The following is a 137,378-nucleotide window of genomic DNA, read 5'->3' as shown; positions in this document are numbered from 1 at the left end:
CTTGGAGGGAGGACGGAGCTGCCCTCTCGCAGGCCCCGCGGAGAAACAGGTAGGCGCCCGGCCAGGAACAGGTGCGCGTGGGAGTGCGCGCCCACCCGGGTGGCGGGGAGGGGGCCGGGCGGGGCCGCGCGGGCGCCAAGCTTTGTTAGAGACGCTCGGGAGCCACGCGTCTGGCTACACGCTTCCTCCCAGGGGCGGGCGTGGGGCCGCGCCCGCCGCGATTGGCCGGACGGGCGGCCCGCCATTGGCTGAGGCCCCACCTCGGCCTCAAGGGGCGGAGCGTGGGTGCCGGCTGCCCGGCGCGTGCTGCCCCCGGGGGTCTCACGCGCCTCCGGAATGGCTGCGCCGTGGCGGTAGACACACCCTACCCCCAAAGGCGGACGCGGCGGGGGTCGTACCCAGGACCCGTGAACAGCAGCTGGGGCGGGGGGCGGTGCGCACTCGGGACCCGCGGACTGCATCTTGGGGGCGCACTGGGCACCTGCTGGGAACAGGGACCCACGGGGGGCCTGCGGGCTGTGCCTGCGGGACTGGGTGCGGTCTTCCGAGGCTCACGGCTCCTCGGTCTTTGCAGACTGTGCGCCAGGGGTTGGGCGAAGCGTGGCTCGAGGCGGAGGCAAGGGAAGGAGGGCGTGAGAAAGGAGGCGGCGGCGCGGAGGAGGGTTATCTATATATTTAAAAACGCGCCGCCTGCGCCGCTCAGGGAAGACCTGGCGAGCGTCTGACAGCACGCGCGAGTCACGAGCCCCCCACGCTCCTCGGCGCGCACTGCCCGCCCTCTCGGCCTCCTGCGCCTCGCTGTCCCCGGACCCCGGACGACCTGGGCCGCCTACCCCGGGGAGTCTTGGCAGCACAGTGCCAGATCGTCGTTGAGACTTGACCGGCGTTCCTCCGCCCTCGGTTCCTCGCCCTCCACCTTCTTGCGGCGCGCCGAGACTCGGGGAAGGCGCGGGGCGAGTGGATGCAGACGCGATGGACAGCCGCGCCCTGCCCCGGCCCGCGCCCCCGGCGCCTGGTGTCCCGGGCTGCTGCGCCGCTCGGCGGCGACCGGAGTCCCCAGAGCTGTTGCGCTGCAGCCGCCGGCGGCGGCCGGGCGCGGTGGACCCCGGCAGTGGAGCGGCGGCCGTGGCGCGGCGCAATGAGCGCGAGCGCAACCGCGTGAAGCTGGTGAACTTGGGGTTCCAGGCGCTGCGGCAGCATGTGCCGCACGGCGGTGCCAGCAAGAAGTTGAGCAAGGTGGAGACGCTGCGCTCGGCGGTGGAGTACATTCGCGCCTTGCAGCGCCTGCTGGCGGAGCACGATGCTGTGCGGGCCGCGCTGGCCGGGGGGCTGCTGGCCCCGGCCGCGCGCCACCCCCTGCCCCGTGCGCCATCGGGGACCCCCGCCACCGCCGCCTCGCCCTCCTGCGCCTCGTCGTCCCCGGGTCGTGGGCACAGCTCGGAGCCTGGGTCCCCGCGTTCCGCCTACTCTTCGGACGACAGCGGCTGTGAGGGCGCGCTGAGCCCCGCGGAGCGCGAGCTGCTCGACTTCTCCAGCTGGTTAGGGGGCTACTGAGTGCCGGGCCCCCCGCAAGGTAGGCTCCGAGAGGCGGGAAAGAGGGAGGGTCGGAGGTAGGGCGGCTGGGCGCGGTGGAGACAACAGCCTCGCTGCTCGTGCCCCACCCCAGCCCCCCCCCGAGAACCCGGGAAGCCGGGAGCGAGGCCCGAGCAACGGCCTGGATTTCGCTCACTCTTTATTCCGCCCCCCCCCCCCCCCGACTTCTTCAAGCCTGTGCAAGACCAGCGTTTGTTTGTCCGGGATTGCAAAACTTCCCCCTCGCTGCTCCGCAGCCGTAGGGGGAGCGTGTAGACGGAGGGCTGGGGCGGGTGAGGCCCAGTGTGTTTGCGGATCTCGGGGCAGACTAGGGCCCTGGGAGGCGGAGAGACTTTGCATTGCAAATTGCGCGCCCGGCCCGGTGGCAGAAATGAGTCGGCGGGGCGCGGAGCCCTGACTCACCCGACTCCCAGCGCTCGCCCCGCCCGACGCCCGGGCCGGGCCACACTCCGAAGCCGAGGCTCCCACGGAGACTTGGGCTCCAAAACCCACCCAGAGAACGAAACTGCCGACTCCGCTTGTGGGCGTGGGGGCCGGGCCGGGCTGCGCGGGGTCTCCGGGGCCGGATCCCGCACTAACGCGCGTGCCTGTTCCCCCTTCCCTCCCAGCGCGTGGGAGCGCGCTCACCCCTGCAGAGCCAGCCGGTCGGAAAGGCTCCCGCCTCGTGTTCGTCGTTCCGCGGGCCAAGCCACCACCGAGCCGGGGATCCAGCCACGCTTCCCGGCCATCCAGCCTGACCCAGGGCTAGTGTGGAAGTGGGTCCAACCTGACCTCCTCCTCCCGCCGGCAGCTTCCTCGGACCCCAGCCACCCTGTCCGCAGAGACCTTCCACTGGACTGGGGCTGCGGAACCGACACTTGGAGGTTTGAAGGGGAGAGGGCTTTATGACGACGCAGATTATGTTTTTTTACAAAGGCGTGGACTTGAACTGCTCAGGGACACTGGCGGTATGAAGGCTTATTTTTGTACAAAGAACCCTTAGATTTAGAACACAATAAAGATTGTTTATTCCCTCCCACTCCCTCTTCCTGGAAGTTTTGAACCTGGCTGAAATCTCCTGTGCCACAGCCCTTGGGCAGAGTCCCTGGTGGGCATCCCCTTGCAGCTCTGCCAGCTGGGGGGAGACCAGCCTCAGAAAACCTGTTTTAGGGAAGATGGATCTATAAATAAACCGGTGCTGGGTATCAGTGGTGGTGGGGGTACCCACGCCATACTCCTGAGGCCCCCATGACCCAGGTGAGGATCCCGTGTGGGGGGGTGGGGGGTGGCTTCGACCCAGGACCCTGCAGGCCCACCTCTGTGGTCACTTCTCCCTGGACCCCGCCCCTCCATCTGGGGGTCCACCTGGTGGCCTCTGCCAAAGCAGTTCACAGCGGGGCTGGGGCTCCCGTCGGGTGTCGGGGCGCCGGAGAGTGGTCCATGCAGGGCTGCCTCGCAGCTGGGACGTCGAGGTCTGAAGGCTGCTGATTGGAGCAGGGCTCTGGGGCAATGCACAGCATAAGGCTCAGCCTGAGGGGGTCCGACCTGTGGGCCCTCAGGCCGCCCTTTGTCTCGGGGTCCAGGTTGCTACGTTCAGATCCCTGTTGTCCACCGCCAGCTGGGTGACCTCGGGCAGGTTGCTCCACCTGCCATTGTGGGAGACCTACAGTCACGGGAGGATGGAGGAGAGGACCTGATCGTGTCCAGCCCACCATACTTGGCCCTCTGCTGCCACGCCTGTGGCTCCTGGCCACATGTGCCATGCAGGCTGCAGAGGCCTGGGCCCTGCCCACCTATTTGCGGGTGGGGGCTGTGAGGGCCTCCTCTGAGAGGAACAGGGAGGCCCCCCCCGCAGGCTCCCCGAGCTCAGAGGTGATTACTCAGCCCTACCTTTGACCGGAGCCTCGGCGGCTTTGAAGTCTCACCCTGCTCAGAGCTCTCTTTTATTGCACGGGTCGGGGTGGAGCCGACAGGGATCCCCCAGGCTGCTTTCGGATGCTGAAGGCACCCCTTCCTCCTGCGGGGAGTGGTTGGGTCATAGCCATTGGAGCCCGGGCAAGTTGGGGCGACTGGTGTTGGCAGAGCAGATGTCTCCCGGGTGACCAGGGTGACAGGCTGGGTGGGTCTGATGAGGCTCAGGCTTGGCGGGGTCAGCGGAGCAGCTGTGGCTGGGGACTGCAGGGTCAGGAGTGACCTGGCCTCGTCCAAGGGACGGAAGGAGGCATGTGACGTGGCCACCCGGCAAGGGCCGTCCGCAGCCTTCCCCCAGGGTCCACAGCCTGGTCAGTGACCTCGTCGAGCCTCTGGCTCCGGCCTCTGCTGGGTCTCCTTACCTTGACCCAGGGAAAGGCATGCAGCTCTCAGGACCGGCGTGGTGGTGGGCAGGGTGCGGCCACACATGGGTGTTGGCTGGCAGGGGGGTAGGGGGGACGGCTGGGAGGGGCAGGCCGAGGGGGACTGGTGATGAAATTCTGCCAAGGATAAGAGCTGCCATTTTTGTGCGTCTGTTTTTATGGAAAATCCCAAGCATGTGCAGAAGTTCCAGAACTTTCATTGGACATGTTCTTTGTACCAGGCACAGAGGATGCACTGGTGCCCGAGGAAGCCCTGCCCTCGTGGAGCCTACGTTCTAGCCGGGCACACAGGCTCCATGTAACCCACAAGTGACATTGTTGTATCAGGCGTCCAGCATCTGGCCTGGTCAATGATGTACACACCAGATCTGGGAGAAAGTTCTGAGAAGACCCTGTCACCAGCACCAAAAACTGAACACAAACTCTTGGCTGTCCATGCACCCCACCCCCACCCCCACGTCATTCTGAAGCAGACCCCAGACATCATACAGTTCCACCCATAAATTCTCCATGTGAGCTTCCAAGGGGAACCCCAATACCTCGATCCCCCCAAATGAGCAACAGCTCTTCTCATTTTATCAAACACCCAGTCAGTGGCACAGCCCTCTGACTGCCTCTGTTTTCCACGCTTGTGTGTTTTTTTTTTTGACTGCCCCGTGCATGATTGTGGAACTTTCCTGGCCACGGATAGGACCCGCTCCCCCTGCGGTGGAAGCACAGAGGCAACTCCTGGACCCCTGGGAAGCCCTTGTTGTTTATAATAAGGATCCGGTGCAGATCCACACTGGAGTTAAGCCTCTCGTGAGCATCCCTTCCCCAGCCACTTCACGAGGAAGCGAGGTCATCCGTGTCCCATGCCTGCTGGTGTTTAGTGGGTACTGATGCTGCATCTCCTCTGACGAGTGGGTGGCTTGGAATCAGAGGCAGGATCAGACTCTGGGTTGGTTTCTGGTTCCTGCACTTCGGAGCATGTTCCTGGCTCTGCATCCCGTGCGGTGACTGATCACTGACTGTTGGGGCGGGCTCATTGCTAAGAGAAGAGAGCGCTGTGTTTGACCAGGCAGGATGATAGGCATTCACGTGGGCACGCTGGCCTGCCTGCTCAGCCGAGGCAGAAAGCGCCCCGTCCCCCCACCAGCCGTCGGTTACCAGGTGCCGATCGCTGCCCCCTTTACGGGATCGGAAAGCACAGCTCTGAAAGATGAGGTGCTGGAGGTCACAGAGCTTGAAGGTGATGGGACATGGGACTCAAACAGGGACAGCTTCATTCCTGAGTCCCTGCAGTGGCCCCTTCCAGGAGGGCGGAGCTGCCTGGGGCTGGCCTGGGGGGCACACTTAGCAATTCCGTGTTCCAGACCAGCACGTTTGCTCGGGTCCCCACCCTCAGCTCCGTGGTGGAGACAGAGGGGCTTTCCTGGTGGTCTGTGGCCCAGGCCTTGCCCCCCGCTGGAGGTCGGAAGCCGACTGCAGACAGAAGGAGCCCGGGGCTAGGTGGGGACACCCCTGTGGTGCAGGGGGAATGGTGCCTTGGGGTAAAGCTAGGTGGGACCAGGAGAATCTTTTCTAGGGGTGGGCATGTGGGTAGCATGGTCTGGATGACCACAGCCCCTGGGGGCACTCTGGGGGTGCTGTGCTACTGGGGGTCAGTATATTGTCTCCTTTATTCGTGACAGCAGGTGCCCCAAGGAACCCTGCTTTATAGTCCCAGGAGGGTCTCTGTGGCTAAAACTCACGCAGTCAGAGGATGATGTGTCCCTGGGGCCACCCTCTTGGACGCTGGAGTCCAGCACAGGCCCCCACTGGCCTCGTCTGAGATGCCAGGTCCCATGCTTGATCGTTCTGGAGGCCTCACTGGGCACCTTCTCTGTATCTAAGTGCACCAGCGCCCGAGGGAGGCCTGCTCTCAGGGGACCTGCGTCCTAGGGCGCACGGTTCTGCCTGGCCCTCGGTGGACACACTGGTTCCGGGGGAAACATCAGGGGCTCCGGGTGTTGTCCGGGTCACTTAGCATCTGGAGCCGTGTCCCTGAAACGGAGGCTGCAGTCCTGACCTCGCAGAGCTGCTGCCGGTCCTGTGTGTGTCCCAAGTGAAGTGAAGTGAAGTCGCTCAGTCGTGTCCGACTCTGCGACCCCATGGACTGTAGCCTCCGTCCATGGGATTTTCCAGGCGAGAATACTGGAGTGGGCAGTCAGAACCTCCGTGGTTCCTGCCTGTTGCAGGGCAGCCCCACCCTGGAACCCCCGGCCCAGGGCCAGCTTCCTTATCTATGAGGCCCACCTGCAGGGCCCACCTCCAGGGTGAGATCATGAGACACCCTTGTTCAAATATGGGGGGAAAGTGACGCTAAAGGTGCGGAAATAGCTTTTTCCTTTTTTCCACTGCCTGTCTTGACTTAGTGTTTCAAACTTTCTATTTAATGCCATTCAAGTAAAGAAAATTAATAATTTATTGGCATGAAGTTTTATACTGTGCAATGCTAGTCTTAGATGTAGAGATAAGCGCGTTAATTGCTATGCAGAATCATGGAAAGTACGCCATGGAAACATTGCAGCTTGCACGGAGTTTTGCTGTATGGAACAGCAGAGATGCTGCAAAAACTAGATACCCACCTTCTACCTGCACCCGCTCCCGTCAGCTGTGGCCGAGGAAGGGCCGAAAGGAGGAAATTCTGGGCTCACCCATCCCCACTTTCTTCCCGTGGTTATTTTCCACCTAAGTGGTGGCCAGTGCGGGCGGTCGCTTGAGGAAGGAGGGATGGTGGGTGCCTTGCACGTGCACGTGGAGCAGGTCCGGTTTGGACTGAGGATGTGGCCCTGGGGCTGTGGCACCCCGCCTGCTGGGAGGAGGATGCAACCCACAGGCCTCGGGTCTCCCTGGGCCCCCAGGTCACGGGTCCCCCCGAGCGCTGGTTCCTCCGGGGCTCGCACCTGGCCTGCATCTCTCTGCATCTGTGCGTCCATCCTCTGCTGACCCGTCAACCTTCACCTGTGAACAGTGGTGTTTGCCCTGGTGTCTGCCGAGCTCCAACAACTGGGAAGCTGACCCTGGTGTGCACCGCCCCCACCCTTCACCCCGAGCTGGACTGGGGGCGCCACGTGGGGAGGCAGCCAGTGCGGCGGGCATCACCTGACCCTGCTCCACGAAGAGAGATGGCCAGAACAAGGGTGAGCCTGACCACGGAAGGGAGCGGACATCAGCCGTGGGCTTCACGGTCTCACCTTCCCTCTCAACAGAGACTGAGGGGTGGGTGGGCATTCGGGGCAGGGGAGGGGCCGCGCAGACCCCTCCTCGGTGACGTGGACACTGGAGTCCTCACCATCACCCACAGGAGCAGCCCTGTGTCGCCTCAAGGGCGGAGGAAGGGGGCCACGCAGGTGGCTGGATCCCCGAGGAGCCGGCGTGCAGTGGCCTGGATGAGGGCAGGGGCGGCGTCTGCTCCCACGGCCTCGCCCAGGCCAGCCCTGCCTTCCTACCTGCGCTGGGTCCCTCCAGGCCCCTGGATCCTAGTAGTGGGGGGGGCCCTGGGGAGAGGGCCAGGGCGAGGGAGGGTCCTGGGGCTCTGAGGCCACGAGGCCACGAGAGGACCCTGCGGAAGGAAGGGGCGCGGTTGCAGAGGCACTTTGAGAGGGTGAGGCTCTGCTGGACCTGGAGGGCACGAGGGGGGTCCAGGTGGGCCCAACAGAATCCCCGCTGTTGGGTGGGGGCAGGGGGCACTTGGGGGTCTTCAGGGAGAGCAGGAGGAGGCTGGAGCCGACTTGGCAGGGCCAACAAGAGAAGGGTCTCAACTGTGGCTTTGTGACGGGGCGCTGCTGGTGGGAGGAGGCTCTGAGAGGCTCAGAAGTGGTGGCAGAGCGCTGCTAGTGGGTGAGGAGGAGGGGGTCCAGCAGGGCTTGTGGACCCTCTCCAGACAGCGTCGGTCAGGGTGGGGGGCTGTGTGGGGGCCGCCCGTGGCGGGGCGCTGGAGGACAAGGTCCACCCTGGTCTTTGCTGCATCAGAGTGGAGAGTGGGCGAGGGGCCTGCGGGCTGTGAGTCTGCCTCGAGCTCTTTGGGGTCATGGTGTGGGCAGGAGCCCCTCATCTTCCCAGCCCCCTCGAAGGGTCTCGCCCCCACTTTCAGGCCCCGGGAAGCTCAGCGACAGGCCCGAGGCTCACAGAGACGCCGGGTTCTGAGCCGACAGCTGAAGCCCCGGGCACAGCTCCCCTCTCCTGCCTCCCCCCGGCCCCCACCTGCCTGGAGGCGCCATTGTCTGTGCTTCTGCTGGGAACACTGCCAGGGAGGGTCTCGCCTGCGATCGGGGACAGAGTGGGGAGCGGGAACACCAGCTCTGGCCTCCAACACCTCGTCTTCCAACAGGGGGACCTGGGGAGGTGTATGTGGTGAAGGGGGAGCAGAGGCCTGGGCTCTGGGGACAAGTGCCTGGTGCCTTCTGTGGCTCCCCCGGCCATGGCTGCATTCAGGTGGATGAAGTGTCGCTGCTTCCCAGAGAGGGGCCCAGGACCCCCTCGGGCCCCACCCCCACCCCGGGGCAGATTGTGATTAATGAGGCAAATCTATCAGCCCTGCGGTGGCGGGGGGTGTATGGAGGAGGGCAGACCAAGCATTTGTCTCGGATGCCAAGGAAACTGCCTTTAGCCCGGCCACGTGCCCCCAGCAGTGCCCCCCTGCTGAGCCTGGGCCCCTGCAACCCCCTTACACGTTGAAATGGGCCTTTGTCACCAGAGCTTTGAACCTCAGCTTCTCAGAGGGGGTCACCCTGAGAGCACCCCCGGAGCAGCCACTGCCCAAGGCCGCTCACCAAATGGGGTGGGTGCCCGCTCCTCTCTGCTCACCCCCCGCTGCATGCCTCCCCACCGCGGCCCTGCCACAAGCCCCGGGGGGGGAGGGGGTTGGGGACTCTGAACCAGGTCCTGTCTGCCCACCTCCCTTCAACAAGACCCTTCGTCCGTAGTGACCGGGAAAGCCAGGCCCAGCGCTAAGGCTCCCGGGGTGGACTTGGCGAAACTGAGGCAAGAACCCAGGGGCCTTGATGGCCTTAGAGGCAGTGCATTCTCCAGCCAGGGATGCTCTAACAAACACCGCAGATGGGGCGGCTCAAACAGCTGACACTCACTGTCTCCAGTCCTGGAGGCTGGAATGCCAGGGGCTGGTCCCTCCCCTCTCTCCCAGGCGTGTAGACGGCCGTCTCCTCCCCATGTCCTCACTTGGTCGTCCCTCTGAGTGTGTCTGTGCCCTGACCTCCTCTTCCTGCAAGGACCCCAGTCATATTGGACTAGGGTCCACCCTCGTGACCTCCTTTCACCTCTTTAAGGGCCCAGCTCCAAATACAATTTCATTCTGAGGTCTTGGGGGTCAGGACTCTAAAGAGGACTTTGAGGAGCACAGTTCAGTCCTTCACAGGCAGGGCTTTCCAGTAACCCCAGCCCTTCCCTGCAGGACCCCAGCTGCACACCCTCCGCTGGGACAGCCCCACCCCTCGGGGCCCTCTCCGCACCCTTACTGCAGACTGGGGCCGGCTGGGAGACGGGCACCATCGGGCGATGGGCACTGCTGAGGATGGAGGGGCCTGGGTGGCTTGGACGAGCTGCCTCTCGCCCTGGGGCCCCGGGAAGCCCACAGAAGGCCGGGACGGGCTCCAGGCCTTCCCAGGGAGGGTCCCTGTGTGCCCAGTACCTGTGACATCGGTCCCGACAACCTGGAAGGGGCAAGTGTCCCCTCAGTGGAGGATGGGCCAGTACCAGGCTGATGGCGCCATCAGGATGCTGTCTTCTCCCTGCTTGTCCCCCTGGTACTCTGCGCGGGGTCCAGGCCCAGCCCCACGTGGGTGGCCTCCCCCTGGTTCAGATTCGGTACCAGAACCATTGAGGAGGTGCTGGCCGCTACCCCGGGCTCCCCGGGTCCTTCCCCTCACCACATTTGCCTACAAGCCCTGGGGCCCTGTCTAGGCCTGGCTGAAGAGGCAGGCCATTGCCTGCATTGATAAGCATGCAAATCCCTAAACGAAGTCCAATTAATACCCAAATGAGGGCCTGGGAGCAGCTCCGGCTGCCCGATGAGGCTGCGCTGGGCTTTATCTTCAGCCTCAAATATTTGTGTCTCATTTGAATGCCTTTTGTGGGATTGAAGGTGGGAGGGGCTCCATCATGGGGACACGGCCTGGCGGGCCAGGTTTGGGGGGCTCGCCCACCTTTACCCCTCCCACCTGGGCCCACCCACCTTCACCCCTCCCACCTGTGCTTCCTGCAGGGCCCCCTGGGTCCCATGGCCTCTCCCCGACCATCCCCTCCCAAGCCCCGGCCCTGACCGAGGCCTCTCCTCCAGCGGGCCTCTGTGCTGCTCACACCCGAAGGACGGGGTCCCGGCCAGAGCCCGGGTCTCTTCCCCATCGGACGCAGAGGGGCTTGGGCACCACGGGCTCCGCTCTGCCCGGCGAGGGTGTGGAGCAGTCCCTCACGGAGGGCACGCATCATCCTCGGGGTGGGCGTTAGCCCGTGGCAGAGGTGGATGACTGAGCGTGTGCGGTCCTGTGTGTGCGGGTGTGGTTAGCCCTACCCCTCCCTGCTCAGCTCAGCCTGCTGTGTTGTGCCCATTTTACAGGCCTGGAAACGGAGACGCTCGGATGTCGGACGAGTCTCTGGGGCTGGGAATCCAGGCAAGGCTGGCTGGCCCAAGGCTCTTACCAAGGAGGGGATGCACGGGGACATGGGACCAGCCGGGGTGGGCTGTCCTTCCCACTGTCAGCTCCCCTGGCGGTCGCCCCTTTACCCTCAGCTGCCCCTCAGCTTGGACACGACCCCTCCTCTGGAGCCCTCTCCTCCCAGACGCCGACTGTCTTCCAGGAAGCCTTCCAGGGCTGCCTCGCCCTGGTCTCGGTGGTCAGGGCCCATAAGGGCCTCCTGTGAGCTCCCTCTGGGAGACAGGGAGAGAGGTGAACTGGGGGCGGGGGCAGGCAGCCAGGAGAGGGAAGCCCAGGGGATGCCCCCTGCACCCCTGAGCCGTGTGTGTGCTCCCTGCCCCCATGGCGCCACTGCCTGGCTCCTGGCCCACCGTCCCTGGGGTGCGGGGAGCCCTGGGGCTCAGCCGGAACCTGAGGAAGGCAAAGGTGGGGGGATTTCAGAGCAGGGAAGGGCAGTGGGCCAGTACCTGAGGGCTCGGAGTCACGACTGACTGGCCTCTGAGCAAAGCTGGGCAGCAGGATTCTGGACCCAGACCGGCTGCCCTGCAGGGCCTGCTGGGGCCTCCTCACCTGGGGAACAGGCCAGAGGGCACCTGGGGAGCCCAGGGGAGGGGGCTGAGAGGCTGCAGCAGAGGCTGGGTGGGTCCTCTGGGGAGAGTGCAGTGGACAGGAGGGATGAGCCCCTGCCGGGCGTACATCAAGGGGCAGATTGCCGGCCTGCAGTGCGGGCCCGGCCCAGCCGCCCAGGGCATTGGTGACCCAACCCTGTCTGCCCCCTGTAACATGGCCTGCACTTTCCCGGCTGCCTCTGAGGCCAGAAAGAAGAAGTGGGAGGGAGCATGCAGCCTCGAGGTGGGTGCTGGGCTGGAGGGACAGCCTTTGGGACTCGCCTTGGAGTCCCGTCTCTGGGATGTCCCACCCTGGCTCCCCAGCCCACCACCAGGGGCTGTCTGGGGCAGGGGACTGCTCTGGATCCAGTGGACCCCCCATTGCCCAGGGTCCCTTGGGCCCTTCTCCTCTGCCTGCTAGGGCCCTGGTGGAGGGTTTGTGGGTCTGCGGGGCGCTGCCTGGGCAGTGCTGTCATCTCCTAGTCAGTGTATGATTTATCTAAAATGCACCCGTCTGGAGGGTCTGCTCACAAATTTTGCATGTGTGTACACGTGGGTAACCTCCATTGAGGTCACCATGAGAAATGTTCCTGGACCGGCAAGCGGCCCCAGGACCCCCACCGTCCACCCCTACTCTGACCTGGATCACCAGGCACACCGGCCTGTCCTGATCGTCAGGTCAGCCTAACCACACAGCCCAGACCCGGTGTCCCGCTTCATCCAGGCTCCTCTCGGCGGTGGCCAGTGCGCTGGGACTTTTGTGTGCCTGTGTGTTGGTGTGTGCGAGCTCTCGTGCCCAGGAGGGGCCGCGGTCCGTGTGTGTGTGGGGGGGGGACGCTGGGCTTCTCTCCACGCCCCACAGGATCAGCATCCTCATCCCCGTCCTGCAGGGGGCTCAGGGAGGCCCCTTTCTGCCGCCTCTCCTCACCTCCCTGTTGGAAGGAGTCGGTGTCAATAAGATGCACCAATTTTAAATGAAAAAGGAAAAGAAGCCAGAGCGCGGCCTGAGCTCTGACCTGTGTGTGGCGCTGAGCCCGGCAGGGTGGGGGACAAGGGGTGAGGACCCCCCTCCTCATACCTGCCCACCCTGGTCCTCAGTCCCCAGCTGCAGGGACCTGGAAGGGAGGCGGGTAGACAAGGGCCTCTCGGGACTCTCCTGGGATTCCAAGCTTGGGGTCCGGGCCGGCCCGGAGCCCTTAGGGGCGCTGGGAGGTGACCTGAAATGAGAGGCAAAGATCAGCCAAGGGGGCAGAATCTTCAGGCAGATGGGGCGCCCTCAGGGCAGGGGTGCAGCCAGGCCTGGGCCCCCACGGCCCCCAGCCCCGATTTCTCTCCCTCTGAGGCCTCTGCTCCATCAGGTCCAACCTGCTCTGGGCAGGGCCAGCCGCCGGGGGTGGATCCCAGCTTTCTCTCCATGCTATGCTTCATCTGAAGGCTCACAACCGCCTCCGCCCAGCCTGCTCCTACACACACACACACACACACACATGCACACACGGAGGAACACACGACACACACATCACACACGTGTGCAGAAAGACACGCACATTCACATACACTCAGACTCAGATACATACATACACGCACAAAACGTTACACACTCACACACACTCACACTCAGAGACACATACATATATACACACACTCAGACACATACATATACACACATAGACACAGACATTACACACACATACACATGCACGCATGGAGGAACACATACACACACCACACACATGTGCAGAAAGACACGCACATTGACATACACTCAGACTCAGACACATATACACCCACAAAACATTACACACTCATATACATGTACACACTCAGAGACTCACACACATATACACACACTCAGACACATACATATACATACATAGACACTACACACACAGACACACACTCAGACACACACACACACATAGACATACAAACACATTCACACGTAGACACATGCATCATACATACACATGCACAGACACATACATACATGCACACAGACACACATCTGGAGCAGGTGCGGCCTTGCTGCTCTCAGACTGTGTCAACAGGGCCCTGGCTTCTCCAGCTGACGGGGAAGCCTGGCCCCCTGGGGTGGCCTCTGCCCTCCCGGTGCCTCCACCCAGCCGTCCTAGGCCCCCACTGGTGCTGAAGGCTGCGCCTCCCGGAGCGCAGGCGTGCTGCCCCAGCACCGCCCCCTCCAGCAGCAGGGGGCCCGCCACCCGCCCCGCCCTCGCCAGCACTGGGCGTGTCCTTTCTGTGTGTCTCTATTGTTGCTTTATTCCTGGCCTTTGAAATAGGCAGATCCTGGTGCCATTGTGGCTTTAACTCCATTTCCCCGGTGACTGATGGTGCCTTTTCATGTGTTTATTTGGCATCATGTATCTGCATTGCTGGTTTTTAAATTGGTTTATTTTCTTATTATGAGCTTTGAGAATTCTTTGCATATTCTGGGTACAAGTTCTGTACCTGATACATGATTTGCAAGTATTTTCTCCCAGTTTGCCTTTTAATGTCTTAACATTGCCTGTTGCAGAGGAAGACTTTTAAATTTAACAAAATCCAGTGTATCTTTTTCTTTTTCTTTTATGGTGTCACATCTAAGAACTCTTCACCTAACCCAGTGGTTCTCAACTAGCAACCCTTTGTCCTCTTGGGGTATCTGGCATTGTCTGGTGATGTTTTTGGTTGTCATATCGTCAGGTATTTGGCTACACATGCGACAGCGCTCAGGACAAGTCCTCACGACAAACAGTTGTGTGTGTGCCCAGTCACTGGGTCATGTCTGTCTCTTTGTGGCTTCGTGGACCATAGCCCACCGGGCTTCTCCACTTACGGAATTGTCCGAGCCGGAATACTGGAGCGGGCTGCCTTTTGCTGCTCCAGGGGATCTTCCCGACCTGGGGACTGAGCCCGCATCTCCCGTGTCTCCTGCACCGGCAAGTGCGTTGTTTCCCACCGAGCCACGTGGGAAGCCCCACGAAAGAGAATTACTGGCCCCGAATGTCAGTCGTGCTGAGGCCGGAGGCTATGGCTGTCTAGATCACGGGGATTTTCTCCTATGTTTTCTTCTAGACGTTTCATAGCTTCACATTTTACACAGAGGCGTGTGATTTATTCTGAGTTAGTTTTTTCATTTTTTGCACCTGGTTGTGCAGCTGATCCAGTATCATTTGTTGAAAGACTATACTTTATTGAATTGCCTTTGCATCTTGGCCAAAGTGCAGTTAAATTAGCTGCATTTGTGTGCATCTATTTCTGGGCTTCTATTATATCCCGTTCATCTATGAGTCTTTCCCTTCATGGTGACACACTTTCTCGATTACTGTAGCTTTTAGTAATCTCAGTAAATAATAAATACATAGTAAAATGAAATAAGGATTCATTTTACAAATGGAAATGTGGGAGACTCCGTAGTGGTCACAGGGCTGGAAAAGGTCAGTTTTCATTCCAGTTCCAAAAAAAAGGGCAGCAATTGCACTCTTTTCACACGCTAACAAGGTAATGCTCGAAATCCTTCAAGCTAGGCTTCAACAGTACATGAACCGAGAACTTCCAGATGCACAAGCTGGATTTAGAAAAGGCAGTGGAACCAGAGATCAAATTGCCAACATCCGTTGAATCACAGAAAAAGCAAGAGAATTCCAGAAAAACATCTACTTCTGTTTCATGGACTCCACTAAAGCCTTTGAATGTGTGGATCACAGCAAACTGTGGAATATTTTTTAAAGAGATGAGAATACCAGACCACCTTGCCTGCCTCCTGAGAAACCCGTATACAAGTCAAGAAGCAAGAGTTAAAACCAGACATGGAACAATGGACTGATTCCAAATTGGGAAAGGAGTACATCAAGGCTGCATGTTGTCACCCTGCTTATTTAACTTCTATGCAAAATGCCGGGATGAATGAAACTCAGGCTGGAATCAAGATTGTGGGGACCTGGAGAAGGAAATGGCAACCCACTCCAGTATTCTTGCCTGGAAAAGTCCATGGACAGAGGAGCCTGGCGGGCTGCAGTCCATGGGGTTGCATGACTGAGCGTGCATGAGGGTGGAGGGCGATGGGTTGGCAGCAATAAACTGAAAGAACTAAAAAAAAAAAAAGATTGCGGGGAGAAATATCAATAACATCAGAATCACAGATGACACCACCCTAATGGCAGAAAGTGAAGAGGAACTAAACAGCCGTTTGATGAAAGTGAAAGAGGCGAGTGAAAAAGCTGACTTAAAACTCAACGTTCAGAATCTAAGATCATGATGTTCAGTCCCATCGAGCACATGCGCTTCGTCACTCCATCGTGTCTGACTCTTTGCGGCCCCGTGGACTGCAGCCGCCAGGCTCCTCTGCCCGTGGGATTCTCCAGGCAAGAATACTACAGTGGGTTGCCATGCCCTCCTCCAGGGGATCTTCCCAACCCAGGGATCAAACCCATGTCTCCTCTGGCTCCTGCACTGCCGGAGGATTCTTTACCGCTGAGCCACCGGGGAAGCCCCGCAGCCATGAAGTTAAAAGATGCCTGGTCCTTGGAAGGAAAGCCATGACAAACCTAGACAGTATATTAGAAAGCAGAGACATCGCTTTGCTGACAAAGGTTTGTATAGTTGAAGCTACGGTTTTTCCAGTAGATATGTACGGATGTGAGAGTTGGACCATAAAAAAGACTGAGTGCCAAAGAACTGATGCTTTCAAACTGTGGTGCTGGAGAAGACCCCTGAAGAGCAAGGAGATCAAACCAGTCAATTCTAAAGGAAATCAACCCTGCATATTCATTGGAAGGACTGATGCTGAAGCTGAAGTTCCAATACTTTGACCACCTGATGCCAAGAGCTGATTCATTGGAAAAGACCCCAATGCTGCGAAAGGAGAAGGGGGCAGCAGAAGATGAAACTGTTAGACAGAAACACTGACTCAGTGGACATGAATTTGAGCAAACTCGGGGAGACAGTGGAGGACAGAGGAACCTGGCATGCTGTAGTCCACGGGGTCACAAAGAATCAGACACGACTTAGTGGCTGAACAACAACAACAAATATACAGAAATAGAATTAGTTTTGCGTATTGACTTTATACTGAGATCTTGTTAAATTCTCTTATCAGTTCTAGTTGTCTATAGTTTTTGCAGGAGATTTTCTATATAAAACATTCATGCCTTTGTGAATGGAGATGGTTTATTTCCTTTCCAATCTGTATGTCATTTGTTTCTTTTTCTTGTCTTATTACACTGACAAGGGCTTCCCTGATAGCTCAGTTGGTAAGGAATCTACCTGCAATGCAGGAGACCCTGGTTCGATTCCTGGGTCAGGAAGATCCACTGGAAAAGGGATAGGCTACCCACTCCAGTATCCTTGGGCTTCCCTTGTGGCTCAGCTGGTAAAGAATCCGCCTGCAGTGCGGGAGACCTGGGTTCGATCCCTGGGTTGGGAAGATTCCTTGGAGAAGGGAAAGGCTACCCACTCCAGTATTTTGATCTGGAGAATTCCCTGGACTGAATAGTCCATGGGGTTAGAAAGATTTGGACATGACTGAGCGACTTACACTTTCAGGCCTTCAGTAAAACGCTGAACGGGAGCCGTGAGCACAGCCAGCCAGGCCTTCTCCCCAGTCGTGGGGAAGAGCGTTCACTGTTTTCCATTTAGTATGTTACCTTTTCTTTTTTTGAAGATGCCTTTTATTAGGTTAAGGAAGTTCTCTTATATTCCTGCTTTTCTCAAAGTTTTTTTTTGTTATAATTATGATTGAATATTGAGTTTTTTGGGTTTTTTCAGCTTTTGATTCCTGTGTTTTGAACCTCTGCTGTTTGGAACATGCACATGTAAGATTGTTCTCTTCTCTTGGAAAACTGATCCTTTTATCGATGTGTGATATCTGTCGTACCCTTTGTAATATTTCTTGTTCTGAAGCCTACTTGGCCTGAGATGAGTATAGCCCCTCCAGCTCCATTCTGATAAGTGTTTGTAGACATGTTTTCCCCAACCTTCTACTCTCAGCCTACTTCTGTCTTTTTATGAAGTGAGTTTCTCATAAACAGCATCTAGTTGAGTCTTAATTTGTTTATTCAATTTGATAATCTCTTTTAATTAGTGCATTGAAATTGTTTAAATTGAATGAAAGTGAAAGTTAAGTCGCTCAGTGGTGTCCGACTCCGTGACCCCATAGACTGTAGTCCGCCAGGCGTCTCTGTCCATAGGATTCTCCAGGCAAGAATACTGGAGCGGGTTGCCTATTTCCTTCTCCAGGAGATCTTCCTGACCCAGGGATCGAACCCAGGTCTCAAAATGAGTGGGATTACCTATATGTTTGGATTAAACTTTACAGTCTCGCTGGCTCTTTCCCACTTTTTCCAGCTGTTATTTGTTTTCCCCCTTTCTACCCTCTTTAGGATTAACTATTTGTTAGTGTTTCATTTTATCTTCCCTGTTGCCTTGTTGTTTATACCTTTTTTTCTAAAACAAGTAGTAGTTACCCTGTGTTTTGTGATACACTTCTTTAGACAATGTTTAAATGTGTTTATTTGTTTTTGGCTGTGCTCCCCTTTTGTTAGCTGGGTCTTCACTGCTGCACACGGGCTTTCTCTGGTTGCAGCGGGCAGGGTCTGCTCTTCATTGTGATGTGTGGGCTTTTCATCGTAGTGGCTTCTCCTATGCGAGCACGGGCTCTAGAACTCAGGCTTAGCAGCTGTGGTGCACAAGCTTAGCTGCTCCACTGCATGTGAGATCTTCCTGGACCATCAATCGAACCTGTGTTCCCTGCATCGGCAGGCGGACTCTTATCCATCGCTCCACCAGGAAAGTCCGGTACACGTCTTCACTCAGTCTACCAAATGCTGTCACATCGCTCGATGTGTCATGTGAGGAATTTACAATTGCATATTCTCAATTCCTCCCTTATTTGTGCTATTGTTGCCATGAATTATAGTTGCACTATGCTATAGATATATGTTACATTATTGCTGTTTTTTTCTTTAGGCCAGTTATCTTTTAGAGCAACTAAACTGAGGAAGAAATAAATTTCATTTTTGCTGTTATTTGTTCCATTTTCAGTGCTCTTTCTTTCTTTGTGAAGATCCGAATTTCCATATGACATCATGCTCCTTCTACTCAAAGAACTTCCTTTAATATTTCCTATAAAAAAGATTTTATAGCAATGGATTATCTGGTTTTTGCTTTCTTATAAATATTTTATTGTTGTTTAGTTGGTAAGTCGTGTCTGACTCTTTGCAACCTCGTGGACGGCAGCATGCCAAGCTTTCCTGTCCTTCACTATCTCCTGAAGTTTGCTCAAGCTCATGTCCATTGAGTCAGTGATGCTATCCAACTATCTCATCCTCTATTGCCCCATTCTCCTCTTGCCCTCAATCTTTCCCAAATCAGGGTCTTTTCAAATGAGTCAGCTCTTCGCATTAGGTGGCCAAAGTATTGGAGTTTCAGCTTCAGCATCAGTCCTTCCAATGAATATTCAGGACTGATCTCCTTTAGGATGAACTGGTTTGATCTCCTTGCAGTCCAAGGGACTCTCAAGAGTCTTCTCCAGCACCACAGTTCGAAAGCATCAATTCTTTGACACTCCGCCTTCTTTATAGTCCAACTTTCACATCCATACATGACTACTGGAAAAACTGTAGCTTTGACTATATGGGCCTTTGTCAGCAAAGTGATATCTCTACTTTTTAATATTCTGTCTATGTTTCTCATAGCTTTCCTTCCAAGAAGCAAGCGTCTTCTAGTTTCATAGCTGCGGTCACTGTCTGCGGTAATTTTGGAGCCCAAGAAAATAAAGTCTGTAACTGTTTCCATCTTTTCCCCATCTATTTGCCATGAAGTGATGGGACTGGATGCCATGATCTCAGTTTTTTGAATGTTGAGTTTTAAGGCAGCTTTTTTGCTCTCCTCTTTCACCTTCATCAAGAGGCTCTTTAGTTCTTCTTCACTTTCTGCCATAAGGGTGGTGTCATCTGCATAACTGAGGTAATTGATATTTTTCCCGGCAATCTTGATTGCAGTTGGTGGTTCATCCAGCCCGGCATTTCACATGGTGTACTCTGCATATAAGTTAAATAAACAGAGTGACAATATACAGCCTGGAAATGCTCCTTTCCCAGTTTTGAACCAGTCCATTGTTCCGTGTCCCTTGCTTTGTCTATGATCTAAAGGATGTTGGCAGTTTGCTCTCTGTTTCCCATGCCTTTTCTGAATCCAGTTTGTATATCTGGAAGTTCTCAGTTCACGTACTGCAGAAGCCTAGCTTGGAGGATTTTGAGCATAAAGGTTTTACTTCTCTCTCTCTTTTTTTTTTGGAAATATATTTGCAATGAGTGTAGAATTCTGGGTCAAGAGTCTTTTGTCCCCTTTCACCCTCAGCTTACCTGGTCTCTGATGAGAAGAACGCTGTTAATGTCCTTTCCCTCTGAATGCGAGTACTTTGTTTTCCTGGCTACTTTCAAGATTTCCTCTTCTGTTGTGGGTTTTCAGCATCTGAATGTGATTGCCTTGGGTTCTTTTTTATGGTATTTGCCTTGCTTGGAGTTCTCCAAGCTTCTTAGATGTGTGATTTGTTGACACTGAAACTGCTGGTCACTCAGTCGTGTCCGACCCTTTGCAACCCTGTGGACTGTAGCCTCTGTCCACGGGCTTCTCTAGCTAATCCTGGAGTGGGCAGCCATTCCCTTCTCCAGGTGTGATTTGTTTTCGTCAGTAATTCTGTGAAATTCTCATCCATTCTGTCTCCGGCTGTTTCTCCTGCGCTGTTCTTCCTCTCTCCTCTCTCTAAGATTCAGCTGTGTCTGTGCTCCATCCTTCCACCTTACCCACAGTTCTTGGATGCTTTGTTCTATTTTTTCTCCCTCTTTTATTATTTTTCTTCCTTGTGTTTCAGTTTGAGTGTTTTCTGTGGCCCCATCTCCAGGTTCCCCAGCTCTTTCCTTGACTGTGTCAACGTTACTGATGAACCCGTGCTTTCTGTTATGGCGTTTTTCATTCTAGCATTTCCATTTGACTTTTCCTTCGAGTTCCCACCTCTTTGCTGAAATCTCTTTGATCTTGCATGTTGCCCTCCTTCCCATTAGAATCTTTAACATATTTATCACATTTACTTAAAATGTCCTGAGAGTCTATTTCATGCCTGAGTCTGGTTGTTCTCACCGCTTTCTCTTGACAGGGTGTTGTCTTTTCTTGACTTTTTTACAGCTTCATAATTCTTGCTGAAACCCAGACATCTTGTGGAGGACAGCAGAGACTGGGGTAAATAAGTTTTTTAAAAATAATTTTTAAACAATATTTATTCATTTGACTGTGCTGGGTCTTGCAACATGCAGTATCTTTCATCGTGGCATGCAAACTCTTAGCTGTGGCATGTGGGATCTAGTTCCCTGACAAGGGGTCGGATCTGGGCCCCCTACACTGGGAGAAAGGAATCTTAGCCACTGGACAACCAGGGAAGTCTCCTGGGGTAAACAATTTTATGCCGGGAAATGAGGATGTCCTTCTTTTTGATGGGGTTTTCCTAGTAGCTCAGCTGGTAAAGAATCTGCCTGCAACGCAGGAGACCCCAGTTCAATTTCTGGGTCAGGAAGACCCGCTAGAGAAGGGATAGGCTACCCACTCCAGTATTCTTAGGCTTCCCTGGTGGCTCAGATGGTAAAGAATCCACCTGCAGTGCAGGAGACCTGGGTTTTATCCCTGGGTTGGGGAGATCCCCTGGAGAAGGGAAAGACTACCCACTCCACTATTCTGGTCTGGAGAATTCCACGGAGTGTACAGTCCATGGAGTTGCAAAGAGTCGGACACAACTGAGCGACTTTCACTTTCTTTTTGATGCTGTTTCATTGTGGAGATTGCAGTCAATCTGGTTGGGAATGGAGCTGGGTTTGGGTGTTGTGTTGCCATGGTTACCCTCAGACACACCGCCACCTGCATCAGATTCCTTCTGCATCACCTTGTGTTTGGTGTGCAAACAGTCCTTCCCGGCAGGCATCAGCTCCACCTCCAGCCTGAAGCATTACCTCTGTGCTGGGCCTCCGATGGTGCGTCCTTCTGCGCCCCCGGAACTTTGCCTGCGATGTTCCACCATCACCTGTTACTCGTCAGCCTGGTGGTAGGCCTGGGGCTGTTCTCTGTTTTTCTGATTAATGCTGTATGTTGTGGGTAAAGCCTTCTCAAGACTCCAGTCCCAGGGTGTGCGTCTTATCTCTCTGCTGGGGCTGTGGGGTCCCGAGGACTCTTTCCCCAGCTTCAGTGGGTCTTTACCGGGGCCCCAAGTGTGACAGTGTGTCTGCACTGGCCCCACCATCTCAGGCTTGTGCCCCAGAGGGGAGATGCAGGGAGTAAGTAGGCCGGGGGGCTTCCCTGCCTTTGGTGTGGTCCACCATCCCAGGGCCACACACAAGGGGTGCTCTCATGAGAATCCTCTGCGAGTGTCCCCAGGGTCCATGGGGTCCTGCAGCTGGCTGTGCGTCTCCCTTACGTCCGCGTCCTCAGCGGTCTTGTGCCCTCTCCTGAGCCCTTGTCGGCTCTCATGAATGCCTGGAGACTTTCAGCCCATGCTTCTCCGGGGTCCTCTGCCCCGGTCGGCGGGGGCTCATGCTGTCTCCTCTCGCAGATGTGTCTACAGGGACCCTGTGACCCCAGCTCTCCGGTGGTCCCCAGGAAAGCTGTGAATTTCAGGTTGTTTGGTGCCTCTTGTTTTCTCCTTGTGGAGGGAGGGGTGCTCTCTGCGTTGCAGGGGTAAGTGGGGAGTCTCCTCTCACTTCTGCTTCTGAGGAGCCTCACAAGCCCCTTCCCAGGGGGGCTCACCTCACCCTTCTGTGGGGCACCCGCCCATCCTTAGCCCTTTGCACAATGGGACAGCCAGGGGCCGAAGGGGCAGGCGCCCAGCCCCAGCACTCTGTAGGGCTGGGGTCAAGCCGAGTCTGGGACACGTTCTCAACCTGGAGGCTCTGGAACTGCCAGGGGCACGTCCTCAGAGGGGAGCCTGGGGGTGGTCTGGGGGTCTGGAACTTCTGCTGCTTCTTGGATGCTCCCTGACCTGGCCCCTCCTGGGGTCACCACCTATTCCGGGGAGCCTCTGATGCCACCTGGGGCCCATAGGTGCCAAGGCCCATCCCTGGAAGTGCAGGCAGACTGGGGTGTTGAGTGTGACGTATGGGGACTTAGTGACAGCCTGGGGCTCAGTCAGGCCAGGAGGGTTGGGTCAGGTTTCGGGTTCCCCCCAGAGCACCCTACCCCCACTCGGGTTCCCCCCAGGGCACCCTACCCCCCCCTCGGGTTCCCCCAGAGCACCCTACCCCCCCCCAGGGTTCCCCCCAGAGCACCCTACCCCCCCCCGGTTCCCCCAGAGCACCCTACCCCTCCACCCCTCCTTCCGCTCCTCTCTCTCCCACTCTAGGTTAAACCCCTAGCGGCCTTGACTTATCATGCTGGCTCTGGGTTTTGTGCCTGTTCAGTGAAGTGTGGGTGTGGGTCTCCAAAATGCCCACGGGGGTCCCCCGAGCCCCAGACACCCCCTCCCACCCCCTTGGACAACAGTATCCTTGTGTGGATTTGTGGGCCCAGAGCCCCTGGACCAGGGGGCAGCTCTTCCTTTAGTGTCCCCTGCTGGACGCACCCCCCCTCCCAGAACCAGGACGTTTACACCCACAGCCTAAAGCTGCTGAATATGGAATCCCAAAGCTGCTTCTCTCTCCGCTCGGATGGATGGCCAGTACAGTCCTCGAGGCTCTGCCCACTGGAAGACTCCCCCGTATCTGCTGTTTAGTCCACCACCGTCAGCGGCCCAGGGAGGGCGGCGGTGTGGGGCAGCCTCCGGTCTTCCGCAAATATGGCTCGCCAAGAGGTCAAGGACTCACACTCAGGCTTCCCCTCCCCTGTCCCCAGCTCTGGGGGGCCTCCCCAGAAGGCAAGGGCCGTGACCTGAATGCAACATTGGCGGATGGTGTGGGGAGGGGTCCTTGTTTCCATGGCTTTCCTGGGCCCTCTGCTTGACCCAGTCACAGACGCAGCTCTGTTTCCTGATGGACCACTGCCCAGCCGACCTGATCTTACGACTTGGTGGGTCTGACAGAAGCCAGTGGGCTTTCCAAATGACTCAGTGGTAAAGAATCCGCGTGCAATGCAGGAGCCGCAGGAGACCCGGGTTCAATTTCTGAGTCAGGAAGATCCCCTGGAGGCGGGTATGGCAACTCACTCCGGTATCCTGGCCTGGAGAATTCCATGGACAGAGGAGCCTGGCGGGCTACAATCCATAGGGTCACGAAGAGTCAGACATGGCTGCAGTAACTTAGCACGCACGCATGCCCAGAAGCCAGCTCGTGGTGGGTGTTTATGACCATGAGGTCACTGGGGGTCAGCGGTCAGGCGCGGTGTCTCTGCCAGGGGCCCCCACCTTGCTCCAGAGCCCGAGGGGCCTGTGCTGTGTCTCTCCTATGGCTCCTGCCAAGGGCTCTGCGCGTTCAGTGTCCTTCTCCACTGTAGACAGCCTAGGTGCCAGGGCATCTGCCAAGTTTTATGGCAAAGATTGTGAACGTATTAGACCCCTCAGTCTTCATGGAGTGTATCTCCCACCGTGCAGGGTTCGCCTGTCTTAGCTGGTGCATCCACAGTACTTGCCCCTCCCTGTCCATCATACCCAGTTACCACAGTGCCATCCAGGTGGCGAACGAGAGCGATTATCTGTGAAATGTCCAGAGGGCATTTTCCCTGTGGACGGTATCGTGACAGAGAGCCGGAGTATTACCATATTCCCGGGGCAGGACCGTGAACACACGCTGTTGCCCCTTGTGTGAATGCGGACTGCTTCCGAGACTCTGCTGAGAAGAATCCATCAACCGAGGCCCGCCACACTCCTGAGACTGTTCGTGTGATCTCGTGAGCCCCTCCGCCCTGCCCACGTTTGCACTTGGAGCTGCTCCCGACATACTTGAAGTGTGAGGTGTCCACAGGCGGAGGACAGAGGGTGAGCTGAGCAAAGACGTGGCGGGGATCGCTCCCCGGGCGTCAAGTCTTTGAAGGTATCGTTAGTCTCAGGCACTTCCCCCTGAGAAATTACACCTTTTACAGCTTCACTGCAATATGACTGACATCTAGACTGTGCACAGTTAAAGGGCGCAGTCTGCTAAGTTCTGACCCACGTGTATAACTGGGAAACCATCTCCACAATCAAAAGACAGCGCGTTCTCATCACCCCTCAGGTTTCTTTACGCTTTCTAGCCCCTTTCTCTCGCCCCCCTCCCCGACCTTAGGTAACCACTGATCCGCTTTCTTTTTTTCTAATTTTTTAAAATGGAAGTATAGTTGATGTACAGCATTATACAAGTTACAGATGTACAGTATAGTGATTCACAGTTTTTAAAGGTTATGCTCCATTTATAGCACTACAAAATATTACCTGTACTTCCTGTGCTCTACGATATATCCTCGTAGCTTATTTTATAGTCCCTCTTCATCCCCTACCTCTGTCTTGCCCTGGCTGTCTTCCTTCGCCCCACTGATAACTGCTAGTGTGTGATCTACATCTTTGAGTCTCCCTCTTTTTTTGTTATATTCGCTCGTGTGTTGTATTTTAGGGCGTCCCTGGTGGCTCAGACAGTAAAGAATCTGCCTGCAATGCAGGAGAACCGAGCTCAATCCATGGGTCAGGAAGATCCCCTAGAGAAGGGAATGGCTAGTTGTATTTTATAAATTCCACATATAAATGATGTCATACAGTATTTGTCTTTCTTTGTGTGACTTATTTCATGTAGTGTGATACCCTACAAGTCCACCCATGTTGCTGCAAATGGAAAAATTTCATTTTTAATGGCTAAGTAGTATTCTATAGATGTATGTGAAGTGAAAGTCGTTCAGTCGTGTCCGACTCTTTATGATCCCATGGATTATACAGTCCATGGAATTCTCCAGATCAGAATACTGGAGTGGGTGGCTTCTCCAGGGGATCTTCCCAACCCAGGGATCAAACACAGGTCTCCTGCATTGAGGGCAGATTCTTTACCAGCTGAGCCAGCCACAAGGGAAGCCCAAAGTGAAAGGCGTGTCCGACTGTTTGCGACCAGGAGGATTCTTTACCAACTGAGCTATGAGGGAAGTCCATAGATGTATTCTCACATCTTCTTTGTCCAGTTGTCTGTTGATGGACGCTCAGGGTGTTTCCTTATCTTGACTTTTGTAAATAACGCTGCTCTGAACATCGGGAGGCATGTATCTTTGTGAATTAATGTTTTTGAGGTTTTTTTTTTTTTTTAATATACAGTATACCCAGGAGTGGAGTTGCTGGGTCATATCGTGATTCTATTTTTAGTTTTTGGGGGACCTTTATACTGTTCCCTGATATCTCAGGAAGATTTGCCGGAGAAGGGATAGGATACCCACTCCAGTATTCTGTTGGACGTGACTGAGCAACTTTCACGCACTCCATACTGTTCTGTATGGTGTCTGCACCGATGTACGTTCCCACCAGCAGTGCACGGGGTTCCCTTTGCTCTGATCCTCTTGACCACTGGTCTGCTTTCTGTCGCTGTAGATGAGTTTTCATTTTCTAGAGTTTTGTGCCCATGGAATCTTGCAGTGTGTATTCTTCTATTATACCTCTTTTTCTCTGCACACTTATTTTGAGATTCATCAATATTGTTCAGTGAATCCATAGTTCATGCCTTTTAACTGATGAGTAATATGAATGAATGTTTTATTTTGACATTTGCTTGTTGAAGGCATTTGGGTTGTTTCATTTGGGCTACAAACAATGCTGTCGACATCCACGTACACGTGTGGATACTTTTATTTCTCTTGGATAAATACCTATGCCTGGAATGCCTGTGTCATATGGTAGGTGTCTGCTTAGCTTTTTAAGAAACTGCTCATCTGTTTTCCAAAGTGGTTGTACCATTTTCCATTCCTATCGGTAGTGTGCGAGAATCTAGTTTCTCATATTCTCACCAAAACTTGGCCTAATCGTTTTTTTAAAATTTTAGTCATTCTTATAGCTGTGTAGTGATATCTCATTATAATTTAAATGTGTACTTTTCCAATGACTAATAATTTTGAGCATGTTTTCAGGGGCTTATTTACCATCTTTTGGAGTAATTTTTTTTTTTCCCCTTAATTCTTTGTCCAGCTTTACAGGACTCTTTGTTTTCTTATTACTGACATTTGAAATTTCTTGGTATATTCTGAATACAATTCCTTTGTCAGAATATGATTTACGGGACTTCCCTGGCAGTACAGTGGATAAGATTCTTCCTGCCAGTGCAGGGGACACAGGTTCGATCCCTGGTGCAAGGAGATCTCGTGCGCTGTGGAGCAACTAAGCCCCCCGTGAGTCACAGCGACTGGTCCTGTGGGCTACAAGTCTGAAGCCCGTTTGCTGGAGCCTCTGCTCTGCGACAGGGGAAGCCGCTGCAGGGAGAAGCCGCTGCAGGGAGAAGCCGCTGCAGGGAGAAGCCTGTGCACCCAACAAAGAGCAGCCCCCACTCGCCCGACTAGACAAGAGACCCAGCGCGGCAAAGCACTGACTGAAAAGAGCATGATTCACAAGTGATTTCCGTCAGCCCGTGGTTTGTATTTTAATTCTCTTCATACTGCCTTTCAAAGACTAGAAGTTTAAAGTTTTCATGAAATCTAATTTATCCATTTATTTTTGTTTCCTGAGGTTGTTTTTGGTGTCTAACACAAGGTCTCAAAGACCTTCTCCTTTGTTTTCTTCTAGACGTTTCGTAGCTTTAGGTCTCATATTAGGTCTCTAATTCGTATGAGTTAATTTTTGTAGACTGTATGAGGTATGGGTCTATTAATGTCAGTTAAGTCAAGTTAGTCACATATTTTGTCAAATCCCTTATATTCTTATCAATTTTCTGTGTACTTCTGTCTATTACTGAAAGCCGGATATTGAATCTCCTACCACAACATGAATTTGTCTTATTTCTCCTTATTTGATCAGTTTTGCTTCATTTGTTTGAAGTTGTGTTATTAGGTGCATAAACATTTAGGACTGTTATATCCGCTTGAAGAATCGACCCTCTGTTGCTATGAAATGACCTTCTTTATCACTGATAATATTCTTCACTCTTATTACCTTTCTAACATTCATATTGCCATTCCAGCTTTCTTTGGCTTAGGGGTAGCTTGGCTTGTATGTTTTCATCCTTTAACTTTTCACCTATTTGTGTCTGTATACATAAGAAAGTGCACTTTGGGGACAGGCAGCATTAGTTGTGTCTTGCTTTTTTATTCAGTCCAACAATCACTACCTGTTAATGTGGGTGTTTAGACCATTTATATTTAATGTGGTTGTTGACAAGGTTGGATTTAAATTCATTATCTTACAGTTTGTTTTCTATTTGTTCCATCTTTGAGTTTTTTTCATGATTTATTTTCTTTGTTGGCTTATTATCTATAATCATTTGTTTTATTTTTGTGGTTGCTTCAGGATGTTTCCTGGTGGCTCAGCTGGTAAAGAATCTGCTTCCAATGTGGGATACCTGGGTTGGATCCCTGGGTTGGGAAGATCCCCTGAAGAAGGGAACAGCTACCCACTCCAGTATTCTGGTCTAGAGAATTCCATGGACTGTACAGTCACGAAGAGTCAGACATGACTGAACCATTTTCACTTTCCCTTTTCAGGATGTCTCATAGAAATATTGATCTTACTGCAGTGTGCCTTCAAGTGACATTATATCACATCCCATATGGTATAAAAACCTTAACCAGTGTATTTCCATTTCTCCCCCTCTCCTTTACATTACTGTTGTCACACATTTCACTTTTATGTGCTATAAATCCCACACTGTACCGCTATTAATTTCATGTAAGTCACATTTTAGATAAAATTTTTATTTCAGAATAGTTTTAGATTTTAAGAAAATGTTTAAAGTAAGAACACAGTTCCAACTACTCCATACTCAGTCTCCCATGTCCTTAACATCTTACATTATTATGGTGCATCTGTCACAATTACAGTTATGTCTAAAGGATATTTAAATAATAAGAAAAAAGTACGTATTTTCTTATGTAGTTACCATTTTGTGCTCTTTGCTTTTTGGTGTCACTTTCCTTCTGTCTGAAGAATTTCCTTTAACATTTTTTGTAGTGAAGGTCTGCTGGGAATTAATTTTCACAGCTTTTGTATGTCTAAAATGTTTTTATTTCACTTTTATTTTGGAGAGACATTTTCGCTGGACGTGGAATTCTCAGTGGACACTCTTTCTCTTTCAATCCTCTTCCACCATCTTATCATCTCTTGTGTCATTTCTGATTTCCTTTGGGATGGACTGGTTTGGTCTCCTTGCTGTCCAAGGGACTCTCAAGAGTCTTCTCCAGCACTACAATTCAAAAGCATCAATTCTTTGGCGCTCAGCCTTCTTGATGGTCCAACTCTCATCTGTATACGACCACTGGAAGAACCATAGCTTTGACTATGAGAACCTTTTTGGGCAAAGTGATGTCCCTGGTTTTTACTGCTTTGTCTGGGTTTGTTGTAGCTTTAACCCCCTGAAGAGTGTTCTGTGCGGCACTGTGGAAAGGCCCCTCCTAGGTGGAGGGCCGGCCTGTCTGGGGGGCCCCTATGTGTATTCCTCAGTGATTACCCTTCACCCCCCAACCCTCACGCCCCGTCCACCCTGCCGTCAGGGCCAAGAATGGATCTTCCGGAGCTCTTCCCCACGAGAACCTGGCGGAGTCCCAGGAGGTCTAGACTGCATCCTCCAGGAGACTCGCTCACAATGCCGTCCACACTCAGCCTCCGGCAGCTGGTCAGCATGACCGCGTGAGTGTCTCTGGCTGTTCCTGGCTCGTGGCCTCTGTCCCCGGAAGGCAGGTCTGCGCTGTGACTCATCAGATCTGTGGTCTCCTAACTTTAAGGGAGACGTTTTGCCTCATAACCTCAGGTCTTTGATAGATCCGAGAAAAGTTAATGATTTTTCGCCTGGTTTGGCTTTTTCTCGTGGAAGGAGTGTAGCTCTTTATTGGCTGGAGCTGAACACAGACCCACTGTTCTTCAGATATCGTCCCTTTCCCAGTCCTCCCACGAGAACTCTGATCACTCGTGTGTGAGGCCTCCTGTGGTGGGTCCCCCAGTGCACTGGCCATTTGCTCACATTCTTTTTCCTCTCTTTCATTTGGAATGTTTTCTCCTGGTCCATCGTCGGCGATCACGGCCAGTGCGTCTTCACCTCCACCTCGGCCCTGTTGACGCCTGGATCTCCACTGGCCCGGTTTGCGTGGTTTCTGTGTCTCTGGCCGGCTGCGCGATGCAGTCATGATAACCGGCCGCCATTGCACTGACCCTACCTGCCTTTTCCAGCAGCGGGCGCGCTCTGGCTGGTCCGTGCACCCCTTCTCTGTGGGTCTCGTCTCTTCCTGCTGCCTTGCGTGCTGCCCAGCTTCCCATCTGCGTGGATGGCGTGAGTCTCACCGTGCTGGATGCCGGGTGTCTCTGCGTGGATCTGCTTTATTCCGGAACGCAGTGGATCGTCCCTTATGGGTCTTGCTTTACGACGTGCTAGGCAGGTCCGGATCACCGGTCTCTGGGACTAACTATTCCCCACTGCGGAGGCAGGACCCTTGGGGCTACTGACGCCCCGCGACTCGTGAGACTCTCGGGCTGGTTGGTGGGCTGGCACTGTTTTTGCTCTGAGTGGACGGCAGGGCCTCTTGCCCGCATCCCCCGGTGCGTCCACTCCCGGCCTCGGGCCAGTGCCTTCCAGCCTGTGCTGCTCACTTGTCTGCCGCATATTTGAGACCCTTCCGCAACCCTCTAGGGCTCTCTGTCCGTACAGCGCTTCCTTCTGGCCTGCAGACCCAAGCTGTCTCGGTCTCCCCAGATCCCACTCAGGGTCCCACCCTGTCTCTGCTGTGGCCTGGACACTCTCTCGAGGCCATGAACTAGGGTTTCGGGGGTCACCTCGTCTGTTCCCCAGCTCTTGGGAATCGCTATCTTATACATCTATGGGCTTCCCTGATAGCTCAGTTGGTAAAGAATCCACCTGCAATGCAGGAGACCCCGGTTCAATTCCTGGGTCAGGAAGATCCCCTGGAGAAGGGAATGGCCACCCACTCCCGTATTCTTGCCTAGAGAGTTCAATGGACAGAAGAGCCTGGCAGGCTATGGTCCACAGGGTTGCAAGACTGAGGGGCTAACACTTCCACTAATAGTTTTCTCCATCTTGGCCAGAGGTGGATGACGGCCCTCTGGCTTTGGGGCAGGGGCAACAGTCTGGGGACTCCACCAGCTCTCGCCTGCTACGGAAGGTCAAGAGGCCACGTGCAGGCCCACCACTGCCAAGTGGGTCCATGGTGATTATTCAGCAGGAAGGGCCTGTGAAGACAGATCTGGGTGGGCAGCTGTCTCCTGCCTCACCTGCTGCTTCTCCATCGGTCCGAGGGTCTCAGCGTTAGTGGGAAAGCAGAGCGGGTGCAGCAGCCCTGCAGACCCCGGGCGCCTCAGGCCCCAAGGAGACGGCCTGATCCAGCAGCTGTAGGTCCCCCGAGGCGAGGGACCGAGGGACACATGCCTGGGTGCTCTTGGCTGTGTCGTGGGCCCTCCCACGGGGACCCAGCTTCTCCTCCTGCTGGTGTCTGGGTCTGAGAACGGGCTCGGTCTGGGAACTGGTCGGGGTCTGCCCTGGGAAGGACGACCTCCACCCGGGTCACCTGCCCTCCTCTCCCGCTTACCCACCCCTCTCACCTCCCCACAGACCCTACAGGGCAGGCCCCTGGTGCCTTTTCAGCTTTGCTGCCTGTACAAGTCAGCTCAGGCCACCATCACAAAGGCCCACAGCCAGGCAGCTTAGACAGCCTGATTCCCTGTCTCTGGTCCTGGAGGCTGGAACCCCAGACCCGGGTGTGGGCGGGGCTGGTCCTCCTGAGGCCTCCCTCCTGGGCGTGCAGACGGCTGTCTTCTCCCCGTGTCCTCACAGGGTCGTCCCTCTGAGTGTGCCTGTGTCCTGACCTCCTCTTCCTATAAGGACCACAGTCACATTGGATTAGGGCCCCACCCTAGTGACCCCATTTTAGCTCCTTAAAGGCCCAGCTCCTAACACAGTTACCTTCTGGGTGCTGGGGGTCAGGCCTTGGACTTGTGAATTCTGGGGTCACAGGTCAGCCTGTAACTCTGCCCGTCACGAGCCCGTGGCCTCCCTGCTTCTGGCAGATAGGCGCTGCCCTGCTCTATTCTGGGATTCTCTCTGCCTTGTTGCAGCTGGAGCCCAGCTCTGTCACAGCCACCCCACCCCCAGCAGCCCGCTCTCCGGGGATGACCCCTGCCCAAGCCCTGGTGATGCTGGCACCCCCACTGGCCCCTCCTGCTGCCTTGGTAAGCGGAGTGTGCTGGGGGCCTCCCACTAGCATGGCTGCGGGTGTCCTGGCCTTACCCACAGACCTGTGTGAGCTGCCCACCTTCCTCCGCTGTCTGCTGCTCAGCCCTGGCCTCTGGGCATCCTTTACGGCGAACCTCTGCTCCTCCCTGCCTCCGAGGGCCATCACTGCAGTGAACTCAGGGTCCCCACTTGGAGGTCAGATCCCGTGTCCTAGGAAATGAGCCCTGATAAACAAGCTCTCCCACCCCTGGGCAACGCTGCTGCTTTGAGCTCCTCCAGGCCCCGGGGTCCCCGCTGGCCAGCCCTACGTCTCCCTGGGGTATGACCCTCCCACCCTCATCAAGGCCGGCCCTTCCCGGCTGATCATGCCGAGAATGTAGCTGTGGGTCTGGGGGCCTGGTAGGGTGGTGGGGTGGACACTGAGGAGGGCACCTGCCTCACTTAGGTCCCCACGTGGTCTTTGAGCAACATGTGGCCCCACCTTCCAAGGGGGGCTTCTCTGCAGGCCCAGGGGCTGAGGAGTCGGGTGCAAATGTCTCAGGTGGGAGGATCTCACAGCATCTTCCTCGTGGGGACACTTGCCCAGGGCCTGCGGGCCTCCCACAACCCATCCTGGGCTGCCTAGGCCTTGCCGCCTCTGCCTCTGGGTTCTGCCGGGAGGCCCTGGGACTCACACTCGACTTTCAACTGCAGATTACAGATTCGTAGATCTGAGCTGGCTGCCTGATCCATTGCCCTTGGGTTCAGCTCTCTCTGAGGTTCTTAGGGGCTGCAGACCAACGCTGGCTGGGGGTGCCCACCCAGCTCTGTGCAGCAAGGCGGGTGGGCATGGCCTCCCAGAGCAGCTGGGAGCAGTCGATAGCCCACCTCGGTGGCTGGGGGAGCGGTGCAGGGTGGGGGTTTCCATGTCCCAGAGTCAGTGCCCACAGTCAGCCTGCAGGCGGGCTAGGCTCAGGGACACTGCCTTGGACCCCAGAACACCGGGCAGCCTGACGCCCTGGAGCCCCTCCTGAGCATGCGAGGTGGCCGGGCCCAGCCAGGCTCGGCGTCCCGGCCCCGGGTGGGCAGGCTGCAGGGGCGTGTGCGTCTGCACGTCCGTGGTCTCCCTGTCCCGGCAGGTCGGTCGCCCGGCACACCGGCTGCCTGGGGCTTTGAAGTGCGCGGCGTCTGTCTGAACCTGCCAGCCTGGGTGGACGCGGCTGAGGACGTGTGCCGGGCGTCGGTGTGGTTGTCTCTGCCCGCGGGCGGCGGGGGCAGAGGGTGGGTCCCGGCGGGCGTGGCCGCGGGTGTGGATGCATGTGCCCCTGCCGGGGGCTGGGCACGTGTCCCTGCGTGCTCTGTGTGCCTGCGTGTGCCGGCAGGTGCGGTGCCCCCGGGAGCTGGGGCGGGGAGCACGGGGAGGAACCAGCCGTGCCCAGGTTCCATCTCTCGTGGGTCACTCTGGGTGCCAGGTGGTCGTAACCACACACACACACACACACACACACACACACACACACACACACGTCTGTTTCATGCCTCTGCTTCTGGGGGGCTTGGAAAGAACCCGGGAGGGAGGAGGCAGCTCAAAATCTGCCCCCCCAAGTCCCAGAAGGTGCTGTCTGCCCAGGCCCACCCTCCAGAGCTCCCGGGGGACCGTCCCCTCTGGGCCTGACTGGGCGGGTCCAGGCAGAGCGAGCCAGGTGCCGCGCAGCCTCCAACGGACACCTGGCCTGGGCCCCAGCTGCGGTCACCCTACCCCCAGGTCACACCCTGCCCCTCCTGGGCCCAGTGTTGTTGACGGTGAGTGGGGAGCCCCAGTGGCTGCCACCCCAGCGCTTTTCATGTGGGGAGGCTCCCCACCCCATCCTCCTCCAGGGAGGTGTCCCGAGAGCCGCCGAGTCCAAGCGCGTCCCGCCAGCCTCGTGGCGTTGATGGAGCGCCTGCTGTCTGCACTGACTCTGCGGAGATCTGAGAGCGGGGCTCGGGTCCACGGCGGGGCGCAGTCACCTGGAGAGCGCCCGGCCTGAGCAGAGATTCCTCTCCAGAGCTCGCCTCTCGGCCTGGACGGGCTGGCGGCTTCCACGTAGGTGTCCATCCCGGGCGTGTCTGTCTGTCCCGCCGCTTCTGCACCCCTCGCAGGCAGCACCGACCGTGGCCTGTCTCCAGCCTCGACTTCTCCCCAGCAACGGCTCCCCGGCCCGTCCACCTGAAGGTCAACACGCTTCTCCAGGTGGACTTGTTGGGAGCCCACTCCTGGTGCCCCTCCACCTTGGACAGGCCCTGGGGATCTTCCCTCTCTGTGTGTGGGGATCCATCTTCTACTTTTGCATGGAATTTCGCTCCCTGAACACCCACATACGTACTGACCTGACGTCCTCTTCTTCCTCTCCACTAGGATGACTAGGACTGTTTCGTCCATGCCATCTCCTGTGCCCGAGTGGTGCCTGGCCTGAGCGTGAACCAGGAGTGAGGAGCAGGGCACAGGCCTGGCCTAGCGGCTGGAAAAGCTTCCCAAGGGAGTGGTGCTCGAGAAGTGTAACTCGGCTGGGATGCAGCACATGCCTGGCCCCCGTGGCTCGCCAGGCACGTCCTTCAGAGAACAGGGAGGGGCTGAGCTTAGCGCGTATCACCCAGCCAGCCTGGGGAGGTCCCGGGCCTCTAAGCACAGGGAGGTGCGTGTGGCCTGGCGTGCAGAGGCCACTCTGAGCTCCTGGAGGGGCTGACAGCCGGCGGGGGTTTAAGGGGAGTCGCAGCAGGTGCCATCACCCCCCTCATGAGGCATTGGGACTGCAGTTGGACAAAATGCACGGGAGGAGCCGATGGTCAGGATGGGGGGCAAGAAAGAGGCGGCTGCCGGCGGGGCAGGCCGAAAGCTGGTGTAGCTGCGGCATCGAGGAGGAAGAGCGGTGTCCAGCCCTGGGGCCCTGGCCTGGCACTGAGCCTGCCCTGCTGTCCATCACGGGAGAGGGGCAGTCGGACGGCAGGCGGCTTCTGGGGTCGCAGTCCAGGCGACAGGACTGGGTGGCCTGGGTGAGACAGCCAGGGTCTACGACTGGAAGGCTCGGAGATGTGGCACGGGAGCCCACCCAGGGGCAGCCCCGGGGCCCTGCCAGCTCTCGGCAGGTGGGGGACCGCTGGGGGGGAGAAAGCCCTAGGGGGCTGGGGAGGGTGGGGAGCAGTCACGGGGGGGTGAAGGCCAGACCACACCTGTGTCTAGAGAGCTGGTCCCTCTGCCCTGGGCAGGAGCCGGTCTGGACGTGTTGGGGCACAGCAAGGTGGCAGGAGGAGCCAGAGTGGGCGTCTTCACTCCTCCAAGACCTTTCTGGTGAAGAGGTTGGTGGAAGTTTTGGGGGGCAGGCTTCAGGGCAGGGTTTTTTTTTTTCTGATGGGGAGAAAACTGAGTGTGTCCAAAAGCCCTCTAAAGAAATGAGCCAGGTGTTCAGGGAGAAACACATGGGAGATGCAGACTCACATCACAGGGGAGAGCAGCCCGTCTGGGGAGGCACAGGCCGCTTCCGCCCCGCGAGGCTCCGGGGAGGCACAGGCTGCTTCTGCCCCGTGAGGCTCTGGAAAACGCAGAGCTACACATTCATGACAGATCAGGGGCTGGGGGAGGGATGACACGTGAGCACCGACGGCTTTAGGGCAGTGAAGCCCTCCACGTGCCATGACAATGAGAATACATGTCCTTATACGTTTGTCCACATCCATGGGCTTCCCATGTGGTCCCAGAGAATCCACTAATAATGCAGGAGCCACAAGGGATGCGGGTTCGATCCATGGGTGGGGAAGATCCCCTGGAGAAGGAAATGGCTACCCCTCCAGCATTCTTGCCTGGAAAATCCCTTGGACAGAGGAGCCGGGCGGGCTACAGTCCACGGGGTCACAAAGAGTCTGACACAACTTAGTGACTAAACGACAACAGCAACAGGTAGAATGTACAACCCTGGAGTGAGCCCTCACGTCAGCTGTGAGCCTCAGTTAATGATCTATTGGTGTGAATAAACACGTGGTCCATCCATACCATGGAATGTCATTTGGCCTTAAAAGAGAAGGACTCTCTGAGACACGGCGCGGCGTGATGCTCCGTGAAAGAAGTCAGGCTCTGATTCCACCCACGTGAGGTCCCGGGACGGGTCACATCCACAGAGACAGGGACTAGACGGTAGGGCAGGGGCTAGGGGAGGGGAGGGGAGTGAGTGTTTCGCGGAGACGGGGTGCCCGTCTGGGAGGATGAAGACGCTCAGGAGGTGGGTAGAGGGGATGGTAGCCCAACGACATGACTGTATCGAGTTGGCCAAAAAGTTCATTCGAGTTTTTCTCACCACCTTGTGAAAAACCCAGATGAATTTTTTGGCCAACTCAGTACTTAACCTGACAGCCCAGTTGGTAAAGAATCCGCCTGCAATGTGGGAGACCTGGGTTTGATCCCTGGGTTGGGAAGATCCCCTGCAGAAAGGAAAGGTTACCCACTCTAGTATTCTGGCCTGGAGAATCCCATGGACTGTATAGTCCATGGGGTCACAAAGATTCCGAGACGACTGAGCGACTTTCACTTTCAATACTTAAAGCCCCCGTACACTTAAAACATAGTTTAGATGGTACATTCTATGTTTTGTATATTTTATTGCAATAAAACTTTATGTATCACTATTGGCCAATCAGTTGTAACAGAGGTACCCGTGGATGGAAATTGCTAACAGAGGAAACTGTGTCTGGGGACCAGGGTGGGATATGGGAACTCTGTGCTTTTTCACTCAATTTTCTGTGAACCTAAAACTGCTCTTTGAAAAGGGCTATTAGCTCTTTTTAAAATTCTGCAGACTTGGGTCCAGTTGAGGGGGGCTTTGAATACTCTGGAGGGAGGTGAGGGCCTGTCCAGGGTGGGGTCCCCAGGAGAGGGAAGCTGGAGGCAGGGGAGGCTGCAGAGGGTGAGGTGGCCCCCCGAGCACATCTCGGCTCCCACTGAGGGTGGGGTCAGCGGGAGGCAGAGGCACCTCCCCAGCACAAAGCCTGGGCTTGGTGGGTTGTGGGCCCAGGAGGGGAGGGTGGGGCCAGCTGGCTCCTGGAGACAGGGCAGTTCTGCCCTCGGACGGCAGTGCCCACCTGCCATAGAACTGGGTGCACCACGGCCCCTGGTCACTCACGTGTTCTGGGGACCGGCTGGCACGTAGTAGGTCTTTGGTGAAAAAGGAAGAGCGAACAAGATCGGAGGGACACAGGGCAGCGTGGTGATGGGGAGGCCCCCTCCCGAGGCTGCAGCCGGATCTGCAGGCACACAGCCACCCAGAGGCGGACTTGTTCTCCCAGCCGTCCGGGGAGACCCAGGCCAGGGAAGCCAGGTCACCTATCCAGTCATCACGGGCAGAGGTGAGCTCCGAGCCAGGCTGCCTGGCGCAGGGTTTGCGCCTCCCACCATGAGCCTCTGCAGGTTTCCCACACTCTGCAACCCACAGTCTATTCATCTACCACGATGCTTTTTTAAAAAAAAATGGGGGTAAAATTCACAGAACCTAAGTTTAACTATTTTACAGGGCAGCAGTAGTCATGTATGAATGTGAGAGTTGGACGGTGAAGAAAGCTGAGCGCCGAAGCATTGATGCTTTTGAACTGTGGTGTTGGAGAAGACTCTTGAGAGTCCCTTGGACAGCAAGGAGATCCAACCAGTCCATCCTAAAGGAGATCAGTCCTGAATAGTCATCGGAAGGACTGATGCTGAAACTCTAATACTTTGGTCACCTGATGCGGAGAACTGACTCATTGGGGAAGACCCTGATGCTGGGAAAGATTGAAGGCGGGAGGAGAGGGGACGACAGCAGATGAGATGGTTGGATGGCATCACAAATAGATGGACAGGAGTTTGAGCAAGCTCTGGAGTTGGTGATGGACAGGGAGGCCTGGCGTGCTGCAGCCCATGGGGTCGCACAGTCGGACACGACTGAGCGACTGAACGGACCAGCACTGAGGGCGCCGCTCCGTGTCCCAGCACGGTGCCGCCGCTGCTTCTTGCTCAGAGCCGTTTCTTCTTTCTTGTTAAAAACACTCATTTATTTATTTGGCTGCGTCTGGCCTCCTTTTCGGCACTCAGGAGCTTCGGGGCATTCTGCGGGCTCGCTCATTGCGCTGTAGGCTCTCCAGCTGGGCCGTGTGGCTCCAGAGTGCACGCTCAGCTTTCAGTAGTTGTGACACAAGGGCCTAGCTGCCCCCTGCATGCGCGATCTTCCCAGGCCGGGACTGAACCCGCGAGCCCTGCATCGCAAGCAGATTCTTAACCAGTGGGCCACGGGGAGGTCCCTCGGGGATGTTTCTATCACCCATGAGCACTCACCCCTAACTCCGGCCCCCAAACCTCCCGTCTGCCTTCAGCGTGCGAGTTTCCTGTTCTGGACAGTTCCTCTAAACCTCATCAAGTTTGTGCTAAAGCCCAGCTTCCCTCGGGCTTATCCATGATGCCACGTGTGCCAGGACCTTCTGCTTTAAGGCTGAGGGACACTGCCTTGCGGGACTGGGCCACAGCTGGATGGACACTGGGTTGCTTCCCCTCACTTGCTGTGAACATGGGTGAGGAAGTATGTCTTTGAGACACGGCTTTCAATTCTCGTGGATCTACACCTCGGGGCCTCACTGCTGGGTGGCACGGTGACTCTGTTTAACTTTTGAGGACCTACCTTGTTTGTCTTCTGTCTGTCCTCTCATGGATAAAAATAAGAGGCTTATGGAAGCTCACTGACATCACCGTTTTAGGAATCAGCGAACTAAAATGGACTGGAATGGGTGAATTTAACTCAGATGACCATTATATCTACTACTGTGGGCAGGAATCCCTTAGAAGAAATGGAGTAGCCATCATGGTCAACAAAAGAGTCCAAAATGCAGTACCTGGATGCAATCTCAAAAACGACAGAATGATCTCTGTTCATTTCCAAGTCAAACCATTCAATATCACAATAATCTAAGTCAATGCCCCAACCAGTAATGCTGAAGAAGCTGAAGTTGAACGGTTCTATGAAGACCTACAAGACCTTCTAGAACTAACACCCAAAAAAGATGTCCTTTTCATTATAGGGGACTGGAATGCAAAAGTAGGAAGTCAAGAAACACCTGGAATAACAGGCAAATTTGGCCTTGGAGTACAGAATGAAGCAGGGCAAAGGCTAATAGAGTTTTGCCAAGAGAATGCACTGGTCATAGCAAACACCCTCTTCCAACAACACAAGAGAAGACTCTACACATGGACATCACCAGATGGTCAGCACCGAAATCAGGTTGATTATATTCTTTGCAGCCAAAGATGGAGAAGCTCTATACAGTCAGCAAAAACAAGACCTGGGCTGACTGTGGCTCAGATCATGAGCTCCTGAATTGCCAAATTCAGACTTAAATTGAAGAAAGTAGGGAAAACCACTAGACCATTCAGGTATGACCTAAATCAAATCCCTTATGATTATACAGTGGAAGTGAGAAATAGATTCAAGGGTTTAGATCTGATAGACAGAGTGCCTGAAGAACTATGGATGGAGGTTCGTGACATTGTACAGGAGACAGGGATCAAGACCATTCCCAAGAAAAAGAAATGCAAAAAAGGTGAAATGGTTGTCTGAAGAGGCCTTACAAATAGCTGAGAAAAGAAGAGAAGCTAAAGGCAAAGGAGAAAAGGAAAGATATACCCATTTGAATGCAGAGTTCCAAAGAATAGCAAGGAGAGATTTAAAAAAAGAGCCTTCCTCGGTGATCAATGCAAAGAAATTGAGGAAAATAATAGAATGGGGAAGACTAGAGATCTCTTCAAGAAAATTAGAGACACCAAGGGAACATTTCATGCAAATATGGGCTCAATAAAGGACAGAAATGGTATGGACCTAACAGAAGCAGAAGATATTAAGAAGAGGTGGCAAAAATACACAGAAGAACTATACAAAAAAGATCTTCATGACCCAGATAACCATGATGGTGTGATCACTCACCTAGAGCCAGACATCCTGGAATGTGAAGTCAAGTGGGCCTTAGGAAGGATCACTATGAACAAAGCTAGTAGAGGTGATGGAATTCCAGTTGAGTTATTTGAAATCCTAAGCAATGATGCTATGAAAGTGCTGCACTCAATATTCCAACAAATCTGGAAAACTCAGCAGTGGCCACAGGACTGGAAAAGGTCAGTTTTCATTCCAATCCCAAATAAAGGCAATGCCAAAGAATGTTCATACTACTGTACAATTGCACTCATCTCACACGCTAGCAAAGTAATGCTCAAAATTCTCCAAGCCAGGCTTCAACAGTACATGAACCATGAACTTCCAGATGTTAAAGCTGGATTTAGAAAAGGCAGAGGAACCAGAAATCAAATTGCAAACATCCAGTGGATCATCAAAAAAGCAAGAGAGGTTCAGAAAAACAACTACTTCTGCTTTGTTGACTACGCCAAAACCTTTGAGTGTGTGGATCACAACAAACTGTGGAAAATTCTTAAAGAGATGGGAATACCAGACCACCTGACCTGCCTCCTGAGAAGATCACAAGCAACAGTTATGCAGATCAAGAAGCAACAGTTAGAACTGGACATAGGACTACAGACTGGCTCCAAATTGGGAAAGGAGTACGTCAAGGCTGCATATTGTCACCCTGCTTAGTTAACTTACATGCAGAGAACATCATGTGAGACACTGGACTGGATGAAGCACAAACTGGAATAAAGATTGCCAGGGGAAATATCAGTAATCTCAGATATGCAGATGACACTATGCTTATGACAGAAAGAGAAGAACTAGAGAGCCTCCTGATGAAAGTGAAAGCTGCTGCTGCTGCTGCTAAGTTGCTTCAGTCGTGTCCAACTCTGTGCGACCCCATAGACGGCAGCCTGCCAGGCTCCCCCGTCCCTGGGATTCTCCAGGCAAGAACACTGGAGTGGGTTGCCATTTCCTTCTCCAATGCATGAAAGTGAAAAATGAAAGTGAAGCCGCTCACTTGTGTCCAACTCTTTGCAACCCCATGGACTGCAGCCTACCAGGCTCCTCCATCCATGGGATTTTCCAGGCAAGAGTACTGGAGTGGGGTGCCATCGCCTTCTCTGGAAAGTGAAAGAGGAGAGTGAAAAAGTTGGCTTAAAACTCAACATTCAAAAAACGAAAATCATGGCATCTGGTCTCATTGCTTCATGGCAAATAGATGGGGAAACAGTGGCAGGCTTTATTTTCTTGGGCTCCCAAATCACTGAGGATGGTGACTGCAGCCATGAAATTAAAAGACACTTGCTCCTTGGAAGTAAAGCTATGACCAACTTAGCATATTAAAAAGCAAAGACATTACTTTGCCAACAAAGGTCCATCTAGTCAAGGCTATGGTTTCTCCAGTAGTCATGTATGGATGTGAGAGTTGGACTATAAAGAAAGCTGAGCACCGAAGAATTGATGCTTTTGAACTGTGGTGTTGGAGAAGACTCTTGAGAGTCCCTTGGACTGCAAGGAGATCCAACCAGTCCATCCTAAAGAAAATCAGTCATGAATATCAGTGGAAGGACTGATGCTGAAGCTGAAGCTCCACTACTTTGGCCACCTGATGGGAAGAGCTGACTCATTGGAAAAGGCTGATGCTGGGAAAGATTAAAGGCGGGAGGAGAAGGGGATGACAGAGGATGAGATGGTTGGATGGCATCACCAACTGAAAGGACATGAGTTTGAGTAAACCACGGGAGTTGGTGATGGACGGGGAGACCTGGCGTGCTGCAGTCCATGGGGTTGCAAAGAGTCGGACACGACCGAGTGACTGAATTGAAGTGAACATGTTTTGCCCCATTTTACACTCCCACCTGCAGTGCCTGAGGGTTGCTCACGTGCCGCTTCTGTCCCCTGGGCCTGGGGGGGCACAGTTAGTGGGGTCTGCGGTCCCCATGGTGGGGGTGCTGGAGTGGCTGCCTTGTTGCCCCGAGACCTCTGTCCTGGCTCCGGGGCTCTAGAGACCGGTTCCAGAACAAGGGGGAAGGTCTGCTCTTTTCCCTCTGGGGGCCCCAGCGCAGGACCTGCGGGGTGAGGGCTGGTGTGCCCAGGCCATACCCAGCGGCTCCCCACCCAGCCTGGGCAGGCGCTGGCCTTACTCCCTGTTTACCCATTAACCGGCCAGAGGCGGTGGGGCTGCAGACAATGGTGCGTTTGTTCCCTGCGGCCAGGGCGGCCGCACGGGTCCTGGCACAGTCATCAAAGCTCCGTGATTAAATCTATTAGGGAGGGATTTGTGCAAACACAGAGGCAGGTGCAGGGCCCAGGCAGCTGCTGGGCCGGGGGCTCCCTGAGGTGGCCATAAACTGCCCGGCAGGCGGCCTGCCCGCCAAGCTCTGCCATCCACCCAGCGTGGGCTGCTGGTGTCCCGGCAAGCGTCCTGCAAACCCTACTCCATTCACCCCCGAGGGCTGCCTGGAGGCCAGCTGGCCAGAGGCTGGACGCGCCCTCGGGGCAGGGCCAGCCTACGGCCTGTGTTCCAGCAAGAGCGCGCCCAGTCCCTCCGAGCTGGTCCCGTGGTGAAGCGAGCCATCACCCGGTCCCTGGCGGACATCCTCTCATAGGCCTGCCTGGACCCAGGGTGCAGCGGAGCTGCGGGCTTGGGTGAAGCTATGACCGGGGCTGGCACCTTTGTAGGGGGGCGCTGCTGGAATTTCCTGCCAGAAGCCAGTGCCTGGGATGGGCCTGGGGGCAGGGCTGCTGGGGTCCGAGGGGCACCCAGGGTTTCTCCGGGCGCCCCGCTTCTGCTTCCAAAGTGGCGGCCTCCTGCTGACCTGCGTGGAGCGGCTGGAGTGGCAGGTGATGGGCCGAGTGCCCGCTCCTCAACCGTCCTCTCCTCCGAGGGTGGACCCGCCGTCCTGCAGGGACAAGTCCAGACAACAGCTCCTGGCCCTCACTGCCCAGCCTTGCGCTCACGGGCAGGGAGAGTATCTGGGGGCCAGGCTTTCATTTCAGATGAAAGTGGGCCTGGGGTCAGGGTCCTGTCCACCCTCTGAGCAGGCAGTGAGTGCCCGGGGAGCCCTGCTGGCCTGTGGCCCCTCTCACACCTGCTCAGTCCTGGGCCCTCCACCTGTGACCTCCTCCAGACACACCCCAGCCCAGGGGCACCCTTGTCTGGACCCAGGGCAGCAGCGTCCGGCAGCCCCAACCCTTCCAGGGCCTCCACCTGCCCCATCCTTGGGGTCATGGCTCAGCACCAGCGTAAGGGACCTGGCTGTCTGGCCTGGTGACCCCCCTCTGCCCCACTCAGGTGGAGACCTCCCACCACGGGAGGGTCTTGCTGGGTGGATTGGGGAGCCTTCTGGCATCATTTCCTACCCAGACTGCCATCTTATCTCCCCTTCCACCTCGGTCTTCTGGGACCCCCTCCTCCAGGAAGCCTTCCCTGATGTACCAGTCCTGTTAGGTCCCAGACGCCTCTGGAGTGGATGGCAGGGCCAACTGCAGGGCCTGAGTCTGTGCTGGTGGCCTGGGCCTGCCTCGCAGGACTCGGAAGGCAAGTGAGCTCACCTTAGTAAGGGGGGCGGACAGCCCCGCCTCTCTGAGCCCCACCCCCTGTTCATAAAATGGGCTGAATCAAGACTTCTGTGCCACCGGGGGTTCCTGGGAGGCCTCGGCTGTGGAGGGTCTGCCCGGCCAGGGTCCCCGGATGGGAACTGCTTCTGCTCCCTGAGGGCCCCAGGCCCTCCTGACCTGACCCCCCACACTGCAGGCTGCTGGCTGTCCACATTGGTTCTTGCCCTGCAGGCCTCTCTGGGGGAAATCCCTGCCTGGCTTCCTCCGGGCGAGTGAGGTACAAGCCAGCGCCCTTCGTGACCTAACCTTGGAGACCACGTGGTCACTTCTGCCGCATCCTACTGGTTAGAAGTGAGTCCCAGGACAGGGGCCTGGAAGCCAATCAGTGGCGGTGTAGAGGCCATGGTCACTGCAAGAAGGATGGGTCTGGGCTGCGTCCACGGGGTCACCAAGGGCCTGTGAGAGTGGAGGACCGGCTGGGGAGAGCTGAGCATGGCTGCATCCCCCTCGGCAGCCACCTGGGCTGGGGTCTGGTGCCCTCTCTGGAGGGTTCGCTTTAGGGGCCAGGCCCGCAACTGGTTGCAAACTCTGATCCTCAGACACCTGTGGTCTTGGGGACAGGACAGAACACAGAGGCCTCCAGGCTGGACAGAGCGGGTTAGACAGAGAGAGGCGACCCTGCCCTCCCGTCTGCGCAGGGCCATCCCTGCCTTGCTGGGGACCCTGGGAGGACATCCCAGGCTTGGGCTCCGTCCGCGGGACCCTATGGGTCAGGGGGGCCTCAGGGCAGTGAGTGCCTGGTCCCTCGGAGCATGCAAGGGCAGAGGCTGGAGCCCACCCTCCTGGGAGGGGAGGGCTTAATGGCCATCTGGGAGGAGCAGTGGACGGGAGGGTAAGGGAGGATGGGGGGCCAGGGATCAGAGGCCCCAGTGGGGTCCGTAGCTGGCTTCACAAGTGGCCATCGGCCATCCTGGCTTCTCTAGGCCCTGGCCTCTGCCTAGGCTGGGAAGGACACGCAGCCCAGCCCTGGAGAAGGGGACCACTGTGCCCTCAAGCTCCCCTAGCCCTGGCCCTTGACAGTCCGAGGAGCCTCTGTCCATTCTGGATGGTCTAGGTTTGACCCGCTACCCTCTGGGGCCCGGGGTGCCCTGTCCCTCTGGGCCGGAGGCTCTGCCCGGCTCTTTCCACCCCACAGACCTCCCTCAGCCTCTCCCTGACCCCTTGCAGGCATGACCCCGAGTCTGGTCACTTTTCCAGAGTGTTCCAGCCCCGCTGCCCTCTCCTGTCCCTGTTGGGTGCTCTGTCCCCACTGGCCGTGGCCTTTCGTGCTCGCCGCACCCCACCGGGGCCTGGCCCCTGCCTCAGGTCGCCTGCCCACCTGTCTGTCTGTCCTGCCGTCCGCAGGGCGGGCTGCTGGCCTGGGTCCCGGAAAGAGAAAGGGCCTGATGCCACTGCAGACGGATGGGCTGGGATAGGCAGTGGCCTGGCCTCCGAGCTGCGGAGCCGGGAGCAGGACGGGTTATTTCTGGAATGTGGGGCCAGCCAGGTTTGGGGAGCGGGTGGGCCGTCAGGACTGCTCACAGGTCTGGGGAGTGACCCTATCATCTGCCTGGCAGCCAGCTCGCCACCCAGCTCATGAGCAGTGCCCCTGCAGAGGAGCTGGTCTGAAGGGTCGCCCACTCCCTGGGCGCCAGCACGGACCCCACCCCTCTCCGCGGGTCGTCCTGGGTTCTCAGGCCTCAGGCTCACCGGGCCTGCCGGTGGGGGCTCCAAGGACTCGTCACACGCACAGACCCAGGCCTGGCCGCAGCCCCAACAATCAGGTGTGGGCAGACCTGCCGCAAGCGGTTCTGAGAGCTGCTGCCTGGGCAGGCAGGGGTCTCGGAGCCCTGGTGCGGCCCGCACGTGCCCTGGGGGCTGGGGCCGTGGTCCTCCTCATCCGCACCTCCGTGGTCTGGCCCAGTTCCCCCTCCCACGTGCTCCCCTCCCCTCCCGCATCACCAGCCCCTCCCCCCGCTGCCCGGGGATCACGGCAACTCTGCTGCCTCGGGGCCTTTGCACGCACCTCCCCCTCTGCAGGGAAAGGCCTGGAGCAGATATTCATCCCCACAGCTTCTCAGAGGCCTCCTGAGAGCCTCGCGGGCTCAGGCCTCCATCCCCCCGTCCAGGTGGGTTTTTCTCCAGCACCAGCAGGTCCCATCTCTGTGTGCTAAGTTGCTTCAGTCTTGTCAGACTCCTTGCGCCCCATGGACTGTAGGCTGCCAGGCTCCTCTGTCTAGGGGATTCTCCAGGCAAGAACACTGGAGTGGGTAGCCATTTCATTCTCCAGGGGATCTTCCTGACCCGGGGATCGAAGTCGCGTCTCTTATGTCTCCTGCATTGGCAAGTGGGTTCTTTGCCACTAGCAGCACCTGGGAAGCCCTTTCCTGTCTCTTGCGATTGTTGTTCAGTCACCCAGTCGTGTCCAACTCTTTGCCACCCCACGGACTGCAGGATGCCAGGCCTCTCTGCCCTTCACCGTCTCCCGAAGTTTGCCCAAGTTCATGTCCATTGCGTCAGTGATACCATCCAGCCATCTCATCCTCTGATGCCCTCTTCTCCTTCTGCCCTCCATCTTTCCCAGCATCAGGGACTTTTCCAATGTGTCAGCTGTTTGCATCAGATGACCAAAATACTGGAGTTTCAGCTTCAGCCTCAGTCCTTCCAAAGAGTAATCAGTGTTGATTTCCCTTAAGATTGACTGGTTGGATCTCCTTGCTGTCCAAGGGACTCTCAGGAGCCTTCTCCAGCACCACAGTTCAGAGGCATCAATTCTTTGGCGCTCTGCTTTCTTTACGGTCCAGCTCTCACACCTTACTTGACCACTGGGAAGACCATAGCCTTGACTAGATGGACCTTTGTCAGCAGAGTAACGTCTCTGCTTTTCAACACACTGTCCAGGTTTGTCATAGCTTTCCTGCCAAGAAGCAGTCACCTTCTGATTCCATGGCTGCAGTCACCATCCGCAGTGATTTTGGAGCCAAGAAGAGGAAAGCTGTCCCTGCTTCCATGCATAATGGAGTATTGCCATGCAGTAATGGGCCGGATGCCATGATCTTAGCTTTTTCAGTATTTCGTTTTCAGCTGATTCAGTCTCCTCCTTCACCCTCATCAAGAGGCTCTTTAGTTGAGGTGATGACTCCACGGCCATTCCTGTTTGAAGGCCCTGGTGTTGGGCAGCGGAGAGAACGCGGAGGCAGCATCTGACACGCGGGCCCCCCTCCGCCCGTGTGACCTCGCACCCCCAAGTGGCTCGGCCCGCACGAGCCTCATGACCCTGGGGGGGTCACCCTGCCCAGCCCCTGTGCTCCTGCCGGGAAAGTGGGGATCCCTCCCTTGGTTGTGCGAAGAGGAAATAGGGCGTGATGTGTGTGACAGATGGGTGTCAACCCCGCATGGTCCAGTCCCCGGTCATCAGGGCTTTGTCACACTGTGAGAAAAGAAACCGCCCTGCCCCGCCGCCTGAGCCGGGCCTCCTGGTCCCTGGCCCGTCATCCCGGAGCCAAAAGCCCTGCCTTTCCCGAAGCCCCTGGATCTTGGTCAACACTGGGTGGTCGTGAGGTGACCCAGGGGTGCGTCCCAGCCCCCGGGAGGCCCCCCGCACTCGTCCAGCTGGGAGCAGGTCCTGGTCTTGTATGCGCACCCCTGGAGGTGTTTCTCAGGGGCCCCTGCGGCGGGTGCTTCAGGTGGGGTCCGGGTACCCTGGGGTCACCATGGGGGGCCTCCCTCTGCACCCAGGGTGGGGCTGGGCTGGCGGCTCCTCCCTCTGGAGATGGAGCGCTGGACGGCTCCGGGCTCTTCGGCGGGTTCTTTGATGTCCCCAGACAGGCAGGGGTGGGGCCCAAGGCTTCCTCCGGCCCCTTTGAAGGCGGCTCAGTTCTGTGGCCCCACCAAGGCAGAACCTGGGGGGCACGGAGTTCACCGGGATCTCCAGGGAGGTGTGTGGCTCCCGGCCTGCCCACCTCAGGGGTCTCCAGGGTGGGGAGAGCTCAGTGGAGGCTGACCTCCAATGGGGTCTGCTCGCACACAGCTCCGGGCATCCCGCGCGGGTCCTGGCTCTGAGGGGTGTGAGGATGGGAAGGTGAAGGGTGCCCCAGGACCTCCAGTGCCCCCGGGCAGAAGGAGCCAGCCAGGGAGGCTCCAGGCTCCCCCCAGCAGCAGGGCAGCAGGGGCAGGGCCCGTCTTATCAGAGCGGCCGCCCGCCGCCCCACCTGCCGCTGACGGTGAGATGGGACGCCGGCCATAAACCCGTTTGTTTCCCTGAATGAGAGAGCCAGAGAGAACACAGCCTCATAAAACAGAGCAGAATCAAAGCTGACTTATCTCTGCATTTTGCTATAAAATCTTAGAATCAGAAGGGCAGCGGCTTCTTTGTGGTGCAGTGTGGCAGGGATTTCCGGGTGCACGTGGCCACGCGGAGGCCCCCACTTCCCACACTGGTGCCCACCGAGGGTGTCCTACGAGAAGCTGTCCCTCCAGGATGGGTGCTGGCTCGGATGCCCCCCTGGGCCTCCTGTGGTCCCTGGGATGGTGTGAGCAACCCCCCGTGGGCGCCCCCAGACGCTGAGATGCTGATGCTGACCGCAGGCGTTCACAGCCACCCTGCACTGGGCATGGCAGTGCCCTGCCTACTCTGGGCTCGTGTCTGGTGGGGTCTCCTGGCCTGGAGCCTGTGACTGCCGCCCCTCCCCGGTCCCTGCAGAAGTCCCCTACCACCTCCTGGGACGCCCAGCCTCTCAGGAGACCCGCAGGGAGGGTGGGTCCTCTGCATGGGGAAGCACTGGGCTGGAGCCTCTGGGCACACCGGATACACTCTGCCCTGGGGACGCCCACCCCAAAGCCCAACCTAGAGACCGCACGGGTGCCCAGGTGGAGCCTCCCCAGGCCCCTGGGTCTTCCTTGTCCCCTTGAGAGGGGCCAGCTGGTGGTGGGACCGGTCAGACCTGGGCCCTCGGGCGGCTGGGGGTCTGCGCTGCAGGCTTGGGGTCTCCATCAGAGACGTGTGTGTGCCCGGCGATGCCGGGAGGGGCGCACACGGGCGTACACTCGCCCGCTGATGTGCACAGCGCACACCTGGGCCGCGAACCGGCACGTGCGCCCACACGCGTGTCTGGGCCTCCCGCGCAGCCACGTGCTTGGACACGTGCGCTGGCCCCACACATGCACACGGGCCACCGCCATCACGCTTGCTGCACGCTTCACCTCTCTCCCGACCAACGACCAACGCCTGAGCCCCCGGCTGCCTCAGAACCCGCGGCCCTTCCCTCCAAACAGGACCGACTGGTTACGACACTGGATCGCAAACCTCCCCGAGGTGGGGGGAGGGGTGCTAAGCGCTGGACCGGGGCCAGGACCCGCCTGCCCCACCCCCAGGCTGCCCCAGCCCTGGAGCTGGACCCCCACGGGCTCCTGTGCCCCGCTCCCTGCGGGCAGGGGAGGGCCTGCGTGCAGGGGCCAGGAGGACCCCTCCCCAGGAGGCACTCACAGGTGTGGCCAGGGCGCGGCAGGGGCTGTGTTGCCGTTGCCAAGGCGCCCAGAGGAGTGGGTCTAGTTCCTCTGAGCCCTGGGCGGGCTGGTCGGAAGGGAGGGGTCTGGCAGGGCCTTTGCTCGGGGCCGTCAGGTGAATGCAGGTCCCCGGGATGTGGGGAGTCTGGCCTCCGCCTCCCACCTGCCCAGAGACCCAGCTCCCTTCTTGGAGCAGAGCATGGTGGGTGCCCAGGACAGAGCCCAAGGGGCTTTCCATGACCCCCATGGAGAAATGGGATGGGGGAGGCTCTCTGGCTCAGAAACGGCTCCCTGGAGGAGGTGCCCTTTCAGCTGGGCCTGAAAGCTGGGGGCGGGGGACACGGGCAGCTGTGACCTTCTCGCATTCTCCAGGGGTCTTTGAGATCCCTTCCGGGAGCTGCCGCGCAGGTGTGTGCACTGTCTCGGGTCTCTCTGTCCACTTCTGCCCGCAGCGCAGAAGCCAGAGGAGGACTTGGCAGGTCACAGGTCAGCCTCTCTGCAGCTTCCCTGCCCCAGCTGCGAGGACCCAGGTGAGCAGGGCTCTGGGGGTCATTCGACTCTCTACCAGGTTTGACCTTGGGAAGGGCTGGGCCTTGGCGAGCTGGAGGCCTGTTGGGCCAATTTTGCAAAAGGCTGTCTTGGAGCTCAGGAAGCTGGGCGTCTACAGCAGGGATGCAGACTCAGAGGGCCGTGAGCACGGGGAAGTTCTGTCTCCTCAGTTTCTCCATCCATGCTCTATCCTTCATGCGTCCACCCATCTCCATCCACACATCCTCCGTCCCTCCCTCCCTCTTTCTCTTCCTCCGTCCATCCACCTGTCCATCCATGTATTCATCTCTCCATCCATCATCATCCACCATCTTTCCATCCATCCATACATACATCCATCCTCCATCCATCCACCCATCTTCCATCCATGTACTCTTCCTCCCTCCTCCCCTCCATCTACCCATCCATCCATCCACCTGTCCATCCATCCATCCATCCTCCATCCATCCATCCATCCACCTGTTCATCCATCCATCCACCTGTCTGTCCATCCATCCATCCTCCATCCATCCACCCATCTTCCATCCAGGTATTCTTCCTCCCTCCTCCCCTCCATCTACCCATCCATCCATCTGCCTGTCCATCCATCCATCCGCCTGTCCATCCATCCATCCGCCTGTCCATCCATCCATCCACCTGTCCATCCATCCATCCTCCATCCATCCATGTATCCATCTCTCCACGTATCATCCATCCACCATCTTTCCATCCATCCATCATTCCATCTGTCCATCATTCATTTGTCCCCCCTCTCCCCCCCTCTTATATTCTTGGGTCTGTCTATGAACATAAGGTGGACCCATATTCATGGATCTTATCCATCTATCTATCCATTACATCTCACCTTTTTTACTGGGCAAATGGACATGAGTTAAAATACATCTTGCTTCTCATTACATTATGAACTTTGGGGGCAGAGTCCACACGTCTCTAGAAGCCCTAAGAGGCACAGCACAGAGCAGGCTCCCAGGAAGCCTTCATTGGATGAATGAACGTGTTAAACCTGTATTAAACCCATTGCTTTGAAAAGATCTGTTGCTCACCCTCTCAGAGGACTGGCGAGTTTGGGGTGATAAGTCAGCTGTGGTGCCATGTGTGATTTGCAAGTGGGTGGTCCCTGTGCATTGCGTGGGTTCTTCTCGTGTGTGACCGAGGCCAGGGGGACAGGCAGGTGCTGGACACGAGAGCAGAGGATGGGAGGACAGGGTGTGTATGAAGAGGCTGTCAGGAAACAGGGTGGGTTCAGGGAACAGACCCCAGGTCAGGCACTCCCCAGCCAGCCTCCGGGACAGGTGATGGGCCGGTGCGAGCAGGGCTGGGGCTGTCTCGGGGGTGAGGGATGTGAGTTTTCCAGAGGGGCCCTTCCCACCAGCCCCAGAGGATCAAGCGACTGGGGGCTCTGGGCCTCGGGGTGTCTGGGACTGGAGTCACCCCCAGCTCGCCGGCTGGCCTGGGAGTGATTGGAGGAGTGGACAGTCTGCCCAGCTAGGGGAGCACCCGGTGCAGGAAAAGCCCAGCGGCCAGTTAGACCCCGGTCTGGAGGTGCTGCCCGGTGGCCCACTCGGCCCAGGCAGTGGCCTCTGCTGTGGGAGCTCCCACAGCTGCCCAGGGGCCCCTGGGAGACAGTCGCCGCACTGGAGATGGTGATGGGCAAAAGGACACCTGGCGGGCTGGGGCTCTGCCCAGAGGCTCCAGTCTTCGGCGGCTTGGGCTGAGGAGGGAAGGGGCCCCGACATTGGTGACCCAGGGTGTGGGGTGCAGAGCCCTAGGCCTCCACCTGTGGCTCCTTGGTCCGTGCTCGACAAGCCCTCTGGCCCCACTGGCATGGGCACTGGACAGGCAGCGGACAGGGAGCGTGGTCAGTGAGGCCTCGTGGGGTGGGGCTGCCTGCAGGAAGGACCAGGCCTCTGGCTGTGCAGGGACCTGGGCTCTGCCGGCCTCCCGCCCTCCCACCGTCTCGCCCAGGCTCCTGCAGGCCTGCGGACGAAGTGTGAAGACCTGAGCTCCGCAGAGTCTCCACTCGCCCCCATGCGGGAGCTCCCGCGGCTGGGCTGCGTCTGATGCTTCTGCTCCGAGAGGTATCCGTAGCAGGTGCCTGGCGGCAGCGGCAGCCACCACTGGTAACAACAGACCCCCGGGGCCACCTGTCTGAGGCGGTCAGGCGGCCCTGGGCAGGTGGGCCCGGGCAGACAGGCTGGGCTGAGGGGGTCAGGTGTTGCCTTCCAGCTGTGGCCAGGGTCCTGGGCTGGGTGTGCCTTTGCAGACAGCTCTGGGTCAGCCCTGGACAACCAGGAGGGGACTCTGTAGACGTGGGTGACTTTGGGGCTGGCGAGGGCCTGGCACTGAATGCAGGGGGTGCTGCCCCCCCGGGATGTGATACTGGGTTGGCAAGTGGCTCAGGACCTCGGTGGCTTCACCCTCTGCCCTCCTAGGACTGGACGGCCTGGGCTGAGAGTGGCCATTTGACAGGCATGGCTCCCAGGTCCGTGAAGTGGGGGTCAGCCTCCTCCCAGGGCCGTTGTAAAGAGAGGTGTACCTTCTCTCTGGGACCTGCCCTGGAGGGGGCCCGGCCTTGTTCCCAGATGGGGCCAGGCCTGCGCCCACCCCGGCCCTGAGAGCCCCAGGAATGGCCAGCTGCTGCCCTCTGGCCCCCAGGGAAGCACCTTGGGCTCGAGGCTGCCTCAGGGGACGGACGGCTGTTCCCCAGGGTAAGCACCCCGTGAGAGATGATGGGGTCCCTGCAGTCCCCCAGACTTGGCTCTGCCCTGGGAGGGAGGAGAGCTGAGGGGGTCCTGTGTGGGCTGCGGGGTATGGGGACAGGGCGGGGGGGTCCCGGGCGGGGCCTGGCCCTGTCGGTTCCTCACTGGGCGCAGTCGCCCGCTGTGGGAGCCTCGCCCCGGCCAGGGTGGGTACCTGCTGAGCGGGGGGCCAGGGCACCAGCCCCTCCCCCACAGGCTGGGCCCTCAGTCTTTGCACCCACGTGAGTGAAGGGCCAGTGTGTGTGTGTGTGTGTGTGCATGGGCACACGTGTGAGTGTGCACATGGGTGTGTGCTGGCTGGAGGCCCTGTGTCCTCAGGCCTGGCCCTGGTTATCATCATGGCGACAGTGGAGACGCAGGGCTGTGAGGAGGGACTGGGCAGGGGTCTGGGGGCGCCCCCACCTGTGGGAGACTGGGGGGCTCTCGGGCCCCCTGCGCTCCGCCTGCTCCTGGAAACTGGGGTGACCCTGTTCTGCCTGGCCCCACGCCTCCCCTCAACAGGTCCTCCTCCCCGTCCCTGGTACCTGTTGACCTCTGACCCCCCCACCCGTCTCCCAGCACCTAGGAAGCCAATGCCTCCTCCCCGTTGCTCTGGGCCACCGAGTCCAGAAACGGGGCCAGGTCTCCCTCGTGTGGCCACTTGACCACACTGCAGGGCAGTCCCCCGATCCTGTCTGCAGCCCTGGTCACTCCCTCCCTAATTGTATGTATACATACGTGTACCTGATTGCATGTATACATGTGTGTACCTGATTGTGTGCATACATGTGTGTACCTAGTTGTATGTATACATGTGTGTGCCTAATTGTATGTATACATGTGTGTACCTAGCTGTATGTATACATGTATGTATGACAGAAACAGGGAGATTGTTGAACTGGCCCCAAGCCAGTTGGGGTGTAGCAGCAGGACACAGACGGCCTGCCCTGTGCTGGACCAGCCTCAGCCCCCAGACCAGCACCCAGCCCAGCCCAGGCCCCGCCCTATGTGGGCCAGGGGGGCACATGCCCCTGCGGCCTTATCACCTGGCTGTGAGGATGGACACCACCCGCCCCAAACACCGCCCCATAGAGGCAGGACACTGCCTCCCACGATGCCTCCTCCCCCAGGTGGCAGAGGAAGCCTGGTCCGGGGGGTCCGAAGGCTGGGTCCCGCCCCCACTCCCTGGCCCTGCGGACCCCCGTTTCTCACCTGTCAAGTGAGGGTGATGGCAACAGAGCCCCCAGTGGGTGGTGGTGCCCTCAAATCCTAGCGCTGGCAGGGTGGGGAGGGTGGGAGGCGGGCAACCGTCCAAGGGCCTGCCTTTGGTCAGGTCAGGGTCGGCCCGCTTGGCTGGGGGCTGGGGGGGGGTCCCTGGGTGAGAGCTGGGTAGTGGGGCCCCCTAGGCTGCCATTCACGACAGGTCAGAGGCCTGCGGTGGTCTCCTGCTCTTTCCTGCATGTCTGGGGCTGGTTCTGACCTGTGCTACTGACCCCATCCTGAAAAGTACCACTTTTAGGGGGGTTGGGGGCCCCAGAGAGACTGCAAACTCTGCCTCCAGCCCTGGGATCTGAGATCTGGGGACCCGGGCTCCACCACGGTTCAGCCCAGTGCCCGTGGCCTTGAGCCCCCGAGGAGCCCAGACATCTCCCCACAGACCGCCGGGCAGGGCTCCCCTGACACCCAGGCGCCTGCCAGACCCTCCCGCGAGCAGGGCGGCCGTCTTTCTGCCCAGACACTCCCTCCCGCTGCGGCCCCGGCAGGCCGAGAGGGAGGCCACGCCGCAGATGGCCACGAGGGGGCGGCAGCGGGCAGGGAGCGCCCGGGAAGGGCGGGACCGTGAGGGCGGCCGCTGACCCAGCAGCCCGGGCGGCAGCTGCCGCCCCAGCGAACTTCCACACGAGCGGCGCGTGTGGCCAGAGCCTGGGCCCCGGGGCAGCCGACTGCCGGGTGGGCAGCGAGGCCTGCGTGTGAGGTGCGGGGGTCCACGCGACAAGCTCAGGGCGGACCGGGGGGCCCAAGGCCCTCACCCAGCGCGCACACGCGCCCACATCCTCCCAGAACACGCCCACCAGCTCAACCTCACAGACCCAAATGTGCACGCATAACCCCCAGGACCAAACACACACTCGCCCCACACGGACACACCCACTGTACACACGCCTCATACGCCCACAGACACCCCACACACCCCACACAGACACACCCACTGTACACACCCCTCATACCCCCACAGACACCCCACACACCCCACATGGACACACCCACTGTACACACGCCTCATACCCCCACAGACACCCCACACACCCCCCACACGGACACACCCACTGTACACACGCCTCATACCCCCACAGACACCCCACACCCCCCACACGGACACACCCACTGTACACACGCCTCATACGCCCACAGACACCCCACACACCCCCCACACGGACACACCCACTGTACACACGCCTCATACCCCCGCAGACACCCCACACACCCCCCACACGGACACACCCACTGTACACACGCCTCATACCCCCACAGACACCCCACACACCCCCCACACGGACACACCCACTGTACACACGCCTCATACCCCCGCAGACACCCCCCACACCCCCCACACGGACACACCCACTGTACACACGCCTCATACCCCCACAGACACCCCACACATCCCCACACGGACACACCCACTCTACACACGCCTCATACCCCCACAGACATCCCACACACCCCCCACACAGACACACCCACTGTACACACACCTCATACCCCTACAGACACCCCATACACCCCCCACAGATACTCCCACTGTACACACGCCTCATACCCCCACAGACATCCCACACACCCCCCACACAGACACACCCACTGTACACACGCCTCATACCCCCACAGACACCCCACACACACCCCACACGGACACACCCACTGTACACACGCCTCATACCCCCACAGACACCCCACACACCCCACACGGACACACCCACTGTACACACGCCTCATACGCCCACAGACACCCCACACATCCCCCACACGGACACACCCACTGTACACACGCCTCATACCCCCACAGACACCCCACACACCCCACACGGACACACCCACTGTACACACGCCTCATACCCCCACAGACACCCCACACACCCCACACGGACACACCCACTGTACACACGCCTCATACCCCCACAGACACCCCACACACCCCACACGGACACACCCACTGTACACACACCTCATACCCCTACAGACACCCCATACACCCCCCACAGATACTCCCACTGTACACACACCTCATACCCCCACAGACACCCCACACACCCCACACGGACACACCCACTGTACACACACCTCATACCCCTACAGACACCCCATACACCCCCCACAGATACTCCCACTGTACACACGCCTCATACCCCCACAGACACTCCCCACACGCACCCCACACGGACACACCCACTGTACACACACCTCATACCCCCACAGAAACCCCACACACCCCCCACATGGACACACCCACATGGACACACCCACTGTACACACGCCTCATACCCCCACAGACACCCCACACACCCCCCACAGATAGACCCACTGTACATACGCCTCATACCCCCACAGACACCCCACACACCCCACACAGATACACCCACTGTACACACCCCTCATACCCCCACAGACACCCCACACATCCCCCACACAGACACACCCACTGTACACACGCCTCATACGCCCACAGACACCCCACACACCCCACACACAGACACACCCACTGTACACACGCCTCATACCCCCACAGACACCCACACACACACCTCACACACGGACACACCCACTGTATACACGCCTCATACGCCCACAGACACCCCATACACTCCCCACACACACCCACTGTACACACCCCTCATATGCCCACAGACACCCCCCACACCCCACACACACCCGCTGTACACACCCCCATACTCCCACAGACACCCCCCCACACACACACCCTCCTTACACACCCCTGTCACTGGTGGGAGAACTTCATGCCCAGAAGACCCTCCAAGCTTCTGGAGGCCATGGCTGTGTCCCCGACCCCACCCCACCTGCTGCAGGAGGGTGCTGGTGCTGATGGCCGCAAATGGACCCCAGACCCCACTGGGCCACAGACCCGAATGCCCCACGCCCACATCTGCTGTCCCTTCCCCTCCCCGGGGCCTGCTCGGAACCTCTTGCCATCACTGTCTTTACTCTGGACAGGAGCACGTGCGTGCATACACACCCCCATACCCACACCCCTGCACACACACACACGCAGTTCAGGAAGAGTATGCCAGGGTCCAGGATCCCACAGATCATTTGCCCAGGGGTAGGAGCACAGGGCTGAGGTCCAGAGGGTCACTGCCTCATGCCAGGGCAGGCCCCCTTGTCTTGATAGTCCTAGGAGGGGGCAGCGTTGGGGAGAAGGGCCTCCCAGTTGACCTCTCGTCCTCCCTGGCACTCAGGGCATCAGAGCCTCGCTGTGGCCCAGAGCTGGTGACAGCTGGCAGGCGTGGGCTCAGTCCCTGCCCTGAGCCCCTGGCTCCCGGCCATTGCCTTCTGTTCCTGCTCCTCGCCATGCCCGCCTGGGCCTCTCCTGCTCCCTGCCACCCTCCAGGCCCCCGCCTGCACCCCGTCCTCTGCGTCATTCCCACCGTCCTTCCCCCCGTCCCCCTGCCTACGACTCCCGGTGGAGGATGACACAAACCAGGGCCAGCGGGTGGAGGGCCGGGGAGCCAAGCGGCTCCGAAGTGCCCGCCGGCAAGGTCGGACGTGAATCAGGAGGGAGCGCACGTGGCCCAGGCCTGCAGCCGCAGGACGGCCGGGGGTGGGGGTCACTAGGCGCTGTGAGCCGACTCAGAGTGCCACCCTGTCACCCGCCGACTCCCTGCAGCTGCCCTCAGGGCCCTGAGGGGGGGCCACCGCGGCCCTTTCCTGAGTGGCGTCAGAGCTGACAGTCCACCCCTGGGAGGGGCCTGCCTGCCTGGGGCTGGGCCCACCCCCCACCTCTCCCCTCACCCCTCCCCCCCACCTCTCCCTGTACTGCAGACCCTGGGCCAGTGGGCAGACAGCCCTCCCCAGCGCACCCCACACCCTCGGTGGGCAGGGGCTGTGGTTGGCCCCGCGGAAGTGAAGAGGAAGCAGGGAGGGGAGCCCCTGCCCGCCACCAGCCCCCATGAGTTCCACTTGCCCGGGGTGCTTGGCAAGACTCCCCTCCCTTCGTCAGGCTGGGGTGCGTTTGCAGGTGCCTGACCTTCCTTGCTCCTGCAGGCAGTGCCCAGTTGAGTGGGAACTGGGGACAGGCCTCCTGGGCAGGGACCCCCACCCCACAGGGGCCTTCACCAGGCACAGGTTGGGCGGTTCCTTGCAAGAACACCACAGCCTGGGGCTCCAGGGCTCCAGCCATCGCCATCTCCTCCCTGTGATGGAAACGGGCTCCTTAGGTGTGGAATATGGGCGCTAGGATGACGGGAGTCCTGGCCTCCCCCTGGGTGGGGGGCCGTAGAAAGTGGAGTTGGATTCCATCTGTAGGGGATGGCCCATGGGGTGCAGGGGGCATTCTCTGAAACAGCGGACTACCTTCAGCCAGGGCCCTCCATGCCGGAGGTTATGATCAGTTCCCCAGGCTCACAGTCAACACCAGCGTCTGCTGGGCCCTGTGACTGGGCCCTGCGACTGGGCCCTGGGACAGCCCATCGCCTCCCGCCCTAAAGAATAAGGCAAAGAAGCAGGAAGAGCTGAGGCCCAGCGTGCCCCCTGCCCCACAGGGATATAGCAGCGCCCTGAACGGGGGTGCCTCTCTACCCTCTGCACACAGGGCGTCCCACGGAGCACCCCAGTCTGCCTGGGCCCCTGTGGGCTGTTACACATTTTGTCTGTCTGTATTAGAAACATCTATTATTTTCTCCTTCATGCGTTTCTGTACCTTTCCATTTTTTGTAATGAGCACGGATTATGTTTGTCATCAGGAAACATAAAAAGAGGCATAAGTGTAAAAAAGAGGGGATGGGGGAAATCCGATCCCTCTCTCTGCCCCTGCGGAGCAGCCTGGGGCCCAGCTCTGAGAACCCTGGGGAGCTCCGTGCAGATCCGGGCAGCGCCCTCCTCTCCCCCACCAGCCCTGGTGCCCACAGCTCCATCCCACCCAGGTGGCCCAGGCAAGATGCTCTGGGCTTTCTCAGCACCCAAGGGGCACTGCCAGTCTGGGGGAGGGGGCTGGATTTCCATGTTCCTGTGATGATTCCCTAGAGCATGTGCGAGGCCTCAGCAGGCTGGGCTCCACGTGGCCCTGGTGCTGATCCTGGACTGATAAAGGGGAAGATAGCTGCCTGCCCTGACCATTAATGTGCAGCTGTTTCCGTAGATACCGGGTGAACATGCGTCATGAGATGGGCGATTTCCAAGCCTTCTTAAACGGCGGTTCGGGTAAGATCAGCCCCTCACCTTCCAAGAAGTGGCCGCGAGGGCCGTGCTCCCCCATGTCCTCTGGGTGGTTTGTGGGCGCACTGGGCTGGTTCGATCGTGCAGGTGGGTGTGATGCCCTGTGGGTCCTGCTCTCGGATGACGCTGAAGACTCTCGGGAGGAGAAGATGCCCGAGCTGGCGTGGGGCGCAGATGGGCAGGGCAGTTACGTGGGGGCTCAGCCCGGGCTGCTATTTGTTCTAATTTTGTTCACTTTGCTGTGTAACAGGAGACAGCACGTCAGTATTTAGAAAATCAATAAATGGTCCCGACACTTTTAATGGAAAACGCAATAAATAGAAAGTGAGCCTTTCGGGCTGGAGCGACAGCGCTTTGCGCCCTGCCTGCCGAGCTCCAGGCTGTGTCCGCCCTGGCGGAGAGTTGAAGCCCTAATCAAATCAGACCTGGTGCCTGGAGGCTGGCAGCCCGCGTCCCTGAATCCGGGGAAGGGCCCATCTTTCCTTCCCTGCCCCCATATGTGGCCCCAGACAGTGTCCCCTGAGAGGAGAGGAGGGCAGGGAGGGGCTCTGTAACCAGGGAACCCCCTCCACTGTCAGGGGGAGCTGGTCTGGGGCCCCTGCACTCCAGGTGGGCCTTGTGCACCCAGACGGGGCGTTTCTCCACCTGGGGGAGGCCAGGCTGCCAGGGTCCTGCCTCCCTGACTCCTCACTGGAACCCCAGGGAGGGAGGGAGGGTCCCACAGCTGCCCAGCTCCTGGAAGTGTGGCCAAAGGAAGGGCAGCTCAATCCTCCCGCTGACCTCGGCCATTGCCCTGGGCTTGCTGACCGGATGTGAACCTCCAAATGGGCCAAAGAAGGTGAGCGTGAAGTCAGCCTCTCCCTGCAAAAGGGCTCACTGCGGGGCCTCTCCTTCAGCCCTCTTTCCCCTCTGTATGTTGGAATAGGGCATCCAGGCACCTCCCAGAATTCGGAGCAGGGTTCTTGTGGACACGCCCCTCCCCCGGACTACACCTGTCCGGTCGTCCCCCACAGACCGTGTCGGGGGACCCTCGGGCACCTGTGTGCACACACACGTGCACGTGCGTCGGTGTTAATCTCCTTAGGAGCTTATCACAAAGAGCAGGCCCTCCAAAGCCTGGCGTCCCCCCAGCACTGATCTGTGCGCCGATTGTCAGGCCAGCCCACACCCTCCCTTCCTCTGCAGCTCTGAGGCCACCCTGGGTCAGCGGCCCCTCCGGGGATGTGAGTGGCTGGAGTCTCTTCTTTCCTCTCTGGAGTTGGTGACTTTTCCCGGAGGACCAAGCCGGGTGGAAGTGCTGCGTCACTGATGATTTGGAGAAATGTTGTCAGAGTGGTCCCAGTCTGCACAGCGCCCACCTCCCCCTGCCGGGAAGCCCCAGGAGGGTCGGCTGAGAAGGCCATTTTGCAGGGTTGTTTATAAAACAAGCACTCCTGGTGCAACTGAAGCAGGTCAGCGTACATGTCCATTCTTACTGATGTTCAAAAACGTCTGGACATTTTGCTTCTGGGGTCCAGGGAGGCCCCTCCTCTGGGCTCTGAGGATGGTGGGAGGATGCACGCAGAGGGGAGGGGATGCTCTGAAAAGGCATGGCTGGGTGAGCCTGGGGGGCCGGGGTTGCCATGGCAATGAGATCACACTGCCATGGACCCACGGGAGTCACAGAAGGTGCTTGAGTGAGAGAGTGACTAGACGTATTTTGGTGAAATCCCCAAATCCCTGGAGTCAGAAGAAAGATGGGGGTGGCTGGGAGGAGCTGAGAGGCCTTCAGAAACGTTGCAAGGGTGCTGACCCACCAAGGGGGTCTCACGGATCTGGACCTTGTCCTGAACAGACCATGGCATTCGCTTGTAACCCCAGAAGCCTGTGGGCATGTAGAGAAGGAGACCAACCGCCAGGCCGAGCGTGCTGAACCCCAGGAAGGGGGCCGGGCCGACTGGGTGGGAGGCAGGAGCCCCGAGCACAGGGACCTCATCTGGGCGAGAGGGGGCCGCGTGGTGTGGGGGGCAGAGTTCTGTCCTCATAAGGTCCCCATCCGGGCACAGGGGAAGAGCACAGCCAGCTGTGAGGACAGAGTGCCCATGGCCTGGAGGACGGTGGACAGGCTTGGGGGCTCCAGACCTCTGGAGACCAGGAGGCCAGGTGCGCACAGAGCTGAAGCTGCACGGAAAAGAGTTCCTCCCAGAGGGGTCAGTTGGCATCGCTGCCCCCACAGCACCCCAAAATGAGGTCCTGTACACCCCAGGCCACCTTGCCGCTCTCTGCGCCCACCCCCAGCCCCGCCCCGGCTAATCTCCTGCTTAGGGTGACTGGCAGCTGGATCCAGTTTCTGCGGCCTGTTCTGGATGGGCTCTGATGTCCTCAGGGAAGCAGAATAGCCCACCAGGCTCCTCTGTCCACGATATTCTCCAGGCAAGAATACTGGAAGGGGTTGCCATTCCCTTCTCCAGGGGACCTTCCCAACCCAGGATTGAACCTGGGTCTCTTGCATCACAGGCAGATTCTCTCCCATCTGAGCCACCAGGGAAGTCCAAGGGAACATTACTCAGCCTTAAAAAAAAGGAATTACTGATGCCAGCTGAACATGGATGAACCTTGTGGGTGTTGTGTTCAATGAAAGGGGCCAGACACAGAAGGACCAACCTTTTCTGATTCCTCTTTTGAGAGGTCCCTGGAGGAATCACATCCCTGGAGACAGGAAGTAGGTGTGGGACCAGGGGTCAGGCGAGTGAGGGTCCAGTACGGACAGAGTGGCCGTTGGGGAGGACGAATGATTTCCAGAAGCGGACGCGGCGACCGTGTATCACAGTGAATGCACTTGATGTCTCTGAGCTGCTCGCTGAAAATGGTTGAGACGGCAGTTCTTGTTTTATGTGTATTTCACCGCAATTTTCATAAATAAATAATTACGTTACAAGCACAGTAATGTAAAGGGCCTTTGGGATGGCTGCTGGGGGAGTGCGGGAGGTGGGGCCGGGGCTGCTGCAGGTGACCTGAAGGCCCTGGGGCGCACCCCCGGGGCAGGCAGGAGGGGTGAGTGGGCTTGGGGTGTTGAGACGGGGCCTGCAGGGCAGCGGTGGGGAGCCTGCTACAGGCAGGGAGGCTGGGGGTCCACTGGCCCACTGGCCCCCGGCTGGTGGGGGGCTCCAGCCCCTCTAGCTTGCCGCCTGGAGCCTGGCCGCGTCCCCCACCCCCAGAGTCTGCCTCTTCATTTAACAGAAGCGAGGGGCCCGTGGTGCCCGTGCTGGCGAGACGGGGGCCTGGGGACACCAGGACAACCCTCCGGGGGAAGACCCAGGCTTATGCTAATTAGTCACAGCTGTGGTAAGTGCTGCGGTGGGCCGGGGTCCAGGAGCATCCCCTCGCCTGGGGAAGCGGGAGGCGGGAGGGGTCCCAGGGCTGTGCCAGGAGGCAGCTCCCCAATCTTGCCCCTACAGCCTGGCCCCCTCTCCAGGACCCCCCAAGGACCACCATACAGAGCACCCCCCGCTGCTGCCGTGTGGTCGTCCAAGGCAGGGGTCTGGCCTCCCCTGGGGTCAGCCGAGGAGAGGTTTGTGCCCAGGGGCTGGGCCCGGCCCGGAGCCTCGAGGGGGCAGGAGGGCAGGGGCCACTGCGAGCGGTCACCGGGGCTGCTGGGGACAGTGGTCCACACCCCACCTCCCAGCCCACTCCCAGCCTGGCTGGGCTGGGAGGGGCTCACCCAGCTCTCCTGGGAGCTCCTCACGGCTCTCCCGCCCCTTGGGGAACAGCAGCCCAACAGAAGGGCCCAGAGGAACCCCCACTCCCTCCCCAGAGCTTTCCGAGGCCCAGAAATCCGCAGAACTCTCAAGAATTTGGAAATCTCTCCCAGAAACCTTGGGGTGACGGGACGTGACCCCGACATGCTGCCCCTCTCTCCCATCCTCCAGCACCCCACCCCAGCGGGGCGACCCCGGCCACTGTCTCCCTGGAGAGTAGGGGGTGGTTTCCCTCTCTCCCACTCCCCTCAGCCATGCTGGGTCGGGGTCAGGGCCCATGAGTGCACCCTGTTCCCCACTCAGGACTCGGCCTGGGGGGCTGGAGGCCCCAGAAGGTTCGCACACGCCTTGTCAGGACCCTCCACGAGCCTCTCCCGGCAGCCATGAGACCCCTGACGGAAAGGGACCTAGTGCAAAGGTGGGTGGGCATGCGAGCGGGTGGAGGGCCTGGGTGGAGGAGAGCATGGCCTGTCCGCCCTGCTGGCCTCCCCTAGTGGAGGGGCAGGTGGGCATGGGGCGGCAGCCTCAGCTTTTGGGGTCTCTGCAAGACCCACCCCAGTGCGGTGTCCCAGGCCCAGGGCGACATCCCCAAGCACACGGGCTTTGCCCCCGTCCACCCACGCAGCAGGAGGAGCTGGCGCTGCCTGGACACGTTTATTTTATAAAACACAAGCTTGAGATCTAGGTGAGCCACTCGGTCTCTGCCGAGCTCACCGTGGGCCCCAGAGTCATCAAAGAGAAGTAAGAGCAAATAAGCCCTGTCTAAATATCACAGCCAGCCAGCTCAGCGGCACGCGGCCTGGAAATGTCAGCCGGCGGCGGGGGCTCCTCTGAGCCGGGATTAGCCGGAGGCCCCTGGAGGGGTTGAGCCGGGGGTCCCTCCCACCTAAGACCCTGCCGGAACCCGGGCGGAGGCACAGAGGGTCACGGCCGCCGGGCCTCTTCTTCCAGCCCCTCTGGTCCCTGGAGAGAAAGTGTGCTGCAGGGGGTGCGGACCTTGGCCCGAGTGGGAACACGCAGGCAGGCCCAGGCTGAGCGCCCAGGGTCGGGGGTGGTGGGCAGCCCCAGGGAGAGATCTGTCCCTCCGAGACGCCAGCAGGGAGGCCAGTGCGGAGGGGCCGGCAGGGGCCCCGTCCAAACCTCTCTCACCGAGGTGTCAAATGCGTGCCTTCCTGGGAGTCCCGGGCTCCCCACATAGGCCCCACTCTCCTGGGGGGGCGCTTTTCATTTGGAGAGCCAGCAGTCCACACCCCCTGCCTCAGTTTCCCCACCTGAAGGGTCACATGCTGGTACCCAGTTCTGGGCTCCCAGAGCCAGAGGGAGTTCACACGGAGGGAGATGGGAGTTCGTGGCTGGACTGCGTCTCCTGAAGGATCAGGGGGTTTCCTGAGACCACCTGTTCGGGCAGGAGGCGGGCAATGCCTCTGCCGTTGAGCCCGGAAGATGTCTGGGGTGGGGACCAGGGGGGACCTCAGAGCAGCCCCTGGAGCGTCCCTAAAGCAGGACCTCTGGGGAGGGGGCTGCCCCGCCATCCCCTCCAGGAGGAAAGGTAGTGAGGCCGGCAGAGGGGAGGATGGGGTGAGGTTAGATCACGGCTCCTCGGTCCCAGGCAGCCCCCGGGACCCAGCCCAGCTGCAGGAAGCACCAGGGAGGCCTCCCATGGGCCCTGGGGGGGGCAGATGGACTGGCCCCACTGGGCGCTCCCTGCGGGCAGGTCTGAGGGGCGCCCAGAGAGGCTGGATGCCTGCCACAGCTGCGTGGAGCAGAGCCTGGGACACCAGCTGCCCAGACATCCTGCCGACAGGGTCAGCTGCCGTGGCCTGGCCCACGCTGACCACAGCAAGGCTGTCTGCTCCCACGTCGTGGCCACGATACTTCTGCTGATACAGCCCCAGGTCACAATGAATGAGGTGGTGCTCGGAGCCAGGCTCTCCCCACGGGATGTGCAGGAGGCTGGGGGTGGGGTGTGAAGACGTGGGATGGGGCAGCCCCTCGCCATCAAGGGCTCTGGGTACCCGAGCAGCCGCGGGGCCAGGTGACTGGACCCAGGCCTGTGCCCTGGGGCGGGAGGGACTCTGGTCTTGCCGTTAGACCTGATTGCTGTCAAAGCACAGCTGCCTGGGCTGACTAATGCCAACTGAACGCGGCTCTTATTGCTTTTATCCGGCTAATTTGTCAGAGGGCTGAAAGGCCCGGGGGAGGGGGCCCTGGGGGAGGGCCCCCGGGTGGGCTGAGTCACTGGCACGGGGACAAGGCGGAGGGGTCTCTGAGGAGGGACCCCCAGGAGCCAAGAGCCCCTGGCAGGACCCTGGGGCCTTGGCTGTGATCTCCGGTGAGGGTCTGGAGGGCCACGGAGACGGGAGTCACCCTGTGTGCCGCTTACCATGGCTGATCAGGCTTTCTAAGCCCCTGCTGCACACCGCGTGCACACACGCGCACACGCATGGACACACAGACCAGTAAAGCTGCAGGCGCAGCTCCCACTGTGAGACGCACACCCGGCGGCAGCGTTTCAGCTGCTGATCCCACCGTGCCTCTGTCTCTGCCCGGCCAGGCTGCCTGTGCCCGTGCCCGGTGCTGGGCCGATCTCTGCTGGGAGGGTCCTGGGATGGGGACCCTGGGGAGGTCCGCAGGGCTCCTCAGGAGATGTGAGAACACCAGCGCCCGTGTGGGTGGGAAAATGGGGTCTGCAGCGCGAGGGGCTGAGCCAGGACCCCCACCAACCCCCTAAAGATGTTTCTAGCTCCGAACCAAGGGCCAGCCTCCTGCCAAGGCCAGTCCCAGCCATGAGAAGACAGAGCTGATGGGAAAGGAGCTCAGAAAGGGGGCAAGAGGGAGACGTGCCTGGGAGGCTGGGGGGCAGCCACTGGGCCTGCGGGCCTGGCTGGGGACGGGAGCAGGGGGCCCAGGTGCGGTGGGGGTGGCGCTCCCAAGCGGCGGGGGACACGTGGCCCACTCTCCCGGCTCTCTGCCGACTTCCAAACACCCAATTATCTCTGGGCGCCTCGCATCGACCGGCGGGGCGGCCAGCCCCAGGCCCGGCTCCGCCGTCCCCTCTGCCTGCGTTCTCGCCACGGCTCTCTGCGACTCGCGTCAGGGCTAATTGCTCTGACATTTCAGCGCTGACAGGCCCGGGTGCCAGGACATCACAGACCTTCTCCCAGTCTGGGAGGCGGTGGGCGGCTTTTCCCCCCCGGCCTGTCCCCGGGCGGGGTCTGGCAGGAAGAGGCTGGAGGCGGGCGGGCAGCTCAGGCAGAGTCTGCCCCTGACCCCAGCAGGGAGGGTGGGACGCAGGCCTCCCATCCCCGCAGCCTCGGACCACCAGCCCAGGCAGCGTGACACCCCCAAGTCCCGGAGCTGTGCGTGCCGTGTCTGTGTGCGTCACACAGCTGCACACCTTTCCCAGGACACACACGACGTGGCTGCACAAAGACCATCCTGGCCACACCTTGGAGGTGACCTTTAGCCCCCGCATGGCTGGGAACACTTTCCCTGACTGTGGCCTGTGCTTTTCTATGGGGGGGCCCTGCAGAGCCCCGGGGTGGGGACCCCCCGGAGCAGCGGCCTTCTGGAGAGGGTTTGGGGAGGAGAGGAGGGGCTGGGGTCCCACGGCGCTGAGACCTGCGCCTGGGGGAGCGGCCCGAGGCCTCGCTCTGGCCGGTGGTCAGGAAGCTGGGGCTGGGTGCTGCTTGCCCTGGCCCTGTCCCCGCCAGTGCCCGCCCGATGCCAGGAGCGAGCGGGTGCACTATCATTACAGGCTATTACCTCCTCCGGGGCCTCGCTTCTTGAGAAAACACTCCAGCTCAGCGCCTCCTAATTGCCCGGCAAGACAGCTGTGATCACCTAGCATGGCTGTAGGGGCGGGTACTGGGGGGGCCGGCGAGGGCCGGGGCCCAGAGCCGGGGGGAGGGAGACCCACGGGTGGCACTTCGGGGGCTCTGGGGAGCTCTGGTGCCACAGTGCTTTAGGTCTCCGTGCAGAAAGGCAAAGCGGGCGGCCAAATGAGACGAGGAGGGTCTTATTAGGAGAGGACGCTGGCGAGGCTCACAGGTGGGCAGGCAAGAGGTGCCGCACCCAAGCAGTTAGCGGGCAACGGTTTTCTAACCCAGGGGAAAGTGGGCCCAGGGAGGAGACCACCCTCCTCAGCTGGGAGTGGACATCACGCCTCCGTCTTCAGCGGCTCCGCCAGGTTGGGCAGCTGCTCCTCTGTCCCTCCACGGCCAAGCCCGGACTGTTGTAGCACTGGGGAAATATCATTTCAGGCCTCAGGACACTGAGGGTCTTCCCTTCACAATGTCACCTTTCCATAAATTACTGTTTCTTCTGTGTGCAGAGAAGCGTGTCCTAGAGGTCCTTGACGTCCTGAGCTCACCGGCAGGATGCGGGTCTCCGGATGCCTTTTCTCATTTGGGGGCGTCTCTCACGCTCCTGCTGTATGGTTGCTAAGCAAGCCTGCTTGCTTTTGCGGTTAAGCCCACCTGCTTTCTTAAGTCATTGTTAACTCACAGGGGTGTCCCATAGCCTTTTCTTTATTTACCATCCTCTAGAGGGATTAGCTATTTAATTACCGACTTTGTCCCTTAACTTCACCCTGTCAGAAGGGTGGAGACCTGGCCTTGTACCACATCCCTGCGCCCCTCACCTCCACACCGGCCTCTCTTCCCAATTCACCCCCAAGCCCAGCCTGCGGTGCTCGGCCCTCTCCTGCCCCGTGGACGTGTCCAGGCCGCAGGGCTCCCTGGTGCCTGACCTCCCCTGTGGACCCCCTTCCAGCCCCTCCCCTCCCCCACGGCTTCAGGGGCATCTGCCTGCCCAGCTTGGGTCCATCAGATTTCTCCCCTTGGGGCCTGAGTCCCCTTAGCCCCTGGGGCGGACACCACTGAGTCCTTAAAAGAGCGGTATCTCAGGAGATGGGAATCCTGGGCTCAAGTCTCACTGCATGACCCAGAGAAATCACTCACCTCAGTCTTCCTGTCTGCAGAATGGGCCTGTGAGGGCCCATCTGAAGGCAGATGCTGCAAGGAGACCCACGAGCAGGCAGGAGCACAGGGTGCAGAGCTGGGGAGAGGAGGCTGGCGGGGGCAGGCTCGAGGGGCCCTGGGTTCCCTTAGCATCTGGGGTGGGGGATGGTATGGCACACAGTGAGGGCACGGCTAAAGGACAGGGGGCACTTCTGCGCTCTGGGGGACCCAGCGGCAGGCCTGGGCGGGGAGGCAGGTGAACAGGAACGGCTTCCCAGGACAGGCGGGCAGATGGACATGTGGTCAGGTGTGGGCCGGGGGCCAGAGGGCCTGAACTGGCTTCTGGAGTGCGTCCGCCTGCCTGCTGGCCAGGGGTCTCCCCTGGGGGTCGCCTAGCCCCAAGGCAGGCTCGGAAAGCTGGCTCCACACAGCTTCCACGCACTCACTGGCTCAGGGCGGCAAAGGGATTAGAAACAGTATTTTATCAGCAGAGACATTTGCCAAAAGGTTAAGTCCACACCCGGAGGTGAGGCTGTGCTCCTCCTGTGCAGCGTTTGGCGGACGTGTCACCTCCCGGCCCGGGGCCCCCTCTGAGCACACGAGTACCACGAGGAGACACAGGAGAGTCCATGGGCTTCTGGGGGAACAGGGAGCCTGTCCAGGGCTGCAGCCTGATGCTGGGCGTGGGGGCCGGGCCACCCCGGAGACCGTCGGGGACCTAGGCAGGGCGGCTGTGGCCTGGGACAGTAGGCCACCCACAGCCCTCCACCTCGTCCCACCGGGGTCTCGGGCAGATCCTTTCAGCTCCACTGGGAGCACACATCCCTGTGGAACCACCACTGGATGGGGCCCTGGGGGCTGGGGCCACTATGACACATTCTCCAGGAGCACAGGGTCCGGGAGATGAGACAAGCAGGGGCCTGTGTGGGCGCCGGGGACACAGTCATGGGCCGAGACAGCAGGGCTCCTGCCTTCAGGGAGTGTGCGGAGGGGGAGGAATAAGCCAAGAGAGCAGAGGAAGGGGGAGTGGGTACGCATCAGGGGCAAGAAAGGGTAGGCCCTGCAGAGTGAATGGTAGCTGAGCTGTTTTTGTGGGATGCATAGGAGTTCGCCAGGAGAAGGAAAGAGTGAGGAACAGCATTTCAAACGGAGTGTCATGGAGCCCAAACTCTTCTGGAGCAGGAAACGGGGATTTTTGGGGAGTGAGATCAACAGGGGGGAGGTGAGGGGAGTCACTCAGGCCCTTCCAAAGGGCAATGGGGAGCCATAGAGGATTGTGGAGCAAAGGAGTGTCATGGTCAGACCACTTTGGGAAAGCTCCAGGAGGCGAGGGGTGTGGCTGGCCACTGTGATGAAGAATGGGTGCTTCCTTGGGGCCCGAGGGGTGCCAGGCAGGTGGACAGAGACCACTTGGTGACCAGCCAGGGATGGACCTGCAGAAGGGAGAAGGGGGAGTCCAGGGCTGTCGGCTCCTCTGTGTCCAGTACGTTGCCCTGGGTGGCCAGACATGAGAAAGCCCGCCTCCGGAGGCTGCCTCGTCAGGCACGCCCCCCCCCACACACACACACAGGGCGGCCCTCCCTTGCTCCCCACTGCCGCTTCCTGGAGGCCCTGGCACAGGTCAGCCCTGCGGAACCCACAGGGCCCAGAGGCATGCGGAGACGCCCCCTCCAAGAGTTCCCTTTTTAGAGAGAAGCAGCCTTCCCGAGGGTCCCCGGAGCCGCCCGCGGTTGAGAGCGCTCACAGCCAGGAGGCCCCCACACCCACCCAAAGCTGAGCCTGAACGTGCCTGGGGACGGGCCAGGCTGCAGCGTAGACACTGCAGGACTCACGCCTGCCTGGCACTGAGGTGTGTCCTGCTGGTCCTCTGGTCTCTGTGGTGGGGGGTGGGGGGTGGTCCCACCACAGGGACCTTGTGCCTGGAGCTCAGGAGATGCTGGACAGGAGCTGTCCCGGGAGCCCCGTGGTGCAGGGACCCCCCGAGAAGGGCCACAGGAGCCAGAGCACGGTGCTCAGGGCTGGGGTGTCCCCGAGGTGGGGACCCCCCGGGAGAAGCGGTCAGAGGGCCTTAGGGGAACACAGGGGGGCCGAAGGTGGGCTGGGGGGCCGGGAGATGGCCGTGTAGGAGCAAGTGGGAAAATCATTAGAGACTGCATGGCCCCGCCTCCCTCACCCTCGTCCACACTGGAGGATAGGCCTTGCTGGAACGTTCTGGGCCCTGCCAGACGTGCCTGGGGGTCCGGGCACAGGGGCTGGCGTGGGGACAGATAATCCTCCTGCCGAGGGCATCGAACAGAAACAGGCCTCGGGACCCTGCTGGGAAATGGGGTGGGGTGAAGGATCTTCCGGAAAAGCAAACTGCCTCCAGACAGCTGGGGTCTGAGCCTGCGTGTCTGGACCAGTGACCACCAAAGGTCAGGGCTTTGTGTTCCGGACACCGTGGGGTGTCCAGAACACCACCTACCCACGGAGCCACCCGTCACCCGCTTGGGGTGGGCTGAGGGGCCCGGCTGCTCCCCGCCCTGCAGAACACGCCTGCCGGAGCCCAGATGATTCAGAGGTGGGCCGGCCACCCGCCCGGGGGCCTGCGACAGTGGATGCAATTAGATTTAATGGGACAGAGCCCTTTCTCGGCGGCTCCGCGCTCCCCGCCCACCCCGCCTCCCTCAGGCGGCGGCAGCGGGAGGGAGACGTGAAGGAGGTGGAGGTGGGAGGTGGGGGACCCGGGGGGCTTTGACGTCAGCCCAGCCTATAAAGGCCGCCTGGCAGAGGGCTGTGGAGACGGAGCCCCGACCTCGCCGTCACCATGCCCACCCCAAGCGCCGCCTCGCCGCAGGCCAAGGGCTTCCGCCGGGCTGTCTCCGAGCTGGACGCCAAGCAGGCCGAGGCCATCATGGTAAGAGGGCAGGCTGGTGCCCATGGGCCGGAATGAACCCAAAGCCCAGGGCTGTCCCCCAAAGTCGGGTGGGTGGTCCCAGGCTCAGGGTCCACACGGACACCCCGGGTCAAGGCCTGGCACCCAGTCCTGGCCATGAGCACGTGCCCTGCTTGGACCCGATGAGCGAACACTGAGTCCGGTTGGTTGAACCTCTGTGGGGGTCCTACTGGACCCAGTGTGCGTGTGAGAGTGTCCTAGGCCCTGCAGAGGCTCATGGTGGGGGGCGGTGGGCAAACAGGGGTGCGGCCCCTGTTCTGCTGAGCTGAAGGGAGTGTGAGCTCAGGGGCCACTCCCACCCATCACCTGCCCATCCACCTGTCCATCCTCCAGCCATCATTCACACATCCGCCTGCCACACATTCTGTCCCACGAGGAATCTCCAGTCTTGAAATCCCCCTCCCATCTCCAGCAACCCTGAGCCTCCGTGACCTCCAGGAATGGCCCCCAAGGCACGACCCACCCTGTGGGAGCCCCGAATTCAAGGGAGCCTGTGCTGGGAAGACCCACTGGGCCAGCCCCCTCTCTGAGACTGAATGACCAGGGCCTTCCAGGGCTGGAAGAAGGGTCTCCAGTTCATTCTCAGGGATGGGCTGGCATAATCAGCTCATTTACAGAGCTTTAATGAAAACGTGGGTGGGGTTCTGGAAATTTAATTTGCAGGCTCTGTCTCAGGGGACCCTCTGTGGGGTAGTGGGTTGTTCCCCTTTCTCGGGGTCCCAGGGAGGTGCCCCCCACCATGGATACCTCTGACTGTCCACACCCTGCCTGAGGTTGGGTGGGGGAAGAGCTCCCCCAGGCCCGGTCATGTTCCGAGACCCAAGGGTGCCAGAGCCTTCTTGGAAGTTCAGCTCCAGGTGGTGAGCCCAGAGGGGCTTCTGTGTTCAGGGGGGACGGGGGCAGACACACCGACCTGGGGGCTCGTGGTCTCAGGGACGGACAGTGGGTAAGGTGCTGTCAGGCCGGACTAGAGGGGGTCCACGAGGAGGGGTCATCCCAGACCCCCGGACGCCGTGTCCTTTGGCCCCGGGGCAGCTCCAGACAGCTCCCAACCCACCGCCTCCCATCCCCTGACCCAGTCAGGTGGGCGCAGAGGCCGCCCTGGCCCCTGGCCCCAGGCGGGGCGGTGCTGGAGCCGGGCCGGCTCTGCGGGCAGGCCGAGGGCAGGGGCAGCTGGCACGCCTGTCCCCACAGTCTCCGCGCTTCGTTGGGAGGCGGCAGAGCCTCATCCAGGATGCACGCAAGGAGCGGGAGAAGGCGGAGGCTGCGGCCTCATCCTCGGAGCCTGGGGAGGCGGGCAGCCTGCCTGAGCGAGACGGGAAGGCGGTGCTGACGCTGCTGTTCGCCCTGCGGCCCACCAAGCCCGCCGCGCTGACCCGGGCCATCAAGGTGTTCGAGGTGAGGGGCCACGGGGGCCGTGGGGGCCTCGAGGAGAGGGGCCCCTCCTGCCCCGGGAGCTCCCTGAGCCCAGCCCCCCGCCCGCTGCGCACCCACCGCCTCACTCCAGGTGGGGGGCGGCGTGGGTCCTGCAGGAAGGACCGGCCCCCAGTGGGGGGGAGCTGACGCACAGCGGGTGGCGCTAGGTGCTCTGGTCACAGCAGGCCGGGCGGTGGGCCGGGGGCTGGTTCCCCCAACAGGCGCCTGACGACGGGACCCCAGAGCCTACTCCAGCTCCCGCCCAGCCGTGTGGCCCGAGGGCCTTGGAGACCGAGGCACCGCGTGCCCGTGGGGGAGGGGCCTCTTCCTACCACCCCGCCCCCTACCCTGCGCTCGGGGTCGCTCGGGGTCGCTTGGCAGGCACCAGAGCCTCCTGACCAGCCCGCGATGGGGTCAGCGCCCACCCTCAGCCGCCGGCATCTGGACAGGGCCTGGATGAGGCCAGCAGAGAGGGAAGTCAGGCCGACTGGGGGTGGCCAAGGGCACACAGAAGCCCCGTCCAGAGTGCTGGGTCTGGGGGACCCTGAGACAAGTGCGTTTGCCCAGTTTTCCAGGCGAGACCTCCCCGGGCAGCGGACGTCTGCCTGAGTCTGGGGCGTGGTCTGTGTGCGCCTGGCTGCCGGGGTCCCAGGTGGGGCGGGGTGGCGACCAGCGCCTGCTTCCCAGCCCTCTACCCCCTCCTGCGTCTCCGTCTGTCCATCTGTGTCTCTGTCTGTCCATCTCTCACCCCCTCGCCCCTAAGACATTTGAAGCCCATGTCCACCACCTGGAGACTCGGCCGGCCCGGCCGCCACAGGCGGGGAGCCCGCCCCTGGAGTGCTTCGTGCGCTGTGAGGCGCCCGGCCCAGCGGTGCCCGCCCTGCTGAGCGCCCTGCGCCGCGTGGCGGAAGACGTGCGGGCTGCCGGGGAGAGCAAGGGTGAGGTGGCCCTCTGCCCCGAAGTGGGCACCGCCGGGGGGTCCCTCCCTGCTGGCTGGGTGGCCGCATCCTTCTCAGCTGTCTGGGCCTGGGTCAACTCCACCCCCCCCCCAGCTGGAGCGGGAGGCTGCGGCCAGGCCCCCTGCGTGGCCAGCACTCACTCCTGTCCTCCCCCCCGCCCCCCCGCAGTCCTCTGGTTCCCAAGGAAAGTGTCCGAGCTGGACAAGTGTCACCACCTGGTCACCAAGTTTGATCCTGACCTGGACTTGGATCACCCGGTGAGCCGGCCTCCCCAGGTGCTGGGCGGTGGGCGTGGACCTGGGTGAGGAGGGTGTGTCTGTGGGCTGCCCGCCCCCGTGAGGCCTGGCTGGGTGCAGCCCCTGGGTGCCTGCCAGGGTCACCAGCTGCATCTGGGCTGGGCGGCCCCCCGACGGCATCCACTCTGCCGTCAGGGCTTCTCCGACCAGGCGTACCGCCAGCGCAGGAAGCTGATCGCCGAGATCGCCTTCCAGTACAAGCAGTAAGGACCCTCCTCGGGGGTGCGTTCTCTGGGACCCAGACCCTATCCGAGGTAGCTGCACACTAGACCCCTCTGGGAAGGGGGCAGGAGGTCTTTGTCACCAGTGCCCTTGCCTTCACTGCCACTGTGCTCGCAGCAGGGAAACCTCAGCCCAGAGAGGTTAAGCAACGCGCCTCGGCCACACAGCCGGCGGGGCGCTCAGCCCGGGCCCCTCCCGTCCACTCCCCACATGTTCTCCCCGAGGGGGCCCGAACTGACTGCAGACCCCTCCCCAGAGGCGACCCCATTCCCCACGTGGAGTACACAGCCGAGGAGACTGCCACCTGGTGAGACCCCATGGCAGAGGCTGGGCAGGGCCAGGGTGGGACAGGGGGTCGGGGGAGGACCTGCAGAATCCCCGTGCGGAGGCAGGGGCCTCCAGGAGGACAGACTAAGTCTGAGTGGAGGAGGGACTTCCTGGGGCCCCCACAGCTCCCCTAAAGCCCCCAAAGCTGCACCCACTGGCCAGCTTCATGGGCCAGTGAAAGGCCTGCAGTGCGAGGCTGCCAGGGCCTGCGGGGGCAAAGCAGAGCCCGTGGAGTGGGAGCGCTGCTGGACACAGGGAGGGTCTGGAGCAGGCGCCGGCCTGAGACCCTGGCCCGCAGGAAGGAGGTCTACTCCACGCTGCGGGGCCTGTACCCCACCCACGCCTGCCGTGAGCACCTGGAGGCCTTCGAGCTGCTGGAGCGCTTCTGTGGGTACCGGGAGGACCGAATCCCGCAGCTGGAGGACGTCTCCCGCTTCCTGAAGGGTGCGGTGCCCGGGCGGGGTCCCCGGGGCAGCAGCCTGCACCCAGCCACCCTCTCCGTGCCCCCCACCCCAGACCCTGACCGCCCGCCCCCTGCCCCAGCAGAGCGGACCGGCTTCCAGCTGCGGCCCGTGGCCGGTCTGCTGTCCGCGCGGGACTTCCTGGCCAGCTTGGCCTTCCGCGTGTTCCAGTGCACGCAGTACATCCGCCACGCCTCCTCGCCCATGCACTCCCCGGAGCCGTGAGTGACCAGCCCCCGCCCCCGGGCCTGCGGAGGGCGGGAGGGTGAGGCTGGGGTTTGGGGGGGACAGGCTGCCCGCCCACTCTCCGCCCCTGACACAGGGACTGCTGCCACGAGCTGCTGGGGCACGTGCCCATGCTCGCCGACCGGACCTTCGCCCAGTTCTCCCAGGTGTGTCCCGGGGGCCTGGGGAGCTCGGTCACCCGCGGGGCTGGTCACCAATGGGCACGGCCAGCCCGCTGTGTAACCCCCCCCACCGCCCTGGGGCTACACAGCGCCCACCTGGGCCGTGAGACTTCGGGGGGTGAGTTGTCCTGGAATGGAGGGCTGGGGAGCCGGGGCCGAGTGTGCTCAGGCCCGCGCGGGGAGACCACCTTAGCACAGTGTCCAGGAAGAACCCTCCCCGGGAGCCCGCGGTCCCAGGGCCCAGGCTGGGGGCCTCGTCCAGGGCCTTGTGCTGCCGCCTGCTGGCTCTCCCAGGAACGGCGGGGAGCGGTCCCCCGGGCCCCCAGCAGAGCCCAGGAGGCTCTCTGTACCCTAGCAGCGTCCAGGAGACCCCTGGGGGGGGCGGCGGACACCCCCAGCACCCTCACCGCTCCCCCCTCCACAGGACATTGGCCTTGCATCCTTGGGGGTGTCGGACGAGGAAATTGAGAAGCTGTCCACGGTGGGTTGCGTCCCCTGCAGGGCCTTGGGCTCAGGCTGAGGTCTCCGCTTCTTGTGCCATGAGCCCCCCGGAGCCTGGCTCAGCTCTGCCTGGGGAGGGGGCCTCGGTGAGCGGGTCGGATGTGCTGACCGCAGCGTCTCCCACCTACCCCATCAGCTGTACTGGTTCACCGTGGAATTCGGGCTGTGCAAACAGAATGGAGAGGTGAAGGCCTACGGAGCGGGGCTGCTGTCCTCCTACGGGGAGCTCCTGGTGAGACCCCCCCCAGGAGGGGCCGGGGCCAGGTCCCGGCAGGCAGGGCCGCCTTGGCCATCCTCCGGGACTCAGACCACCTGGGAGGCTGAGCGGGGGCTGCCCTACTGTGGGGACCGAGGAAGCTGTCCCCACCCTCTCCCACGCGCACCGTCCCCAGGCCTTGGGAGGACCCTCGAGGGGCGGGCGGGGGTGAGTCTGGCCCTGGGGCTCCAGTCCCCTCGGGTCCTGAGACCCCAGCCCCCTGCCTCCCGCCAGCACTCCCTTTCTGAGGAGCCCGAGATCCGGGCCTTCGACCCTGACGCGGCGGCCGTGCAGCCCTACCAAGACCAGACCTACCAGCCTGTCTACTTCGTGTCTGAGAGCTTCAGCGATGCCAAGGACAAGCTCAGGTGGGCCAGGGCTCCCGGGCAGAGACACCCCCCCCCAACACTGTGCCTCCGAACTGGGCAAGCCAGTCAGCAGGCCGGGCCGGCGGACCCATTTCACAGGGGAGAAAACTGTGCACATCTCAGTTACAGCAAGACCCCCAACAAGTTTGGGGAGGGGAGACCTGCAGGCTTGGTGGCCAGGTCAAGGCCAGCTCAAGGCCAGGTCAAGGCCACACTTTTAGAAGGTGAAGTTTGACTTTGTAAGACAGATGTGTCTGACTTTGTAAGACAGGTCCTTCCTGGCCTCCTGCCCTCTGAGCACCTGAGGCTGGTGTTGGGGGGAACAGAGAAGGGAAGGGCTGCTGGGATGGCTGAGGGCCAGATGGGGAGCCTGGCGGGCAGGGAATTTCCTGGGCTGGGGGAGCAGTGACCAGCATTCCCCAGGGGAGGGAGGCAGAGTCCTACACACCCCACACAGTCACCCTCGGGAGGGGCCTCTTTCCAGCCAGACTCCTGTTGTCTCGAGCAAAACTGAGGCCCAGGATCTATTGAGCCCAGAGTAAAGGGGGTGTGGATCTCACATATATGAGCTTATGGACAGGGGCGTAATGGACTCTCCAGAGCACATGTCTGGAAGCCTTCCTGGAGGAGGAGGCCTGGCTGCGCCTCCCTTGGGAAGGAGCAGGGTGGGATGGAGTCCTTGGTACAGGTTTGCTTGGAGAGGGCCTGTCCTCCCCACCATAAATAGCCCCCGGCCCTCGCAGGAGGCCTCGTCTGGGTGGCTGGATGGAACGAGCTTTGGGAGCCCAGGCAGCCCAGAAAAACCCTGGGGCTCTGAGCCCTCTGTGATGGAGGAGACAGGCCCCCGCCCTCCGGCCCCTCCCCACTGGTGACTGAGGGTCCTTGCTGGCTGCCCACCCCCAGGAGCTATGCCTCCCGCATCCAGCGCCCCTTCTCTGTGAAGTTTGACCCATACACACTGGCCATCGACGTGCTGGACAGTCCCCACGCCATCCGACGTGCCCTGGACGGCCTCCAGGATGAGATGCAGGCCCTGGCCCACGCTCTGAACGCCATCAGCTAGACGCGGGGCGCCACCCGCAGGCCCCAGTGGGCCGGCCTGGGGCTCCGGGCCTTCCCCCCGGCCTGCCCTGGCCCCGCCCACATGAGGGACTGGCTCACAGGGCACCCCCCGAGAGCCCTCGGAGACCCCCCTGCCAGAGGGCACCACTGCCCTGCCCAGCGCTTGCCAGCTCTGTGTGCCAGCGTCTTTGTCCTGCGTGCTGCCCCTGTGCTGTGCTGCCCGCTTGCAACCTCAATAAAAGAGAGACTCATCCCTGAGTGCCCGCCTGGGGTCTGTGTCCGTGCAACGGGCTCAGCGCACAGCCCCGGGCCCCCCACACGCTGCCCCAGCCCCGCTCAGAGGCTCCTCCACTGCCTGCCTCCTCCAGGCAGCCTGGGGTCAGCTGCTCACCTAGAGGACCAGCCCGTGCTGAGCCACCAGCAGCCACAGAGGGCTGTGGGGGTTGGGCTGAGCTGACCCGTCTCCGTGGGGTGACGGCCTGGAGGCAGGGGGCTGGTCTGGGGCAGGGCTCACAGCTGTGGTCTCCAAGGCAGAGCTACAGGCTGGGTCCTCTGATCCTCGTACCCCACCCACCCAGAGTGGGACCTGGGGACGGCCCCCACAAAGGATGTGCCAGCGGGAAGCTCCACTGGGCTGGTTCTGGGGGACTTCTCCGGGCCTCAGTCACCCAGCAAGGTGGGCAGGTACTGGATTCTGTGCTCCGTTTACTTGCCGGGTCCACACATGGCCTCCAGCTAGAACCTCCAGCTTCCTCTAGGACTGGCCCTCAGAGCCAGCAGCCTGGGGCTTCCCGGGAGAGGGTTGGCTCCTTACTTTCTGCTCAAGGCAGACACCAGCCTGTCTTCCAGGCCTGCTCACTCCCTCTGATTCCCCCCATCGCCCCCTCCCACTGCCAGGACCCTGGCTCGAAGCTCTGGGGATGTTAACTCCAGCAGTTGGTTAAGACCTTCCTGGGCAACGCCCTCCACTCTGGTCCACCCTGGGGGTCTGTCCTTCCAGCCGCATCTCAAGCACCTGGTTTGTGACCAACCCTTCTGTAGTCAGGTCCCACAGCCTGTGCGGCTCTAAATGGGGTCTCTCCTGGGGCGACGTGCCCCGCTGAGACCCCGGGGAAGGGCTGATGGCTGGCTCACCTCCCTCCTGCCCCGCTGGGCCCTGGGCTTTGGCCTCCCCACCGGGTCTTCCCACATTCAGCCTCCTGCCTGGCACGCCCCTCTCTAAGAGGCCATGGGATCTCGCCCGGCTGCAGGGGGGCCTCCGGACACCGTGATGTCCTGGGAAGACAGGGCCCAGCCCCTTCCGTGGAGTCGGGGAGCCGATAGGGTCCAGGCCTCCCCCAGGGGCCCGTCAGGGGGGTGGGGGCACCGCAGGGGAGTGGCCCGAAGGACAGCCAGGCGACGCGATGGGGTTGAGGGGCTAGTCAGATGGGCTCAGCCCTTGGGGGCATCCCTAGTGGCTCAGGAGTAGAGACTCTGTCTGCCAATGCAGGAGACACAAGTTCGATCCCTGGTCTGGGACGATCACTCCTTGGAGCAGCTAAGCCGGTGCACCCCAGCTGCCGAGTCAGTGCCCTGGAGAGCAGGCCCTCTCTCTCCAACTAGAGAAAAGCCTGCACAGAAACGAAGACCCAGAGCAGCCAAACATTACATAAATACAATTATATAAAAAAGGAAGGGTCCAGCCCGGAAGAGATGGGCAGGGGCTCCAGGAAGAGGGCCGCGGCGGAGAGGGCAGCTGAGAGGGATGGGTGGGGGCCCCTGAGGCCTCTGCACGGAAGATGAGAAACCGGGGTCCAGCCTGAGGGGCCTCACGGCTGTGGGTCCCTGAGTTCAGCCCCCTCAGCGTCCCCTGGGAAGCTGGGGGTCTCGGCTGGCCGCTGTGCTGGGGTGGGTGGGTGGGTAGGACAGTGGCCAAGGAGACACATTCCCGCTGCCCACCCCACGGCCTGGACCATCGCCGGGGCCTCAGGGGCAGCCCAGGGACACAGCAGGGGTCCCCCTCTAGCCCCCACTGCCTGGACTAACGTGGACAATGGAGCCCAGGCCGGGCTGGGTGGAGGACTTCGCCCCCAGCTGTGTGAGGGGACAGCTTGGCATGGAGTGGGCCCCTCATTAAGACTCTAATGACCCCACGGCCCCGAGAGGTGCTGACGACCAAGGAGAGGTTCCTGCAGACCCAGCAGTAGGGAAATGATCCAGAAACTGCAGCCTCAGCCCCCAGGCCATCTGCCACCCTCTTGGAGGCCCTGATGGGCCAGGCAGCGGGCTCGGGGGCTATAAAACCGGCAGGGCGCGGCAGGCCCCTGCCCTCAGGACCAGCTGCATTCGAGGCTGCCAGCAAGCAGGTCCGTCCATGGGTTCCGCGTCCGCCTGGGTCCAGGGCTGCCCCGCCGGGGCTCAGGGCCTCTGGGCCCAGGTCTGCAGGGCGGCAGGAGGACATGCCCTGACTGAGGGGCTGGGTGGGGGGGGCCCTGACTGAGGGTCCTAGGTGCCCCTCAGCCGCCTCACCGCCCACTGTCGCCCAGGTCCCTGAAGCCCCGCCATGGCCCTGTGGACACGCCTGGCGCCCCTGCTGGCCCTGCTGGCCCTCTGGGCCCCTGCCCCGGCCTGGGCCTTCGTCAACCAGCATCTGTGTGGCTCCCACCTGGTGGAGGCGCTGTACCTGGTGTGCGGGGAGCGCGGCTTCTTCTACACGCCCAAGGCCCGCCGGGAGCTGGAGGGCCCCCAGGGTGAGCCCCCGGCCCCCGGCCCCGACCCTGGCGCCCGGCGGGAGATCAGGAGAGATTTTTAAAAAGGAAAACGATGCTCTCTTGGCCACGTCCTAGAAGTGACCAGCTCCCTGGGGGCTGGGGGCCTCACCCCCTCCACCCTGCCTTCTCACCTGGGCGCCCTCGGCTCCTCCAATGAGGGCAGCTCTGGACCCGAGGCCAATCCAGGGGCCGAGGGTCTCGGTGGACGGCGCTTGTGGTGATGGGGGTGCCAATGGGAGACAACCCGTCACCTGGAGAGAGGGCCCCGTTCCGGGCGGGCTGGCGGGGGTTGGTGGGTGGGGAAGGGCGCCTGTGCAGGGTCCCACTCCGAGGCCAGGCAGGGCGGGCATGGGGGGCGCCTGCTGCCTGACCGTTTCCCCGCAGTGGGGGCGCTGGAGCCGGCCGGAGGCCCTGGTGCAGGTGGCCTGGAGGGGCCCCCGCAGAAGCGCGGCATCGTGGAGCAGTGCTGCACCAGCATCTGCTCGCTCTACCAGCTGGAGAACTACTGCAACTAGGCCCGCCGGCTGCGCCCGACCCCTGATGCCAATAAACTCCTTGACGAGCCCGCTCTCATTGTCCGTGTGGCCTGCGGTCCGAGGCGCCCGGGGGAAGGGGGCGAGGAGGCCGGGGGCCCCCGGCCCGGGACCCCTTTCTGCTCTCACTGCGTCAGCCCCTCCGAGCTGCCTCCACACGTGCTGGGTGGCCCTCGGGGTGCACGGGTCGGGGCCCTCCAAAGCAGCGGGCTCCCGTCTTCAGGGCTCCTGCTCGCAAGGTGGGCTCTGCTGGGCACTCGCCCAGGCCTCCACCAGTCACACCGAAGAGCCCGGGGCTGCCTGGGTTGGCCACGGCTCCAGAGGTCAGCGGGTAACCTGGCTGTACCAAGGTCTGGCCAGCCTGCCAGCCGCCCAGGCCAAACCAATCTCTTCCTCTCCTAAAGGCACCACCCGGGCCGGGGCTTGGGGTGGCCGAGCCTGAAGCTGGGTGCCTGGGCTCCCGTGGCTGCAGACCACTCAGAGGCCAGCCTGGTGCCCGGCTGGCGGGGCAGTCCTCCGCGTAACCCGAAGGCTCTCACCCTGTCACCCCTTCCCCAGGGCCACATCAGCACCCCCACCAAGGGCCTCCAGAAGGCCCCGCCCCTCGGGGAAGGCCAGGGTTGTGGAGGCAGGTGGCCGGCCGGACACTGGACCCGGAAGAGGAGGGGGCGGGGGGCTGGGATGAGCAGTGATCTGCCCGTGGGCTCACGCAGGCGGCCCTGTGTGCGCAGGTCAGGGCAGGGGTGCCCCGCAGGAGCTGAGGTATGTGGGTGCCTGGAGCAGCTGGGCCGGGGGCAGCTGGGTCTGGGAAGTGGGCTGGTCATTGCCAGGCTGCTCTCAAGGCCCTGCCAGCCGGTGAGACCCTGGGGACCACCTGGATGCTCCCCCTCCCCCTCAGGTGCCAATAGACTCTGTAAAGAGGGCAAGGAGGCCTTTGGGGTCCCGGGGTGAGTGGGGCCGTCCCAACTGGCAGTATGCCCTGGGTGACGGGGCTGGGAGGCTTGGGGGAGGGGTGTGAGGGGGGAGGGCTGTGGGGTCATGGTATGTCACGGCCCCCCGCAGGGGCCTGTCTCCCTGCCCCCTCCTGTGACCCGTCCCAGCCCTGAGACCAGGGACCAGCCTCTGCGTCTCTCCCACCAGCCCCTGGGCCTGGGTGATGTGGTTTTGAGCAGGAGGACTGGAGGCCCCCTATGCCCCTGGCATGGACGAGGTCACAGAGGCGGGGAGAAGTGGCTGCCAGGGCCGCCTGGGCCCCCGGGGCCAGGACAAGTTCAGACTGGGTCTCCTGCGCGGTGCCCCTTGGCTGCTGAACCCCAGATGCCCCGCTTCCCGGAGCCCGCACGCCCCCCACGGCAGCCCAGCCCACGGACCTTGGCTCTGCCACCCACCCAGGCCCCGGCTCCGCCCCTTCTGGGAACTGGAGGCCCGTCCTGGGCTGCCCTTGGGACCTGGGCTTCACTGGCTCGCAGGGCTGACGGTGGCCGCCCGGCGCGTCCAGCCTTGCATGTCACCCTGCTGTGGCCGTGGGGGTCCAAGGGCCGAGTGCAGCCCCCTGCACATGCCCAGTTCACGCCCCCATGTGCCTGTTCCTCGTTGCACTGTCCACACACACAGCGGGGGTGGGGCTGCTGCGCTCCTAGTGGGGACCCTGAGGCTAGGGTCAGGCACTTCGGTGTCCACCCACTAAGGACGTTTGCTGGTGTGGCTGCCTCCAGGCTGGACCCCAGGCTGTGTCTGCTCCTGGCACAAGTTAGCTGGCACCTACCCCTGGCCGTATTTGCCTTCTCTGGGTGGCAGTAAATATTTGCCGTCCCTGTTATTCTCCGGGCCCTCAGAAGGCCATGGGAGGTGGGCGTGAGGATGCTGGGGTGGGCCCCTCCCTTGAGGGCCCAGTGCCGACTAGGGGCCAGGCCGGAAAGAGGGAGAAAGACCAGGAAATTGTGGCTTGAGGTGCTCCAGAAGGCCCCGTGCAGAGCCCAGGATGAGCCCCGGGAAGAGTCTGTGTCCAGCTAGGCTGGGAGTCCTCACCTTGGGGAGCCTGCCCCCTTGACCCTGGCAGGGTCGGCCCTGGTCCCTGAGGTTTCACGGGGTGGGCCCCTGTCCACGCCAGGCGGGCGGTCAGAGCGGTCATTCATAGGTAGAACCAGCAGAGGGCACCAAAGCCTCACTTTTGCTGCACTTCCTTCACGCAGGGCGGCAAGTCCTAGCGGGTCCTATCTGCAGGGGTCTGTTCCCACAGCCCACATTCCCAAGGGCGGGCACACGGGCTGCACGGGATGCCCATCAGGCTGGCTCTCGGGGGCTCTGGAGGCCACAAGGCTTAGGAAGGAGAGAGGGTGCCCAAGGCCTCAGCCCCCAAGTCAAGCTGCCCCTCTAGAGCCCAGGCTCCCTGGGGGAGCAGCTGGACAAGGTGCCAGGTCCCCAGCATTCTGGATCATGTCTCCAGGAGAGTCTGACTCTCTGGCTGAAGAATCAGACCTGGGCCGGGAGGCCGTGGGGGTGAACCCCCCGTGCCCTCTTCGTGGCTGAACAAACCAGGACTGCGCCCAGCCTCTCCTGAGGGTCTCCAGGGCCTGGGGGAATTGAGGCTGGGGGCAAGGTGGTGGTTGGCACCATCAAGGCACCCCTTGCTCTGCTTGTAGCCACCTCGGCCCCTCAGGCCAGAGGCTCACACGAGGTGGGGGCTTTGAGGACAGGAACCGGGGCCCAGGAGGCCGCGTGCGGGGGTCCAGCTGGGTCAGGGTTCTTTCTCATGTCCAGGTCTGTCTCCTGCCCAGTGCTGGGAGGAGAGAGAGGGCAGTTCCAGAGGGGATGATGGGGGCAGGGGGTGGCCAGGGGTCCGGGAGCTGGTGGGGCGCCCGCCGCCCCTCGCTCAGGCTGTTTTTTCTGGCTTCAGTGCAGGACGGCGAGGCGGAGGCCCCTCCCAAGCCAAGCGCCAGCCCCCACCCCTCAGGTCCTCAGCTCATCTCCCCCCGGGCGGTCCGCCAGCGCCTCCCCACAGAGGCTCAAACGTCCCACTCCCTACCACCCGCTGCGGTTGGGGATCTGACCCAGGGAGCCCGTGGAGGGGTCCCCAGTGCGGTCTCCAGAAGCTGGGCCTGTGACTCTCACCACAGAGTACCCACCCTCCAACGCACAAGGCTGAGATCTGGGATCCTGGGCCCTTCATGGGCCCTCAGGGTTGGGGTGGAGGTGGGTGCGGCCTCCGAGGCCCCCCTCTCCCAGAGACGCTCAGACCCTGGGTCGTCCGCTCCTAGTGGAGCCCGGCTCCGTGCTTTGCCGGAGGTGAAGGTGGGCCTCCAGGCCCCCAGCCTGAGGGTCCAGAGCCCAGGAGCCCAGGGCGGCTCCACGTGGCCGAGGCTGCTGAGCCATCGGAACCTCGCCGCGGTGGGAGGGGCGCGTCCGCCTGCCTCACTCTGACCCTCTTCCCGGCACATCTGTGTTTTTGGAAATCAGAGCCGGCACCCCCGGGCGACCCTGCAGCCCAGGGCTGTTCACACTGCGCCTCAAAGCACACGGTTTTCTTCAAAGTCCGGCCTCGCTTCAGAGCTTGACCCCGTTCCAGCCCAGCCTCCCCAGGAGCGCCCTTCCGGCCCCCCACACCCGAGGCCCGCTTGCCTGGGGACCTTGGAAGTCCCCTTCCCTCTCTGGACCTCAGGTTCTGAGCTGGGGGTCAGGTTCATGAGGTGGCTCGGTGGGCGACCAGAATAGGGCTGGGAGGAGGGGGAGCCGGGGGGGCCCAGGTTGACCCCAAAGCCCTGAATCCATGTCCTCGGCCTCCTCTGCTCCCCTACAGCCCCCCATGATCTCCCCGGCCTCCTCTGCTCCCCTACGGCCCCCCATGGTCTCCCCGGACTCCTCTGGTCCTCTGTAGCACCCACCTGAGGTCTGGCAGCTCAGCCTGTCTAAGGCAGGCTTCCAGGGTCAGGGAGAGGGAGAGGGTGGGAGGTGGGCTTCCTCTTTGAGGCCTAGATGATAGGTCTGCTTTTGGCTGCCTGCTGGGGATGCTTCCCAGACCCAGGTCCCGCTGTGGGGACAGAGAAGCAGGGAGGCCAGGCTCCAGGTGGTGGGAGAGCTAGCAGAGAACCAGAAGAGTCGGCGGAGGGTGTGGCCCTCCAGCTGCACACATCAGAGGAGGGTGGAACAGGCAGGCTGGGAGCCTTCCTGGAGGAGGCGTCCTGTGTCCCCAGTCAGGTGCCTTGCCCTTGAGATGGAGCCCACACCTGGCCGTCACTGCTGCGGGTGCAAACGAAGCCTGGGGTCACCGTGGGGCACACACAGCTGGTCCCGCCCTCCCTGGAGCTGCACGGGGCTATGTTCAGGCAGAGATGCCGTCCTCCAGGCCCTGGCCACAAAGATGGCGCAGGTTGAGGTCTGGAGGACACAGTGGGTGCCTGTGGGCGCCTCTCACCTCCCGAAAAGCCCTCCGCACGCTGGGGCCAGCGGAAGGGTCCACTGCAGGCCAGTGCAGGGCTGGAGGGCGAGAGCTGGGAGGCGAGGCAGGCTGGGATTAAGTCTTTGCTCTGACTGGTTTCGGCAAAGTTACTCAACATCTCTGGGCCTTGGTTTCCTCATCCATCAAAAGGGAACCCGAAGAGACTCTCCCTGCCTTGGTGGCAGAGGGTCCAGCGGGGCGATGTATGTGAGGCCCCCAGGCCTGTTGCCGCGGCGTCAGCAGGTCTTCCGAACCACATTCTCTGCCCCTGCCCAGTGGGATGGGCCGTGGCCTCAGACGTGCTCCTCAGCCCCACCACGTGCCACGCTGTCCCCTGTGGGCCGGGCATGTGGACGAGGCGGGCCCAGGGCAGGCGGCCCGCGCTGGGCACCTCTTGTGGCTCCGTGCTCTGCATCTCCAGCAGGTTGCTTCCCCTCTCTGGGCCTCAGGGCTCCACAGGCCCGCTGCTCCTCCAGGCAGCAGAAGCAAGAGGCAGCTGATGCATCTTCCACGGCAAAGGAGCAGGCCCCAGGGCTCCCAGGGTGCCCTGTGGGTGTAGCTGCCAGGAGGACCAGCTCCCCAAGGGAGGAGTCCCTGGGCTCGGGGGGCCTGGGGGACCCACATGTCTTGAAATGAGGCAGAAGGCTGGCTGGGGGAAGGAGCGTGCATCCCAGGGGTCCTGGGGGCTCCTGTGTGCCCGTGGCCAAGGCCAGACTCCCTCCCCCAAACTCCAGAGCCCTCTCAGGTGGCAGGTTTTACCTGCATGGAGTGGAGGGCATGACAGGTGTCCCAGGACCAGCCTGGCCGTGACTCAGCTACCAACATCCAGGAAAGAACGCTCGTGTGGTCAGGGGAGTCAGAGGCAAACACACCTTCGCATTGGGACAGTGTAATGATGAGCAATGATGAACACGTATCAGTAGGTGGGCTGGGCTGGGCGCCCACCTATGGGCTCCCGGGCACCAGCATGTCATCCTGTGAGGTCAGAGGGACACGGAGGCCCGGGGGGTCGGGCTCGCCCCGCAGCCTCCCGGCCCCACCCCACCTTGCCCTTTCCCCACGCGGACACCCCTCGGCCCTCCTGCTGTTTCCACGCTGCCCAGAGTGGCCTCGCCCTGGCCCCCCTGGCCGCCTGCATGGAGGTGGCTGTGGCTCTTGGGACCACTGGTGAGTTCAGGATGGGGGCTCTGTAACCCGCTGCTCTTGAGTTTGGTGAAGTGGCTCCTGCGTTATCCTCCTGGCAATATTGATTTCTGGAAAAGCCAGGCGCTTTCTATTAAGGTTGTGGTTGCATTTCTCGATGTGGCCGCGAGGTGTCAGGCTTGGGTCAGATATAGAAAGCCGTTGGGGGAGTGGGAGTCAGGCGCCCGCGCCAGGCCCCCCACTGCCGCCCCCCACTGGTTTCGGGGACCCTGCTTGAGCATGAGGCTGAGGGCGGGCTGGGGGGGGGGCGGTCCCCAAACACCCTGCTCCAGAGCCTTTCAGTAATCTACCTGATTGTATTCAGGTATAAACATCATGCAGTTTTCTATAATTCTCAGAACACAGTGGATGCTTCAGGAAGGCGTCCCCGGGGTCACCCACCTTGCCATACCCTCGGGGTGGGGACCCCCCAGGACCTCCCTCCACCATCAATTCTGTAACGCCAGGGCAGGGGCCTGATGAGAGCCTCAGATCTGAGTGCAAAGGTGCAGAGCCCACCTGAACCCCAACAGTGCAGGGGCCTCTCCATTGTGGGAAGAATGTTCATGGTTTGCACCCCCTTCCCAGGGTGCCCCAAGTCACCCCTCAAGACCTTCCGGGCGTGCACTGTAATTCTAGAAGCGGCCACCAGGTGTCAGCATGAGGCCACTTAAGCAGCCAAATGGCGGCAACTTGCAGCTGGGGATTTCTATGAGTCTCTCAAGTCTCTCCTGCATAAACAGGATCTGACCAGAACCCTAGGCCGGGGTAACCCCCTCCCAGGCCTAAGAGGCAGTGAGGCAAGGAAGCTTATGTCGTGAGGTGTCCCCTGCACCCCAGAGTTGCCTCTTCCGTCCCACTGCACTGTCTCCCCGTAGGCCTTGTGGCCCCACCATGGATGGTAAACAGAAGGTCAAGCTCAAGGTCACAACCCTCACAGCCCCTTTGCCTCCAGTCCTGCCTCAGTGGCACCAAACTCTGGTCAGTCCCCCGTGGGTCCTCCCCACGCTGAGCCCCTTTCTCTGCTCCCCTGCCTTTGTTTAAACACTCCAGGGTTCAAGGTTCTGATGGAGTGAAATCGCCCTGCATGGGTGTGATCCCCCTCTAGGGCTGTGCCAGAAATAGTGATGCAGACTAGAAACAGCGCTCAGATTCACTGCACTGATTTAGGGGTGGGGGTCCCACATTTCCAGGAGTTTTATCTGTGGGTTTGAGATGCTGCTCCATGTTCAGCCCCTTAGCTGCCCACCTTCTTGATTCCTTTTTTTCTTTTTTTGATGTGAAGGATTTTTAAAGTATTGAATTTGTTACAACATTGCTTCTGTGTAATGCTTTTGGTCTTTTGGCCTCCAAACATGTGGGATCTTAGTCCCCCTGACCAGAACTGAACCTGCAAATCCTGCACTGGAAGGTGAAGCCTTAACCACGGGGCCTCCAGGGAAGCCCACACCTTCTCAATTCGAGGACACCCCCTTTGGTGGGCCTCTCATGCAGCCTCATTATCTGGCATGGAGTCAGCCTTTTACCCTCCCTTGCCCCACCTTAGGTGTGGGAAGCCCCAGCTAAGGCTTTCCATATGGATCTGCAAGGAGCTCCCTTGTGACATCTGGGCATCTTGCAGCAGACACCAGGGGGCGGAGGTATGTGGCACAGGCTGTGAAAACTCTAAGCCACAGAGTCCCCAGACAGGGCCAGAGTGGCATGACCAAGTGACTGCTGCACCCCCCAAATTGTGGGGTGCTTCATGCACTGACTTCCCTCTGTGTGCAATGGGCCTGACTCAGGACTTCCAGCACCCCTGCATTCCTCTCCCGCCCAAGAGCCCAGGGAGACACCCACCTGCCCTCCTCCCAGAGGATGGTACGGCTCTGGGACCTCTGCATCTTGTTTAGGACACTCCCACCAGATCTGAGTACCACCGCCCCCGCCGAAGTCTGACTCTCTTCCCCACTGAAAGCTCTGTCCTCCTATCAGATGACCTATCCCTCCAGCTAAGAAGGAAGTTCAGATGAGGGCTTGAAAGATGAAGGGAGAGGAGAGAATTAAACGCCAGCACAGGCTGCAGGCTGGGGCACAGGGAGGGTGGGGACCAGTGATCTGCAGCGAACCGCACACATCTTTGCCTCCTAGTGCACCTTGGCTCTGCCTCCTGCTCTACCTGAAGGCTCAGGGAGGAGGTTTAAGTTCCCAGTAAGACTTGGTCCAAACTGCCTGGGCCCTCACTCAGCTGTTGACACTTCTGTGTCCCAGGCTCAGTTGGAGTTCTGGCCAAGTTCAGAAGGCTGTGGACCCCAGTCATCCCTCCCAGGGCTGCCTGTGAGCAGGATGTGCTTCTTGCTACCTGCTACCTGCCACTTGCTGTGGCATCCTCAGTGCCTTGCACCACAGCTATGGGGTAGGGGGGGTGGTGTCAGATGCCACCAGGGGAGAGAGAAAGCCCCCAGGTGAGCCCCCTGCCTCTGGAAGAAGGACAAACCTGGCCGCACTGTGTTGCAGCTGCGTTGGGAACTACTGAGGGAAGATTTTTCTGACCATTCTCGAACCCTAATTTTTCCCCAAGATGCCCCTCCCCCATTTTACCCGTGCCACGCCCACAGGCATGCCCCGGGTGTCAAGTGATTGGCAAGTGTCAATCGAGAGACCCTGCCCACCCTCCATCCCTCTCCACAGAGCCCCACCTCCCAGCTGGCAGTGAGTACTTCCAGCTAATGCCCATGACCACTAACGCCTTTCTGCCAGGCTAAGGGTAGGCCAAGTCTCCACCCCCTGATGCACCATGCCCTCACGTGGGAAGGTGCCAGAGCCAGCTGCTTCAGCAGGCCCAGCACCACCAAGTTGGCACAACGCTACCTAAATTTGGAGGGGCTTGGGGAACAGCGTGGGGTGGAGATGAGGTGAGGGGCACACTATGGTTTCTGTTGGCATTTGAGCAGGTGCTCCATGGAGGACAGGTTCTTCTTCTGCAAGCTCTAAAAGTGCCCTTCATCTCTCCAGCCTCAGCTCATCCCCCTCCTCTGCCTTCCAGTCAAGCCTGCTGGAGGGTCTGAGCACCGCAACCAGATCACCCCCTGCCTTGGCAGAGACTGCTACTGTTGGCCCGGCCAGCGGATCATCCGCCCGGCAGTTCCGGCAGAGAGCCTGGGGCACCAGCGACTCCCCGGTCCTCTATCCACCGCCCGGGAGCTTCGGGGACAGCACAGCGATTGGAGCACGGGTGCCTGGCTTCCCTCCCTGCACATTCCCCTCTGGGTGGGAAGAAAGCTGCCTTCTGAGTGTTCAGGGGTGAGTGGGCTGGGTGCTTGGGGCTGGGGGCAGTTAACAGGAGGGGGAGGACCTGCACTGCCAGAGGACTCAGGCGAGCTTCCACTTAGGAGGGAACAGGACAGGTGGGGAGGGGACCCTTCAGGGGAGCTGCCCAGAGCCACAGGGGCTTTTGCATGGAAAATACACTTTCCTTCACTGAGCTGGCAAAATGGGAGGGGTGGGCTGGAGGGTAGGGCCGCTGTCTTCAGCATAAGGGCACAGCTGCTTTTGGAAAAGTAAAAGGATTTTCCTGTGTGAGAGGTTCCCTCTGGCTGCACCCCGCCTTCCCCGATCCCAACCAGAGACAAGCAGGATTCGGCAGAGGGTCTGAGGCCCTGAGGTTTGGGAGTTTTTTTTTTCATACCATGTAAAAAGTAAAGCTTCCTTCTGTCCTCACTCCCTACACCACCCTCTCCCCCATAGAATCCCACCCTGTAATTGGAAAGGATGGAGAGAGGGACAATGAAGGGGCCGTGCCCCTTGGGGTCCCAGAGCAGGATCTAAAGAGGAACGCTTCTCTCCTCCTGACGGTGTGCCGGCTGCCCTGGGCCTCCTCCCAGCCTCCCCTGCCCTGGGCAGCTTTTGTTTCATGTGTGGAGTGTGCCTCCCCTCCACCCAGACTCCCATGTAGTGTGTGGGGGGAAGGGGTTCACCCCGCCAGAGAAGTGCAGTCTCCCCCCACCCTCAGCTGCCCTCCCGTGGCAGAGCTGTGTGTGCCTGGCTCCCTCCTTGCTTCCGTTTGAGGTGGGAATGTGGTGGGGCAGAGGGGGGGTTATGTTGTGTGCTGTGACCCCCGAGGCAGGCTGTGTGCAGCCGCTAGCCCCCAAGCTCAGGCAGAAGTCCACCGCAGGCAGGGGCGGCCTGTCCCATGGAGGGATCCCCAGCTGCTCCGTGGGTAGGCCTCTGCAGGCCTGGCCATGGGGAAGCCCAGCTCTGGTGAACTGTGGACACTTCCCCCCCTCCCTTCTTCAGAAAAGGCAGAGCTGGGCGGCTGCAGGGACAAGCAGGGGCACCGTCCCTCAAACCCTGACAAGGTGACCTGAGGGCCTCTCCACCTGACGGCTGAGAGGCAGGGGCCAGGGCCCTGGCTGGGTGTGCATGCACGTGTGGATTTGTTTTAAAAGACACTACCTTAGGAACACCCCTCTGCTCTCCCCCAGGGGACCAAGAGTCACTGCGGACCTTGAGGTTGAGGACGTGGCTTCCAGCTCCCAGCCCCAGGGCCCCACACCCACGCCAGGTCAGCCCTTTGCTCAGGCTGCCCGGGCCAGAGCCTGCAGCAGGTCAGAAACCTCAGCCAGGAGGTCAGCTGCTGTGACCTGTAGCCCGTGATCCCCACCTACTCAGAACTGAGGCCGGCAGATCCAGCCTGCAGAGGTGAGTGCTCCAGACGCCCCCCGGCAGGACTCCATCCCCTGTCTGTGCCACTGGCTCTGGACAGGGGCTTTCTGTCCTCGGTGCTCAGAGCTGCTCGGGAAGTTCCCGCGTTGCCATCACCCCTTTCACAAGGAGCGGAGCCTCCAGGGGGCTGAGGTCGTATTCAGGGTTACACAGCTGGAATCTGGGGTTCAGGTGGTCAGCCCCTGGGGGCTCAGGGCCTGCCGTCTGTGCAGCATGGTCCTCAGAGGGGAGCTCCTGGCAGAAGAAGGACAGAGGAAGGGGCAGCCCAGGGGAGAGTCAAGGGTGCCAGTGAGGGCAGAGCTGGGGGAAGGAGCGTGCAGGCAGAGATCTCCAGCAAGTTGGGGAGGAATCCTGGGAGGCCCCAGGAAAGCTGGGCTCAGCTGGGCATGCCAGACCCGGCCTTCCCTGCCCTGGGCCGCTGCTGTGGGGCCTCACACGGGTGGTGTAACCTCTCTGTGTCCCCATCTGTCAAAGTAGGGGGACAGTCGCAGGGTGAGGTAAAGTCGCAGAGTGAGGTGATGACAGAGGCTGCCGGCTGGGGCTCCCTGTGTGTGCCTTGGGGGACGGAGGGGGCACAGGAAAGGCTGAGGGGTGGCCAGAGCCTCCTCTGACGCCACTGGATGGAGCCGGGGTGGGATGAGCTGCCCCGGAGCGGGGGCTGGCTCCAGGGTCTCTGGAAGCGGAGGAGGTGGGGCTGTGGTCCTGGTCCTGACCCCAAAGCCGTGGGGGACCCAGCAGGTGCCCCCTTGCAGGCCGATTTGCCCGATCGAGAGAAAGAGAGAGAGAAACCGAGAATGTTTTTCAAAGGTGTCTTTAGTTCAGACGCTACATAAAATGGTACAATGGTGGCCACGCCTGGGTCCTTGCAGCTCGGCCCGCCCGGTACCCTACACTCAGACCCACTGCCGACTTTGGTCTATTGATCAGGGGCTAGCGGTGCCTGGCTGTGCCGTCTTCGGTCCCGGGGTCCCAGCGTTCCTTCCGGCTGGGGCCTGGGTCCCCGGCTTCCAGCTGCGCTGATGGGAGCAGGCGCATCCCTCCCGCATCCAGAGCAGGGGTCCTTACCCCGGGCTGCGCCGGGCGCCCTGTGGGGGCTGAGGGAGGGGGCGCTCAGGGGACTCCTGGAGAATGAGCTGGGTTTGTAAAATGCTGGGCTTGGTCCCAGGGAGGTGGGGAGCGGCCAGCTCGGAGCCAGAGCCGGGGGAGGAAGCAGGGAAAGGGAAGGCAGGCTGCAGGGCGAGAGGGAGCAGGGAGCCGCCGCAAAGCAGGAGCCTGGAGCCAGGTCGGGGCTCGGGGCTGGGCTTCCTGGGGTGAGTCCGAATCTTCGGGGGTGACTGTCCTCTTGGAATATGGCTGGCAGATCAGAGGGGGGACCAGGGCTGCTGCAGAGCTGGAGGGAGGGGCAGGTGATGGTGCTTGGGGCCGAAGTTCTCATCAGCCAAGCCCTGTGCTGGGGGAGACCCCAGCCCCACAACATACCAGGGCTGTGCCCTTCCTACTGTGGTGGGGGACCGGAATTTGGGGCAACCTGGGTGGCTGGTCCCGGCTGGGGGTGGCCAGTGCCCTTTCTGAGCCCCACGGTGACCCAGATCTGCCCCCCGACAACCCTGCCCCTTTAGCTGCACTCGTGACTAAATAAGGCTAGGGCTCAGCCTGCAGGCCTGCACAGGGAGGGAGTGCCTCTGTGCCCCCCTCCCAGCCCCGTGGCCCGGCCCAGCACCCCAGGGTGGCCTCGGCCTTCCTACCTCCAAGGTCAAGGCACGTGTCTCCAAGCACCGGGCCACAGCTTCTCCAGGGCTGGCGCCTGTTCAGGACTGAAAGCAAGGAAGGGTCCCCCAAGGGCCCCCCCCCCCAGCATGAAGGCACCCAGAAAATCCCACTGACACAGGCTTCAGCCCAGCTCCACCCCACCCCACCCCCTGCCCCCAGCCTGGGAAGCAGGCCTGGAGGAGAGGTGGGGAGCCCGGAGCGGGGCAAGGGAAGCAGAGACCCTCACCCAGGACTTGAAATCCGCTCTGGGGTCCCAGGGAGCTGAGGTCTGCAGACAGACACTTTAAAAACACTCCTCACCCCCATATGCACAAGCTGCCACAGACTGGGGAGCCACCCTGCCAGGCTTCCCTGGGAGGCCCCCTCCTCACCCTCCCTTCTATAGGCACAGGCCTGACCGCCAGGGCCTGGGGACTGCAGAGGGCTGGTGGGGAGGGAGCAGGGCAGTGATGGGTGGGGGGAGACAGGCCAGATGTTCTTGGAATGGACACGGGGTGATTGATGTGGACTGGAATTTGAAGGGGGAACATTCCCCACGTGCCTTGGGCTCCGGGTGGAAAGTGGGCTGCTTTTTTCATGGTGGTGGGGGGGGGTCCTCCCCGTCTTGCCAACTCCTCTGAAAGGGCTGCCTCAGCCCTGCCTGGTCCCCACACCTGTCCAAGGGCATTAACCCCTGCCTCCCCAGAGGGTCAGGTTTTGAGGTGCCCCCTTTCTAGCTGGGGTCCCTTTGTGGGGTGACGGTGAGGACAGGTGATGGCTGGTGTGCTGGGCCTGAGGCCCCATCTTCCTGCTGCCCCCAGCAGCACCCCCTCGCTGGCAACACCCTCAACCCACAGATGCGCCTGGGGTGGCCGCCCCCCACCCGCAACACTGCCTAATTCCAAAGGGGTGATCCGGTTCCCACCAGCGCGGTGGGGCTGGGTAGGGCTGTCTTCCTCCTGTTTGTCTTAAGGAACTAGACTTTCACGGCCGGGAGAGGGAGGCTTGCCGTGAACATTCTCTTAGAGAAAACGAAAGGAGACCCCTGACCCCCGCCACCATCAGTCCTGTCTCCCCCCGCCCCCCATTCTCCCCCTCTTCCCTAGTCCTTCAACTCTCCCGCGTTATCAAAACAAAATTGGGTTCGCCTTCGTCGAGGGGCCCGAGAAGGCCCGGACGGCGCTCGCGGAGCGCCGGGGGCGAGCGGGGACGGCCGCGGGGGTGCTCCGGGGCCCCCCACACCGAGCCGGGGACGAGCCTGCCCGCGGCGGTCGCCGGGCCGCGGCTTCGCCTAGGCTCGCAGAGCGGAGCGCGTGGGGCGCGGCGGCGGCGGGGCGCCCGCGGGCCTCCTCGGAGGCAGCCGAGCGGGGAGCCCAGAGCCCCCCGGAACGCCAGGGAGCAGCGCCTCGTCGCTCCCCCGCCGCCCCGGGGTGCCTCCCTTCCACCCGACGCTCTGCCGCACGAAGCGCTCTCAGAGGCGAGGAGGCAAAATCGGGAGAAGCGACGTGCCAGTCCCGCCGGGGCGGCGGGCGTCCCAGGGAGTCCCGCGTGCCGCTCTGGAGCCGCCGCCGCCGCCGCGCGCAGCCCGCGCCTCGTCCCCGGGGAGGGCGCCGCCGCTCCGCGCGAGTCCCCGGGGCGGCGGATCCGCAGCGGTGCGGTGCTTCCCTGGCCGGAGCTCAGCCTCCCAAAGGAAGCTCTCCATCCCCAGGGTCCCAGCCCACCGAGCGACATCCCCCGCTCCTCCTGACGGCAGACGTCATTTTATTTTATTTTTTTTCTGGGCTTTTTCAAATTTAAGTTTTCCTCCCTGATCTGCCCCAATGCATTCAGCATTTCTCCAAGTCACAGGATTTTTTTTTTTTTTTTTGACATTGATTTCTGGGGACCTGAAAACACATAAGCCCCTACTGGCTTTTCCAGGTTTACACTAGTGGCCTGCGTCCCCAAACTTACCGGGTGTTTTCTCCTACCCAGGCTCTTAACAGTTTTACTGTACACCCCCAACCCTCACCCCCACCCCCGCCCCCAGGTTCTACAGAGTTACACAGTGCCAAACCCTATTCAGAAAAATTTAAACATTAACTCCAGATCCTGGGCTTAGGCTGACTCCCCAGGATGAACACGGTGTTTTTTTGGCATTAAGGCATCTTTCCCAGAGAAGAGGACGCTTTTCCTGTGTCCCTATAATTTTGGTCCACCGGGCTCCCAAGCTCACTGCCCCGGTCCTGGCTCCCCCTCGCCGAAGCGCTGTTCCCTCCGCTTCATTAGAGTTTTGGACATAATCTGCTGAGTTCCACAAATTTATTGGCCTCAACCTGGGTTCCCTATATTTTAGGCAAAGAATCCCAGGTCCTTCACCCCTTCCACACCCTCACAACAGACTGAGCAATTTCCCCAGGACCCTCAGAGATGGAAGTTTGCTGCCTATGCCTTACCAAAATTTACGCATTAAACCCAAAGCGCAGTGACCCTCTTTCTGAATCATAAACAGTCTGCGCTCTGATTTCCTGAGTTCCACAAAATTGAGAAGATGGTTTCTGGTCCCCAAAACTCACTGAGCAATTTTTTGGTGGGTCATAAAGACACGGGGCATTCATTTCTGGGGCTCTCCAAGCTTCCTTGCCACTAATCAGGTTCCTTAAAATGTAGACGCTGTTACCCAGGCCCCCCCCAAACACACAGCACTTATCCGAGGGGTGCTCAGCTGTGACCCTGGGTCAGGCAGGGCCCCCCAAATCACATATCTCTCAGGTCCCCTGGGTCAAACCAAGCACAAAACAAACACTTGCACAGAGCCTGTATCTTGTTTTACCAGGCTCTTTTGAGTGTCCCAGTAACCAAATATTCTGAATATTTTCTCCGCCTCATAGCATTCTGAAAATTAAAAAATTCCCTGGGCCCCACAAGCTTACTGACAGGAATCCGGGTTTCCTAAAATTCAGAGCTGGTCCCGAATTCCAGGCCAGCCGACCCTGGACCTCTTCCCGGTGCCCTCTGCTTGGGCACGCTGGGCTCTCAATATTAGGCATTGCCCTCCAAGCTCCCCAAACACATTCAGTGTCACAGAAGGGCACTGATTTCTCGGGTCCAAAGCATTTCTCCAGGCGCTCACTGAGTCACCCCAAATCCAGTCAACATTTCCTGGGTCTCAGACACTGCCAATCTTCTGTAGACCACCAGGCCCCACCGCCTAGGAATTCTTAATCCTTTCCCAGTAAAACTTCGATATTGACCCTCCGTTCTCCTGGGGACTTTTAAAGACTTCTTTGGATCCCCAGATTCAAAAATTATTTTCTGGGGCCTCCGGATTGCGACGCTGCCTGCTAGCCCTCCAAAATAAACTGAGACTTTTTTCCCTTCTCCACAAAACAACTGAACTTTTCTGAACATTGATTTATGGGTCCCCTGATTTTATGTCCCTTACCTTGAGTCCCCCTAAATTTAGGCAATTTTCCACAGGCCTCCCAAAATGAAATTGCCCAGATACCGAGAAGAATACCCCCTAGGTCCTGGAAATCTTAGGTATCATAGGCCTGCGTCCTACAAGATTCCTTACTATTAACCACGTTCCCTGAAATTTAGATATCAGTCTCTACTGAACAATTTCCATGGATCCCCCACACTCGGGCCATGTCTTCCTAGGGGGTCCCCAAATGCAGACAGTGCCCAGGAAAAAAATTTTTTTTCCTGTTCACCAAAAATAAACTAATCGAAACCAATTTAAAAATTAAAATATTAAAAAGACATTGATTTTCTGCATTCTCCAAATATATTGATCACATCCCAGGTTGCCCCAAATTTAGATCGTGTTTCTTGAGTCACTAAAGGACATTGAGAATTTTCCCAGAAGTCACAATTATGGAAGTTACTTTCCTCGGGCGCTGCAAGCGTCCACTAACCTTAATTTCTAAATCTTGGAAATGATTCTCCACTCTCCTCCACCGCACCTGGATCCCCAAGACCCACCCACTGTTTTTCTTCCCCGAATTTTAGACCCTGTGCCCTTTTGGATCCTCCCAAGTTCTATACTGAGAATTTTGCTCCGGTCATGGTCATCCGCAGACCTACTGCCCTACAAATGGGGCTGTCCCACAGCCTGCTGACCTACATGCCCAGGTCCTCACACTGTGCACTCGGCTCCCCTGTTCCCCGGCTGCACGGAGCAGCCTCCCCGGCCCCCAGACTCGGGTTCTTTTTCTGGAGTCTCGAATTTAGTCATTAACCACAGCTCCTCACCCCGACGCACCCTCCCCTGGGTCCCCACTTCAGGACCTTCGTTCTCTTCCTGGCAAACCAAGCGGCTCCGCACTGCGGTCCCGGCAGTTGGGCATTGCTCTCGGCCCCAGCGCTGTCTCTGCAGCTTCCGCAGCCCCGCGCCCCGCGGGCACCGGTTCTGGGCCTCTCCGCGTCTGCTGCGAAGTCCCCGGAGCTCCTCGGATGCGGGAAGCTTCTCTCGTCCTCCCCACACACACTCGGTCGGGCAGTGTGTCCGCCAGGACGTAGGCAGGGCTTCTCCCGCGTCCAGGAGAGCGTCTGGGCATTGCCCCCAGTTTCCCCCAAATTTGGGCATTGTCCCCGGGTCTTCCAACGGACTGGGCGTTGCCCCCGGACACTGGGGACTGCCCCCGGGGTCTCGCTCACCTTCAGCGCGTCCACCGCCCGCCGCAGAGCGCTCGCTCGCTGCCTCGACTCCTAGCGCGCCCGCAGACGCAGCCTCCGGCCTCCAGCCTCGCGGTGAGCTCCCCGCCGCCTCGCGTCCCGGCCTGGCTCCCAAACCCCCCGCCGCCGTCCCGCCGTCCCGAGCGGCTGCCGGGGACACCGCCACGGGGCGCGGGAGCCGTGCGGCGGGCCAGCGCCTCGGCCGCCCCGCGCGCTGGGTCGGGCCCCGGAGACCCGCGCCGCTTTCCTTTGCTCTGTGCAAAGATCACAACGGGGAGAAAGCGCCTCGGGGACCTCCAAGCGGGGCCGGCTGGGCGCAGGGCTGGAGGGACGCGGAGGAGAGGCGCACCCCCGCTCAGGCGGCGCGGCGCCTCCAGCCGCCCGGGCGCCTCCAGCCGCCGGGCGGAGGACTCGGGTAGGCGCGCGCCGAGCGCGGGAGAAGTGATTGATGGCGGAGCGAGGGGGCGAGCCGGCCTCGGGCTTCCGCCGGCGGCGGCCCCTTCCCCTTGGAGGGGCGCGCGTGGTCGGGGCTCCTGGGGCGCGCGGGGCGCGGGGACTCGTGCGTGGTTTTAACTTGGTAAAAAAAAAAAAATCACACCGACTTCTTACATCGTCCAAACCCTCTAGGAGATGGCTTCCCCAGACCCTCAAATGATCGTGGTGGCCCCCGGGGCTGAACCCGAATCTGCGCAAGTCCAACGCATAGAGGACGGGGCAACCATTATCCGGCTATTTTGGGTGGGCCCCAAAAGCGAGCTGCTTAGACGCACCCCGGTGAACTCGATCATGCAGGTAGGATTTGAACGACGTTTCCCGCCATGCTCGTCTCGCCCCTGGCACACGGGCGCAGCCCAGGCCGGCCCCACGCCTGGCCTAGACTCGGGCCTGGCCCGGCTGGCCCTCTCCACGTACCGCACCTGGCGGCCGCCGAGGCTACTCCCCGGTTCCCGTGCGGCACCGGGGGGCGCTCGGGCTCCGGCTGCAGCTCGAGGTGCTGCGCTTGCTCGGGCAGGTGGCGGCTGCGCGCCTCGCCCGCGCCCAGAGACTCCCCGCTTCCCCAGAAGTTCCCGGCGGGACTTGAGGATCTGCCACCTGTGCCCGCACACACAGGGCACCCCCGGCGGGGCGAGGGGACCCGGCCGTGGCTAGGGCATGTGACGCCGCCCACCCTGGTCGTCCTGGGTCCCCCGTGGACTGTGTAGGGACTCTGGCACCCTGGAACTTCAGACGGGGCCCCCAAACACTTTAGAATAGTGAGTCTAGATTTCTTTCGAACTCTGAGAATCCCTGCCCCCACTCCAATCTCGTCCCCGCGCACCCCACGGCCCCCCCTCTCACCGCTGCCCCCCGGGACCCCAAGCCCGCCCCCCCCCCTTGGCTCGAGTTGCAGAGGCGGTCCGGGGGCGGGGCGAGGACCCCTCGAGCGCCCATTGGCGCGGGCACTCGGCCAGCGGGGCCCGAGCGGGCGCCGAGCCGCGGGTGGCTCGACTATAAGAGCCGGGCGTTGGCGCCCAGAGTTCGCCTGCTCTCCGGCGGAGCTGCGTGAGGCCAGGCAGGCCCCCGGCCCCCCCTTCCGGCCGCCCTCGCCTCCTGGCCCTCGCCCGCCAGCGCCTCCACCCGGCTGGCGGCCCCGCGTCGACGCCGTCCGCTGCGCTGCTGACCCCCATCTCGGGCGCCGTCGGCGGGGCCGCGCTCCGCCGGCCTGCGGATCCCCCGCCGCCTCCTCTCCGTCTACCTCAACGCCCGTCCCGCTTCGCCCGAGGAGGCGGCTCCCCCCGCAGGCAGTCCGGCTCGCAGGCCGCCGGCGTTGTCATCCCCCGCGCTCCCCCCCGGCCCTCCCCGGCGCGCAGCCCGGCCGCTCCCCCTCCTCGCTGCGTCCCGAGCGGCCCCGGCGCAGCCACCGCCACCCCCCCCCCGAGGCCCGGGCTCGCGACGGCCGAGGGCTCCGTCGGCCCAAACCGAGCTGGGCGCCCGCGGCCCGGGTGACGCCTCCGCTCCGCCCCCCTCAGCACCTTCCCCGGCCCCCGACGTTGCGCCCTCTCCTCGGCTTCTCTGCGCTCCCCGGCCCCTCTCTGGCCTCTGGTCCCGGCCCCCTGTCTTCTCCCGCAGCCTTCCCTTCGCTCCCTCCCGTCCCCCCCAGCTCCTTGCCTCCAACTCCCTCCCCTTCCACGCCCGCCCTCTCGCCTTCGCCGTCCCAAAGTGGATTAATTATACGCTTTCTGTTTCTCTCTGCGCTGCTCTCTCCCGCTGTGAGCCTGCCCGCCTCTCGCTGTCCTCTCTCCCTCTCGCCCTCTCTTCGGCCCCCCCTTTTCACGTTCACCCTGTCTCTCTCACTATCTCTGCCCCCTCTCTATCCTTGATACAACAGCTGACCTCATTTCCCGATACCCTTTCCCCCCCTAAAAGTACAACATCTGGCCCGCCCCGGCCCGCAGACAGCCCGTCCTCCCTAAAGAATCAGAGAGAATTTCCCACCCCCCCAAAAAAAGCCATCCCCCCGTTCTGCCCCGTCGCACATTCGGCCCCCGCGACTCGGCCAGAGCGGCGCTGGCAGAGGAGTGCCCGGCAGGAGGGCCTTCGCCCGCTGTTCGGTTTGCAATACGCAGCAGGAAGGTGGGCGGCCCTGGTGCCGGCTTCCAGGTAAGCGGCGTGCGGGCCGGGCCCGGCGGGGCGGCGGGGCCCGGGCAGATGGGGCTGGGGGGCTGGCGGTCCCGTCCCCCTGGGCGAACCCCGCGCTCTCCCCTGCGCCGCGGAGGAAGGGGCGAGGGCTGGGGGGCGGGGGAGGGACTTGGGGAGCGCCGGGGGAGGTGTGAGCTCTGTGCACGGCGACTTCCTGGTCGCTTTGGGGGTGCAGGGGGGTGTTACTGAAAGTTTGTGATTTGTGCCGTGCGGGGGCAAGGGCGGGGGGGGGCGGCGGCTGTGTAATGAGAAGGGGCGCAAATCTCAGAAACCCACCCTGGTATGTTGACTCGTTGCCAGCAAGACCGAGAGAGGAAAACTGGGTGGGCGGGGCCAGGATGGAGCGAGGGGGGCCGAGTTGGCAAGAGAGTCCTGCCAGACGCCACATTCTCTCCGCGCCCCCCCACCGCCTCCCTCTCCGGTCCCCGACATTTCCAACCAGGAATCTGGGTGGAGGGGGGCTGGTCCAGGGCTCAGAGGGGCCCGGAACGGACCGTCCGGAGAGGGTAACTGCCCCTGCCCCCGTGGGCAGATGGAAGTTTCCATACAAGGAGGTGGAAAGCAGCCCCCTCCGGAACCGCCCCCCCATTTCCTTGTGCGAGATGGGCTGGGGGTGCAGGAGGAGCCCCCTCCCCCGCCCTGGTACTTTGCTAAGAGACGGTGGGGCTAGCGGTTGGGGGTGCAGGAGAGGAGGGGCTGGCTGGGAGGACGGAGGGGGCGGGAGCGAAGGGGGCGGGGGGAGTGGTCAGCTGGGAGCGGGGTGGGGGCAGGGTGGAGCCGGGGCTGGGAGGAGCCGGCCCAGACATAAAAGCTGAGGCACTGACCAGCCTGCAAACTGGACATTAGCTTCTCCTCGGAGGCAGCCTTCCAGCCTCCTCCTCTTCCTCCTCCTCCTCATCCTCCTCCAGCCCCAGCGAGCCTCCTGTCCAGCTGCAGGTAACGCGGCTCTGGAGCCAGGACCCTGCTGCGCTTCGGCTCCTGCCCGCCAGCCGCTGGGCGCCTCCAGCCGCAGCCCCTTGGCTCCTGCCCGCCGCCCCTCACTCAGCCCCCCACCCCTCCCCTCTGCCTCTGCCCCCCACCCCTCCTCTGCCGACGGGCTCACCTGGTCTGCGTGGCTGCCTGCCTCCTGTCCAGTCTCGGCTCTCCGCTGGTGTCCTGGACTGGACCCCACACCAAGTGGCTGGGCTTGCAGAAAGATGGAGTTGCCGCTTGGACAACAGGAATTCCTAGCTGGCCAAATTTGTTCTCAGAATTTGGAGGGGGCGGCCGTGGGGCAGTGGGGAAACGGGCCGGGGCTTTCGGCCAGCGAGGGGCGGTGGGCGAGGTGGCCGTTTATATCTTCCATGGAGCTGGCCCCTGCTTGTCAGGAGCTTAGGCGAGACTGAGTTTCCTCCTCAGTCCTCTCATTTCCTACACGATTTATTGCATCAAAATTCCAGCATGCAACAACCTTGCTCCAGGCTGGGAAGGCGTGTGCGGCTCGGTGCCCCTGCGTTCACTGGGTGCAGTGTCTGGGACGGACACGTGTGGGCAGCCCACCCGGGCCTTTACTTGAGTAGCCTCAGGGTGCCACCGGCTCAAGGGCGCCAGGCCGTGACTGTCCTCCCGGAAGGGGCTTGTGGCTGGGCCTGCCGAGGACAGGCTGGGACTGCCTGCCTGGGGGGCTTCCACCTTTTGGAGACGCGGAAGTGGCTTGCTGTGTCTCAAGAGAAGCCGAGGTCCTTCCCCTTTCCGGGGCCTATTTACCCCAGTCTGCAGCCTCGAAGCCTTGTGAGGGGGTGTGTCCTGAGGCGTGTCTTTCCCCCTAGATCGGCCCTGGTGTCTGGCCCCCGGGGGGGGGGGGCCTGACTTGCTCTCTTCAGCCCTCCGGTTGGGGTTTGGCATCCCAGGAGGGGAGCGGCTCTGGTGTTCCTGGAGGGACTTTGAGGCCCCTGGCCATTGGGAGTGCGATGCGAGGCCTGGAAAGGAGGCTTTTGGTTTTCATGTGTGTTTTGGGGACCCCAGGGAAGACTGGGGTCCAGGAGCTAAGTGATGCCGGAGAAGAAGGCTCCTGGGAGCATGGCTGGCACCCCGTGCCAACCACCAGACCCTTGACCTTTGCTCAGCCGCAGGCCGAGAGGTTGGGAAAGGCCGTCTGGGAGGGAGAGGCATGGGACCGAGACCCCCGCTGTTGCTTTGGGAGGGAGGCTGGTCCTCCTGGCGCCCTTGCTCGGCTGGTCCTCTGGGATGCACGTGCTCTGTGCCGGGGTGGGGCCCTCTGCCATCTTGGCTGGTGCAGGGAGGCCCAAGAAGTGGCCACTGCCTTGTGCCGGCCCCGCCCCCATGACTTCACAGGATGGAGGCCAGGTCCAGTGTCCAGCACTGGCCCCTGCCGCTCTGGGTGTGGCCAAGCCTCGGCAATAATACGAGGGGGACAGTGATCCCCACGTGAAGTTACTGACCAGCTCTCAGGGTCCATCAGAGAGGCTCCGCCCCCGGCCCTTCCCTCCTCCTGGGGTGATTCTGCATCCCACCAGCCTCAACAGAGAAAGCTCTTGTTGTTCCTGTAATTAAAGCAATTAAGATTAAGGAGAAAGCCAGGCTTTAAATCTGCAACTGGACTTGGACTTAGGAGGTGGCTGGGCTTAGGGTCCCAAAGGGAGCGGGCTGGCATCTCCTGGCTGAGCTATCCTGGGACCTGCCGGCCCTGGGCGTGGTGGGTGGTGGGCTCACGCCTCTGTCTCTCCCGCAGACATCAATGGGGATCTCAGCAGGAAAGTCGATGCTGGTGCTTCTCACCTTCTTGGCCTTCGCCTCGTGCTGCTATGCTGCTTACCGCCCCAGCGAGACTCTGTGCGGCGGGGAGCTGGTGGACACCCTCCAGTTTGTCTGTGGGGACCGCGGCTTCTACTTCAGTGAGTAGCTCCCTGGGGCCAGGGGAGGGGTGCACACAGCAGGTGCTGTGTAGATGCTGGAGTCCTCCTCCTGGTCCTCAGTCGCCTCTGCAGGTCCTCCAGCCTCCTTGGCTCATGGGCTGGGCCCAGGGAGGCCCCTCAGAGGCGCGTGACCCTGGGCCGTTGCTCTGGATGTGGAGGGCACAGTTGCACCTTTGCTGTGCACATTTATTAGGCACCTGCAGTGTGCCTGGGCATCTAGCCACATGACTCACAGTCAAGGGAGCGTGGACAGGTGTGTCCATGGAGGGGCCAGACCTGAAGCAGCAAATGTGGGTGGGGTGCGGAGGGGGCTGAAGGCCCGCCTCTGGTGGGGGGGGGGCCGCGCAGACAGCCCTTCCCCTCCTGCTTCTCCCTGACCTGCCCCCTGGCAGAGCTGTGGGCACCGACTTCCCGCACCTTTTGTCCACCTCTTGGCAATGGGCACGTACCCGTGGACTGTTAGATTTGAAATGGAATCAAATGGGTTGAACACCATCAAGAATAAAAGCACTTGTCACCGGGGGTGTGAGTGTGTGTGCTGGGGGACGCCTGGCTGCATCCACGAGGGGGGCCCACTGCCCTGATGGGAGACAAGGGGCTTGGGGCCTGGGTGGGACCCGCACTCGAGGGCGGCACATGTGCAGCTGCCTGCCTGCTGGCCTGAGTGTTTGGGCTGGTTCTCATGGTTCCGGACCGGGGGCGCCTGGCTGGGCACACGGACATCTCTGCCCCCCTCCGCCCCGCGGCCCCGTGCAGCAGGGCGTGTCCCCGATGGAGGTGACCTCTCCTTCAGCGTGGGCTCTTGCCCTTACCCCCCCATAGTCTGGGCCTCGGGTTCTTTACCCCCAGGAGGGTTCGGAGAGTGTCCACCTGGTTTCCAGGGAAAGTGGGGGAGCAGGGGCAGCCTGACCCTCAGGGTGGAGTGCGTGCACTCCCTGGGCTCAGCCAGACGCCTCTCGGGGCCGGGGGGGGGGCGGTGGTGGGGTGGGGTGGTGGTGGTGGTGGGTGGGTGGGGGTTGGGGGGCGGGGACACGGCTGGGGCAGCCGGGCGAGGGCCATGCGGCTTGAACCCGGCCCACCACCCCCACGAGGCATCTTCCTCCACAGCTTTTACTTACCCACCCTCTGAAATGGGCGGGAAACGCCCGTCTTGGCATGTCAGCACTTTGCTCTGAAAAGCACGCCTGCTTCTCCATGCTTCCGAGGCCCCTGCCTGCCCTGGCTTCTCCTGTGGCCTCTCTCTCTGCCACCCTTGGGGGCAGGAAGTGGCACCGCAGCGCCTAGTGCTGGCTGGCCCTGGCACCAGGCTTGCCTCCTGACGGGCGGGCTGGGCTGAGCCCCCAGCCCTTTTGACCCTGCAGCCGGACCCCTTACTGGGGGCTCCTTTCCCGCCCCCCATGGACGGCGGAAGGAAGGCGGGGACTTCACGTGGCCGAGTCTGGAGCCTGCGGTGGGGGGAGGGGAGGGCGGGAAGAAAGGAGGGCGTGGTCTGTGCAGCTCCTCACTCCTCTCCTCCCGTCTTCTCCTTCTTCCTCCCATTCCTGCGGGTCTCAGCGGTGGCGTCTCTAGGGCCACGGGCGCCTAGGCTCCTGGTTGGTGCAGGGGTGGCGCCTGGATCCCAGCCGGCCTTCGGGCCGGGACCCCGGGGTCCCAGGACACGGGGCTGGGCCCCCTTGACATTCGAGGAGGAGGCACAAGACGCCAGGGGCTGGTTCTGGTCACTCACGCTCACTGTCCCTTCACTCCTTTCTGGGCCCCCCCTCGCTTCCTTCCTCCACTGCAGGCTGCAGCCAGCTGTCCCTGCAGAGCCACCGGGTGTCCCGTCCCGAGGGTGGGGGCGGGGGGCTGGCCGGAGGACCCCTGCCCCTGCCAGGTGCGGGCACTGACCTGTCCTGCCCTTCCTCCTTGGGGGACCGCCAGGCCGACCATCCAGCCGCATCAACCGACGCAGCCGTGGCATCGTGGAAGAGTGTTGCTTCCGAAGCTGCGACCTGGCCCTGCTGGAGACTTACTGTGCCACCCCCGCCAAGTCCGAGAGGGACGTGTCAGCCTCTACGACCGTGCTTCCGGTAAGATGGCCCCCCAGCTCTGGCCCAGCTCCTGCGAGGGGAACCCTTCCTTCTCCCCCTGCAGACCCAGGGGGGTGTCACCTCGGAGCCGGGGCACCAGGGCACAGCCAGCTGCTTAGCTGAGAGCGCAGCCAGGGAGTCCTTTACACTCTGCCACTCTCCCCACTGGGGGCATTGGCCAGTGGCGCGGGCGGGCACTGGCCTGTCACACCTGCCGTCACACCTCAGGCACCTGGGGAAGTTGAGGCGTTGCCCCCGTGCCCCCTGGGGCCTGGGCAGCCCCTGACTTGCCCCTCCCCTCCCAGGACGACTTCACCGCATACCCCGTGGGCAAGTTCTTCCAATATGACACCTGGAAGCAGTCCAGCCAGCGCCTGCGCAGGGGCCTGCCCGCCTTCCTGCGAGCTCGCCGGGGTCGCACGCTCGCCAAGAAGCTGGAGGCGTTCAGAGAGGCCAAGAGTCACCGTCCGCTGATCGCCCTGCCCACCCAGGACCCTGCCACCCACGGGGGCGCCTCTTCTGAGGCATCCAGCGACTAGAAGTGAGCCAAAGTGTCGTAATTCTGCTGAGTGGCACCATCTACCTCGCGCCGTCCTCCTGACCGGGACCTCCCCACCAGGTCGCTCTTTGAAATCTCTGTACCATCCTGTCTGCGGGCTCCCCTGCCCCGGCCTCTGTGCCCCAACCTCCCCACGTCAGGCGAGTCCCCCCTCGGCCCCCTCCATCTGGCCGAGGGGATCAGAACAACATCTCTAAAAATGTACAAAACCAATTGGCTTTAAATATCCCCCCAAATTATCACCCCCCAAATTACCCCCAAATTATACAACCAAAATTGCAATCATGAACCCCTCAATCAGCCCCCTTGAAACGAATTGGCTTTTTAGCAACACCAAAAAAGCGAACTAGATTTCCAAATACTTCTAAAAAAAAAAAAAAAAAATCAATTGGCTGAAAAAAATACTAAAATTAAATTGGCTTAAAAACAATTGGCAAAATAAAAGAATTCGGCCCCCCCCCCTTCCTTCTCATTCCCTTTGGATCTGGACTTAAATTGGCTTTGATCTAATCATCTAAGAGAAAGGAAGGGGCCAAATTTGCAGGTAGGCTTGTCCCTGCTGGCCAGCCATCTCCCCCCCTCGCCAGGCCCTCCCCGGGCACTGGCAGTGCGACACCAAAGACCCAAACCTGCTCCTCCCCCGAGTTTCCATCACTGGGACCAGTACAGGGCAGTGAGGGGACCCAGTAAGACCAGAGGAGGGGAGCACGGAAGAGAAACCCCGAATCGCACAGATAGAATCAAATTGGCAAAACACCCCCACACTCCAAAATCTGACATACAACCCTTACCTCAGAAAGCACATGCAACCCTGGACACACACACACACACACATACACACATCCATGCAAACTCACACACATCCATACCTTCACATGCATCCATGCACGCACACGCACACACACACACACACACACACATACATATCCATGCAAACACACACATCCACACCCTCACATGCATCCATGCATGCACACACATACACACACACACACCCTCACATGCATCCATGCACACACACACACACACACACACACACACACACACACTCTCTCTCTCTCTAGGGACACCTGTGCCCAGCCTTGTGCAGCTGAGACCGCATCCCATCCCAAATTCTTCTCTGAGCTGCCCCGCGATGAGGTTTTCCTGTTCCGTGCTCCCCTCTCATCCCCTGGGATGCGCCATGGTGGGCACGTGTGTCTCGGCCTCAGGCAGGTGGTTCCATCTTTCCGAGAAGAGGATGATCCCCACTTCTTCTCGGCACCTGTCCTGACCCCACAGCCCGCACAATGTAAGTCCCGGATGCCCCCAGACCCCAGGGGCATCCACGCGCCGACCATCGTGCAGAGCGAGGAACGGTTTGGCCAGGCGGGAGATGGCTGCAGCCAAGCCAGACGAGCCCTACCACGTAGCCTGACCCCCTGGGTGTGCTCCTGCAAGATCTGGGGAGCCCGCTCCCCCGAGCACACCTAGGGATCATCTTTGCCAGCCTCCTGGGGAAGCCTCTCAGAAATGAGGGCCCCCCCGGAGGCTGGCAAAGGTGACGGGGAGTGTGGGAAGTCTGGAGGATGGCGGGGTGGGTGGGGGGCAGTGGGGGCTGGGTGGGGGGACATTCCGAGGCAGGAAGTGGTCCAGCACGATTTTGGAGAGAAACGTCAGGGGGGAAGGAACGGTGAGGCACTCGCAGAATTACAGACGGAAATTCGAACCCAAATTGACGCCAATTGATCTATCTCCCCTCTTTAATTACTCCTGGGGCATCTTTCCTTTTTTTTTTTTATCCCTCCTTAGCTTTTTACGCGCTCATTTTCCAATTTAACGTACCCCCACCCCACGTAACAGGGGGGCAGTGACCAAGGACGAGGAACACAGTCACCACCGTCACCCTGCGGCCCCCGCCGCCTCCTGCCCTCCGCCATTTATCGCCCTGTTTTTGATTTTTTTTTATCTGTCCCTGTCGCTTGGGTTGAGTGGAGAGTGGAGCCTCTGTGGGGGTGCCGGCCACTGTGCCTCCCAGAGAAGTCAGGGGAATGGAGACGGCCGCTGCCCGGCCTGGCCCCCAGGGGACGGTGGCTGGTCCCTAGGGGGTCCTGAGGGGCGGAGGAGGGGGCGGGGAGGCGTCTCTCCCGGTGTCAGGAAGGTGCTCGGTGGCCACCGAGGTGGGGCCCCCGGCCGCCCGGCCGGGGGGGAAGGGGCTGCAGATGTGTGAGCGAAGGGCTCCATCGGGCGGGAGCAGGTGGCCGCCTTCCGCGCACTTGGGGGGGCCCTCCCCGTACCCCTCGGGAACAGCTTGCCCGCCTCCTCAGCGCCCCGTCTTGCCCCCAGGAAGCTCGGAGCTCCGCAGGGCTTCCTGGGGTCCAGGCGGGGTGAAGTCGGGCAGTAGGAGAGGCTGGGAGAGCCGGGCCCCGCAGAGCAGAAGAGCTGCAGTTTTCTGACCGCTGGGTCGCTTGGGCCCCGAGGCCCTCGGGTCTGGTGACACGACGCAGCCACCATTCTCGGCACCTCAGGCTGCGGCAGGGACCCGGGCGGCTGGGGGCTTACCTCACCCCCACCTCTGCCCCCAGCGCAGCCCCCCTGCACGGCAGCCTGACTAGTGAGCTAGAGGCCCGATGCCCCGGGGCCCCGGTGACGGGGCTGACACGACCCAGGGGGCGGTTGTGCCAGTCCACCCCAGACACAGCGGGCAGCTCTCCGTGGGTCGGCTCCACCTTGACCCGGGGCCCCTTCCGACCTCCGCGCCCAGCTGTGGCCCTCCATCTTGTCTCCTCCCCGAGTCCCCCAGCTGTCTTCAGCGGGACCCCTCTTGGGTCTCTGTGCCATCATGCGAGGACCCCCACGCGCAGAACACCGAGTGTCATCGTGCCCGCCGCCCCGTCCATCGCGCGGCCGTGTTCTCCTCCTCTTGCCCGTAACATGCTGTTTCTGGCAGAATCCACAGCCTGGGTTTTGTCTTTAACCTTTATCGCTCGCAATCCCAATAAAGCATTTAAAATTATTTTTTCTGAGTCCTCTGCTCTTTCACTGGGGTGCCTGGTGGGGGGATGGAGGGGGAGTTGGAGTCCTGGGGAGGGGGTGGGGTAGGTGGGAAGAGGGGACGGGGAGACCCTGGAAGGATGGGTGCCTCCTCTGGGCTGGGCCCTCACAGCCACGGGGTGTGGAAGAACCGCCTGATGGCCTGCTGCCCTCAGCAGTCGGGAAGGGGCTCCGGCACCACCTCAAGGTCCAGATCCTCAGTGTTCAGGGGTGGGGAGGGTCCTGGGGGCTTTTTCTGGAGCCCCCTGACGAGGAAAAGACAGCCTTCAATGTCGGTCAACCCCAGGGAACTCTCTCAGCCTCGGGGGATAGGGCGTGGGGGTCGGCCAGGCTCTGAAAGGTTCTAGAGACTATTGCCATTGCCGGAGACAGGGACTCAGGGCTACTCACATCTGGGGACTCACATCACCTGTGTGCCCACCTGCATGAGCAGACAGGATCCCCTGCCCCCAAGACTGAGAACCCCTCCCCCGCTCAGCCCTGCACCACCGCCCAGACCCCTCTGACTTATAAGTACCCATGCTCCTCAGAAGACAGTGAGGCTGGCCACCCTCCCCCGCTTATGTACCCCCAAGCCCTCGGTCAGCAGGTGTGCTGGTGGGCAGAGGGCAGTGGCTGTGCCTGGTGCCGGGCAGCCTTCAGTGGGCAACCAGGGCTCTCCGCCCCATCTGGGTTGGGGAGGCCTTGCACGTGAACCCATCGCTCCCTCTCTGATACTTACCTCTTGGCCTGGTGCTGAGCTGTGCCTTCAGGGGTCCCCAGGGGTGTCCCCAGGGGTGGCCATGCTGCCTGTGCCCACTGAGAGCTCAGTGTTGGCGGGGGGAGCTGCCTGGAGAGATGGGATCAAGAATGATGGGAGAGACTGTGCTGGATGGGGGGCATCGTGAGCTGGGGTTGGGGTGTGGATCCAGCTCAGGACCCTCTGCCCCGCGCTGCCTGCCCCTGAGACAAGCTCAGAGTTTGTCTCCCACCAGCCCTATGTGTGCAGCCCAGCGCGGTGCCCCTCCCGGGACCCTCGGGTTGCTGGGTCCAGGGTCTCCCTTCCCCCCAGCTCCGGGCAGCCCAGCCTGCTCACCCACTGCAGCCGAGTCATCCCTGTCTCTGCCCGCACCCCACTTCCCCCAAGACCCCCACGGCCTCCCTCCTGTGGACAGCCCTGGGCACAGCCAGCCCTCCTCCGGCGGCCCTCCTGAGTAGCCCCAGCCTTAGCCCACTGCCCTCGCTGCCCCCACACACTTGGCTTGGTCCAGCCGGGTCCCAGGTGCCCGGTCTGCCCAGTCTCCCCTTCCTGCCCCTCCAACTGCTCTGCAAACCCTCAGCGCACTCTTAGGGCGCCATTCATCCATTCATTCCTCCATTCATGCCCGCGCACAGCGCCCCAGGCTTGGCGTCATGGAGGGAGACGCTGGGGTGATTTTCAAGCAGAGAGAGTGACTCAGGAGTGCAGGCCTGGAGGAGGTGAGGGTGGGGTCCCCCGGGAGGAGGGTGAAGAACTGGGGCATCTCGGGCTGGGAGTGGGGCTGCCGCAGGGAGAGGGGGCCACGTGGGGGATGAGATCAGACGCCGCTGTTGTTCACTCAAGGGATATTTAGGGACTACCATGGGGGTGGGCTGATGGGTTGAATAGTGTCCTTCCCAGAAAGACGTGTCCAGTTCTAAGCCCCAGAGTCCTCAAGTGTGCCCTGGTTTGGGCAAAGGGTCTTAGATGTGATTAAGTGAAGGGTCTGGAGGTGAGACCACACTGGATTTAGGGAAGGCCCGGACCCAGGGACAGGGCTGGGGAAGGACACAGAGAAGGGGCTGCGTGAGGACGGGGCAGAGACTGGGGGGACGCGGCCACAAGCCAGGAGCCCCAGAAGCTGGAGGAGGCAGGAAGGACCCTCCCCGGAGCCTCTGTAAGGAGCCTGGCCCTGGACACCTTAATTTTAGCCCAGTGAAACTGACTGCAGGCCTCTGGCCTCCGGGACTGGACGAGAATGAGTTTCTGTACTCTTAGGCCGCTCAGTTAGTGTCATCGAGGAAATGAATTACATGAAGGCACACTTCCAGAGACAGGGGGCTCTGCAGGGGCAGAGGGAGGCGCCCACATCTCCTGCCAGGTGGGTCCCTGCGCGTCCCACTCCTGACCGCCACTCAGAGGCCAGGTGGTCTTCTGAAACATAGACCACGTCCCGCCCCTGGTCTTGGCTTCCCTGCAGACAAGCAGATTCCTCGTGACGGCTTGGCCCAGGGCTGGCTGAGCACACGCATGGTGTCCCTGCCTGAGGCCCTGGGCGCCGGCTGCCTCTGCCCGAATCGAGATCGCTGTCCCTGCCCTCCGGAGGCCCTCCCCGAGCACCCAATCAGGAGCGCTCCCTGTGCTCCTGTCCCCTGACCCCCTGCTGAGTGAAGAGGACGCGGGGAGGGCCGGAGGCGACCCTGGGTTTGAGCGTGAGCCCCGGGAGGGACTGCTTTTGCTAAGCTGCAGGCCCTGGACGAGCTTCCTGGCTGCTCACCTCACTGTGTCTCCCCCTGGCATCTTCACCTGAGCTGCAAAACGGCACCTGGCGGGGCCTGTGGAGCCACTTCAATACACTGCAGACCCCGGCCCAGCATGCCCACGGCTGCCACCCCTCACCTGCTCCAGGGTCCTCTGCCCCTCCACTGGTGCTGGCTGTTGACTAGGCCCTCGGCTACACCAGCCACTGGACGCTGCTGCTTCGGCCTCGGTCTCTGCTCCAGTCACTCTCCATGTGCGCCTAGAGGCCCCGGCCTGCTCTCCCCATAGCATCCTCCATGGCTCCCATGGGCCACTGGGCAAAATGTGGTGAAAGCCTCAGGCCAGGCCTTCCTGGGGTCTTAAGCACCCAGTGCTCTCTGCTTCCTTGGGGGTCAAGTCTCAGTCCCCATGCCCCCCTCCCTGGCTCCTGGGGCTCCTCCTCTGCCCGCCCCTTCTCTCCCCCTCACCCCTGCGGCTTCGCACAGCCTGGCTGCTCTGCCTCCTGGGCTAACACCCTGCACCGTTTCCACTGTGCTGTGCCATCCTGGCTCACCACTGCCTCCACTCCTGGGTCTCTGGGGCCCGGAGCTGCCCCTCTGTGTAGACAGGGGCCTGGCGTTCAGCCCCCTGCCTCTGTCCGCAGAGCTGCCACACTGCAGGTGCGTGGTCCACTGACCATCAGGTCCTCCCGAGCTCTCCAGAGCTCTCGGGGGAGCCCCCAGGGCAGAGCCAGCCAGGAAGAAGGCCCTGGAGGCTGGGGTCAGGGACCCCATCACACCAACCCCTGGGGAACCCCTCGCCTCCCAGCCCGTCTGCTCCCCTCCTTCGGGGGAGAGCCCCACCTTCTCACGTGGCCTCATCCCTAATAACCTGTGTCCACCTGCCTGGCGGGTCCTGGCTCCCAGGGTCTTCGCATCCCCCGTGGCAGGGGCCTGGTACCCAGCAGGCACTCCCGCACAGGTGTGGCCACCCCCGGCAGCCCGGCCCTACCTGCCCAGCCCCCTCTGGCCTCATTAGGGCAGCTCCAGCCTCTCCCTCCCCAGCCCAGCCAGCCCCGGCCTCCACGGCCAGAAACCACAGAGAAAATGCCTGTTTGTGCCAGTTATGCCGAAAGCAAAACAGTTTGTGGTTTGTGACCCAAATTTTTTGCCTTTTTTTTTTTCAGAACATAACAAAGCTCAAGACAACTCCCCCCACCCCCACCCCCCAGGCAGACAGAAATGATCTGTTTACACTGGCCCTCACCCCGGGCCGGGCCCTCCGCACTGGGCGGCCTCGCAGAAGGGGTGCAGGGCCCGGCCAAGGGGGGCGCCCCCAGGCTGGGGTGCTGGTGGCAGGGAGCGTGCTGGGGGCTGAGGGCACTCCTCCGTGTAGGTGAAGGGGGGGGTCCCACAGGGCCCACACAGAGGATGCGGTGGGCTGATGGGGTCCCCGGAACCCCACACCTGAGTCTGCTGTCAGCCCCAGGCCCCACCCCTTCTAACAGACCCACGGGGTGACCGGGTTCAGCCCATCACCTGCCTGTCCGCCCCGCATGGCACTCCCTTCTCCCCGCTCCTCCTTGTCCTAACCCCCCGGGGGTTGCGTCCCCTCGTCCAGCTCAGCGTGGAGCCCACGGCGAGGCTCCAGCATGGAGCCCCACGTCCTCTCTCCTGGGGGTGGGCGCCCGGGGAGGCCCGTGTCCGCAGAGTGGCAGATGTAGACCTTGGTGGTTCCAGCCCAGACTGGGCTATAGCGAGGCAGGGCTCCTCCCAAGACCCAACAGGGCCGGGCACAGGCTGGAGGCCAGAAGTGGGGCCCCTGCAGGACGCAGGGTACCCTGGCCAGGGGGAGGGAGTGGACCCCTTCCCACTTGGACCACTATGCTCCGCTCCCGCCGGGGGCCCCGTTCGCAGGAAGCAGCCTCCCCCTTGGCCCCTCCTCGGCCCGTATGGCCTCTCCCATCCTTCTGTTACCCCTCACCCTGCGCTGGGGCCAGGCAGCCAGAGCCTGAGAAGAAGGAATTCCTGGGCTGAGGGCTCGGGCGTCCTGTGGGCAGTTCCACGAGCACCAGTGGGGCTGAGGCAAAGGTGCCTGGAAGCCCCTGTGCCCAAGGAGGCCTACCCAGAGGGGCAGACTTTGCTGCTGACACAGAGGCTGGAAGGGCGTTCAAGGCAGAGGGAACAGCCTGGGCGGCTTTGGAGCGACCTGAGGTCTCATGAGCAGAGCCGCTCAGGTGCGGTTCTGGAGACGAGGAAGAGCTTGTGGGTGGGGGTGGAGGGGACAGAGCTCCCAGGGAGGCATAGGATGGGGAAGAGCTGGAAGTGGTGGCCCAGTGCCCCTGCACCAGGGCGGGTCCCGGCCCCCCACTCCTGGCAGGTGGTGGAGGCGGGGAGGTCCTCCTGCCCCCAGCCCTGGAGACGAGCCGGGTCTGCTGCTGCCAGGCCGGCAGCCCGCGCCCCCCGTCTGGCCCAGCATCATTTGGGGAAGGCCTGGCCCTGTACCTCTGCTCCCCCTCCCTTCCCTGTCATCCCTGGCCTCTCCACGATCAGGACCAGATGTGCCGCTGAGCAGGAATTCTAGCTATTTGGTTAACCAGTCACTCCAGGGAGTTTCTGATAAGGCGATTTGGTTCTCAGCGGAGCCGGGGAGGGGAGGGGGAGGAGTGAGAACAAGCGGCTCCTGCCCCCACCCTCCTTGAGCCCCGGGGCCTGGGATGCCCGCCGGCCAGGCCACTCAGAGGAAGAAAGGCTTTCCAGGCCTCTTGTGGTGCTGGGCTGTGCCAGCAGGTGGGTGCTAAGGCTGCAAGGGTGTCTGCCCCCAGGGGCCTGGGTGCAGAGCTTCAGTGGGAGCGGAAGGAGCCCACACTGGGGCGAGGCGGCGTGCTCCCTGCCGCGATGCCCACAACACCCCTGTGAGCACGCCGCCCCCCAGCCGCTGGTCCTCCCCTCTCTCATCTTTTATCCACTTACGTTGGTGCCAGGCTCCGAGCCGGACCCCGGAGCCATGGAGATGGGTAAGGTTCCATTTCCGCCCTTGAGACAGTCGTAGTGAATGAGGAACCTGGTGCGTCAGCTCACGGGTAACAGGGAGAGCAGGCCTGAAGTGGTGCCCAGGTCAGGGGAGTTACCCCCGGGGGGGCTTCCCACCTGGGACCCTGGCCCTCTCCTTCTCCAGGCTGCCTCCTCCCAACAGCCACTGAGCACTCACCCTTGCTCGGGTGGTGGACCAGCCCTGCTGGAGCCTGACGACCCTGAGAGTCGTCACTCGGATAGCCACTCTCCCCCTGGGTACCAGAACAGCATCTTATCTTGTTCCGCTCTGTCCTTATGGTAGCCTCCTGGGGCCATCTTGACCCTTTCTCTGGTCTTCCAGCACTTAAGCACTCAGCTTATATCTCCACGGACCCCAATACCTAGACCAGTATCCGGTGCAGAGTAGAGACTCAGCGTGGGCGCCCTGAGTGAACAGATGGGTGAGTGGGCGTATGGGTAGGTGTCTGTCTGTGTATATGTATGTACGTATGAATGTACGTCTTTGTGGGTAGGTGGGTGGGTGGGTGGATAGACAGATGGATGAGTAGATATATATAGGGGTGGATAAATGCAGGAGACGTGGGCTCAATCCCTGGGTCAGGAAGATCCCCTGGAGAAGGAGCGGCAACTTACTCCAGTGTTCTTGCCTGGGAAGTCCCATGGACAGAGGAGCCTGGTGGGCTACAGTCTGTGGGGTCACAGGGTCAGACACAGCTGAGCAACTAAACAAACTAAACAACAGCAAAGGGGACTGCAGCTCAGCAGATGTCTGCTGTGTTGTCCCTCGCGGCAGTGCCTCATGGGGGAGAAGGGGACAAAGCAGAGACTGAAATTTACCGGACGTCTATCCCCCTAGACATGCTATATGCCGATTCATACAGAAATCTACCTGCTCTTAGAGTCGGGAACATAACAGGGATTGAAAGTTATTTGTTGATTAAATGGAATTTAAAGATCTTGTTTAAGTGAACATGAGCTTCCTTGGTGGCTCAGATGATAAAGAATCTTCCTGTAATGTAGGAGACCCGGGTTTGATCCCTGGGTCGGGAAGTTCCCTGGAGAAGGGAATGACAACCCACTCCAGTATTCTTGCCTAGAGAAGTCCATGGGCAGAGGAGCCTGGGCAGCTAGAGTCCATGGGGGCGCAAAGAGTCAGACATGACTGAGCCACTGACACGCAACAAGGGAACATGCATCTGGAAATTGTCTTAAGGACCTAGAAAATCTGAACTCATCAATAAACAGGCTGCCAACTGAAAGCTATAAAATCCTATCCCAGGAAAAGGCACGGGGCCCAGAGAGTTTTATGGGCAAGCTTTTTTTTCTTCAGCTTTCAAGATCAGCCCTCTACTGTACAAGACGTTTCAAGCATAGAAGATGAACACGATTATGATTTATTTTCTGTGTTCACATAACCCTGACACCCAATCAGGAGAGTGCACAGAAAAAGGAAAACGCACAGCCCGAGCTCACATGTGAAGAGACACAAAAATTGTAAATAAAGGAACGAGCAAATTAAATCCAGCAGTGTGTTGAATTAGAGTAATAATATACCATGGCCAAGTCGAGTTTACTTCCAGGAATGCAAGGATGACTCAACATTAGGAAATCCATTAATATCATTGTGTTAATAGGCCATATGATAGAACGAGAGGGAGAGCCATACAGTAATATATTAATAGATAAGTAAGTGCCCAAACATGTTCCATAACATTTAAAATGCACTCCCCATTATAAAACTTGTTTACTAGGGAAGGCATAGAAAGGAATTTCCTTAACACCAGAGAAGACGTGTTCTCCGCCTGCCCCCTCTTCCCACCCTGCTAGCCCATTACCCTCTGAAAGAGTCTCTCCGTCAGCACCACCAACATCCACGCAGCCAAATTCAACATTTTTCTTTTTAATAAATGCGGCCTGTCGGGAGCTTTCGCTGCCACTGCCCTGTACCCTCCCCGCCCCGTCCTGAAACCCCTCTCGGCGACACTTCTTGCGTGGAGCAGTCAGTGTCTAACAAACCAGCCCTCTTGCAGATAACAGTCAGAAACCCTGGACAACAAGCAATCAAACAAGTGAAAAACTACCCAGGGGCTCCAGAGAGTTAGCAAAAAAGCAGGTCGTTTTGGAAGGGCAGTCATAGTTCAGGATCCTGAACCCCAATCTTTCCGGCTTGAGGAACCAGAAGAAGGGGCCTGGGGCAATCAAAGTTGCTGAAGAGTGAGGCGGGAATCCCAGAAAGAGCCCCGGAAGGGAGGCGGTACAGGTTTTATGTATAAACTCTGCTCACGTTCCTGGCGTGAGGAGTCTCTGCAACATGACAGTCACAAAGTGTGTGATACAAGTCAAGATTGCATGACATACCTGAGGGCTTAGGAACACGTGTTTTCCTCTCAAGGGCAAAGCCATCAACTGAGGGCAACTCTGAAGCCCCTTAGATGCGGGACTGATCAGATACGGACTTTAAAAGAGCTAACGATGCCTGTGGCGATAAAGGAAACCACACCTGCATGAAAGAAAAGATGGGAAATTTCAGCGCAGAGAAAATGCTAAAAACACCTAAGTGGACGGTGAAGGCAGAAAAATACAGCCTCTGAGATAAAAAAAATCGCTGGATGATATTAGTAGCAGAATGGAGATGACGAGAGAGTCTGTGAACTTGAAGACAGGCCCGTAGACGTTATCCAAGGTGAAGCAGAAGCAAAAAAGAAAATTTGTTTTTTAAAGAACAGAAACTCAAGGTCATATGAATGGCATTAAAAAGTCTAACACACGGGTGGACTAGGGTCCTAGTAGGGGAGGAGCAAGAGAATGGGGGAGAAAAATATTGAAGAAATCATGGCTAAAGTCTGCCAATAAGTCCAGCAAAACCCAAACAATGTGAAGAAAACTGCAGCTGGGTTCATCAAAGTGAAACTGCTGAAAATGAAAATTCAAAAAGACGGATTTGAAAGGAGGACATAGTACGTTACCAAGAACAATGTGCTAAAGGGTAGCAGAGTTCTCGACAGACAAGTGGAGGCCAGGCGAGAGGATGAGACGCTGGGAGAGGTTGAGGTCACTCAAGCTGGCCTCGGGAGGCCCCTCTGTGCCCAGTCCCCCCCAGGCATCTCCCCCAGGCAGGGCCCGGGAGCTGGTGGGGGTGCAGGGCAGAGGGAAGGAGAGGTGTGTCCCTTCCGTGGGTCACAGAACAGGCGGGTCTCCTTCCCGGGCCTGGACGGAGGAGGCAGTGACAAGGAAAAGCAGGGATGCCCGCACCTGTGGCAGGTGTGGGCCAGGTGAGTGCCAAGTCTGTTCTCTCACCTGGACCGGGACCCTCCCATACAGGTGGGGTCTTGCAGGCCAAGGATGTCTGAGAGGTGCCTTGAGCGCAGTGTCCAGGGCTAGGCAACCCATCCTGTGGGTGATGCGGACCTTGCCGGTGAGAACCACTTACGGGGACAACTGAAGGAAAGGCGCTGCTCTGCGGCTGGTGCCTCTGGAGCATGCAACCCCCGGCCCAGCCTGGCCTGGGGCTCCCGGGAGAGGAAGCCCGAGGGGGCTCAGGCCCCCTAATCCTGGTCATTCCCGGCCACCATGAGTTCTGTGGAAGCGTCTCCCAGCACCCCAGGATTTCAGGTCTGGTTCCCCGTGACATTTGAGGAAGGTCATTCCTAAGGGTGCCCCAGACAAGGGACGTGGGGCCAGCTGTCTAGCACGGGCCGCAGTCTCCCCGCACGCTCTGCTAGCAGTTAGCACAGAGGCCGGGCTCTTCTCCCAGCGCTTCACCAGGGGGGTCAAAAGAACTTGTTTCCAGAACCAAAGGAGTCCAGCCACTGCCAGGCAGGCAGGCAAGGCTCAAGGGGCAGCAACAGCCATGGAGGAGCTCAGGTGGACAAGGGGGAGGGGGGAGGGGTGCGGGGGGCTCTGTCCTGAGAAGTCCACACCTGACTTGGGGGCAGCCAGGAACACAGGGAGGAGAAGGATGGGCCGTGGGAGCTCCAGGAACTGCATTCCTCCAGGTGAAGCTGGTCAAGGAGGGCTCCCTGGAAAAGGAGAGGCTCGTAGAAGGCCTTGAAGGCCGCGGAGAATTGAATCAGGAGGGCGGCAGGCGCCACGGTGGGGTGGGTGCACAGAGAAGAGGCAGGGGGCTGGAGCTGTTCTCCCACCAGGTATCTTTATAGGAGGGGAGTCTGCCTGGGGCAGGGGGCTGGGGGGGAGGTGCTGGAGCGAGGGTCTCCCAGCCTGCTGGCCTCTGCTCCAAGAGGCAGCCGCAGAGCCAGCGCCTAGGCCGGCGGCCAGCTGCACTTGAGAACGCACTTGACAAAGTAGTAAACTTTATTAATCCCACGAAGCTGGACTCTGGATTCTGTCTTGATACTCTGCGAACCCAGCATACAGCGGCGGGGCACCCTCCGGAGAAGCCCTCGCTGGGCGGTCTGAGTTCCAGGCTCAGGGGCCACCAGCCCGCACGTGCTGGCTGCGCTCTCCAAGGAGAAGGACTGTCCTGTCGCCTCGAGGGAAACAGCCTGTGGAGTCCGCTGTCGGTGATCCCGTTTGAACTTCCGAGCAGAATCTGGGGCCCGTGCGCATGCGCAGTGTTCCAGTCCCGAAAGATCCCGAAGAGCCAGGCATTCCCGGACCGAGTTTTCGAGTTTTCGCTCTCAACCCTGGAGAGAGTGACCGTGGATGCTCCTGCCTAACCTGGGGATCCGAACGTCCCAGTGACCAAGCACAGGGAAGTGTCCTCCGAGAGAGCAACACAAACCGGGGGCGTTTGCCCCCCAATCAACTTTACTTTGGAACAATTTCAGATTTACAGACAAAACTGCACGGGTGGTGCAGAGTTTCCCGAATCCGCCTAGTCTGTGTGGAGTGAGAGGAAGCGAAGGTCCTCAACCAGCTCCTGGCGTCACCCGGTGTCACCGGGCTTTCAGCTCCACCCCCCTTCTGCTGGTTCATCATTTCTTTCATCTCCCGGATGGAGGGGTTTTCAAAAGAACAGCATCTGGAGAGGTTGCTGATGGGGCTTCAGACCCCACAGTGCAGCTCACTTTTGAGAACCCACCCCGTGTCGAGTCTGGGCGTGGCATTAGCAAGGAAGCCCACTCATACCTGAGAGGCCCTCTTCCCAGAGGCCGCGTCTCCACGGGCAACCGGACGGTGCTGAGTGACAGCACTTACCTTCCCCAGCCACAGGGCTACCCTCCCCACTAGAGGTGCTTTGTGTAGAAAAGCTTACTGACTTTTTTGTTTAAAAAGATGCTTTATGTTAATACGGAGTATCTTGTGACTTCTAATTCACTTAGAATATTTTTGAAGATTTTTTTGATGCGGACCATTTTTTTAAGTCTTTATTGAATTTGCTACAATGTTGCTTCTGTTTCATGTTTTGTCTTGTTTTTTTTGGCTGCAAGGCATACAGGATCTTAGTTCCCGGACCAGGGATCAAACCCATATCACTTGAGTTGGAAGGTGAAGTCTTAGCCACTGGACCACCAGGGAAATGCCTAGAACATATATATATTTTTTTAATTTTTAAAAATTCAAATATTTAAGAACATCTCCACGCTTTAGTGTTAATGTCTAATCCAGCAAATCTCAGCAGATGCCTCCCTCCATCAACTAACGCTCTTTGAGATCCTCTAGAACGTTCAGGAATGTCAAGGGGTCCTGAGGCAAGAATAACGGGAAACGGAGGTCACAGGGCCAGGGCTGGGGAGCAGCTCTGTGCTCAAATCTGCTGTGTCTCATTTTCTCTGCGCATTAGGACAGAGAGCATAGGCGCAAGGGATCCACACAGGTGGGCTGTGTAGACGGTTTGTGCTCCACGGGCAGCGGCACCAATTTTGGCCCTGACATCCCTCAGACAGGACAGAACTGGTTTAGGGTTCTGTGAAGACTTCGCAAAATGTTCAGAGTCCTCTCTACCCCCTGCCTGCCAACATCACACAAAACATGCCCCCATCGTTCACACCTTGCTCTCGGGGGAGAACTGGTCAACATCAGTGAACTCATATTGAGACGTTATTACAGGTAATGACATTCACACTTCCCACCAGGGCTCACCCTTGGAGGTGAGCATTCTTTGGGCTTGGATAGACGTATAAAGGTGGGTACTCAGGGCGACAGCATCACGGGGTCCCGAGAAATAGCCTCGCTCCCCTGAAAATCCTCAAGCTCTGCCTGCTCACCCCTCACCCGCCCTCAAGCCCGCAGCCGCTGACCCTTTCACTGTCTCCATTGTCCCGCCTTTTCCAGAATGTCCCGCGGTGGGGCTCAGACACAGCGTGGCCTTCTCAGAGCAGCTTCTTCCCCTCAGCCGTGCACATGTGGGTTTCCCCCATGTCTTTCGTGGCCTGAGATCTCATTTCTCCGTATCACTGGATAGTAACAGCCCATCATCCCGACGGACCAGTTTATGCATCTGTTCGCCCACAGAAAGGCATCTTGGCTGCTTCCATGTTTGGGTGATTCTGGGTGAAGCTGCTTTAGGTCAGCCTCTGTGTGCAGGCTTTCTTGTAAACGTAGTTTTTCCCTTTAATCCAATTTCACTTCAAATGGCTCATGAGTTTCCTCAAGACAGTTTTGAAGGTAATTCCTCTTCGGCCCCTTGCTGGGAGGACTTGGTAGGGCGTACTCTATTGCTGTAACTTCGTGGTATTCCTCTTCTCGTGGTTTGATGCTGTCTGTGTGAACACCTGGGTCTGTAGACAGGTTCTATCTATGCCCCCCAGGCGACAGTGCCGTCCCGGTGTCAGTGGTACCCTGTCCGAACTGGGGTCCCTGTGACATGCTCTCATGCCTTGCCAGTTAAACCCTGCTCTCCCCCGCTACTGAGAGCACCCGTAAAACTCGCCTCTTACCTAAGTGTCCATCGACAGAGGCATGGATGAAGAAGGTGTGGAACATGTATACAATGGAATATTACTCAGCCATTAAAAAGAATGAAATAATGTCATTTGCAGCAACATGGATGGACCTGGAGAGCGTCATATTGAGTGAAGTCAGACACAGAAAGACAAATGTCATAAGATGTCGCTTCTATGCAGACTCTAAAAAGAAATGATACAAATGAACTTATTTACAAAACAGAAACAGACTCACAGATTTAGAGAATGAATTTATGGTCACCAGCGGGTGGGGGTGGGGAATTGGGGACTGACATGTACACACTGCTGCTGCTACGTAGACGCTCAGTCGTGTCTGACTCTGTGACCCTGTGGACTGTAGCCCGCCAGGCTCCTCTGTCCATGGAATTCTCCAGGCAAGAAAAGTGGAGAGAGTTGCCATGCCCTTCTCCAGGGGATCTTCCTAACTCAGGGATCGAACCTGGGTCTCTTGCATTGCAGGCAGATTCTTTACCACTGAGCCATCAGGGAAGCCCCCATGTCCACACTACTGTATTTAAAAAAGATAACCAACAAGGACCTACTGTACAGCACAAGGAACTCTGCTCAGTATGATGGAACAACCTAAATGGGAAAAGAATTTGAAAAAGAATAAGATAGATGTATATGTGTAACTGAATCACTTTTTGCTATACACTTGAAACTATCACAACATTGTAAGTCAACTCTACTCGGATGTCAAATAAAGTTCTGGGTTTTTTTTAAAGTCGGCTCTTCTTCTACTCACAGAGGGCATGGACAGGGAGGCCATGGTGAACCTAGACCTGCCAGGAAATGCAGGGACCCTGCTCCCCAGCTCCGGGCCTCCTGGCTGCCCCAGGGGCTCGCTCTGTCTGGGGAGAAGCCCGCTGGACGAGACGCTGGCTCTCACGCCCTGGCAGGCCGGCCTGCACCTTCAGGCATTGAGCCTTGAGGCCGAATCTCTCATCCGAGTAAGCTTTCTTGCTGTGGCTCTTTGGGTGAAGCGTAACAGACGCTGGTGTGCACCTGACCGCTCACACTCGGAGCCTGTCCCCACGAGTGGCCGGCTCAGAACCTCCTCATCTCCACCCCGAGCGCCTGCTGCATGCTGAACAGGGTGTCCCAGCCATGCTATTCCCACCAACCCCAGCCCGTATCTCCACAGGGCTTTGTGAGGGGGTCCATGCGGAGCCCAACCTGCTCTGGGCCTCTCTAGGCGAGCTTCTCTTTACCTGCTCTGGTGACAGGGAGCTCACTACTGCCCCAGGCTGACAGTGGCCCACTAGCCCCTGACCCTGGGTCTCCTCCTGGGACCCCCTCGCCTCCCCTTCAGATCAGGTGGGGGCCTCCCTCAGGGTGGTGCTTGCGGGGCTGCACACATTTCCGCTCAGATCGTCCCCGCTTTCAACCGAACTCCACAGAGAGGCCCCAGGAGGACTCCAGGGCTGGGAGGGGACACCCTTCCTCCTGGCCCAGAATCTAATCCAGCCATGGGGCAGCAGGCAGGAAGGGGTGCAGGTGACCCCAGCTGGCTTGCAGGATGCCCGCCTAGCGTCCCTGCCCCCTGGCCCCCACGGAACCCCACTTAAACTCACGTGTTCTCCGGGGGGTCAGGCAGCCCACATGCAGTAACGGAGCCCTATGGTGGTGGGAGACCGTGTGCGGGAGCCCCACTCCTTGGACGCCCCATCTGCCTGGCCTGAGGGTCAGAGGCTGGGGGTCTCCCTTGAGGGTTTCCTCCGGGATGCAGGCAGCCCACCCAGCTGGGCTTCTGGCTCTAGCCAGCCCATGCCCTGGGGACCCCAGCCTAGCCCTCACGTTTGGGGAGAACCAGCCGCCTCCTGTTTGTGTACAGTCCCCTTGCTTCCCGCGAGCCGTGGAGGGTCGGCGCGCCAGGGAGCTGGGCGTCCCAGTCCTTACGGGCCTGCTGCTCCACGGAGAAACTTAATCACTTTGTTTTCTTGGTTTAAATTTTGCTTTTTAATAAAAAAAAAAAAAATGACCCCACTCAGCTCTGGCCCCAGGCCCCGTGACGTTCCCTGCATAATAGGCATCACTTTTAAATGCTTGCCCGGCAGGCAGCTCAGGGCCAGGACTCCCAGGACGGGCGGTGGAGCCCAGGACTGGCTCCATGCTGGGCAGGCTGAGGGGCGAGGCCGGGGGGGGGCCAACCTCCCTGTCCTGCCGCCCGGTCAGCAGGGCCCCGCAAGGCTCAGACCCTCCCCAGGCTTCGGCCCTCAAATGGCAGGTGGGCTGGGCAGGGAGAGGCCTGAGGACCTGTCTACCAAGATGGCACAGGAGGGGTGCCAGGGGCAGGGGCCACCCCAGAACCCTCACTGCCCCCTAACAGAGCTCGCAGCACACTCTGTTCCCAGCACTGAGCTCACCCTGGGTAGGAGAGAGCTGAGCCCTCTCTGGACAGAGGCACCCGGGGAAGCGGCCTCGGTGGCTGACAGGGGGTATGGTGGGCTTGGGCTGGGGGTGAGGGTTCTGCCTGCCGGCCAGAAGGGTCAGGGAGGGAGATGGGGTGGGGGGGCAGGGGCGGGGGGGCGCTGGAGCGGAGGGGAGAGCGGAGGTGTTTGAGATGCTTCTCCGGGAGGAAGGAAAGAAGGAAGGACGGAGCCGTGCAGGCGCGGAGCCCGGGCCTTGTGGCGAGGTGACTCCAGTTATCGGGAGAGCCGGCTGCAGTGCCCACCGCTCGCCTCAGCCACTCTGTCTCACCAGGTGTGGATCCCACACAGGCCTCCCTCTCTCTCGAAGCTGAACATTTGCTCAGCGGTGAGACCAGAAGGGCCCCACGTGCACACAGCTTGCAGTGTGATGGGGTGGTGGAGAGGTAATCCTGACAGACAGGGGAGCAGGTGACCAGGGACTGGCTGCTGACTTGAGCCAGCAAGGAGATGCAGCGGTGCCCCGGGCAACCAGGACCTGACAAGGCAGAGGGGAGGGCAGGGGCCGAGCCCTGCTACAGGGAGTGGTGGGTGGAGGGGTTCCGGGAACGTGGAGGTAGGCGGGCCCCTCTCCATGAGTGTCAGGGTCTTCATCTCAGGAGCAGAGCAGGGGGCGCAGGAGGGGGGCCCTGGAGTGTTGGAGAAGTGACCGGACAGAGTGGGTCTGCATCTGATGAAAGGGTTTGTCTCCGCATGTGGGCAAGGGTGAGGCGGTTAAAGAGAACATTCTGAGTACCCAACCTGCAGGCAACTTCCGGAGCTTTAAGAAGCTGTGGCAGGGGCGGAGGTGTGCGGCCAGAGCAGGGAGCTGGAGGGAACAGAAATGGAAGGTCAGGGCTGAGAGGCTGCGACATGAAGCATCGATGTGTCGGCCTGTGCATCTACCCCCATCCCCCCCCCATCCATCCATCCATCCGTCCATCCACCCATCCATCCATCCAACCATCCATCCATCCATCCAACCATCCGTCCACCCACCCAACTAACCATCCACCCATCCATCCATCCACACCCCCATCCATCCATCCACCCATCCATCCATCCAACCATCCATCCACCCACCCATCTATCCATCCACCCATCCATCCATCCACACCCCCATCCATCCATCCACCCATCCATCCGTCCACACCCCCCATCCATCCATCCATCCGTCCATCCGTCCATCCACCCATCCATCCATCCAACCATCCATCCACCCACCCATCTATCCATCCACCCATCCATCCATCCACACCCCCATCCATCCATCCACCCATCCATCCGTCCACACCCCCCATCCATCCATCCATCCACCCATCCATCCATCCAACCATCCGTCCACCCACCCAACTAACCATCCACCCATCCATCCATCCATCCATCCGTCCATCCATCTGCCCATCCGTGCATCTGCCTATGCATCTACCCCCATCTACCCCCCACATCCATCCATCCACCCATCCACCCATCCATCCATCCACACCCCCATCCATCCACCCACCCATCTATCCATCCACCCATCCATCCATCCATCCATCCGTCCATCCATGCATCTGCCTATGCATCTACCCCCATCCACCCCCCCATGCATCCATCCATCCACCAATCCACCCATCCACCCATCCACCCATCCACACCCCCATCCACCCATCCATCCATCCACCCATCCAACCCCCATCCATCCATCCACCCACCCCACACCCACCCATCCACCCATCCACCCATCCACACATCCACCCACCCATCCACACATCCACCCACCCATGCATCCACCCATCCACCCATCTATCCATCCACCCATCCAACCCCCATCCATCCATCCACCCCACACCCACCCATCCATCCATCCACCCATCCACCCATCCACACATCCACATACCCCCCATCCATCCATCCACCCACCCCCCACCCATCCATCCACTCATCCATCCATCCACCCATCCACACATCCACCCACCCATCCATCCATCCATCCACCCATCCACACATCCACTCATCCACACATCCACTCATCCACACATCCACCCACCCATCCATCTATCCACACATCCACCCACCCATCCATCCATCCATCCACCCATCCACACATCCACTCATCCACACATCCACCCACCCATCCATCTATCCACACATCCACCCACCCATCCATCCATCCACCCATCCACCCACCCCCCATCATCCATCCATCCATCCATCCACCCACCGCCTACCCATCCATCCACCCATCCATCCACCCCCATCCATCCATCCATCCACCCACCCCCACCCATCCATCCACCCACCTGTCTATCCACCCATTCACACATCCACCCACCCATCCATCCACCCATCCACCCACCCCCCATCATTCATCCATCCATCCATCCACCCATCCCCTATCCATCCATCCACCCATCCACCCACCCCCCCATCCATCCATCCATCCACCCACCCCCTACCCATCCATCCACCCATCCATCCACCCATCCACCCATCCATCCACCCCCCCATCCGTCCATCCATCCATCCACCCATCCATCCTTCCATCCATCCGTCCATCTGTCCATCCATCCATCTATCTGTCCATTCATCACCAAATGCCCCATAGGCTTCTGGGATAAGACTGAGCAGCAGCGCGAGCATCAGGTGCAAAGTCCCAGGGGGGAGCCATGTGGTTCCTCGGGGGGGGCGGGGGGTGGTAAAGGAGGGGGTCCTGAGGTCACCTTGGTAGGGAGGGAGGGGTCTGGAGAACTGGCCTGGGAAGCTCTGAGAAGGACATGGCTTCTTCTCAAGGCAGGGACTAGTGGAGGGTCTGATCTCAGTGTCAAAGGATGCTGAGTCAACAGACCAAAGGGGCTGGGGCCAAAGCCAGGCATGGTGGGGGCGTGGCGGAGGAGGCTGCAGCAATCAGTCTCAAGGGGCTGGAGGTGCCCAGGAAGGATGCATCCCAGGTCTTTCTGGAGCCCCTGGAAGGATGCGATTGCCCTGACAGAGTGAAGGAGGGGCCACGGCGCAACAGGATCTGAAAGGCCCAGGTGGGGCGCGGGGCCGGACCCGGGACGTCGCTGAAAGAGGTCTGGGGGCAGATGGTGCTGCTGGGTGGGCCCTGGGCAGGTGGCCTGGGGAAGGAGTTGCTTCTCGCCTGCCGTTTTAGCCCCATCCCACCCTACCCCCCGGGCATGGTATCCCCTTCGGGCCAGCCTGGAGATGTTTGCAGGAACTCTTAGTGCCTCCCCCCTTGACGGCCCCACATCCTGGCCGCCTCACCAGCGAGGGCTGGCCCCAGGCCCCAGACTCCTGGCCAGCAGGGCTGGCCTGTGCCCTGCCCAGAGCAGGGGCGGGTGGGAAGGGGGTGCGGGAAGAGGGGACCCGTGGAGGCGGCCCTTGGGCTGGGCCTCGGGAGTGAGGCTCCAAGGTGCACTTTGGCCCACGGGGTAAATCGGCTCAGCTATTTTCTGCATTAAAAAGTGGGGGTGGAGGGCGGTGGGAAGGGAAGTGTTTCCACTGCAGCACAGAGCAATTCGGTCATTCGTTTTCATTCCAGTATCTGGAAAACAGCTGATTCTGGGAAGCGAAGACTTCCCTGGGCAAGGAGCGCCGAGGAGGAGGGCGCCCCGCAGGCCGGGGTGGGAGCTTGGGCCCAGGGAGGCCTGGTCCCTGCTTGGAGGGGGGCTGCGGCTGGGCCTGGAGGGGAGAGCCCGTCCCACCCACGAAGCCCAGCCAGGTTTCTATAGCACCGGTGAGCCCGACACCCGGGGTTCTGGAAACTTGGTGGGTTAATCTGGGCGCTAATCCTAGCAACGGGCTGGGCCTGCAGCCACTTGCCGCCTGGGGCCACTGAGCCAGGCCCAAGACCCTCCTGTAACGGGCCCGGTCACACCGAGCCCGGCTCTCTGGGTCTCAGCACTGGGTGGAGCCACTCCAGGACCGAGGCCTGTCTGGGCACCCTTCCTGGGCACCCTCTGGGCTGCCGAGGGTCCCTGCCCTCACCTCGAGGTTGCCAGGATCAGAGGAGATTAGCAGGTGCTAGAGGCCGTGAGGCTCCCCGCTGAGAGCAGGAGGAACCCGGGGGCCGCTGGCCCTGGGTCTGCCCGGTCACTAGAGACTTGAGGAGGGACAGCTCTGGAAGCCTTGACCAGGGAGCCTGCTGCACGTGCATGTGTGTGTGTGTGTGTTGTGTACGCACCAGTGAGGGAGGGGCTGCTCCTCTGTGCCTCCACCTGTCTGCCTCGTGGTCCAGTGGTACATGTCCATCCATCATCCATCCATCATCCATCCACCATCCATCATCCATCCATCATCCATCCACCATCCATCCATCCATCCACCATCCATCAATCCATCATCCATCCATCATCCATCCATCCATCCATCATCCATCCATCACCCATCCATCATCCGTCCACCATCCATCCATCCACCCACCATCCATCTATCCACCATCCATCCATCCACCATCCATCCATCCATCATCCATCCATCATCCATCCATCCATCCATCATCCATCCATCACCCATCCATCATCCGTCCACCATCCATCCATCCACCCACCATCCATCTATCCACCATCCATCCATCCACCATCCATCCATCCATCATCCATCCATCATCCATCCATCCATCCATCATCCATCCATCATCCATCCATCCATCCATCATCCATCCATCATCCACCATCCATCCATCATCCATCCACCATCCATCCATCCATCCATCATCCATCCATCCATCATCCATCCATCATCCACCATCCATCCATCATCCATCCACCATCCATTCATCCATCATCCATCTATCCACCATCCATCCATCCATCCACCATCCATCCATCCATCCACCATCCATCCATCATCCACCATCCATCCATCATCCACCATCCATCCATCATCCACCATACATCTACCATCCATCCATCCACCCACCATCAATCTATCCACCATCTATCCACCATCCATCCATCCATCCACCATCCATCCATCATCCATCCATCCATCCATCATCCATCCATCATCCATCCATCCATCCATCATCCATCCATCATCCACCATCCATCCATCATCCATCCACCATCCATCCATCCATCCATCATCCATCCATCCATCATCCATCCATCATCCACCATCCATCCATCATCCATCCACCATCCATCCATCCATCCATCATCCATCCATCATCCATCCATCCATCATCCACCATCCATCCATCATCCATCCACCATCCATTCATCCATCATCCATCTATCCACCATCCATCCATCCATCCACCATCCATCCATCATCCACCATCCATCCATCATCCACCATCCATCCATCATCCACCATACATCTACCATCCATCCATCCACCCACCATCAATCTATCCACCATCTATCCACCATCCATCCATCCATCCACCATCCATCCATCATCCACCATCCATCCATCATCCATCTATCCACCATCCATCCATCATCCACCATCCATCCATCATCCATCCACCATCCATCCATCCATCCACCATCCATCCATCCATCCACCATCCATCCATCATCCACCATACATCTACCATCCATCCATCCACCCACCATCAATCTATCCACCATCCATCCATCCATCCAGCATCCATCCATCATCCACCATCCATCTATCATCCATCCATCCATCCACCATCCATCCACCATCCATCTATCCACCATCCATCCATCCATCCACCATCCATCCATCAACCACCATCCATCCATCATCCACCATCCATCCACCATCCATCCATCATACATCCACCATCCATCCATCCATCCACCATCCGTCCATCATCCACCATCCATCCACCATCCATCCATCATACATCCACCATCCATCCATCCATCCACCATCCATCCACCCGTCCATCCACCATCCATCTGTCCATCCGCCATCCGTCCATCATCCATCCGTCCGTCCACCATCCATCAATCCATCCACCATCCATCCATCATCCACCATCCATCCATCATCCACCATCCATCCACCATCCATCCACCATCCATCCATCATCCATCCACCATCCATCCATCCATCCACCATCCATCCATCCATCCACCATCCATCCATCATGCACCATCCATCCACCATCCATCCATCCATCCACCATTCGTCCATCATCCATCCATCCATCCACCATCCATCAGTCCACCCACTATCCATCCATTATCCCCCATCCATCCAACATCCATCCAACATCCATCCATCATCCATCCAGCATCCATCCATCCATCCACCATCCATCAATCATCCATCCATCCATCCATCCATCATCCATCCATCCATCATCCACCATCCATCCACCATCCATCCATCATCCATCCACCCACCATCCATCATCCATCCATCCATCATCCCTTCATCCATTATCCATCCACCATCCACCATCCATCCACCATCCATCCATCATCCATCCATCCATCCATCCATCATCCCTCCATCCATTATCCTTCCACCATCCACCATCCATCCATCATCCATCCATCATCCATCCATCCATCATCCACCATCCATCATCCATCATCCATCCATCATCCCTCCATCCATTATCCATCCACCATCCACCATCCATCCATCATCCATCCATCATCCACCCACCATCCACCCACCATCCATCATCCATCCATCATCCATCCATCCACCATCCATGCATCGTCCATCCATCCATCATCCACCATCCATCATCCATCCATCCATCCATCATCCATCATCCATCATCTATCCATCATCCATCCATCATCCATCCACCATCCATCCACCATCCATCCATCATCCATCCATCATCCACCCACCATCCATTCACCATCCATCATCCATCCATCATCCACCCACCATCCACCCACCATCCATCATCCATCTATCATCCATCCATCCACCATCCATGCATCATCCATCCATCCATCATCCATCCATCCATCCCTCCATCATCCATCATCCATCCTTCCATCATCCATCCATCATCCACCCACCATCCATCCACCATCCATCATCCATCCATCATCCACCCACCATCCACCATCCATCCATCATCCAACCACCATCCATCATCCATCCACATCCATCATCCATCCATCATCCACCCACCATCCATCCACCATCCATCATCCATCCATCATCCATCCATCCACCATCCATGCATCATCCATCCATCCATCATCCATCCACCATCCATCATCCATCCATCCATCATCCATCCATCCATCATCCATCCACCATCCATCATCCATCCATCATCCACCCACCATCCATCCACCATCCATCATCCATCCATCATCCATCCATCATTCGATAACAGCCCAGAAGTGTCGTCTGCACCCACGGACCGGCTGTCACCCAGGCAGCAGCGGGGCTGAAAGGATCGCTCCTCTGTGACCCTCCTGCCTTGGGGCTGGAATCTTGGACTCCTCACGCTGCCCTCCTGGACCCTCCCAGACCAGCCGGCCTGGTTCACAGCTGGACCCCACTCCGCCTGAGGGGTGGCCTCTGCCTGGATGGGGATGAGGTCCTGAGTCCTGGATCCTGTGGGGCAGGGCCCTCTTTCCCGGGGGTTGCCGGCGCAGGCTCCTAGAGACACAGAGGTGGGTTGGCCCCGCCAGCCTCGGCGTAGGTCCAGGAGATTCGCGGCTGAGGGATCGATCCTAGGAGCCGCTGCTGCATGCCACGGAGAAGGGGCTGATGCGGTTTCCCCCTCCACAACCCCCATCCTCTCCTGGCCTCTGGGTCAGGCCTGGACTCTACCCCACTGGCCAGTCTGCTCTCCTGCCAGCTGGTGGTCTCTGGGAGGGAGGCACAGTCCAGACTGGCCGTGGTGGGGAAGCGGGGGAGGGTCAGCAATAGGAAGGGGAAGGAGGAGAGAGAAGGGGGCTGTGGGGCCTTCAGATGAGTGACCTGAGGGAACGGACACGAAGCAGAAGCCAAGGAGCCTTCTGAGTGGTGTAGGGGAGGCAGCCCTGAGTCCTCCCCAGACCCTGCAGAAAGGCCAGTCTCTCCATGAAACCTGGGGGCCAGCAGGGTGGCTGGAGCCAGGCCAGGGGCCTGGCCCCAGAGGAGCATCACCTTTTCCACTGCTGGGCCCTTTTTTTGCTCTCCAGCCCCCCACCCCCAGCTCCCTGGCTTCCAGCCCCGAGAGCCCCCGGCACCCCGTCAGAGGTGGAGGCGGCCTGGGTGGAGCAGGGCGGCCGAGGGCAAGGATCAGGCCAGGCCCATTGTTTAGAAACGAAGGAACTGACTTCAGCCCCGGGAGCAGAGCCTCCCACCCCACCCGGGCTTCCTGCTCCCCAGGCAGCCAGAGTGGACTTTGTCCACCTTATTTGGGGATTGAGAAGCCGCATGGCATGCGCGTCCCTGCAGTCCACAGCCTCAGGGTGGAGGGTACCTCTCCAGTCACTCTCTGTGACTCAGACTTACAGCCTTTTGGGCAGAGAAAGCACTAATCAATTATCCATTTGATCCTCCATCCAACTGTCCATCTACCCTTCCAGGTATCCACCAACCCCTTATCCACCCACCTAGCCGTTCATATGTCCACAGCTGTCCTACCTTCTATACTCACCCATCCAACTATGCAGCACCCCTCCATTCACCATCCGCCACCCATTCATTCAATATCCATCCATCCACCCATCCACCATCCATCCATCCATCCATCCATCATCCACCCATCCATCCACACACCCATTCATCCCTCTATCCTTCCACCAGCCACCATCGATCCACAATCCAGCCATCTGCCATCTATCCATCCATCCATCCATCCATCTACCCACTCCTCTACTATATCCTTATCCATTCTGCCATCCATCCATCCATCTGTTATCTATCTGTTAACCATCCATCCACCACCCACCCTTCCAATTTGTAACCTAACAATTTTGTAGCATCTTGGTTTGATCATTGGAAGCTCATTGCCAAGAACACATTTTGAATAAATTCCCTGGCCAAGAAGCAAAATGCTGCCTCACACTGTCCCTTTCATCTGTGGCTTGTAGAATTTGAACTATTGTGAGTCATGTCTGGGACCAGGGCTAGGACACAGGGCTGTGCCGTCAAGACTTTCCATTTTCCATGATGCAGATGACAGAAACATACGTGGGGCGCCAGTGGGGCCAAGATCCCAGTGGGGCAGGGTCTTCCCTAGTTCTGCATGACCTCATTCCTCTGGTCTTGGCTGACTTTTTGTTACACTGATTTGCCGAGACTTCTGTGAGAGTCAGTGGGGAGCAAGAATCTTCCTGATTCAGCAATTTCAGTGTTCCCAGCAGAAGCTGGGATGGTGAAACCAAGGCTGCCCATGGAGATGGCTGACACGGGGGCCCTGTTTCTGGGATTCCAGGCTCTAGCAGACAGGGCCCTAGCCCCTGGGACTATCAGATGCATTAAGGGGAGAAACAGAGCTTTGGATGTTAGGTAGGTGGCCACAAGTCCACTTTAAGTCTGTTTTCCCAGCAGAAGCACTCACAGGCCCTGCCTTAACTCTCAAGAATCCTGGTTGCTTAATTATATGGGCATATGATCAATTAATTATATGGTCACTGTCCTGAGTGCTCATCTCATTTGAATAGGGTTTTGAAGGATGAATAGGAGTTTTCCATGTGGAGGCAGGAAGGACATTCCAGGCAGAAAGAACCGAGGTGAGAGGGAGGCCCTGCCTGACATTTTGGGTTGGTAGAGAGTCTGATGTGGCTGGAGCTGGCATGCAGCCTATGTCCAGGCCAGAACTGGTTGTAATGGTGACTGGAGAGGGAGGGAGTGGTGAGTGGAGCCCGAGGGTCTCCCAGGTCAAAATGTTGAAAGTGACCAGGAGCCCATGGGTGCCAGGGTGTGGGCCAAGACCGGGTTCCTGAGGAGTGGGTGTGAGGGCTGGCTGGTCAGAGCAGCTGGCTCTGTTAGGTAGGGAGGGGTGAGGAGTGGGCCCTCTGAAGTGGCTGTCAGAGTGAAGCTTCCCAGAGGGAAGGTGGTGAACCCAGGACCCCTGCTCCGAGCTCCACACATCCCTTGCCGGACATTAAGCCCTAGAAGGCTCCCCTCTGGTGTGCAGTGGATTTAGAAGTCTCCCCGAGTCTGCAGGCTGGGGCACCCTCTGCTGTCAGTCTGGCCCGAGCCCACCTCTCAGGCCCCAAACCCCACCAGCCTCCCCTGACCCTCCGGCCCACTGTCATTTCTGCAGCTCCGGCCTGCTGTCCTGCCCTCCTGCCCTCTTGGAGGCAGAGCTCTGAAAGGCCCTGGTCACTGGTCTCTGACCCCTGACCTCTCAGGGCCCATTCAGTGACCACCCAAGGGGACCCCTGACCTGTGGTCTGAGGCTCCTGGCCCTCAGGGCCCGAGGCATCCGGCAGACCCCATGGGAGCAGGTGGGGCCCTGCTGAGGTTCCGGGCTAGAGCCGGTTGGGAGATGGGCCGGCGGCGCCTGCCTCCCGGGCAGGGCGGGCTTCCTGTCTTCCACTTGCCCCGGGAAGTGACCCCCGCCACCCCCAGCAGCCGCTGACGTCAGCGTCTGGGGTGCCGAGGCCCAGGGCTGGCACCTGCCCACGCGTCGCACTCCAAGGTGTCTGGCCTGTGTCGTGTGGGGACCAGGGCCCCGGGGCTTGGCGAGCGCAGCCCTCACGTGGCTTCTGGCTGGAGCCCGGGTGGGCTGGGCTCTGCCCTTGGAACCCCTGCTCCGTGCCAGGCCCGAGCTTTCGTCAGTCACGGGTGCATGGAGCCCCGCACACAGGAGGTGCCCACCAAGCGTGTGTATGCATAAATGGAGAGTGGCCGAACTGAACGCGTCCTCATTTATGGAGGAGTGGGACCTTTCAGAGGCCAAAAGGAAGGCTGGGGCTCGAGTCTCTCTGCAGAGGGCAGGCTGGTGCCAGGCCAGGGCGCCAGGGCCCAGGGAAGTAGCGCACAGACAGGGAGGGCCGGGGTCTGCCCCACCCCCGCCTGGGGAGCCTCAGGACAGTCTTCAGGGGTGGCCGGTGCTGTGGACCGTCTTGTGGCATGGGCACCCTGACCAGGGGCCCCTGTCGCCCTTCCCACAACACCTATCACCCTCCTCCAGCCCCTCCATCACCCCCGCATCCCCCCGTCACCCTCCTCCTGGCCCCCCATCAACTTCCCCGCCCCCATCACCCTCCCCTTGTCCCCTATCACCCTCCCCACTGACCCCCCGTCACTGCCCCAGCCCCCCATGCTCCCGCAGGGGCTGAGTGGCAGCAGACACACCAGCTGGCGCGGTCCCTGAGTAGCTCCCTGGTCCTGGCCTCGGGCGGACGGTTGTGTGGGGCCAGGCCTGGCCTTCCCCTAGGGGCTGCATGTGGGGCGTGGCCAGCAGGTGAGTGGGCAGAGGAGTGTGCCAGGGTTCCCCCCTCTCAGCAGCCTGGCACCCAGAGGCCACTCCCCGTGAGGGCGCCCTGTGCCAACCGGCAGGGCAGCCCGGAGACATTTATTACTTTTGCAATGAAAACCGCAGGTGCAGGAAGCAGACTGGAGGCCCGAGGCCTGGGGAGGCCACAGGACCCCCTGGAGGGGCCAGGGTCCTGACGTGGGGGTTCACGGGAGGCCCCAGGTACGTATCGGCAGCCTGGCTGGTTGGGGGTGGGTCTGTCTCTCGGGCGTTTGGGCCGGGCTCAGCCAAACTGCTTCGCAGAGTGCGGGGCGCTGGTCAAGAGCTGGGCTGGCCCGGCTCGCTGGGTGCTGACCCCGCCAGGACAGGCTGAGGACAGGTGCAGGCACGTGCTGTCCCGGCTTCGGGGCTGGGGACTCCAGGCGCCAGGGAGCCTTGCCGGCTGAGGGCAGGAGGCAAGAGGCAGGAGGCCCGGCTGCCCACGGCATCTGGACCCCCGGCCTCGAGGGTCCGCTCGGCCTGGGGCCGTCCCCACGCCAGCGCCTTCCGGGCAGGAGGCCCCGCTGGCCCGAGAGGAGGCTCACTTGGCCCCGGCCTCAGAGATGCTCGGCCTGGAGAGAAGGTGCAGAGTGGACGAGTGCCCGAGGCACACGGGGCAGGCCAAGGGGAGTGCGGCTGGGGGTGCGGAGGCCACCCCCAACCTGGGGAGGGCGCTCCCTGGAGGCCCCACTGGCGGGGCGCCTGCCGTCACAGTGGGGAGCGGGAGGCCTGAACGAGGTGGCCACGAGGATGGGCCAGCCCTCCCCAGGCCTGCTGCTGCAGCCGGCAGCTGCCCCCTTGGGGGCCGGGCCCCCAGAGGGGAACGGTTCTAGGCCCGCTGTCTCCTGTCCTTGGTGCCACGCCCCAATCCCCAGGTGCCCTGTCCTTCCATGGCCTGCTCACTCTCCCCTCCACCATGGCTGAGGGCCTCTTATCCCCCATTTGACGATAAGCACAGAATTCTCCATTTCGAGTCTATCAGGAGCTTTGGGGACCATCATGGGGGCCTCTCTGCTTCCTTCCCACCGAGGGCCAGCAAGATGCCCCGGCTACCAGCCCAGCTGGCGTCAGGCTGACCCCATGTTGAGGAGAGACCCCTGGGCTCCGGAGGCACATTTGGGGCTCTGTGCCCTTGGTTTTGGGGGGTGTGCGCCAGCCCTTCCTTGGGCAGAGTCTCTCTCAGCCCCTTGGACCTGACTGCCCTGGAAGGCACTTGGATTCCAGAGACACTGGCTGGCCCCCAGTCCTGGGCACTTGTTCCCTTGGCTGCCTTTTGCCCCGTGTCTACCCTGATGCCTCCACCCAGGGACAGGCCCAGGGCAAGGCCCACCCTGCCCCTGGCACCTACATCCCACGGACACAGAATAACTGCCCGCCCCCACGCCCCAGCACTGCACGCCGTTGCGGCCAAGCCCTCTTTTAGGCATCTTGTGTGTTAACTTATGGCCTCCCCAACGCAATCCTTGTAGAGGGTGCTGGGGGCGTCCTCACTTCACAGACAGGGAAACTGAGGCTGGGGGCCTGACACTCCTGGCAGAGGCTGTGGGGCAAGAGCGGCAGGTGTGCGTGTCCCCCTGCAAGAGGCGCATCGAAGCTGAGCCACGGGGGGGCGGGGGTGCTGCCCCTGGAAGGAACGGGGAAGGGGCTTCTGAGGCAGGGATGCCCTGTGTGATGAGGACCCGGGGAGGTGCGTGTGTGCCTGGGGCCTCAGGCGAGTGGGTGTCAAGGGGAGGCTCAAGGGGAGGGTCTGATGTGGCTCTGATGCAGCTGGGGTCCCAAGTGCACGTGGCTGCCGGGTGGAGAGCTGATTTGGGGTGGGTGGGCATCCACGTGAGGCTCAGAGCTGGCTCTAGGAGCAAGAGGAGCATCTTGACGTCTGGGGAGCTCAGTGTGGGTGGAGGGGTGGGCCGTGAGCCCTGATACGGAGCTCGGTGCAGGCAGGGCCAGAGAGGGGCTGGCGTGGCTGGAGGGTGGCGGGTGGGCAGGGGTGAGGCTGGGCGGGGAGGGGGCCCTGGGCAGGGAAGGGGAGGACCCCGGGGCGCTCCCTGGAGAGGCCCCCTTTGACCCACACATGCGGGCCCCAGGCACACGCCTCCTCCTCTCCTTGGAAATGGCTCTGCAAGGATCCAGATGTTCTGTGGGTCCCTCAGGTCGCCTGTGCCATGTCTGGGCGCCCGGAGGCAGCAGGCAGGCCCATGGCCGGGACCCAGGGTTTGGAAGGTCCCCAGACGCTGTGGTCACTTTCTGGGCTGCTGGGGCCGAGCGGGAGGCTCGGGCTGTCTGGAGGGCTGGGCACACCCAGCTGCGGGGCCAAGACGAGCAGGAAGCCACAGGGTCACGGAGAAGAAAGGGGTGTCTGGCGGGGGCGCGTGCCAAGGGTGCTGCTGAGTGGTGGCCCAGGGCCAGACCCAGGTGACGGCTCCGGCCCGCCGCCCCGCCTTGCTGCTTGCGCTGGCTCACAGGGCCAGGCTCCGCTTGGCTGGGTTACAGCGGGTGCAGCCGCACACCGGTCCGGCCCAGCCCCGCGCATCTTGTCACCTGTGCCGGGCAGCGGGCTGGTTTGACCACAGCATTAAATGTGAACCAGCCTCACCTTCCTGGAGCCGCCAGCCCCGTCCCGGTGCAGAGCGTCCTGATAGGAGGCAGGATCGATCACCTGTGCGGGGTTGGGGGGACGCAGGAGGGTGACATGAGGCTCCAGAGAGGGGGACCCCCGGCTCTTGAAGCTGAGATGGGTGGGGCCTGAGACGGGGCAGGTGTCACCCCTGGTTGAGGGAAGCCACACCCTGAAGGCCGCGGGACAGACGAGCAGCTGGTGCCCACTGTGGAGGGGGCGGCCCAGCCACCGAGGTCAGAGCCGTGCGCTCTGAGCCCCCCGAGCACAGCAGCCTCTGGGGGCAAAAGTGTGGCCGCTCTGCCCCGTGGTCTGCTGTGCTGGGCTCAGCCACCGGCAAGGAGACGCCGGTCCACTGCAGGAGCGCAGCCAGCCTCCATCTCTTCCAGCCGGGGCCGGCCTGGCCAAATATTGGGGTGCTGTGGACCCCCCGCGGCCCGCTGGCCGGGCAGGCAGGAGAGCCTTCGGCAGGCGGGCCTGTGAGGGCAGCGGGCGCCCCGAGTCCCCGCCCCGGGTTCCGTGAAGGCACATTCCTGAGGCCGCAGGTCAGCGGCCCCCCTCGGTGGGGCCTTAATGAGGAAACAGAGTCTGGAGCCGTGTAACGGTGACAGCCGGCGGGGCGGTGGGCCGGGCCGGGCCGGGGCTGGGTGGGACGCAGCCCTGCCCTCACCCCCTGCCGCCTGACCCCCAGCTCACGGCGTGTGACCGCTGTCTCCCCGCGCTGGGCTGAGGGTGACCGGCCTGGACTCAATTTATCCCGAGCGTGCTCGTGTGTGTTTTTGTACTTCGTCACTGAATCCCGTGCGTAGTGAATTAGTTTCCTGATGTAGTAAACATTTTGGAAGGCCAAGATCCTCTCCTTCCTGTCCCCGTGCCAGCGAAATTCCCCGAGCCCCGCCCTCCCTCGCCAAGCGGGCTTGCTCCTCATCCAGGAGGGGTGAACCCTGGCTCCAAGACCCTCCTGTTGGCCCCCAGAGTCCTCCTGGGCCCCAAACCTCCCTGCCAGTCCTGTTCCCTATGAGGGGAGCGTTGCCGGCCTAGGGTTCAGCGGGGCTCCCAAGCACGCCCCCCTCCCGGGGCAGGAGTGGTCAGAGCTGGCTCTCAGGCCTGCAGGAGAGTGATAATCAGGGGTTTCTGGTGAAGGAAGGTCAGAGTTTGAACCCGTTTCTTTAAGCTGCTCTCCACAGCCGAGGAGCAGGCAGAGGCTCT

The 137,378-nt window shown here is 60.4% G+C and overlaps 5 protein-coding genes and 2 long non-coding RNA genes across 17 annotated transcripts; 5 read left to right on the top strand and 2 right to left on the bottom strand.

The window, feature by feature from the left end:
- The first annotated feature begins 701 nt into the window (after positions 1 to 701).
- ASCL2 (achaete-scute family bHLH transcription factor 2) lies at positions 702 to 2,611 on the top strand. The gene is made up of 2 exons (XM_081533306.1): positions 702 to 1,573; positions 2,202 to 2,611. Exon 1 carries the CDS (start codon positions 973 to 975, stop codon positions 1,552 to 1,554), a length of 582 nt encoding a protein of 193 aa, XP_081389432.1. The 5' UTR covers positions 702 to 972; the 3' UTR covers positions 1,555 to 1,573; positions 2,202 to 2,611.
- A 25,696-nt stretch (positions 2,612 to 28,307) lies between these two features.
- LOC145523118 (uncharacterized) lies at positions 28,308 to 31,712 on the bottom strand. Its single transcript, XR_014066361.1, has 2 exons — positions 31,582 to 31,712; positions 28,308 to 31,144 (listed from the first exon to the last, which is right to left on the bottom strand). It is a non-coding gene; the product is annotated as an uncharacterized LOC145523118 (long non-coding RNA).
- A 21,916-nt stretch (positions 31,713 to 53,628) lies between these two features.
- On the top strand, positions 53,629 to 61,191 carry LOC145523281 (uncharacterized). The gene is made up of 6 exons (XR_014066463.1): positions 53,629 to 53,794; positions 58,193 to 58,254; positions 58,972 to 59,107; positions 59,455 to 59,720; positions 60,315 to 60,681; positions 60,766 to 61,191. It is a non-coding gene; the product is annotated as an uncharacterized LOC145523281 (long non-coding RNA).
- Positions 61,192 to 68,555: 7,364 nt separating this feature from the next.
- On the top strand, positions 68,556 to 76,435 carry TH (tyrosine hydroxylase). 5 transcript variants are annotated; one of them, XM_081533302.1, is made up of 14 exons: positions 68,556 to 68,816; positions 69,804 to 69,863; positions 71,097 to 71,300; positions 72,082 to 72,256; positions 72,446 to 72,534; positions 72,709 to 72,776; positions 73,052 to 73,102; positions 73,421 to 73,566; positions 73,669 to 73,804; positions 73,906 to 73,975; positions 74,415 to 74,471; positions 74,628 to 74,723; positions 74,982 to 75,115; positions 76,019 to 76,435. In XM_081533302.1, the coding sequence occupies exons 2-14, from the start codon at positions 69,861 to 69,863 to the stop codon at positions 76,176 to 76,178; spliced, it is 1,389 nt and encodes a 462-aa protein (XP_081389428.1). In that variant the 5' UTR covers positions 68,556 to 68,816; positions 69,804 to 69,860; the 3' UTR covers positions 76,179 to 76,435. The 5 variants fall into 5 exon arrangements, with proteins under 5 accessions (XP_081389428.1, XP_081389426.1, XP_081389429.1 ...); XM_081533300.1 differs by lacking the exon at positions 68,556 to 68,816 and having other exon boundaries at positions 69,222 to 69,863; XM_081533301.1 differs by lacking the exon at positions 68,556 to 68,816 and having other exon boundaries at positions 69,774 to 69,875.
- A 2,105-nt stretch (positions 76,436 to 78,540) lies between these two features.
- On the top strand, positions 78,541 to 79,495 carry INS (insulin). 2 transcript variants are annotated; one of them, XM_081533299.1, is made up of 3 exons: positions 78,541 to 78,566; positions 78,713 to 78,906; positions 79,312 to 79,442. In XM_081533299.1, the coding sequence occupies exons 2-3, from the start codon at positions 78,720 to 78,722 to the stop codon at positions 79,440 to 79,442; spliced, it is 318 nt and encodes a 105-aa protein (XP_081389425.1). In that variant the 5' UTR covers positions 78,541 to 78,566; positions 78,713 to 78,719. The 2 variants fall into 2 exon arrangements, with proteins under 2 accessions (XP_081389425.1, XP_081389424.1); XM_081533298.1 differs by lacking the exon at positions 78,541 to 78,566 and having other exon boundaries at positions 78,703 to 78,906; positions 79,312 to 79,495.
- An 11,081-nt stretch (positions 79,496 to 90,576) lies between these two features.
- LOC145524012 (uncharacterized) lies at positions 90,577 to 96,100 on the bottom strand. The gene is made up of 3 exons (XM_081535364.1): positions 95,803 to 96,100; positions 91,527 to 91,595; positions 90,577 to 90,875 (listed from the first exon to the last, which is right to left on the bottom strand). Exons 1-3 carry the CDS (start codon positions 96,098 to 96,100, stop codon positions 90,712 to 90,714), a joined length of 531 nt encoding a protein of 176 aa, XP_081391490.1. The 3' UTR covers positions 90,577 to 90,711.
- Positions 90,585 to 107,406, top strand: IGF2 (insulin like growth factor 2). Of its 6 annotated transcripts, none has more exons than XM_081533293.1 (5): positions 90,585 to 91,091; positions 96,817 to 96,981; positions 101,600 to 101,762; positions 103,704 to 103,852; positions 104,158 to 107,406. In XM_081533293.1, the coding sequence occupies exons 2-5, from the start codon at positions 96,820 to 96,822 to the stop codon at positions 104,389 to 104,391; spliced, it is 708 nt and encodes a 235-aa protein (XP_081389419.1). In that variant the 5' UTR covers positions 90,585 to 91,091; positions 96,817 to 96,819; the 3' UTR covers positions 104,392 to 107,406. The 6 variants fall into 6 exon arrangements, with proteins under 6 accessions (XP_081389419.1, XP_081389418.1, XP_081389420.1 ...); XM_081533292.1 differs by lacking the exon at positions 90,585 to 91,091 and adding an exon at positions 96,170 to 96,264; XM_081533294.1 differs by lacking the exon at positions 90,585 to 91,091 and adding an exon at positions 96,170 to 96,264 and having other exon boundaries at positions 103,704 to 103,885; positions 104,132 to 107,406.
- The last annotated feature ends 29,972 nt before the right edge of the window (positions 107,407 to 137,378 follow it).

Source organism: Giraffa tippelskirchi, chromosome 10 (assembly GCF_054371585.1).
Source record: "Giraffa tippelskirchi isolate mGirTip1 chromosome 10, T2T-mGirTip1v1.2.pri, whole genome shotgun sequence".
NCBI classification, from domain to species: Eukaryota; Metazoa; Chordata; class Mammalia; order Artiodactyla; family Giraffidae; genus Giraffa; species Giraffa tippelskirchi.
This window is presented reverse-complemented; position numbering and strand designations above follow the sequence as displayed.

Excerpts from the sequence above, each read along its gene's own strand:
- ASCL2 (XM_081533306.1), top strand. The coding sequence starts at position 973 with ATGGACAGCCGCGCCCTGCCCCGGCCCGCGCCCCCGGCGCCTGGTGTC.
- TH (XM_081533301.1), top strand. The coding sequence starts at position 69,774 with ATGCCCACCCCAAGCGCCGCCTCGCCGCAGGCCAAGGGCTTCCGCCGG. Across the intron at positions 69,876-71,096 it reads CCATCATGGTAAGAGGGCAG|TCTCCGCGCTTCGTTGGGAG; the intron begins GCTGGTGCCCAT and ends CTGTCCCCACAG. Across the intron at positions 72,257-72,445 it reads GGCTGCCGGGGAGAGCAAGG|TCCTCTGGTTCCCAAGGAAA; the intron begins GTGAGGTGGCCC and ends GCCCCCCCGCAG.
- INS (XM_081533298.1), top strand. The coding sequence starts at position 78,720 with ATGGCCCTGTGGACACGCCTGGCGCCCCTGCTGGCCCTGCTGGCCCTC. Across the intron at positions 78,907-79,311 it reads GGAGCTGGAGGGCCCCCAGG|TGGGGGCGCTGGAGCCGGCC; the intron begins GTGAGCCCCCGG and ends GTTTCCCCGCAG.
- LOC145524012 (XM_081535364.1), bottom strand. The coding sequence starts at position 96,100 with ATGCCCAAATTTGGGGGAAACTGGGGGCAATGCCCAGACGCTCTCCTG. Across the intron at positions 91,596-95,802 it reads TTGCCAGGAAGAGAACGAAG|TCCTGAACAGGCGCCAGCCC; the intron begins GTCCTGAAGTGG and ends CCTTGCTTTCAG. Across the intron at positions 90,876-91,526 it reads CACGTGCCTTGACCTTGGAG|CCCCCACAGGGCGCCCGGCG; the intron begins GTAGGAAGGCCG and ends CCCCTCCCTCAG.
- IGF2 (XM_081533291.1), top strand. The coding sequence starts at position 96,820 with ATGGCTTCCCCAGACCCTCAAATGATCGTGGTGGCCCCCGGGGCTGAA. Across the intron at positions 96,982-101,599 it reads CGGTGAACTCGATCATGCAG|ACATCAATGGGGATCTCAGC; the intron begins GTAGGATTTGAA and ends TCTCTCCCGCAG. Across the intron at positions 101,763-103,703 it reads GGACCGCGGCTTCTACTTCA|GCCGACCATCCAGCCGCATC; the intron begins GTGAGTAGCTCC and ends GGGGACCGCCAG.